This window comes from Sceloporus occidentalis, unplaced genomic scaffold (assembly GCF_023333645.1).
Source record: "Sceloporus occidentalis isolate IW3139 unplaced genomic scaffold, rSceOcc1.0.p SCAF_4, whole genome shotgun sequence".
Lineage (NCBI taxonomy): Eukaryota > Metazoa > Chordata > Lepidosauria > Squamata > Phrynosomatidae > Sceloporus > Sceloporus occidentalis.
The window spans coordinates 149,910,609-150,054,787 of record NW_028316984.1 but is presented as its reverse complement, the minus strand read 5'-3'; the positions used below and the strand labels follow the sequence as shown (position 1 = coordinate 150,054,787).

The 144,179-nt window shown below is 39.7% G+C and overlaps 1 protein-coding gene across 1 annotated transcript; it reads left to right on the top strand.

The window, feature by feature from the left end:
• Positions 1-24,216: 24,216 nt before the first annotated feature.
• On the top strand, positions 24,217-109,137 carry LOC149314856 (sprouty-related, EVH1 domain-containing protein 1-like). The gene is made up of 6 exons (XM_089522010.1): positions 24,217-24,941; positions 75,924-76,098; positions 85,582-85,750; positions 89,818-89,867; positions 101,795-101,953; positions 107,130-109,137. Exons 1-6 carry the CDS (start codon positions 24,910-24,912, stop codon positions 107,787-107,789), a joined length of 1,245 nt encoding a protein of 414 aa, XP_089378136.1. The 5' UTR covers positions 24,217-24,909; the 3' UTR covers positions 107,790-109,137.
• The last annotated feature ends 35,042 nt before the right edge of the window (positions 109,138-144,179 follow it).

Genomic DNA, 144,179 nt, shown 5'->3' with positions numbered 1-144,179 from the left:
GGTATGGTGATGAGCTATTCATATGATCTGATTATAAAAGGACTTCCTGGGCACCAGTTCACTTCATTCATCTGAAGTCTACAAAAGCTTATGTTACAACTCCTTTTGCTCAGTTGTTATTCTCAAAGCTTCAGCAAGATCCCTTTGCATACTGCTATTCCAAACACAACTGTGGGATTATACAGATGGGTGGCTGGATGCCGCCCCTGTTTCCCCAGGATCGTTGCCACAGCAGCTTCATGCAGTGGCACTGATCTGCTCCCTCTAGGGAGCAAAAAGAAGCTGCTCCAAGCAGGTTCTTGGAAGGGGCGTCATACGTGCCGTGGTTTGGCACCCAGGCGGCACAGTGAGGACTCATAGAGTGCAGGCACTCAGTGCTCACCATGCGTACAGGCCAGCACAAAGTGTCGGTCTGTACAGGCCCTATGTCTCTCAATTCTACCATCATGAATCAAAATGCTGATGTCTACACATTATCAAAAACTAGAAGACATCCTTTCTAATCATATCACCAGTGAGGTTATGAAGAATAAAATTCTAGAAGCCCATCTACATAATGTGGCTAATATTAATACCCTTACGTTTTTCTGCATTATATTTATTACTTCATGCTTTAGCACCCCCCCAAAAAACAAGATCAGAATTAATTTTATTTCATACAAAATGCTATCTGTTCACAAACTTCTGAGGAACAATAAGAAAATGTAGGAAAATTCTGTCTCTTTCAGAACTTACTTTGGAAGAAAGTTTAGGGTTAGTTAGTTTAGTTGTTGGATTGCAACTTGCAGTATTTTCAGCTAGGGCTGCTGGGCGCTGCAGTTTAACAACATCCAAAGGACTATATAGCCACCCCTCCTTTTTTGTGGGGATCCGTTCTGGACCCCCTAGTGAAAATGGAATTTTGCTTATATTCAAGCTCCATTGGCTTGAATATATGTGTGCTCCCATAGGAGCACACCTAGGGCACACACCCCATTGTGTCCCTCACACATAAGCAAGGGACACGAGAACAGAGGGACACTGTACTATGTTACGTCCTGGCCTGTGTGAGTCGAATGAATGCACTTGCATTTAGCTGTTTCAGCTAAAGTTCATGATGGAAATTGATCACCATTTACATACCACATAGTAGGCAACAACTGATGTGCAACAGATATGGAAAACATAATATTATGTAGTTGTTATAAAAGTAAGCTATTTCAAGCTTGTGTGAAGTTGCTTATTTAAAATTTTTCTCATAACTCACTTTTGCCCAATATTCTCATAACTCACTCACAAAAATATTTTCATAACTCATTTTTGCCCCAAAAATAAAGGTCTTGGTTTGTTCATGTATTCACTGGTGCTGATAGCAAATTGTCTGGCATACACAAAGCTACCATCTGCAAAACATTTATGTGAAGCAACTCACAGATTTTTTGTAACTTCCAGACTTTAGGCCATGAAACAGTCTTCTCTTGTGATTAAACATACTGACTGACTAAGAGGAGAAACTACCTTCAACTACTGAAACCTACTCCATGAACATTACATGACAATATTGCCAATGAATCACCACAATGTTTTCAAATGCACACTGTGAATAGATAGGGGAATGAGGAAAACACATCTATACAACAGTTTTGTATCTTGGTCCCCCAGCACTGAAGTCCATCTTGCAGCTCATCGGATGCTCATGCAGAGAGTAAAATGGTTCTGAAAGATGTTACTATCTAAACACATGTTTCCTATATAGTGAGATGCCAAAATATATACTGAATGCCAAAATGTGACAGAATGCACAAGATTTCAGACCTACTATGGCCTGATGAAGTCCGGTACTATTAATTCTTAGTAAGATGCATGCTGAAAAATTATATGTAGAATACAACATTGTGGTGTATTTAAAAAAGGGATGGGCAGCTTTTGGCCCTCCAGATGTTGCTGGACTGCAAATGGAAACAGCCCTAACAAGGATAACCATGATGAGAAAAAATGACCTGTGCAATCCAATAAGTTAGAGGGCCACATGTTGATCTTTGCTTAAACCATTATGTACTCTATGTAGAAAACTTACTCTTAATGATACTCCAAACTTAAATTGCTAATTTAAAATAAATTAAAATGAAGTCTTCAGATCAACTGTGAAGGCTCTCCTCAAGGTACCATCCACTCCTTGGCTGGCATCCTGTTACTCAGCCCCAACTATTCAATTATTGAATGGTGAATCATTCCATTGCTTCAGTGGGTCTACTTGAGTGAGGACTGACAACAGGAATTAGGCCTAAATGTGTTAACAAAGGAGAGAGACTTATTTGTTATGGCAACCTGTTTGCATAACACATTCCCTAGATAAGTGTGACTGGCCTGTCTGGATAAGTGGCATTGGCCCTGTTTACATGGGCCTTTTAGTACGTCCTAACGACGTACTAGGGTTGCCCGGGAGCATAGTTTTTAGATGCTCCCTAACCCTAGTACGTTGCCAGGAGATCAAAATGGCAGCACCCTGTCTACATGGGAGCCGCCATTTTGACGTGACGGACGGCTAGCGTCCGCACGTCCCGGCGTGCTTGTGACACTGCAAGTGCGCCATTGGCGCATTGCCACATCACAAGCGCACCGCATAAAGAACCTGTCTTTTAAGGGTTCTTTTTGCTCCGCGGGGAAGCCCCGCGGTCTGGAGACTGCAGCTTCCCCGCAGAGCAAACTAGGGCGGCAGGAGACCACCCGCTTTGGGCAGCCTGTATCCCGCCTTTGGTTACTAAAAAGGTATCAAGCTAGGTCTCATTTCACAAAGAATCCCAACACTTGGAAGCAGGCAAGGAGAAAGTCATCTGAAATCCCACCTTCCATGTTTCACCATGTTGGTGAAACAGAAGGAAAGCCCCCTCTTGAAAATATTAAAACCAAGACAGGTTCTTACTGGAGAATGCAGTGGTTCAGGTCTCATCCCACATTATTTAAGATTGGTAGTCATAAGCAGCTTTCAAAATTGTGCTGTTCCCTGGAAACAGACTTATAAACAATGAAGCTGTTTCAACAGAGGAGTTATTCTGAGCCACCTAAAACAATAATACACAGCCTAGTGTCCTCCAGATGTTTTGGACTACCATATCTTCAGGTCAATGGCCAGAAACAATGAAGATTATAGTCCAAATTATCTGAAAGGCACCAGGTTGATTATTCCTGACCAAAGGTTTCTTTAAAGTCATCTCCACATTGAAAGTATCACATTTGTCCAAACAATGTAACCAAGGCATGTGTTGCTAATGTAATAGTTAGAATCGACATCTCCAGGGATGGGCACCATTGGCGTAATAGCTTCAGTTGTACAAAAATACCACCCAAATCTGGGCACTGAGGATCAGGGCCGACTGAACTTGATGTACTCTCAAATTACAAGCCTAAAAAGCTTATCGCACACATTATTTTTCCCGTTATGGGCACTAGAAAGGGACGCTTGGGGCTGCGCACAACTGAGAAAAAACAGATTTTATCTCACAGCAAATCATCCTCAAAATGGCCCTGTTCCATTCCCTGGCACCAAGCCGCCCCTATTCAGTGCTGAGGAGCGTCATTTTTGGCCACAGGAAGACTTCCGACCAGAAAATTTGATGCGCCTCAACACTGAATAGGGACGGCTTGGCCCCGGGAGACAGAACGGGGCCATTTTGAGGATGATTTGCTGTGCAATAAAATCCTTTTTTATCAGTCACGTGCAGCCCTGAGCAGCCCCTTCCAGTACCCATAATTGGGGGGGGGGGGGGAATGTGTGCACTAAGCTTCTAAGTCTTCAACAATAGTGCAACACATCCAGTATAATTTTGTACCCTTGCTCTACAGTTGTACCAAGCAACAGCATTTCTGTCTTGTCCAGATTAAGCTTCAGTGTTTGTCCCTCATTCAAACAGAGTGAATTTTGTACACATGAGTATGTACACAGAGCCTTCTTTGGGTGCAAAATTATGGTAGGTTACACATCTGCCTGATCAGATCCTGGCATGAAGGATGGGTATACATCATAGGCTGTTATTGGTGCGTATGTCAAACTCGTTTCCAATTTATGGCAGCTCCAAGCTTCCTTAAGAAGCCAGATCTGGTTAGGGTAACATATGCCTTGATTACATCCTATATAAACTACTGTAACACTCTACATAGGGCTGCCTTTGGAAAATATTCAGAAACTTCAGTGAGTCCAAAATGCTCAACCCTGCTGTTGATTGGGTCTAGCTACAGGATTCATTTGAACCCTCTATTAAAACAGCTGCACTGGTTACTAGTCCATTTCTGAACACAATTCAAAATGCAGGTTTTGACCTTTAAAGCCCTAAACAAGTTGGGTCCAAGCTATCTGAAAAATTCTATCTCCTTCTATAAACCAGTGCAAGCCTTATTCTGCAACAGAGAGCTCTCTCTCAGGCCCAAAACAGACAGGCAAAATGAAGCCGCTCCTAGCCACTTTGAGGACATGGCATGCAGATGGCACACACACCCAACACAGCTGGAAACCACTCTGATGCTGCTGGCAAAATTAATGGCAACAATCCACTCCTTGCCATTAACCTATCTGGGACCATGGCAGTGGCCCACTTTCAGAGTGGGCCATTCAGTTGCCACAGTCCCCAGCCAATCGAGTGGCCAGAGATCGCTCCAAGCTGCACAACTGTTTCACCCACAGTTCCACCACCTTCATAGGTGCAACTGGTGAGGAATTGGGAGGCAGCTTGCTCCTATACTATGAAACTCCCTTCCACAGGAGTTCAGTTGCCCTCATCCCTGCTCTCTTTCCACCAGCAGATGAAGACATTTTTATAATAATAATTTAATTTGTTTTATTTATATACCGCTATTACAAAGATCATAGCGGTGAACAGCAAGTAAGCTAATTAGCAAGTAAGCTAATTTGCCCCCAACAGTCTGGGTACTCATTTTAGCGACTTCGGAAGGATGCAAGCCTGAGTCGAGCTTGGGCCCTTTTGCTGGTCTTGAACTCGCAACCTTGTGGTTTCGAGTGAATGGCTGCAGTACAGGCAGGCTTTTGAATTGTGAATTTTGTGGAATTGTAGCGTGTGTATTAATGATGTGCTATTTTCTAATTTATTTTCTTTTTATTTTTATTGAAACTATGTTTTAATTACGTTTAAGTATTTTAACTTTTTCCAGCATGTTTTTAATAATAGTAATATTTAATTCCTTTTTAACTTCTGCACATTAGTGTTTTAGCTGCTTTTTTATTTATTTATTGTAAATCACTTTGAATCCCATTTGGGGAAAAGGCAGGATATAAATTCAACAAATGAATAAATATTGTGAGAAATGATGGAAGTTTCAGTTCAGCTATGGAGTGCCACATGATTCCTAGCCCTGCTCTACTCAATGGTTCTCTTTCAGCACAGTTCTAGGCATGTCTGCTCAAAAGTAAGTCCCAGAGTTCATATGGGATTGCAGCCTTGGACTTCCTTATTCCTGCTGCTTCCACTGCTCCTCTCTTTCCTTCACCGCTGTCCCTCTCTCTTCATGACTTCCAGCAAAAGTGGCCACATTCAGAGTGACCAGGGATTGTATTTGAGATGCTACAGTAAAGTACAGTAGTTTCTAGGACACATTACAGTTTCCATAGTTTAAAAGCACTTAAAACCAGTAAGAGTGAAAGGTTCATATTGGCAAAACCTTTTAAGCTCCTTAGTAATGTAACTGTTCTAGTGTTAATGCCTCTCTATGGACTCTACTAGCTTGTAATTATAGTATTTCTACCTAGCTATGTAAATGTATACCTGCCCACTAAATTTAACAGCCAGATATAAGGCATAATTGCGTCTAGTGTATGAGGTTTCTAAATAGGCTTTTTGCAAGCATATAAGAGATGGACGACTGAGCAATGGAAGAATTCCACCAAAAACAGAGCACCTTTCCAACCACATGTTCTGTGTTATACTTGTCTAAATTTCCTATTTAAAGCAAATAACTGGAAACACTCTGTCAGTATCCCAAATCACAACAGCTGTAGTATGTTTTTTGACTGACCCACATTTTTGAAATAAGAATAGGCTGTTTGAATAAATCCCCATAGTGTTAAGTTAGGGCTTAACTGAAAAGAGGAATTCTCCAAGCTTACCAAAAAAAAAAAAAAAAAAAAAAAAAACTTACACCTAAACAGTGCTATTTTACCAGGCCAAAAAAAGGACATGTGAACATAACGATTCTATGTTTTTGAACCCAAGAAGTAGTAAATTCCATAAAATGAACCAAAGTAAAAATCTAGTGCACCCCAGAACTAATTATTATCAATCATGCTATATCAAACTCATGGGACTTTATTTCCCAAATAAGTGTTCATACAAGCATGAAGCCTTAGATACAATATGAACTTGAGAAACATTTGCTCTAGTTAACAGAACAGGAGAAATTCAAACTGAGCATCTGAGATTCAAATGTCTGTCTGGGAAGACTGCATGGCTTAATCAGTAGATTAAAGAGGGAAAGTTTCAAATGATTAAAGAGGTGGGGCTGATATTAAGGGCTGTTCAACAGTGGAACAAACTCCCTCAGAGTGTAGTGGAGTCTCCTTCCTTGGAGGTCTTTAAGCAAAGGCTGGATGGCCATCTGTTGGGGATGCTTTGACTGAGAGTTCCTGCATGGCAGGGGATTGGACTGGATGGCCCTTGCCGTCTCTTCCAACTCTATGATTCTATGGTATGTGTCTAGTATATTAGGCAATAGGGGATGAAAAAGAAAATGATCATGATCAGCCACCATCTTGAGGGGAGAGAGGCAGGCTAGCTCCAACTGCCTGCCTGAAGAAGTAAAGCCCTCCCTTCAGCCACCATCTTGAGGGGAGAGAGGCAGGCTAGCTCCAACTGCCTGCTTGAAAGAAGAAAAAGCCCTCCTTCCGACCACCATCTTGAGGGGGAGAGAGGCCTGGCCTGAAAGACTAAGAGCCCTCCTTCCGATCACCATCTTGAGGGGGAGAGAGGCCTGTTATGTTTTATTTTGATTTTGTATTGTACTTGCTGTTGTACACTGCTTTGATCTAATTTGGAAAAGCGGTATATAAATAAACATTATTATTATTATTATTATTATTATTATTATTATTATTGTTATGGTGATGGTGATGGTGATGGTGATGGTGATGATGGTAGACTTTATTTAGCCATCTTGGGCCCCATGTTGGGAGAAAGGTGGGATATCAGTTAAAGAAATCAATAAATAATGAACCAATTTTATCCTCCCCCCCCCCATCATGTAACTCGAGGTGGTTACTTTTACTTCTCTCTTTAATTGAACCTCCTCATTTATGAAATCATTATCTAATCCAAAACTTTGTAAAAAAATAATTAAAGAACCACAAGAAAGACGATAACTCATCAGTGCCATTTTGTAAACTCATATAGAAGCACAAACAGCCACAGCTGTTCAGAAAACATAAGGCATGTCATACTCATCTTGTAGCTACAGCACACCTTTCTGGTCCACAGTCTCACTATGACAAGATCAGAGTAACTTGGCACACATTTCCCATATGTGAACTCATGTCAGTGTAAGTAGATTAACACACTACCCTCTTATAGTGCTGCTATTCCACTTTTACTGCTCTGGCTGCCTCCTGTTGCATTCTGAGGTTTGTAGTTGAACAAGGCCTAAAAGCTCCCTGGCTGAAAATTCTGAATGCTCCTCCTTAAACTGCAAATCCCAGAATGCAACTGGAGACAGCCAGAGTAGTTAAAGTGGAATAGCAGCACTATAAGAATGTAGTGCTGTAATCTCCTAAAAGGGTGGCCCTGCAATGATCATGTACCCTGTACTTTGCAATATTGCCTCAGAATGTTTATATGGATATTCTAGGCAATGCAGGATATAAAGTAGTTCTTTTTTAAATCAGATTTTTGGTGAAAAGTCACACATTGGCGAAAAGTCACACGTCATGAATGCCATGTATTGTGGTCGCAGCCGCTACAACCTGAGTATTGGGGGGGGGGGGTGTTGGGCAGTGTAGACACACATTTATTCAAGAGTAGATGCGTTGGCCATGTAACAAAATACGACAAAATACAAAATCCACAAAAAAGTGATACTTCTACTGAGCCAGCTGAAAAACACAAAATACATCATACAAGCTTTTGAAGCTTTACAGGCTTTTTCATCAAGCAAAAATGCTAAAATCATAAAGGAGAAGAAAAGCAACAATGTTAGAGTTATAAGGCAACATTTTGTCTCAGATGTACCTTCTGTTGTCAGTTAGGATATCAATGCAGACAGAGTCCAATCCTCCTCTTGGCCATGCAGGGACCAGGAACAAACATTCAGTAAACAACTGACAATCAAAGTTCAAATCCATTAGTAGCAGCAGCAGTGGATGAAAATAGGTTTGTGACAAAGGACGGCACAGAGTGTTGAGCAGTAGCAGAAATCACGCCACTCTCCAGACATTTCAGACTTCAAGTCCAGCAGAGCTACCCAGCATGGTCACGAGGAATGGTTAGAGCTGCAGTACAACAACTTCTGGATGGTCACATGATTTCCACCCCTGCAGCGGAGCACAGGAACCAGCAGGCCATGTGAAGATCTTGAAAAAGACCCTTAACATTGCTTTTCTCTCACAGCATGTTCCTGTTAGGTGAGAATTCACCTTCCATGAGTTGTAGCATTTATCTCTAAGTGGGAAGATATATTTACAGGACCAGCCCAAGACACTGTACTGCCTGGGCCAGAGCCTCAACTGGTGCCCTTGCCCAAAAACTCATGTTACAAAGCACTGAAGGCCCACCAAATTATTTTGGTCCCTGAGATGGAAAATCCCATCAGTACTTTCTCTCTCAAGCAATAAAATGAATCAAGAATATGTTTTCTTTCCCTGATAGCCAAAATCTGTAGCCTGGAGTGGCTGGCTTACCTTGCCTAATGCTAGCACTGGTTCTGCATGTTTGTATCCACATCAGAATCAATTAATTGGTCAAAAGGCTGATATTTTATCTCAACTATCAACTCATCAGGTGGCCTGAAGCAACTGTTTTCTCTCAGTCCCAGTTTACTGAAAGACCAAAGTGGTTCCTAGCACAGCACTAAGGATGAATGACATAAGTTTCAAATCCCCCTACACTAAGGAGTCATAAGGAAATGATAAACAGTAATAATATAGCTACCACTGGGATTTGTTTCTGGCTTAGTACAAATGATGGCACAGAACTGCTTCTTCCCAAAAGCTGTTCAGAGGCCTTAGTGCAATACAAAAGGAGTGCTTTTCCACTGACCCAGAACACCTTATCCTATCTTCTATAGACATTTTCTCAGTAACAGATTAACTTTTTAAAAACAGGTTTGCCTTACAGCTGACATTCATTTTATTTAGAATAAACAAATTTGAAGATCCATTTTAAACAGTCAAGAATTTCTGCTGATAATGTTTGCTAAGAGGCTCATAGCTCAGAGTTTCTGTCACAGCTTCATCTGTGTGTGTGTGTGTGTGTGTGTACTATCAAGTCACCTGTCAACTTATGGGGACCCCATGAATTTCATAGGGTTTTCTTAGGCAAGGAATACACAAAAGATGGGTTGGCCAGTTCCTTCCTCTGAAGTATAGCTTAAAGCACCTGGCATTTGTTGGGGGTCTCTCATCCAAGTACCAACCATGGCTGACCCTGCTTAACTTCCCAAATTAGTCAGGATCTGGTGTCTTTAGGGTATTTAGGCCCAATCAACATGTATACTGCTATTATTTTCAGTTTACGCAAAAACTATTTCAGGAATCCATGCTCATGAAAAAGCTGTGATCAGCCAGTAGTTTCACGGGGTGTTTTTTTTTTTTGTTGTTATTTGCCATTGCTAACATTTGTTTAACATTATCAGCTTGGTGCATAGATCATGCCTCCAGTGGACTTAAAGACTACCTTCTTTTATTTTTATTTTTTTCTTCTTTTTTACAGTGGTTCAGAAGTTGTTGCTGTGATTACATTGGCCATTGGCCTAACGACAGCTGTGTGACTCAGTGACAGTTGCGAGCCACACACTAGAAAAGGACAAAGAACTGATACATTTGAAAAATACAGCTATGGATGAAACTGGTCATGAGATTTCCTTTTGTTATGAACACTGTTGTTAAATTATTATAAATTGATTGTTTGAACTATATTTTAAATTGAATTTTTCTTAAGGCCTCAGAGATAGTTGTTCTGCATCTACAGCTACCAATCTGTTATTTATTCATGCTGTCAAAATGAACTACAATATTTACCTCTTCTGGTATATCATGTCACTGCTCTTGATTATGTCTCCATTCAATCAAAAACCTTGATATTTAATGAGGTGAATTCACATGGCTTTAATATGGCAGTATGACATGATAACTGATAAGTTATTTGGAGAACTTATATAGTGTGCCCGCGTCATATGCGACCACACTATATGCGGCTTTCAGCTTATGCTGAAAGCCGCGCAACAGAAGAGACAATGGCACATGCACCATGGTGTGCCACATGCACAAACCCCATTGTTTTCAATGGGGCTCAAGCATACATGGTATTTGCCTTACAGGGGGGTGGGGTGTCCAGAATGGATCCCCCGCATAAGGAAAGGGTGCACTGTATATCAGTTTCCCCTTAAAAATAATGTTCAAGGTGACTAACAATAAAATACAGCTAAAACAACAGTTATGATTAAAACATTAAGGGTCGAAACAGATGGCCCTTAAGACACCCTCAGGGTGCCATCAGAATGCAGCGTTTATATGCCACAGACTCTGATAATGCCCTGAAACTGCCTGAAAGCCACTTCAAGACTTCAAGGCGGCTTCAAGACATTTCAGTGATATGGCTCTTCTAGAGCTCTTTTAGGATACAGCCTCATACTGAAAAACTCACAAAAAACTCAAAAGCTGTTATCAACAACAAATGAGAAAAACATGTGTGTTGGGTAAAATGAATGAATGCAGATATTAGGAAAAAATGAGTGCAAATGTAGAGAAATTTTAATGCAGGAAGAAAAAAATAAAGTCAGCCCAGTATGAGTCAAGAACAGGATGAAAATGCAAGTGAATTTCAGAGAAACACGACAAAACATAGACTGGGAGACTTTCAGATCACTAGATGACGAGACAAGGCTTTTTCAGTCCATTCATGCCTTTTAGATATATTGGCTGATGCAGTAAGAACTTTGTCTTGTGTTGTGTTCTTACAGGTTTAGTTTATATTGTATTGTGGATATTGTAATTCTTAAAATCAATGCAAACTCCCTGAAATCAATGGAAACAAAATATAGAAGTTTTTTGTTTTTACTAACCCATCCTTTGTTTTGTTCTTATTAACTCATACACCCTCCAACTCTTGTCAACATAGAAATAATATTTCAGAGTAACCTATGAAAAGGTTTTAAAGGCAGCTAGTAAGGAAATCCCTCTTTCTTACCTCATTGACACTATCAGAAATACTGCTTCTTATAACTTTTCTATGAAAAACACCTCAAATCCAGAATGTTCATGCAATTCCTAAATAGTCAACTCCATTGTCCTCCCACTTCACCACGTTTCCTTTTTTTAAAATGTATCTGTAAACATTTTGTTTTTCATTTCTAAAAAAAAGCCTACAACTCTTTTAATTATTCATTTTGATTCTATTGAGATTATAATTGATTCAGTCTATTTTGGGTTTTTGCTTTGGTTTGTTTTATGCTGCCTTGGAATAGTTTACTTTAAAAGCTGTATTATCTTTAAAATAAAGAAATGCCTAAAAATAATGCCAATTAACTTTTATGGTGTAAATATTACAAGCTAATGATGGAACCCTGAAAAACAGAATGACACAGTAAAAATCTATGTATATGTACAGAGAAGTAAGCCTCAATGAATTCAGTGTGCCTTCACTCACTGAAGCTGATGTTCCTTCTCTGGCCAATGAATGGACCCAAGTTGGCCTGATTTAAAAGGCATTATTTTCAGAAGAGAAAAACAAGCAAAGGTCCAGGAGGGCAGATTTTTCTTCTCCATCCTGCAACAGTCGTCCAGAGAGGCAGGGAGTATGAATGTGTGTGTGTGTGTGTATGAATGTGTCTGTGTATGTATCCTCAAGTAGGCCTGTTGACCTATGGCAACATCATGAATGTCATGAGTTTTCGTAGACAAGAAATACTCAGAGGTGATTTTGCCAGCTCCTTCCTCTAACCCCCAGCACCTGGAATTCATTGGTCGATGCCCATCCTAGTGCTAACCAAAGCTCAGCCTGCTTAGCAACCAAGATCAGACAGGATCTGGTGTCTTTAGGGTACAGCCTTATCATTGCTTTTCCTGTCTTGGTTGGTGGATGGGGCCAGAATTATGCTGCCTTTTAGTTTTCTAATTCAGGGAACAAGTAAGTGCAAAGCACATGCAGCTGCTACATCCAGGACCAAGTTGAGATGTCTCAAGTAGCAATACATAGCCAAACTCTTAGATGCTTCAGTGTTACAAATTAGGCTGCAAATGTTATAAAGTATTTAGAGTTTAACTGTCACATACAGTGAGCCCGCGCCATACGCGGGCTCCTTATAGGCGGCTTTCAGCATACGTTGAAGCCACGTGGGAAATAGGTGAGTGCCCCATGCAGAGAGCATGAGCCCCATTATATGCAATGGGGATCACGCATGGTGTGTGTGGCTGCAAGGCACGTGTGCAGCCACGCAGCAAGCATAAGCCCCGTTGAATATAATGGGGCTCAAGCTTATGCGGTTTTTTGCTTTATGCGGGAGTGTGTGTGTCTGGAACGGATCCCCCGAGTAAAACAAGGGCCCACTGTAAATATAAACTGACACCCAAAGGACCTTCCTTCCCAAATAAACAGCAGTTTGAAAGGGGGAAGGGGAATTTGGAGTGAAGAAGGAAAGAAGTAGGATTAAATCCCTCCCTCTTTCCCTTCCTAACTTCTCAGTCCTAATTATGCCCCTGGGCCTTCTAGGCCTGGTTGAAAAAACAATAATGGGGGATCATTATTACTGCCAGTAATAATGCCAGTAATAATCATGTTAAAGTTTCATCAGTGGACAGAGCTATTATTGGAAGTGGTTTTGTCTGGAATTTTTTTAAAAATATTTTTTTTAAAATGCAGTAGTCAATATATTTCTCTTTTAACATACTTTATGTTTCTATGCCAGTCATAAAGGGTTAATGGACCAATCAGCAGTGAGAATTGTTTTTGTCTTATCTCAGCTTTAATGTTTTATTGTATCATCATCATCATCATCATCATCATCATCATCATCTCATAAGCCCTTGAAAATATTGCTACTTCAAAAGCAGGGTGGAGTCTAAATTATTTCTCTAAACATAATTTTGTATGTATTTTATTTATTAGTGAAAAATAGTACATATAGCCAAAGCCAGTCTCTCCCTCCATGTAACATGACTGAAATTTGTCTTTGAGATGTATCTATTAAATAAAAAGTACACAGCTGTTTAATATAGAAAACATTTTCACTATCTGATGTTTGTACATGAAATCCTGTTTAAAAATTAGCAAGATCGGATATTATCGAATTACTCATATAAGCAGCTCAGTTCAAGCTAAACTGGTATTAGCAGAATCTGGGCAATGACCACTCTGTTTTTATCAGCCAAAGGATTTTGACTATAGAAAATGAGTAGTAGTACCAAGAATTCGCGTCTGCACAACTAGGCTGCTTAAATCTCATCAAGGTCACTTGGAGTTTAATTGCTTAACATGGACTACAGCCATCATTTGGCATAGTTTTCAGAACTGTATGCTGTCATACATGTATACTGTTCAAAACAGACTAACAGAAGATCACTACAGGAGCCCTGGTGGAGCAAATACCTGTACTGCAGCCACTCACTCACAAACCATAAGGTTGCGAGTTCAGTCTCAGCCAAGGGGGCTCAAGCTCGACTTTCTACCTGAAAATACAGTTAAATTACACAGTAATTTATATTCCTTTAAGTTTGAAACGACTTGAAGGCACAAGCACAGCAGCTTTCAGGTATATGTGAAATGTAGATATTCAGCTTCACTCCATTCACTTCATGTAGAACTGAAGAGGGAATTCACTAAAGGGAATTCGCTCAGGAAACATTGGGCCCGAACAGAAAGGCCAAAATAAAGTTGCTTCAGGTCACTTTGGAGGTATGCTGTTTAAATGACACAGTCATCTTAAGAGGCCAGAAGTTGTGTCAAAGCTGCACTCCAGTCCTTAAGACTGAAGTGTGGCTTTGGTGCGGCTTCCAGTCTCTTAGGACATATGCATCATTTAAACAGCATACCTCCAAAGTGACCCAAAGCAGCTTTATTTTGCCCTGTCTGTTTGGGCTCATTGATGCATTGAAGCATCTGCTTTGTTGTCAGTCTCCCATCAAGTACTAACCAGGGCTGACCCCACTTAGTTTCCAAGATCAGATGGGATTTGGTGCCTTTAGGGTATTTAGGTCTCCCAACAAAAGGCTGCTGTCCCACAGGCCAGTGGAAGAGGCAAGAGCTGAATGGATGACTGGCCTGGGAAACAGGTTTGAAAAATCCAGTTTGCAAAGGGCTTAGCCTGCTTCCCCTACCTTAAAATATATGCGCCTAGGGGTAGCCATGTTGGCTGTATAATAGCATCCAAAATCCACAAAACAGTGATGCCTTTATTGGGCCAACAAAAAGGCACAAAATAGATGATCAGTATGCAAAGGTATCTTGTAGCACCTTTGAGACTAACTGAAAGAAACTGGTAACTTGAGCTTTCCTAGACTTGAATCTATTTCCTCAGATGAATGGAGTGGATGGTCCAGGAACAAATCTATATAAGCAAACTGTTTGTGAGAATAGCAATAGAAATGCGAAACTTCTGGTTATGGAGATGAAGTGACACATTCAGTCTTAACTATCATCTTTGCGGGCAAGGCAGGAAGAAGGATGTTGCCTAAAGCCAAGGTAAGTTGATAAGCATAGGAATGGTGATGGGAGTATTGGAATATAGTGGAGGGTCCAGGCATAGACCTATATAAGATTAGGCGTGGGAAAGGCAATAGAATTGAATCAATTAGATTTAGAATTGCCATTCCCACACACAGCCTGGTTATGTAGGTCTATCCCAGGACCCTCCCCTACAGTCCTTGCATCTGAGGAAGTAAACTCAAGTTTAGGAAAGCTCATTCTACCAACTTTTCTCATTCAGTTTGTCTCAAAGATGCTACAAAACCCTTTTGTGTGCTGATTTTCCAGACTAAGTTAGGTAAAGGAATTATTTTTAAACACAGTAACATCCAAAATCCATGAAACAGCAATACCTTTAACAGCCAACCAAAATGCATGATGCAAGCTTCACCTGATGAAGAAGCCAGTGGAGCTTTGAAACCTTGCATCATGCATTTTGGTTAGCTGATAAAGGTATCACTGTTTTGTGGATATTGGATGTTATTGCATTGAAAAATAATTCCTTTACCTAAGATCAAATATAGATCTTCATTACTAAGCCAAAGAGCCAACTCTGGTGGTCATGTGGCCAGCATGACTGCCCAGGACTGCACAGCATGACTGCTGTTACCTTCCACCGAAGAGGTACCTATTTATCTACACTCATTCCTCCATATTTACGACTTTGATATTTGCGGATCTGATTGTTTCTGGATTTGATTAATCTGTTCTCTCTAGGAATCTCTAGGTCCTCCAGTGGAACTCTGTGGTCAATTTGAGCTAAATGTTGCACTGAAAGACCTAGAGATTCCTAGAGAGAATACTCTACTAGGCATTTGTAGTTCCTCCAGTGTAGTTCTATGGTTAGTGTCAATCAGACGTTGAACAGAGAGTTGCACTGGAGGACCTAGAGGTTCCTAGAGAGATGTCCTCTCAGGTAAAAACATGGTGTTTTTGTTATTTGCATTTTTCCATATTCACAGAGTCTTGTGCCCCTAACCCTAGCGAATATGTACTTGCATTTGCCTTCTTTTGAACTTTTAGGTTGGCAGAAGCTGGGACTAGAAGGGGGCTCACCCCATCATGTGGCACTTGGTCCTTGAACTGCCAACCTTCTGACCATCAGAGTTGATGTCTTTAACCACTAAGCCACTGCATCCTGCAGAAGGGAAATTGGCTCATTTGAGATGTGGTGCTGGAGAAGAGTCTTAGGATACCATGCACAGCCAAAAAGACAAACAGATAGGTCTTGGAACAGATCAAGCCAGAGATCTCCTTAGAAGCCAAGGCCTGAGACAGAGGGGCTGAAAGGGTCGTGGTGGCAGTGAGACTAGGGTTAGGGACTGCGCACCAACTGCATGGTCCCTAACCCTAGTACAGAGTGGCAGCGTACTAATGGCAGTGTCCTGTGTACACGGGCACCACCATTGTGACGTAAGCACCGCGCAGCATCCACACTGCGCCTCATGTCGCTTACATTGTGAGTGCACCAGTGGTGCACTCGCGACATCACTCCAGCACCTTAAAATGAACCCGGAAACACCAGTTTCTTTTTACTCCGGAGGGAAGCCATGTGGTTTGGCAGCTGAGGCTTCCCTCCGGAGGGAAATAGGCCGCCACCAGTCCAGACATTCCGAAAGGTATACACCAGGCTCAAGATAACTAAACTGAGGCTGATGTACTTTGGCCATATAATGAGAAAGCATTGATAAATAGAAGTCAATGGTGTTAGGAAAGCTAGAGGGGAGAAGGAGAGGAAGACCGCATGTCAGATGGATGGACTCAATCCGGGAGGACACAGGCATGGGCTTGCGGGAACTGAGCAGAGAAGTGGAGTACAGGGGTTCTTGGAGGTGTCTCATCTACAGGAGCCTTGGTGGCACAGTGATTAAATGCCAGTCCTGCAGCCACAACATTGTGAGTTCAATCCTAGAGGAGGGCTCCAAGATCCACTCAGCCTTCCATCCTTTCGTAAGTACCCAGCTTGTTGGGAGCAACTGGAGAGTGCTGAGCTCACTGATAAGCGGTACAGAAATGTACATGCTATTGCTATGACATCCTTTCAAATATTTAAACAGGACTATCACATAGTCTCTTAACCTTCTCTTCCCCAGGGTAAACAAACCCAGCTCTCTAAGACTCTCCTCATGGAACATGGTTTTCAGTCCCTTCACCATTTTGGTTGCCCTCCTCTGGACATGCTCCAGCTTGTCAACATCCTTTTTTAACTGCGGTGGCCAGAACTGGACACAGTATTTCAGGTGAGGCTTGACCAAAGCAGAATAGAGTGACACTATTACTTCTCTTGATCTAGACACTATACTTTTATTGATGCAGCCTAGACTCACATTGGCTTTTTAGCTGCCACATCACATCGCTGACTCATGTTCAGTCTGTGGTCCACTAAGACTCTAAATTTTCTTTTTAATGTATGGCCTTCAATAATAATAATAATAATAATAATAATAATAATAATAATAATAATAGGATTTATTTATATGCCGCCCAATCACTGGGAATGCGGGCGGCTTACAACAGAGGGGATAATAGACGGTTCCCTGCCCTCAGGATTACAATATAAAAGACACGACACAAAAGGAGAAGGGAATGGTGAGGGGCAGGCGATCAGGTGCAGCATTCTTCTCTCCCTCTGAGGCCTGGACCAAGGCAGATGGACTGGAGGGAGGGCTCTTTTTCTTAATTGAGGCCAGGCCCGATGGTGTTGGGCCTGTCCTTTCGCTCCCTCTAAGGCCAGAAGATGACAGTTGGAAGGAGGGAGGGGAGGGCTCTTCCTCTTCAGGCCCGATGGCATTGGGCCTGTCCTTTCACTCCCTCCCAGGCCAAGCCAGGTGTCCCCCATCCTATATCTGTGCATTCCATTTTTTCTGCCTAAGTGCAGTACCTTACATTTCTCCCTGTTGAAATATATTTTGTTAGCTTTGGCTCAGCTTTCTAATCCATTAAGGTCATTTTGAATTTTGATCCTGTCCTCTGGAGTATTAGCTACCCCTCCTAATTTGGTGCCGCCTGCAAATTTGATAAGCATGCCCGCTATTCCAGCACCCAAGTAAAATGAATACCCACCTTGTTGTAGGCAATTGGCTCAGACATCGTAAATCGTGCAGGGATAGCTGTGTTTAGGGTTGCCATAAGTGAGGACTTCCAAACCGGGACAAATGTAGGACAAATGTAGGGCAACATTTTCAAATGTAGGACACATTTTTATAAAAATGGAGGGCGCGCAAAAAATTGAGGTTTTTTTTTAAAAAATGTTAATATAAATGTATGTTTTTAGGCATGATCAAAATGGAGGACATTTTGACATTATTCTTAGACAGATGGCAGAAATGTATTTGCCCTTGGGTTCAACTGTACTTCTCAGAAGTGTGTACTTGGGCAAGGGACTGTGGTTTTTCTTCACTGCGCATGAGTTTGTAAAAATCACAGCAAGTTCCATTGGCTGTGCCTCAGAGGCTTGTTGATATCAATATCACCACCACCATCATCATCATCATCACCGCTATAATTGGCCAAGAAAGGCAGACTTGTTAGCATTCAAAGCGCCATAAATACACAGAAAATGCACTTGCATATATTTAATAATAAAAAATAATTTAAAAAAACAAGGCAGGGGTGTATATATTTAATAATAAAAATTAATGTAATAAAATAAAACAAGCAGTAATAAAAATTAATGAAATAAAACAAAAACAAGCAATAATAAAAATTAATGAAATAAAACAAAAACAAGCAATAATAAAAATTAAAAAATTAAATAAAATAAGTATTTTATATTTTTAAATATCATTTTAAACCCCCAAAAAACCAAGGCAGACCTAATGGCCACTGACTCAGCTCTCCTCCTCCTTCTCTGGCCCAATTCTGCCCTGGGCTTCAGGCGCCCTTCCTCCTCCTCCTCCTCCTCTCCCCCCTCCTCCTCCTTTTGATGGCTGGTGCGGGGGGGAGGAAAGTGAGGCAGGCGCGTGCGCGGGGGGGGAGGCAAGCAGGGCAGGTGCGCGCGCGCGCGCAGAGGAAACCAGGGCAGGCGCGCGGGGGGAGGAAAGTGAGGCAGGCGCGCGCGCGTGCGGAGAGAATGGGACAGGCGCACGCGCTGCCACTGGCCCCTGCTGAGGCCTGGGCGGCGCGCAAGCCCTCCCAGTGGGGGCGCGGTGGCGGCGGCGCTTCTGCCGCCCGCCGAGGAAGAGGAGGAAGGCGGAGCCGGAGGAGGAGGTGGGTTGGCGCCGCAGCAGCCGCATTAGCGGCAGCGGCAATGGCCGGAGCGGGCCCCCAAACCGGGAACAAGGCACGGGTGGGGGCCCAAACCGGACCGGGACCGGGAGGGGCCCCCCGAAACCGTGAATGGCACGGGGCCCGCCGGGTTATGGCAACCCTAGCTGTGTTGCCCATTTAAGAAATACAATGCATCCTTTTTTTACATGGGGGATCCGATGTTTTGGACCCTCCCGTGTAAAAACAAAACGCGTATGCTCGAGCCCCATTGAAAATAATGGGGCTCATGGTTGGCGTGGCGGCGCGCGCTTGCCATGGGCACACGCCCCATTAGTCTTAATGGGACGCGCCGCCCCTTGCGCCCCGCGCACTCCCTCGCTGATTTCAACATATATGCTGAAAGCTGCATATGGTGCATCTGTGTATGACACGGGAACACTGTACAAACAAAAATCCATCAGTGATACCTTTATTGGCCAACCAAAATGCACAATATACTTGTTGTAAGCTTTTGAAGTTCCATGTGCTTTTTCATCAAGCAAGATATTACAAACCAAACAGGAGGGGAAAAAACAATTGGAGATGTTAATAATTAATTAATAATTTGTTTTATTTATATACCGCTATTCCAAAATCATAGCGGTGAACAGCAAGTAAGCTAATTAGCAAGTAAGGTAATTTGCCCCCAACAGTCTGGGTACTCATTTTAGCGACCTCGGAAGGATGCAAGCCTGAGTCGAGCTTACCTGCATCTTGTTTCAGCTCTTAGTAAAGATGTTATGATGGGGAGGATGTGTTCTGCAGGTAGATTCCTCCTCCTCCTGACCATGTGGCTAGAGGGAGATTTTCAAAGTCCAGGAAATTTAAAGTCCATTTGCATCTCAACAGGGACCCCTCTTTTGCAGTCCAGTATGTCTCCATTCCAGTGAGGTCACAGGCCTCACTCTTTGCAGGCAGAGAACAACGGATCCCTCAAGAAGTCTCCATGTTTTTGCTTCAGAAACATTTTGGTGACATAGAGGTAAAACATGTAGATTCAGTCCAAATTTAAGAAGAAGAAAAATGTTTTACTGGAATGGAGGCATACTCGATTGCAAAAGAGGAGTCCCTGTTGAGATACTAGTGAACTTTAAATTTCCTGGACTTTGAAAATCTCTCTATTGCTTGCAACAAGTGTACTGTGCATTTTCGTTGGCCAGTAAAGGTATCACTGATACACTGTAAACCGCTAATGGATGCTAGTTCACTTATAAGCGGTACAGAAAGGGGTCATACTAAACCACAGGACAGTACTTGCCCATAGAGAAACCATATTTGCCCATAGAGAATCACTGGAGTCTACCTGCCCAAAGAGAATCATGGGGAATACTTGCCCATAAAGAATCAAGTAATCCCCATGTTTCCCTATTGGAAGGTATTCCCATTGTTTCCCTATGGGCTAGTAATCTCCATGTTTTCCTAAAAGGCAAGTAATCCCCAATGATTTTCTATGAACAACAAATAATCCCCAATGATTCTCCATGGACAAGTATTCCCCATGATTCTCTATGGACAAGTAATCCCCAATGATTCTCCATGGACAAGTATTCCCCGTGATTCTCTATGGACAAGTAATCCCCAATGATTCTCTATGGGCAAGTAATCCCCAATGATTCTCTATGGACAAGTATTCCCCATGATTCTCTATGGGCATGTAATCCCCAATGATTCTCCATGGACAAGTAATCCCCAATGATTCTCTATGGACAAGTAATCCCCAATGATTCTCCATGGACAAGTATTCCCCGTGATTCTCTATGGACAAGTATTCCCCATGATTCTCTATGGGCAAGTAATCCCCAATGATTCTCTATGGACAAGTATTCCCCATGATTCTCTATGGGCAAGTAATCCCCAGTGATTCTTTATGGACAAGTATTCCCCACGATTCTCTATGGGCAAGTAATCCCCAATGATTCTCTATGGACAAGTATTCCCCGTGATTCTCTATGGGCAAGTATTCCCCATGATTCTCTATGGGCAAGTAATCCCCAGTGATTCTTTATGGACAAGTATTCCCCACGATTCTCTATGGGCAAGTAATCCCCAATGATTCTCTATGGACAAGTATTCCCCATGATTCTCTATGGGCAAGTATTCCCCATGATTCTCTATGGGCAAGTAATCCCCAATGATTCTCTATGGACAAGTATTCCCCACGATTCTCTATGGGCAAGTAATCCCCAATGATTCTTTATGGACAAGTATTTCTCAATGATTCCTTATGGGCAAGTATGGTTTCTCTATAGGCAAGTATTCCTCAATGATTCTCTATGGGCAAGTAATCTCCATATTTTCCTAAAGGGCAATTATTCTCCCACGATTCTCTAAGGCAGCTATTCTTCAATGACTCTCTATGGGCAAGTACTGTCCTATGCTTTAGTACGTCCGCTTTCCGTACCGTTTATATAAGTGAACTGAACTAGCACCTCTCTTAGCACCCTCTAGCCTCACGCCACCAGCGGCGGAGGCACATTTCGAAAGGGAGCGAGTGAGTCGACAGCACGCGCGCTTAGAATCCCCGATACCCCTCCGCGCTGCACGGGGCGGGGGGAGAAGTGAGCGCGAGAACTACTTTCTGGAAAGTCGGCTCGCTTAAGAGCTGAAGGGGAGAAGGGAGAAAAAAGGCGGGACGAGAAAGAGAAGAGGGATAAATGCAGGGACTATTTGTCGTCCCCTCGCGCCTCTGGCTCTCGTCTCACTCTCCACAGCAATAATCCAGTTTTGAGACCACTTTAACTGCCCTGGCTCAATGCCAGGGATTTCTGGGAACTGTAGTTTTCTGAGGCATTGAGCCTTCTCTGTCAGAGAGAGCTCTGGTGCCACAATAAACTACAATTCCCAGGATTCCCTAGCACTGAGCCAGGGCAGTTAAAGCGGTCCCACAATTGGATTATTGCAGCAGTGTGTTTTGGACCGTAGATAAAATGCAGTTTAACCACCCACCTAGGGAACCCCTGGGATTTGTAGTTTTACAAAGTCTTGCACTGAGAGTGATGGCGGCGCCTCACAAAACTACAACTCCCAGGATTCTGTAGGATGGAGCCGTGGCAGTTAAAACAGCGTCAAACTGCATTATTTCTACAGTGTGGATGCTGTTGTTGCATGCCTTCAAGCCTTTTCCTACTTACAGCAACCCTCAGATGTATATAGATGGAAATCTTCTTGGTTGCTTGGCACTTGTTCCTTTTCCAAACAGACATTCAAAACGCCCTGGGGTGCTATATTATTTTTTAATGCATTTTAGACATTTTTATCCTCTTATTTTATTTTGTTCTAGTAGTTTAATATTTTCTTTTAATGTATTATTATTATTATTATTATTATTTGTATTCTATTGTAATTGCGTTTAATGTTGTAAGCCGCCCTGAGTCCCTGTCCTGGGAGAAGGGCGGGGTATAAATAAATATAATAAATAAATAAATATTGACACACTGCTGGCATTTGAAGTATGAAATGGACCCCTGTTGTTGTTGTTGTGTGCTTTCAACTAGTTTCTGACTTATGGCGACTCTAAGGTGAACCCTATCCTGGCATTTTAGATTGTAAGCCTGAGGAGAACAGAGAACCGTCTGAATATCTGGAAGCCACTCTGAGAGCCTTTAGGCCAGGGTATAACGCAGCCAGAGTAGGGTATAAATATAATATGTGTGTGTGTGTGTGTGTAGTGTGTATATATACACACACGTGTGTGTGTGTGTGTATTTATGACTGGAGGGCTTCTTCAGATTTGCCCCAACATCCCACATTACGGCACTAGGCTCTTATAGTGCTGCTATTCTACTTTTGCTGCTAGGTTGCATTCTGGGGTTTGTAGTTCAGCGAGGCCTAAGAGCTCTCTAGCTGAGAATTCCAAATGCCTCTCCTTAAACTCCAAATCCCAGAATGCAACAGGAGACAGCCAGAGCAGTCAAAGTGGAATAGCAGCACTATAAGAGCATAAGTGTGTGTCTCTCTTTCTCTGTTAGTTGTTCAATTGTGAAGCGAGTCTGGCCTCATAAAGAGAGGAAAGCCCTGGGTTCTTCATCTTGACTATAGTTGTGTTGTTATGACCAACCAGGGAGAATTCCTGAGATACATACATACATATATATATATATATTGAATAAAAAAATTACTCAATGTAATATTTGTAAATACATTTACAACGCTATAGGAATAAACTATAATAATAATAATAATATTTCCTCAGTGAACTTTTTGTGTTAATCCTGAATAAGAATAAGAAACGAACCGTTCCATCCGGGTCACTTTTTGTTGCTGTTGTTGGTGTCCCTCCAAGTCATTTTTGATTTATTTATTATGGGGACCCTCTTTCCAGGGTGACCAGATGTCCTCACCTCAAAGGAGGACAGGGCACCGCGAAATGTAAGACGTTGAAGAAAAAAGGGGCCAACTCAGAACAAAACAACTAAAACAACAACACTAGCATAAATGTAAATGCATGCTTCTTAGTCCTGCTCAAAATGGAGGGCATTTTGAAACTCCTCCAGGACAGAAGATTGAAATGTAGGATCTCATTGGAGAGGCGGGGTGTAAATATTATTATTATTATGTCCTGCAAAAGGAGAACTATAAAAAGCCTAGGGCAAGTCACACTCTCTCAGCCTCAGAGGAAGCAATGGCAGCCCCCCTTCTTCCCTGAAGAAATGTGCCAAGAAAACCCTCTGATTGGGTCCATATTCAGAGGGGGTTTGGGGGTTAAATTTCTTCAGGGGTGGGTTGGCCATTGCCTTCCTCTGAGGCTGAGAGAGTGTGACTTACCTATTTGAAATACCCTAATAGAATTGCCTAAGCACCCCACCCCAAACATGTGGGGTGTTGTTGTTTGTGTATCCTATGCCTTTGTTTGTTTGTTTTTTATAGTTGTTGTTCTTGGTTTGTTACGTTTAAATCAAATTGCGCTCTGTGTGTGTTTGTGAGGGGGAAACCCCCACAAAACCAGAGCAGAAACTCCAACCAACCCCTCCTTCCCTCTCAGCCCAGTTGGGAATGCTCTCCCTTCGCTTCCCTTCCCTTCCCTGCTGAGCCTTTCCCCTCCCGGCCTCCCTCCCTCCCTCCCTGCCTCCCCTGGCGGCTGCTTCTCCTCCGCCTTCCCTTTTTCGGATTTGTGGGGCGTTGTTGGTGTCTGGTGGAATTTAAGCCGCCGTCCTTTCCTTCCTGCCCCGGGGCTCAAGGAGAAGAAGAAGAAGAAGAAGAAGAAGAAGAAAGAGGAGGAGAGCCTTGCTGGGAGCAGGAAAAGAGCCTTACTTGGAGGAGGAGGAGGAAAGGAGCCTTACTTGGAGGAGAAGAAGGAGAAGGCGAGGAAGAGGAGGAGGAGGAGGAGGAGAGCCTTACTTGGAGGAGGAAAAGAGGAGGGAGTCTTGATCCGAACAGAAGGAGGAGGAGGAGAGGAAGAGGAGGAGAGCCTTGCTCTGAGGAGGAGGAGGAAAAGAGCCTTACTTGGAGGAGGAAGAGCAGAGCCTTGCTCGGGGGAGAGAGTGTGGGGCCGAGGAAGGCCAGGAGGCGCTGGGGGCTGCCTCGTTGCCCTCGAGTGCCGAGGAGGAGTTACTCCAACTCCGGTCGCCTTCCTTTCCCCGCCTGAGGAGCCAGTGAGGAGGAGGGCTGCTGCTCCTTACTATTGGGGGGTCGGGCCCCCAGCCCCTCGCCCAGCCATCCAGCGCAGGGCCTTGGCGTCGGGGCCCCAGGATGATGATGGTGGCGTTGGCGAGGCTCCCTTCTTGGCTGCGCCCCTTCTGCTGCGCCCCTTTGCTGCTCCATCCCGGCCTCGGAGCGCGGCGGTGAGGGAAAGATGAGCGAAGAGGCGGCGGATGGCAACCACGAGTAAGTTCGCCTTCTCCCCAGTCTCTGCCTCCTCCATTAGCCCACCGGGCTCTGTCCTGGCGGCGCTTGCTCCTTCGCCCGGCCTCGGCCTCGGCTGCTGGCCCCGGGGCTGGGCAGCTCTGCGCCGCAGGGGCAACACCTTCCTCTCTGCCCCTTGCCCCCCTCTCTCTCTCTCCCTTAGGAGAAACCCTTTCTTGCTGGCTGCCAGAAAAACAAGGTTGGGGCGAAGATTGCAGGTGTGTGTGTGTGTGTGTGTATGTATGTATGTATGTGTATATATATATATATATATATATATATGTAAATATACACACACACACACATATATAAGTATATATATGTGTGTGTGTGTGTATAGATTGTAAGCTTGAGGGCAGGGAAATGTCGAATTAACAAACTGTAGGCCCTCTGATAACCTTTTGACTGAAGAGCAGGGTATAAATTATTATTATTATTATTATTATTATTATTATATCCTTTTTAAAAAGTCACCCCAGAGGTGTGTTGTTCTTGTTGTTTTGCAATGGAAAGGCACCCCACCCTCTCCCTAGACTCCCAGGGGCCTTGGCTGCTTGTTGTTGTGGTTGTGGTGGTGGTGGTGGTGGTGGTGTTATGAGTGTGGTGTCCTTCAAGACTTATGGCCACCCTCTCATGGGTCTTTTTCCTCTTGGTTCAGAAGCAGGTTTGCCATGGCCTTGAGGCTGAGAGAGTGCGACTTGCTCAAGGTCGCCCAGTGAGTGGCTTTCCGTGGCCGGGGTTGTGAAAAGCCCATTATTCATTATTTATTTGTTTAATATATTGTATTATTCCCCCCTTCCCCCCTCTTTTGCATGTTTCAAATAGCCCCTAGTAGTGCCTAGTGTGTGTGGGAGCTTCATCCTGTAGGAAACTGCTCCTGAATTTTAATGGGGTGAGTCAGTCAGTGTAAATACAGTGTTAAACCTTCCTTCCCTCCTTCCCCCCCCAAAAAAAAACCTTAATGCTTTAATGACTTGGTAAGACTCCCCCCCCTTTTTTTTTTTTTAAGTGGAGGAGGGAATGAAGAGATGGTTTTAATATATTTAATGAGCTTCTCTTGGGTGAAATCCATACACGGACATAGGTTTGGTTTGGTGTCCTTTTTTTAACACTTATATGCCAAAATAGGCCTTTAAAAGGAGTCCCAAACCTTATAGAGACACATATCTAGTACTCCTGAAACCTGTCAATGGGGCTGAACTTTCCCATGTCTTGTGAAGAATAATAAACGCTGGCTGTGCCTTTGATCCTCACATCTTTGCTGCAGAAATAGTCATTTGTGGTTCTTTCTTTTTTTAAAGTCGCTTATTCATAGTACAAAAGTGGGACTGTTATTATTGTTAACATTTATTTATAGGATTTGCACTGCGCTGTACATAGTACAAGTCAATATGAAACAAGAATTAAAAAAGAAACCCTGCCAAACAGCATACAGTCTAAAACATCAACATTACAGAATTAACACATTTCCAAAATAATACATGGAGCACACAGTCAGAAAATAAAACATTGTGATTAGTTGTTGTTGTTGTTGTGACTGTAGTGGTGAGTGCAGTTTATGGCTTTGGGGTGGGGAATATGGGGCTCCTGTCACTTGCATGCCTCCAAATTAAAAAAACCCTTTAATTCCTTTCAGAGAGTTCAGTGAACAAACAAGCTTCTGGCTCAGGTTCTTGTCATTGTGGTGGCTTGCTGTTGCTTCCTTTTTTTAATGAATGGTTTCAGCTCCCAAACCAAGATGGGAAACGATATAAGTGGAGCAAACCCTGAATTGCAGGAGGCAGAGCGCAAAAACATTGCCACAGAGAGCTGGTGGCGGCTTAAAGATGAAGGAGTGCTGCTGCTGCTGCTGCTGCTGCAGTGAGAAGGAAGAGCAGCCGCCATGTTTGCTTTTTTTGTGAATCGCTCTCATTTGCATACCACAGCCTTCATTCATAAAAAATAAAAAATAAAAGTAATAATTAAACCTCAGGCCACCTCTGACATTCATCCGGACCCTGCCCTTGCAAGGAGTGGAAATTTTTACACAACCAGAGGGAGCGCCCAGAAGGCTCAAGCCTTAGGGGTTTGTGAAAGATTGCTTTCCCCCCTTCCTCCTCCTCCTCCTCCTCTTCTGCTTGTTGACACTGTTCTATGGGAAATATCAGCTCGGGGAAGTGCTGGGAGCACGTGATGCACTCCATTCATAAAATACCTGGCTGGCCATTCACATTGCAGCACACTGTGTCTTCATGGAGCAACTTTCACATTAGACATGGCTCTTTTAAGGAAGATTGCAGGGTTTTTGTGTGGGGTTTTGGGGGGGAGCGGAGGGGCAGGGTGTTTACAAAAACAGACACTCGCCTGGCCGCTTTTGAAAAATGGTAAACATTTAAAAGAAAAACCGAGAAGATATTTCGAGGCAGCAGCAGTGTCACCCAGGGATCTCTCTCTTTCTCTTTCTTTCTCTCTCTCTGTTTTTAGTGCAGAATTTTCCAGTAGGACATGGCACACCAGAGACTAGCAGTTAGTTATAAAACAGCAACTGAATTGGATCAAAGTGACACAGACACTGACTCCATTGAAAAAAGGAGCAAAACGCTGCTGCTTCTCGTTGTTGGCTTGTGCAGTTTTTTCAGCCTTTTTCTGGCAGTCTCGAACATAGAAACGTCTTAATACAGTGAATTAGATTTTAAAAGAAGAAGGAGAAGAAGCAAGAGGCCACTATTTAAACCAGCCTCCATTAAGCATCTTAAAAGTGGGTTGATGTGAAATTAATGAGATGCATTTTCCGATTAGTCACAAAAGCAGGCTGGATCTGGTCAAAGCCTTTGTTGGCGCAGGGTTGGTGTGCCCACCTGAACATAAATATTTAAGCAAAAAGCAATGGATGATGATGCTCTTTGGACCAGCTTGAATGCTATAAGAATTAGGAATTAAGGTTTTCTGCAGATGTCAAATATGGTGATGGGAAAATGTTGACAAAATAATTTGGGTATGATTTAAAACCTGTTCCAGGCAGTTAAGATTGTTTTATTCAGTTATTTTTTCATTCTTCCCATGTACATACAGCAGACAGAAAGATCGAAGCAGGAGAAAATGCCAGAATAATCTCATTCTTAGGGGTTTGTTTCCCCCTCGATGTATAATAAGGCGGTCCATAGACATATTATGAATTTCTTTTGATTTTGGAAGTTTTGCATGGAGTTTCTTAGATTTTTTTTAATGTTAGGGTTTTTTAAAACATCATATGGTAGAAAAAATACAACAGCCGGTGGTACTATTACTATTATTCACATTTAAGCAGCTTTTACTGAAACATTACAACCAATAATTTTAGTTGAGAATCGTTTGCACATATTTTGCAATGAAAACTCCTTGCATTCTAGTGAATGCTAAAGTATATTGTGCTTAATTTACACAGGTCATCATTCAAAAATGGATCTATCAGCAGTGAAATTACGGTAGATTCCAAACACAGAGTTAGATCTAAGTGCATTGTGTGCGTGTGTGTGTGTATATATATGTGTGTGTGTGTGTATGTGTATATGTATGTATATGTATACGAAAGGCAGTGTACAGAATTCAGCACTTATTTTTTGAAAAATTCAGCTTAGTGGTTATTTTTATTTGAAATCATACATTAGTTTGGATTTTTATATATATATAGTTTGTGCTTTTTCAGCCCACTTCTCAATTTGCAAACCTTTTCTCAGTTTTTAGTACATCGGAAAAATACAAAGTCATGTTAACCTTTCACAGTATTAGAAAAAAATAATATGGTTTCACAGTAGTATGCATTATGTGAACCTATGAATCATTAAGTACTTCAACTAATCTAGTTTGCCTAGCATGTTTTTATGTTTCAGTTTTTCAGGGTTTGCTTTTAAATATCCCAGGCCTTGGGCCAGTGTATTTTCATCAGTTGCTCAGGTGGGAGACTCAAACTGTTGTGATTTTTTAAAAATAAGGATGGAAACGAATCTAGTATTTTTCTTTACGATGTTGCACATCAGTTCTGGATGTATGTATATATACATTTGCTTTCAGAATTAAAGACCATATTTTCTCATGCTCTTTCATATTTTTCAATAAAGGTTTAGATAATTGGGAGACAATATTCAGACACCATTGAGCTCTGTTTTACAGAAAGCTACTGCATTTTGTGAAATTGCAGATCCAAGTGTGCCGTTTTGGGACTTAGGTTATTTGCCTTTTGTTCACAAGTCTGTGTCATGTACACAACAGTAAAACAGGAGGGGCTTCCTCAAGATAATTTATTTAAATGAGCAAAGAAAATGCACTCACATGTTCATCTACACTTAAAATAATTACTATATATACTTGACTATAAGTCAACCTCATGTATAAGTCAAGGGCAGGTTTTGGGGCCAGATTTATGGATTTGGATATGATAAGTGGATAAGTCGAGGGTAAAACTTAGGTGCATGGAACAAAGGATTTAAAGAACGAAGGGAAGAAAAACAATGCCAACGAAGTTACAAAATTCCAGCAGGCATAACTGTTTGTTCTTACACTAAAGGCCGGATGGATGAGGCAGCAAAGCAAGTGGTTGGGTTGGAGGGGTTAGTACTTTTAGGACAGATTATGCTTTTGCCTTTCACCAGAGTATGGTTCTCTTTTTATGAGTTAAAGTATAGTAGTTACATTGACCCGTGGATAAATCAACTCAGGTTTTTTGGGTCAATTTTTTGACTAAAATTTCTAGACTGATACATGAATATATACAGCAAGAGTTTTGATATTATACCTAAAAGATAGTTGCCAAAGCATTTGATTTTTCGACTAGTACTGGAGACAGGACTACTGTATCTATCTGTTGGGTTTCCCTCCTTCCTATCCTAATTCCATTCTTCCAGCAAGGAGATATACTTGATTCTTGTGGTTTTGCCCAGGATGAGCCTGCTTGCAGGCCCTGGCTGGAAAGAAACTACTGAACAAACAGGTCTGGTTTTCAGTTGAATGCAAGGTCTGGCTCCAGGTAAATGTGAAGTTGTTTTCTAGCCAGCAGAAGAAACCGGCTAGAAAGGTTGGTTCTGTTATGAATGGACCAGAGATTCTGTATTTGAATAATTGTGTGGAGAGGATGAGTAGACAGGAGGATGTAGGCAGGAGTTTGTGAGGGTAAATTGAGCAAATCAGTAGTTTAAACTTGGATTGGGATTAGTTCCACTTTGTAGGCTTCCTACTACTTCTTCTTAATTTTACATTCCAGGTATTTTAAAACAAATTAAAAAGCATTAAATGTGCATTTGAAAAGAAATTAGTTTTGTGAAATCACCGAAACCTCACTGACTGTGATCTTATGTTAGAACTGCATTATGTTTATCTGAAGCAGTAGCTTTGTATTCAACCCCCAAGTACTTAAAGATTCTGCTTGTTTCATGCCCAGCGAGCACTTTTCACCTGTGGCCTTTCCTCAGTGGCACAAGTAAATTTATATGATATGAATGGGATTAGACTAACCAGAGATAATTAAATCAAGGTCGAATTATTTGAAACTATCCAAAAAAGTATATAGGACATAGCTGCATGTATAAAGCCTATCATACTAAAACATTGGTTCTCATTCAGTATGTGATCCCTCCTTAATGTAGTAATACATAAATTGTGTGTGATATTTGTGCTTTAGTATGTGAAGTGTTTTTTCATTTGCGTCATAAGTAGAGATCATGTTTTATAAATGTGCAAACATAATACATTTAATAGGTAAAAGTGTTATAAAAATTACATTATTCATTTGAATTATTCAAATTATGTTAGCAATCTTTTTTCATTGCATGGATGGGGTGAACATCAAGAGATACTCAAATCTATGTTTGCTACTGTTTTTGTTTTGTTTTGTTTTTTGTTTAGTACAGCTAAAGCAGAATGACAAGCACAGTGGTTAGGCAAAAGAGCTTTATCCAGTGAATTGCAAATGCAAAATAGCAAAGAGAGATGATAAGAAGGGAAATGGTATCTGTAGTAAAAGAACATGAAAAACCGAGAATGGAAAAGACTAAAAAAAAAAAAGCATTGAGATGGCTGAAAAAGCCAAGGCAAATAAAATTGTCATAAAGGCTGGAACATTTATTAAATTGATACGATGGAATGCAGCGTATAAATTCGTGTATATAAAAGAGTACAAGTGCCATAAGTAACAGTGTTATGGACATTGAAATCTAATGTATTGCAGTCAATGACAATTTATAGAATTCTATTCTGGATTGTGCTCTTTGTAAATGGAAATGGCAGGGAGCTTGAAAACTTTTCAATTTCAAATCTGAAGTAAACTGAACTATTAAACAAAAATAAAGCTGTCATTCAGTATTTTGTGGGTGCATACACTGTGCAGAAATGAGCTGATGTCATTCTGTTTTCTGGTGGGAATTTCCAGGATTGGAATCGTTTTCAAAGATGTAGCCATGTTAGTCTCTTGCAGCATAAAAGGGAGGAAGGAGGGGAAGGAATGGAGCAGAACCTTTTTTTTATTTTAACATGAGCTTTTATGGATATAAACCTACTTCTTCAGGTGCGGTACAGAGTGGTATCCAGGCCTCAACATATATTTACACCGTTGTGGAAGTGGGCTGGAATGTAATATAATCCAGAAAGATGCAAATCAAAAGATGCCATTGCCTTACATTTTTATAGGGCTGGGCATGGTGATACATGTCTTTCAGATCTTTACAACCGTTACTTTGTGTCCATGTATGAAAGCAATAAATCTGTGTGCCAAAAGCCAGTGGCTCTGGATTCAAAACTCTCTCTGAGAAGATTCCTTTTGTTCTATCTGCAATAGTGAGGACTCTTATTGATAACTGTAGTGTGCAATGAAGGCATTATCTTTGTTCATACCATTGCCAGTGGACTGGAATTTGTAAATATAATTCAGTTCAGTTGTTTCTCTTTCTAGTTTTCCTTGGTAATTTCCTTGTTCAAGGACTGCAACTTTAAATTCTGTACTGTATGCCCAGTGAAGTTGAAATGTTCTGCAACTGATTTTTGGGTGTTGCCACTTCTAATGTCCAATTTGTGTTCATTTATCATCTTTCGTAGAGACTGTTCTATTTATCCAATGTAGACTGTAGGAGGACATTGTTAGCATAGGAAGGCATAGATCACATTGGAAGATGAACAAATGAATGTATTTCTGATGTTGTGAGTGATATTATTGGCCCCTGTAATATTGCTCCCAGGGTAGATGTAAAGACAAGAGTTGGCATCTGGGTTTGTGGCAGGGTTTTGTTCCTTTATTACCATCCATGTTATGCATCCTGATGTAAGTGAATAGTTGTTTAAGATTTGGAGGCCATCAGTAGTACAGTAAAGACCTGACTCTCAGAACTTGTGAGAAGTCTGTATTATTCTCCAGAATTGGTTTCAGTTGGTTGATGGTGCATCTGAATGGTCTCAGCTGAGGATTGTACAGTAGATGACTCCTTGGGTGTTCTGCCATTTTGTGTTGTTGGTCTGCCTTGTAGTAGATTGTTCCTGGGAACTGATCTTGCCTTGTCATATGGTACAATTGTGGGTAAAGACTGAAAGAATTTTGGAGACTCAACAGACTGGCATAAAGAGCCGGCCTTGGGGCAGTTCTGCACACTGGCCACCTGGATGCCCTCCCCTCCCACGCCTGACCAGTTGGCGGGTGGTGTCATGCTTACATGCTCTGCGCCGAAGAAGCGATGAAAAGCCACCACCATGACTAGGACACCTTTTCCATGGCGCAAAAAGGAGCTGCTTTTTTTATGCTGTGGAAATGCCAGATCGGGGCCACAGTGTGTAGTTGCAACAGCCTCGATCTGGTGATGAAAGAGGCGGCTGCAGGCCACCCCTTAGGGGTGGTCTGTTCAGCCCCTCAGTTGACAATGGCAGCAAATATTATACTGGTGCACATTATCTTGATTTAACAACAAATTAGCTGCATTATATAGGTAATGTGTAAAAGTTCACAATGTTTTCCTTCAGTCCTTCTGGTCCTTAAATATTGTGCTATGGTAATTATGAAGTCTTTGACTTTCTAGTACATCACAGATGTGGCTTAGTATATACATTTTTCATGCACACACAGTTTAAGATATATCTGTGAAATGTTCTAAGCATGAAGCTGGCATTTGAAGCAGCCATCAGGTATCCTTGAACTATGAAACCTTGAACTATGAAACCATGAAAATTGTACACACCCCTTTTTACATGACAGCCTGGCCTCTTGGCAGGTACAGTGTTGTTTCAGCATAGCTTGGGTTGCTTCTTTGGACCATTGCAAACCATTAAATCTTTTTGCAAAGTCAGTTGTATGGATTTTTGTCAGTTTCTTTCAAATAGCTTGATAGGGATACAGAATGAGATATACCAGTTAAACAATAATCTGTTTAAGGAAATGAGTGTTATGTGGATATATCGATGGATTTATATAGGAGTGATTAAACACCCAAAGGCAGTGACTGCCTTCAGTTAGAAGATTTGGAGAGTCATGAAAGGGCATCAAATTCATAGTTATTTACTTTAATATAGAATCATAGAGTTGGAAGAGACCACAAGGACCATCCAGTCCAACCCCTTGCCATGCAGGAAATCACAATCAAAGCATCCCCGACAGATGGCCATCCAGCCTCTGTTTGAAGACCTCTAAGGAAGGAGACTTCACTACACTTCGAAGGAGTTTGTTCCACTGTTGAACAGCCCTTACTGTCAGGAAGTTCATCTTTTCTGCTTTTTACTAAATAGGCTAGAGAGAAGTACATTGGATATTCTCTCTCAAATGACAAAATTATTTCACATGGGCATTGATAATATGCATCTTATGATGAGGGAGGGCCAGTGATATTTGCTTTTCTGCCTTAGTCAGCAAAATGTCTCAGGGCCTCCTTTCCATTAGAGGTAAAGTCCTAAATACTTCATACTGAGCAGTAAACACCACTGAACATAAAGGTAATAATTTCTCAGTAAATATATACAAATAAGGGTTAGGGACAAACTGATGCAGTGTTTTGAGCATTGGGCTATGACTCTGGAGACGAAGGTTCAAATCCTGCTCAGCTATGAAGACCCACTGGGTGACCATGGGCAAGTCACGCTTTCTCAGCCTCAGAGGAAGGCAAAGGCAGACCTCTTCTGAAAAAATCTTGCCAAGAAAACTCTGATAGATTATGAAGACACACAACAGGAAATATATAATTATTGGATGAACTGAGGCTGGGTCCAACCTACCTATGCAAAAATAGTTAGATTAAAATGGGCCTAGGAAATTCATATGTACTGCTCTGAGCTTCTTAGAACAATCACACCATATAAATATTAACAAAAATGCATTTTAAACATTTTCATCAAAAGAATTAACATTTCTCGGTGTTAGGGACTGGTTTGAATAATCCAGAGTCTTCAGAAAATTTTGTCCTGTTAAGAGGAATTAAAGAAGATTATTCTAGATTTTGGGGCAAACATTAATCAAATAGGACACTTATTAGTGGTGCAATTACCTGCATGCTTTTGGGCTCCCTGTTCATTGTTTATAGGAAAAAGAAGTTGTTTATAGGAAAGAAAAGAGGCACATTTAAGCAAGACATCACTTTCTGCTTTGGTTTAAATAGAACTTTGTGTATACTACAAACTCTGCTGGTGGCAATGTGCTGGTGAATAGAAGGACTTCATGTTCTTCGCCCCCGCCCCCCCCCCCCCTTTCCACAAGTATGATTATCTATAAATATGAGGACGCCTTTTTTGTGTTTCCTTAGGGTTGCCATAGTTTGAAACAACTAGAAGGCCCAGACAACAACTACAGAATGACATGTCCAACACCTTACTTATATTTATCCTATTGTTGTTTCAAAAGAAATGTCCTCTACAGTTCGATGTACTAGATATTGTAGCAGACGTGAAGTTCATTATGAATGATCTTGGTACCCTGTTGTGGATGTTTGTTGTTTTTGTTGAGTGTTCTAACAGTATGATTTGCAGAAATACAGTATTAGAATCTTAAAATATACAGTAGGCTAGGTAACATAAGCCTGCTGAGTCCCAATAATTTCCACAAGAAAGATTGAATCACATGCTCGATGCTTAAATTTCACCATTAAAATAAGCAAGATTCTTCTTAATTCTAAAGTGTGGGTAGGATTGTGCTGCTTATTGACAGGTTATGTTCTTGATATTCTCCAGTGGGGAGAGGTGGCTTGAGTGTTGGATCAGGATTTTGGAAGACCAGGGTTTGAATTGCCATTCAGCCACATTACACTATATCAGCTTAAAAGGGAAGGCACTAGGCAACCTCCTTTGAATAAATTTTGTTACAATCACCTCCCAAATCCCAGGATAGTGTTGCTATAAGTCAGAATCCACTTGATGGCACATAGCAATAACAATGATGGGGAGAGGGAGCAAAATACTGGAGTTAATTATATATTTTACAGTGTTTTGAGCTGCTGAACTTACATAGTTAGGTTGAACAGAAAATAATAAGACTTTGAAGTATTTAATATTTTGTTTTTTTAAAAAACCCTGCAATATAGGAAAGGGGCTAAATTAATAATTTTACTTCTATTTATCCTTCAACAGATTTTATTTGTACAGGAGAGAGTCAGGTTTCAAAACCAAATATAATAGGTATTAAGTTCTTTCCTTTATATCGCTTAATTTACTATCAACTAAAATATATCATAGTTTTTTGTGGGGTTTTTGGGCTATATGGCCATATTCTGTAAGAGGTTTCTTCCTGACGTTCCGCCAGCATCTGTAGCTGATATCTTAAGATGCCAGCCACAGATGCTGGCGAAACATCAGGAAGAAAACTCTTCTAGAACATGGCCACATAGCCCAAAACCCCCACAAAAAACTATGGATGCCAGCCATGAAAGCCTTCGACTCCACATTAAAATATATCACTTCTTAATTTACTGGTAGAAGCTTTACCATCCTTTTAAAAGTCTGCATACATACCTTTTAAGTGCTCAAGCAATGTTGCTATGGTAATGGAAAAAATTCTGCATAGTTAACAAGCCAATGTCAGGTAATGGAGGCTATGCGAAAAGAAGTTCTGTTAAGCATTTGCCTAGGACACTGAAAAACAAGTTGCCCATAAAAGCTATTCTCCAACTCCATCCCCTCCAAAAATCTGTTTTAGATGGCATAATATTTATATAATTTGTGAATCTACAGATCTACTAATTGGTATTGCAAGAGTGGGATTTTTCAGTTCTCTGCTGAGGTAGAGAATGAGGATTGGTGGGGGGGGGGGGGGTTGGCTTTACTTGAAAGAAATATTGTACAACATATAACATGCTTTGTGACATGCTAGCAGCGAAAAATATTAAATATGAGGGGAAACTCAGTAGTCACAATTATGTTGCACTTACACCAGTTCTCAAAAGCACAATATATATGTGAATAGAACTGGTTTTTGTATGTGTTTTAAGCAAAGTATTCTTGTTGCATCTAGAACGTCTGTCATTCACAAAATTCTTAGAACAGGATCCAACACTAGTGGAAGTGGGAACAGGGTAGTCTCTTCCCATTGCAGTCTACCACGCACCCTGAAAACCTCTTCAGTGAAGCTGCAAAATTGTCTGGAGCTCGTTTTTCTCATGGTCATAGGGCTACTGCGAAGGGAGCAAGGGGTGGAGGTTCTGGCACTGCTATTGAATGTTAGCCTTAATGCCCTAAATAATGCAATGCTATCTTTCTTTTAAAATTGGTGTCAAGGATGCTATGGTTAACAAGAGTAACCGTGGTTAAAAGCAGCCATAGTTTATGCTTAGTGAAATTTAACATGGTGCCTATTCGCTCTGGAGACCAGACTGGAGAATTCGTTCTGGATAAACTGACATGTGAGATTGGAGGAGAGTCTGTAACAGAGGAACCACCAGTTCCTAAACCCTACTGGGTTTGTATTGACTGAGGGAATTTTCCTCCCCATTTTTCTTGTCTTTTTGCCCCACCAATGGATGTTGTTTTTTTTAAAAAAGTCCTCCCCAGATTATATTTCTTTATAGTATTTATAAACCAGTTGATATGATAAAATCTCTAAGTGGTTTACACTGAAATACATATCTAAATACTGTACAGTAAAAACAATGTTGTTGTTGTTGTTGGCCTTCAAGTCATTTTCAGCTTATGGAAATCCTAAAGTGAAATCCTAAAGTGAAACCCTATTATAGAGTTATCTTGGCAAGGTTTATTTGGAGAGGTTTTGCCTGTGCCTTCCTCTGAGTCACCTATGGGATTTGAACCCTGGTCTTCAGCATCATAACCCAACATCCAAACCACTACACCATACTGGCTCTTTGAAAAACAGTTTTTAAAACATCATAAATTAGAACATTAACAGTAACCCAGAAAAAAGCAGTTATCAGCTGTGGGAAAGCTTGCATGAATATAGTGTCTAAGAATACAATGTTTCCCTCTCATCCTGTGGAGGAAGTTTTTACTGGGAAAGGATATTTCAGAGGCTGCATGAGACCACTGGGATGCCCCAGCATTGCAATGTTATGCTGTGGCATTGGCTGTAGAACAGCCATTATGGCTTCTGTTGCAGTTGACTGGGTGAAAGATGTTCTGCCATGTATCCTGGACTCAAAAGTGTCTAGGACCTAGGTCTTTATATGTCAACAAATCAACTTTGATCATAACTTGATAGTTTTGAGGCAGACAGTATAATAGTTCAGTATAAGATGAAATAAATAAATATCATAGCCTCAGAGCTGGCATACATTTCCACTTTTTCTAGATGAGAAATTTTTCAAGGGAATGAAGGGCTTTACATCCCGCTGATCTTTGCTTCTGCTGCCGGTGGAAGAGAACATGGTTGGAACTTGCTACTGCAGAAGTGAAGAAGTCTCTAGCCGTGAACTTCCTCCGTTTGATGAGAGGAAGGCCATCATCTAATAATTTTATGAACCTAGGAAGCTGTGCTGGACCATTTATCCTTCTAGCCCAGTTTGTAAGTTCCAAGGTTTCAAACGGGATTTCCAACAAGGAACCTGGTATTTCCTGGTGCCTTCCATCAAGTACTAGCCAAGACAAAGCCTGGATAGTTTTTAAAATCTGACAACATTGCAAGAGTTCAGGTTGGTCAAGTTCCTCAACCATTTTTGCCACTAGTGTAGGATTGCTCCCTAACAGGGGAGAACAGGTATGGTTGAAAGATCCAGATGTTAGCTATGCACTGACTTGTTAATTGTTGTGGAGAGGGAGAGAGACTGGGTATTTGAGGATTCATTAATACTATACTTTTTTGTATAAACTGTCTTAGCTTTTTCACTAAATAATGTGTGGAATTTGGGAATTGGTTTCAGATTCCTATTTTGCCAAAAACACACACATTTTGTTGCTTTAAGCGAATTGCTACTATTCTAGCCAAATAGACTAATTCTCCTCCATTCCCACCATGAAAGGGGGTCAACTCAAGAGTTGATAGGTGGAATGCAGCAGAAAATCTCTGAGTAAGCACTCAAACACTGAAATTGTAAAAAAAAAAAAAATGCTAGTAGTGAAAAAAACACTTTTATATAGTTGCCTTACTGTGAGACCTTAGTAGACCGAAATCTATTTAAAAAAGAAACAGAGACCTGGAAAACAGTTATTGTAAAAACTTTACTATTCCCTATTATTCATTGGGTTTGGTTTATTCAGAGTTTTGCCAGCCAGACATTAATGAGCACCATGAGTTATGCTTAATCTGAATGCTGGAAAAACACATTTTGCATGGAATTTTATTTTGATTGTGTTCTGTGGCTGCTGTCCATGCAGAAAAGCTGTCAGAGTTTTGGGAATGAAAATGTCTATCTGTGCATAATCTGATTTTCATCCGCTCTTGTATATATCAGTCATTGTGGGGATGTTAGGTCAACTTCCTCTTCTCCTCCACATCCCAGCATTCCTTACACATTTTGTGTGAGGGCAGTTCTTCTTGAATATTGCCTGTACTTTGGCAGTCAGTTCTTGGCTTTCATTATACAGACTGCTATTCTAGTTATACTGGATTGGAGTTGTCAGAATTATATTATTTTGCCATTATCATAGAATCATAGAGTTGGAAGAGACCACAAGGATTACTTTCAATGCTTCTTAAAGCCACATTTATTTTATGATCTGTAATATATGGTAGTACTGTGTAGTTGCTTTGTTGATTATTTTCAATATAATTTCATTAAATTGCTTCCTAGTATTAATCAATGTTATGGTTATTTTCTGTTAACATTACATCATGGTTTGAGGTCCAGATCCTGATTGCACTGTTTCAGTGAAAATTAATAATGAAATTAAACAAAAAAAAAATGCTAATAATACCACCATGCAATCAGGAAAAAAAGCAAAGTTCTTGTTTCAGACACAAGCATTAAGAGGTTAAAATGATTTAAATTTAATCAACAATATTAATAATAGAAATTTAGAATTATAATTAATAATGTCATTGTATCGCACACATTAGTTATAAAAGATTATGTGACATAAAATGTGTTGTAGTATTACACAATTCTCTAATATATTTTGATATTTATTTTTTGCTACTTATCTGAAGTGCATCAGCATGATAAAATATTCTCAAGCTATGTAGAGTGGCTCTTAAGGTTTGTTTTTTTTAAAATCCAGTTCTTATTTCAGAAAAAGTTAATTGAACCAAAAATACATGCAAACTGTTTCAGAAAGCCAATTTTGTATGTGTCATTTCAAAGCAGTTTTAACACACAAAGAAAGAAGTAGTGTGTTTTAAAAGGCACATTGTATCTTCCTTTATTTTTCAAATACCAATTGTGAAGTTGTAACTTCTAGATACATGTGTGACAGTGTAAACCTCTTGTCTACAAGGCAGTATCACAAGGATGATAGCATACACTGACAATAACTTGCAGTTGGAGGCAGAGTTTGATGATACTTTTTTTGGATTATACTTCCTACATGGAACCATTCCATGTTCTCTTTTCTTATGATGAGATTCCAGCATGGAGGTCGGAAGAAATTTAGGAACCATTCTCCTGAGACCATAACCCTAACCAAGGTGAACATTTAGACTAGCCTGGGCTCTGGATTTAAAACTGACCTTTAAAGGGAAAAGTGGGAGAAAGTGTGGCAAATTCTTTTCCTTCTGCATTGCCAAGAGTCCAAAATACTGAGCACTTGGAGTTTGGAACAAGGGACTGTAGAGTTAGGATTGGTCTATTAGTAACTTTTCATTCCATAAGAGGAATCCCTGTGCAGGTGCAAACCCATTTGAGTGAATCACAGGTGACCACTCAAAGTAGGTAAGCAGCCTCTTCTTCCATATGATGAGCCACTGTCATTGCAGTAATTCCAAGTGATTGTTGCACAGTTTGCAATACTAAAAGTTCGGAATAAATGGTAATTTTATTGATCAGGGTACAACATTAGTGAACTCACATTGGGCCCTCAGAATAATAGCTATTGATGATGACTCTCGCTTTGCTATTCAACAGTAAGTGACAGGGGCTATAAAATATTTAATTTTAACATTCAAGCAGACCAGAGTTTACACAGATCTTGTTTTTGTTATTTAGTCAGCTCTGGTATATTTGTTTTTGTTTTCAGGGAATGATTGTACATGCAGTGTTGTGTATTTCTGTTTAATGCAGCCAAATTTATTTCATTTGGTTAACCAGTGCTTCAGCAGTACTTGTTAAGTCAGGTGTGGAAAAGACTGAAGCAGGCACAGCAGTGTGATCACTGCAAGGATAAATCCAAGCTTCTCCACACATGTATTTGTCATTTGTGTTAGCCATTCTGTTTATAAAAAGAAACTGAGTAATCAGAGTGACCAGAAGTACAGTCTGATGCATTATCTTCTTTTTTTTGAATTAGAGACAACAATCCTCAATCTTTTTTCCCCTCTGAGGTCTTTCAAAAAACTGCAGTAAGAAGCTGATGATTTCAACCAAAGCAAAGAAGTGCTTACATTATAACTGTATTTGTTTGGGCTGGAATTTTGCTGCTACGAGTGTTGTGTGCTATTCTTCAGAATACATACAGGATTATAATCTTGAAAATACAAGTCATACAAGTCAGCAATCCAGGATTCAAGGGCGGGTTATACACCGCCATTAAAGTACGTGCGGAGCGCGTACTAGGGTGAGGGAGGTGCGGTGCTTCCACACCTCCCTAACCCTAATACGCGCTCTGCGTGTAAAAAATGACGGCGGCCGTTCCAGATGGCCGCCGCCATGAGGACGTCACAGCCACACTGCTTCTATACGGGGCGGCGCGGACGTGACGTCCTCGCTCCGCACCAGGGCGCCTAGTGCGCCCTTTGCACGGACCAGGAAGGAGCTCCGTTTTGGAGCTCCTTCCTGGTTTGCGGCGCCGCTTTGCGTCGCTGGGCGCAGCCTTCAGACGGCTGCGCCCAGCGAAGCAAGGGAGAAAGGGGCCAAGCGGCCCCTTTCTCCTCCTCCCTGCCGCCACAGGGTGTCCTTGGGGCTTGAAGCCCCAAGGACACCCCTTTTCAGGCTACGGGAAAGTGGCGTTTTGCTGCTTCCCCGCAGCCTGAAAAGCGGCGGATCAGGGCCTCAGCGGCTGCCGTTCTAACAGCTGAGGCCCTGATACACCGGGGAAAGGGGCGGGTACAGACAGCCCCAAATCGGCGGTCTGTAACCCGCCATTGTGTTGCATCACCTGTAAGTAATTTAAACAGACTATCACACAGTGACTAGCAGCACAACTATATTAAACAGCATATCATCCGTTGTTCCTGCAATTTTACTTATGCAATGTAACGCAGACATACAGAATGTCATATGCAGTACATGGGGAGAACAACCTCAGATCTCTGTACATGCTTCAGGAACCACATGTCTGCAATTCTGCCTAGGAAACTAGACCAGTCAGTGGCCAGGCATGTGAATTGAGCATCATGGCCTTTCTCATTTGTCCTTGTTTGCTACTGAGATTTGGTTTTCAGGCATTTGTGAAGAAAAGAGAAAATTTCTGGGTCCATAGACTTAAAACCATAATACTGTATTGTTTCAACCCTACAGGATAATACCATCTTCCCCTGAAGAATGTTGAAAATAGAGCATTCTAAATTGCAACTTTGCTTGCAACTCACTTTCATGTTTATCAGTGGAAGAAGACAAAAACAAAAATGTTTTAAATATTTTATCATTTTTAGTTCTATGTGTTAATCACTTCAATAAGCACACATTCTGCAAGCACACAGGACTGCATGGATGACAAATGTTATCTGAATATTTTCTTTCAGGATGCTTATTTTGGGCAGGCCTTTACATTATGTTGTCAGAGCATTAAGGTGTGTGTGTGTGTGTGGTATGTGTGTGTGTATGGTTGTGAAAGCTGGACTCATGAAGAAGGCTTGCAGGAAGAGAACCCACTCAATATAAATGTGTTGTTGAAGGAGAGTTCTACAGATACCATAGACGGCTAAAATTGCCATCAAATGTACCTTATGTGAAGTCGAAGGCTTTCATGGCTGCCATCCATAGTTTTTTGCAGGTTTTTCGGGCTGTGTGGCCAAGTTCTAGAAGAGTTTCTTCCTGACGTTTCGCCAGCATCTGTGGCTGGTGAAACGTCAGGAAGAAACTCTTCTAGAACATGTCTGCACAGCCCGAAAAACCTATTAAAAAACTATAAATGTATCTTTGGCCCAGTACAGACTATGGAAAAGGGGCAGTCTGCAGCTGCCCCTTTTTGAAGAGGATTGGGGCCAGGGCAGCCATACCGGCAGCCCAGAAGCCCCAATCCATCACTTTTCCAGGCCATGGAGAAGTGGCAAAATGCTGCTTCCCCTTGGCCTGGAAAAGGGGTGTCCTTGGGGCTTCATGCCCCTGGATACCCCGTGAGCCAGAACCATGGGAGAAAGCTCATGCGCGCTCCCTAACCCTAATACCGGTGCTTATACGCCGCTTGTTGGCGGTCTGTAGCACACTTTTGTTCAAATCAAGTCTGAACTCTTTCTAATAATAATAATAAATTTTATTTGTATTTCCCGCCTCTCTCTGCGGATCGAGCAAAGAATAGCAAAGAATAAAAATCGCAATACATTACAAAGTACAATATTATCTAAAAATACAGTCAGTAAAACAACAGCAATATTACTACCAATCACTAAAAAGGCCAATTCGTCGTCAATTTTCCGTGCTATCAAGTCAGTGGGAATGTTCCATAAAATCAGCTATAAAAGGTCAGGTGGATAGGCCCGCCGGAAGAGATCCGTCTTAAATGCCTTTTTAAAGGCTTCTAAGGTGGTAATGAGACGGATCTCTTCTGGTAAGTTGTTCCATAATTTAGAGGCCATGGCTGTAAACGCTTTATGGGAAGTTGTGGTTAGTCTAGTTTTCATATGTTCCAATAGTTTCTTCCCTGATGTTCTGAGAGTGTGGGGCAGATTATGTAAGGAGAGGCATTCCCTTAAGTAACTCAGGTCCAAGCCATGTAGGGCTTTAAAGGTAATAACTAACACTTTGTATTGCGCCCGGAAGCTGATCGGCAGCCAATGAAGAGATCTCAATATTGGAGTAATATGGTCAAATCTTGATGTTCCTGTGACCAATCTGGCTGCAGCGTTTTGGATCAATTGAAGCTTCCGAATTTGGTACAAAGGTAGCCCCATGTAGAGCGCGTTACAGAAATCAAGACGAGAGATTACTAGTGCGTGTTTTACTACTTCGAGGTGCCTCTGGGCCAGGTAGGGGCGCAGTTCGCCTGTCAACCGAAGTTGGTACCAAGCACTCCTGGCCATTGCCTTCACCTGAGATGGCAGCTGTAGAAACGAATCCAGGAGTACTCCTAAATTGTGAACTTCGTCCTTTATGGGAAGTGTGATCCCGTCCAGGGCTGGTTGGTAAATCACCCTCCCTGGACCAGGAGTACCTATTGTGAGCACCTCCATTTTCTCTGGATTCAACATGAGTTTGTTTTCCCTCATCCAGTCCATTACCAACTAGAAATCAATGTGACCAAATTGAGGCTATCAGGCCATATCATGTCATATCATATCATTAGAAGAGATGACGATGCTAGTTAAAGCGGGAGGCAATAGGAAAAGAGGAAGGCTACATTACAAGTGATAGACTTAGTCAAGGAAGTCATAGCTCTACCTGAGCAAGACTTTTGATGATAGGATATTTGGGAGGTCTCTCTTTTATAGGGTCACCACAAGTCAAAGCCAACCTGATGGCACTGAACAAGAAGACATTTCACAGCAATGTGATAAGAAATAGATATTTTGCTTTACTGAGCAAAGTTAAGATCTACATTCATGATATTGGTGGATAAAGAATACTCTTGCAAGAGAACTTAACTAATGGAAGAATGATAATAATAATATACCATAGCTTCTTTTGTACACTGTGAAACTACAGTGGACCCTTGTTATACGCTGGGATTTGATTCCAAGAACCCCCGTGGATAACAAAATCCATGGATGCTGAAGTCCCATTAAATATAATGACATAGTAAAATGGTGTCTCTTATAAAAAATGGAAAATCAAGGTTTGATATTTGAAATTTATAATTTTTTTGAACATTTTCAAACTGTGGATGCTTGAATCTGTGTATAAGAAATCCATGTATAAGAAGGGCCAACTGTATTTCTAAGCTCTTGGCTTTTAGATGGTCTTCAGAATTAGGGAACCTTTGGGCTGGAGTTGTTGGACTTCATTCTCATCACCCTTGACCATTTGTAGTGTTGGCTATAGCTAATTAGAATTAAGCCACAGTTAAAAATTGTTAGTGCTATTAATGTAAATGTTTACTGCTAAACAAAAACAGTGTATTGTCCCAAAATCCCATTAATTGATCTATTAAACTGATCTTTGGCATGTACAGATTGGGAGTCATTGGTTAGTTTTCAATGTTTTTCATTGTAAACCTGTAAATTGTGTTCAGATCATTGCCAAAAAATGAAAAAATGCATGTTTTTCAAATGTAAGCTTTCCTGAAATAACAAAATGGCTTTCATTTTGTTCATACAATCTGAATATTTCTTTAGTAAAAGAAATAGCAAGTTATGTATCGTAATTACTAACCAAGATATTAGTGCAAACATTTTGAAAACAGTCAATATATTAATTATATAATATTGTATTGGACAGTGAAATATGAATTAAGATTATAACTTTGTTTGAAAGAGAGGAAAATAAAATAACAGAACTCTGTAAATCACTGTAGTAATGGCTGGAATCTATTTGGGCAGTTATTAATGTGTAACCTAAAGTTACAGATTCATGACTGTTTCATTTCCATGATTTCTACATATATATATATTCCCTACTTTAGGGGATACAGAGGGACCATGGCTGTCCCCCAGCCTCCACTAATCAGGCAGCACCTGCTGTAATTGATGGGGATATGTTCCTCTGTTGATTAGAAAGCAGCCAACTGATGTTTCTGCATCCCCTCTTGAGACTGTCACAAGGATGGAGACATATTGGACTGCAAGGGAAGAGTCTTCATGGAGATCCAAATGGATGTTAAATTTCATGGACTTTAAAAATCTCTGAGGCGGGTTACATACGGGCAGGGGAAGACGTCTTGAAGATGTCTTCCCCTGAATACGGAGCCTCCAGACAGACTGCCCCGAGGGCGTGGCTAAGGTGGATGGGGCTTCCACACTGGGGGCAGTGAAGATGCCTCACCTGGGGCCGTTTCTTACCCACAGCTTCCATACCGCCGCCTCGCAGGACACTGCAAAGAGAGAGGCAGCTTCCTCACGGGCGGCCAAAAATGCGGCTTTTTTTTTTCTTTTGCCGGCTGGCGGATGCGCAGCTGCGCAGCTGCGGCAGTCAGCACCGGCGGCAGAAAGCGTATGTGCACATTTAAAGCGCCCAGGCCCCTTTAAACTTTTTCCCCCGCCCTACCCAAGAACAAAGGTGGCCTCCTGCCAGCTGGTGATCAGCTGGTGTTGGCATCCTTGTCCGCTTGTGCGTTGCCAGTGTCACCAGCATCATGGATGCCTCCTCTCCTTTGGTCCCCGCGCTCTTGCTGAATCTGCAATGCACAGCCACAGCTGTCACCGCTGCCACCGCTGTCCCCCTGCCATCCCCCATCACCTCCCTTGTACATATGTAAATATTTAAAGTTTTAGCGTTTTTTTATTGTTAGGTGAAAATGGCGCAGGAATGTGTATAGGGGTTCACTTTAAATTCCAAACTTTCCCTTATCACTTTCTACAACCAAAACATCCGCCGGCAAAACTTACAACTTCCCGCGATTCTAGCAGCGCATACGCACATGCAGCTCTAGGGTTAGGGTTACGAGCATTAAAATAGACTGCAGCTGTGCCGCAGCTTCCACAGCTGCATGGCATCTGACACTGCAATTAAAGCCTGACTGCAAACCACGCATGTCCCGGGACCCCGACTCATTATGCGACGCAGCAGACAGAGCTTTTAAATGGGCAACTTAAATTAGCGGCATGGCAGTTGTGGCGTATTGGTGCAGCAGCTTACATACGGAGATGCGCACGTACGCCGCTTATCAAAAAGAAGCGGAAAAAAGCGGCACCTTTTTAATGCCGCTTCTTCCTGCTTGGAGCATGCAGGCGGCGCGTTCATGACGGCATTCAGGTAAGGGCCGTCTAAAGGCTACATCTTCATGACGTCATGAGCACACCCCTTTTTGCCCGTCTGTAACCCACCTGAGTTGCTACACGGCCAGGAGGAGGAGGGGCCAGTCTGGAAGAGATGCATCCTCCATACCATCTGAACTAAGAACAGAAATGGCAGAATGCAAGCCTATGACTAACATCTTCAATTTTTTTCTCTCCTGTTTGGTTTGTAACACCTTGCCTGATGAAGAAACCAGCAAAGCTTCGGCAGCTTGCAACATACATATTGTGCATTTTGGTTGGCCAATAAAGGTATCACTGTTTGGTGGATTTTTGTTTGAGTTTGCTAAATGGCCAACACAGCTCCCCTGGATGCAATTGAGCACCAATGTGAGAAGGGATTGCAAAAGGGACTCTGCTTCTGATGGTTGCACTGGAGGTTAACTCACAGAAGGAATGGGAATGTCACTCAGCTACTTCCCAGTCAGCAGGAGAACAAACTATGTTGATCACAGCAGCTACTGCCTCATAAGAGGGGATGCGGGGTGTTTGACCAGAAGACATAGTTCAGTCACAAAACTACAGTGGCTACACATTCATAATTGTCCAGATGGATTCCAGCCTATGACTTTAATAGACACACACACACAAACACACATATATATTGTATATATGTATGCAGATTATATTCAAAACATTTTTAGAATGCCTTTTTGACTTAAGTCCTCAGGCGAGAAAACAGAAGGGGGAAAGTACAGCAAATGTAAATTCGAATAAGCAAACATTTATTAAACAGACATTTCACCAAAGAAGTCCCATAAACCTTCAAGAGGCAACATGAAACACCATGGAAAATAAAAGGGTATTTAGACTTCACAAAGTGCTTGTAACAATGCAGTTTGATAGGCTTGAATTAGTAATATATTCCAGAGACATGAGACCACAGTAGAAAATCCTCTCTCGCATATATCCACAAAAAGACTGCTCCATAAGTTTGTAAATACATTGAGGGCACGATCCTATCAAAGTGCAGAACTTTTAAGATGACAGAAAGACTCACATCAAGTATATACTTCAATCTTACTAGCTGAAGCCATACTCCATTTTGGATCTTTCTTTCTTTAAAAGTTTTAATTATTAATAGCATTACTTTGCCAAGTATCAGTCATTATTGTTAACAGCCATCAAGTTGACTTCAGCATGGTGTCCCTATGAATGAGAGACATTCCGGTCACCCTGTTATCAACACCCCTGCTCAGGTCTTGCAAACTCACGGCTGCTGCTTCTTTCATTGAGTTTATCCCCCTGTAGTGTGATCTTCCTCTTTTCCTGCTGCCTTCAACTTTGTTCAGCATTATTGTCTTTTCTAGTGAGCCATATCTTCTTGTGATATATATATGTCCAGAGTATGACCGTCTATTCTTAGTCATCTTGTCTTCTATAGAGAGTTGTGCTAGGATCCATTTGTCTTTTCAGCAGTCCACAGTATCCGTAGAACTCTCCTCAGGCACCACATTTCAAATGAAATGATTCTCTTCTTTTTTCTTCTTTTTTAACTGACCAGGTTTCATAATCATACATTAAAATTGGAAATACAGTAGCATAGACAATCATAGCTTCAGTATTCATTTGTATTATCCAATTTACTCTTGAGGATTTTGCCTAGTGCCTTCATAGCTTCCCATCCTTGTCTTCTGATTTCTTGTTTGCAGTCTCCATTTTGATTGACAGCTGAGCAATAGTATAAGAAATCTTTTACTGTCTTACTATCTTCATTGCCTGCTTTAATGTTGTGTAACTGATTTGTGGTGTGGTCATTATTATTGTTTTCTTAACTTTCAACTGTAATCTGCCTTTATGCTGTCTTCCTTGACTTTCTTCAGATTTCAGTAGTTACCTGTAATTTCCTCCTCAGATGAGGTTTGGTTATAGGCTGGCAAACATCTCCCTACCCCTGTGGGATGGATAGGAATTGGGGATATGGTTAAATTTTCATTGGGTAAATCTGTTTAACACTCATATATTACATTGGAATAAAATATCTAATTAAAAAGAACCCACAAATAAAAGAAGAGAGTAAATTCAGCAGACAAAAATGAAGCCATAACAGAAAAATGACTTCTGTCTGTGAGACCCAGCATACAAGCAGTATATGGTTGAACAGATAGTAAATTGCCATGAAGTTATTCATATAGTTATAATGCTAATTTCATAAAGTGATTTCATAACAGTGTTGCGATTCCTGTGTGTGTTTGTTATTAAAATCCACTGATAAATAGATTTGTGTGAATTAGTAGGAGAAACTGTTAAGAGGTGTGACTATCAAAGTTCAGAAGATATGTTATAAGCATGCAATCTCAGAATACAGTGGACCCTTTTATATGGTGGGGTTTGGTTCCAAGATTCCCCCTGGATAACAAAATCCGTGGCTGCTCAAGTCCCATTAAATATAATGACATAGCAAAATGGTGTCCCTTATTAAAAAAAAGATGGAAAATCAAGGTTTGATACTTGAAATTTTTACTTTTTTTGAACATTTTCAAACTGTGGACGCTTGAATCCGTGTATAAGAAATCCGTATATAAGAAGGGCTGTCTGTATATGTTAATTCCTATACATGTTTAGAAAGCACATTCACATCCTTCCCTCTCTTCCTGTGCTAGTCCTTTGTTTAGGACTGCAGCTCCTTGCAGCTGTTTTTGGTTCTGATAATTAAAGTGAAAACATATGCAACTGTGTTTCCTGAGTAAACTGCAGTCTTGTTATTAATTAACATAGGTTTTCCAGAGCAGAAGAGGAAGATATTGTAGAGATTAAGTATTTGGACCCTCCTCTGTGACCTACCAGTGAGGGCAGTATAGTGTGGGAGGACATAGAAGAAGGAAGTTTCTCTCAGTTGTTGAGCCCATGTGGAATGCCCTCCCCTTGGAAGTCTGATTAGCCAAATGAAGACATGGCTTTTAGAGATTTTTTATGGTTTAATGTACTTTATATGCACATAGAGATTATTTTAATTGTAATAGCCTTTTAAGATGTATTAGCTTGTCATGTATATTTTTCTCTTGTTTAAGCTCTTTCTTTTTAAGTTCTTTATTGTTTTAATCTGGAATTCTTTAAATTGTATATTGCTTTATTTGTACGTTTTTCAGAATTCTGACAATAGAGGGCAGGATATAAATATTTTGATTATATATAATTAAATAAATTAAGTGCATTATGATCCCACTGAGAAGGCTGAATAGGAGAAAAGTTTGGTTTCCACCTCATGACTGCTGTAGAACTGGTTATATAACACTGAAGATACTGAATTGGGGAAAGGATGTGTGTGGGACTATGGGAAAGAGACCTGGTTCTATGCATGCATTTGTTAAAACAATAAAGTTTAAAGAAACTAAGCAGTAATTTAAAATATTCGAAGGCCTATAATGTGGTTCACTGTCAATGTAATTAAATGCAAAAATAAACCAACCTTGAAACAGCATAATGAACTAAAACCGCAATAGCATTTTAAAGACAAAGTTAGAGAATTATATTCCTCATGAACATCTCAAAAATCCTGATGAAAACCAAACTTCTCATCAATTGAAATAAATTAGACATTTTCAGCAGATGATGTTTGTAGCCAATGTTTTATGTTTTCTTGACAATTTTAACTCTCAGACTTCTGGTAGCTTTTTTCCTGCCTTAACAGTTTAATTGAAGAAATGCCTTCTCTTTGCCCGGCCATTTTGTTCAGTTTGTTTACATGTACATAGATTTCCTTTATATCTACCATCTGTTTCACATAGGAGATTGTCTCACCCCCCACTTCAAATCCAATTTAAAGAAAAAATACACTTTAACTCCTATATTCATTTAATCCTGCTAATCAATTGCTTTATGAAAATATCATTTGTCTAATATCAAATCTTGCCTGCAAATAACAAAAATGAAACAAAGTGGAGACTGTTAACTGGCAAGATGATCTTGGACTTGGGCAAAGAGAGAGTACATTGTGTCTTTGCATTACTGGGGGAGGTGCAAACATGTAAATCTGGCTGAATTTGTGGGAACTTTTGCCAGGAAGCATAGTCTATGGTTTATGTTACTGGTAGGGGAGGGAGAATTCATTTTTAAGGTTGCAGTTATATGTTTTCCAGGTCTTAAAAAAACATATTCATGTGGATAGAGAAGCAGTTTTTCCTCTATGTTAAAACTGAAGTTTGTTTTTGGAAATGAACATTGCTCCTTCTACTACCTATTAATTTCCAACATACATGTAATGCCAATAGATGTTTGTCTTGCAAGGAGGCAATGGGGGATAGTAGCTGCAGAGACTGGGGGCATTTATATTTTCATGTCCCAAGAAGGCAATAAGGGTGGGCAACTGCAGTCAGCCTGAGGGCCACTGGAACCATCTGGTTCTCAAAATTTGATATTTGTGATGTGAAACATACAGAGAGGCCTTGCAATCTATTTAAAAGTAAAGTGTTGCACAAGGAGCTTCCCAGGAGCAGCAGTTCACCCCCTCTTTTGACAACAAGAGGGTAGATCTGGGGATTCTAGAGGTGTTGAGGGCTACAACAACATCCTTGTGGTGTGGGGGGCATGTATGCAGCCCCAGGATTGCACTTTACCCAATCTTGCCTTATAGAATGTTGGGAGTAAATCTTTCACTAATTATCTTACTTCACACTCTTTTTGTAATATGCAATATTGCAGGACAGATGCATAACGTATTTGGAGCCTACCTTTCTAAAGACTGCAATAAATTTTTAAATTAGCTTCTCCAAAACATTTTTTTAAATAAAATAAGTTATGCTACTTGCTTGTGTGTTTGAAGTATTTTGGTGCTTTGACGTTCCATGCTGTTTACCAGATAGAAACACTGCATCAGGTGTGATTGCCATATGATTATTACTGAAGTTTTGGCTAAGTGCATTCTTCCTTGACCTTAGAAGTAACATGATGAAAGTAACACCATTACCATTTTTTTAAAATAATAAAGGTTTAACATAATTGCTTTTAACAACTTTATTAACTGATACATTAGCATTAAAATTCCTTTCATATCTGGTAAATTCATAAATATTACTAGGGACATTTTGTCCATTTTTAGTTTGTTTTTTTAAAAAAATAATTCTAAGTATTGTGTCAATAATGCACTTTGTTATTTCATATTCCTGAATAATGTGTTACTCTAGAAAAATTACAGTAAGTAATATGTACCTTTTTTCCAGTAACAGTTTGTCTTCAGACATGATACACCCAAGAAACGGATCACAAGACAATGTTGTTGGTTTTTGAAAAATGGATTTCAGACTTGCACTGAGGATAGTTTAAGAATCCCTGCCCCTTATAATTACAAGTATTTGGGGTCAAAGACAATATTATACAAGAGCCAGCATGGTGCAGTATTTTAAATGTTGGAACTAGTGATGGTGAACCTTTTAGAGGCCGAGTGCCCAAACTGTAACCCAAAATCCACTTATTTATTTATTGACTGTACCTGTAAACCGCTTTGATCTTGCTGGAAAAGCGGTATATAAATGAAGTTTTATTATTATTATTATTATTATTATTTATTGCAAAGTGCCGTGTCCCTCTGGCTTTCTAGTAACAAACTCTGGCAAACTTTGTGCTGGGGTTATGGCACATGTGCCCACAGAGAGGGCTCTGAGTGCCACCACTGGCATGCATGCCATAGGTTCGCCATCACTAGGACCAGGGTTGAAATCACAGCTCAGCCATGGAAATCCACTGAGTGACCTTGGGTAAGTCATACTCTCATCATCAGGAAGACAACTGCAATCCCCCTCTAAACGAATTCTGGCAAGAAAACTCCATGATCGGGTCATCTTAAGGTCACCAGAAATGATTTGAATGCATACAACTAAAATATGCCTACATACAAACTCCAATTAAAATGTATTGAAATTTTTCTGTGAAATTCATTTTCCTTTAGACAATAGTACAAAACAAAAGCTTTTATTGTAAAAATAAATTCTGATGGATTGGTGCACTCATATTATTAGACTGTTTTTTCCACATGATTCCTAAGTTAAGGCAGAAATGTTGCCTCTGTATTCAAAACTGTAATGTGTAGTGAATTCATCTCAAAAGAGGAGGCTGGGTTTGGTATTCTGCTTCTTTCTTTTGACAGCATTTGGATGACAAATAGTAAGAGTTTTTAAACTTTTTAAGATTAGTCAAACTGTATTAAACAACCTATTTAGAGCAGCATAAACTACAGAAATTTTACTAATTTTCTTGTGTGTTGTCAGAAGGGCAAGTTGAATAATGAAACCAAACCTCCCTGGATTTTTCCTTTTATAGGGCAGCAGATGACAAGGTCAGTTTCACTTTCCTATTTTTTAAAAACTACAGTGGTCCCTTCCCTTACGCGGGGGATCCATTCCAGACACCCACCCACCCACGTAAGGGAAATTTCGCATACTCTCAAGCCCCATTATAGCCAATGGGGCTCGTGCTCATGGCGGCGTGGCCATTACTCTTTCTGCTGTGCGGCACCACTTCTTCTGGCGTGGCTTCCAGCATATGCTGGAAGTCATGTAAAGCGCGCTCGCATATGACGTGGGCTCACTGTATGTTCATTTTCTGGTAGTGAAAAATAATGTGCAAAAATGCATATTGAAAGGATATAACTTTTTCCTATCACTCAGCATCAGTATGTCAAACTAAGCATCTTGATTGGAAACAATTTACATGAATGTTGTTGGGATTAACTTTAGATTTAAAAGCTTATAATTAATGTAACAGAACTAAAATGTTTGTTTTGATCCCATTAGACAACTCACAATATTTAATAATTCTGTGATCAAATATGTAGGTTTGTATGCCACAATAGATAGACAGGCGGACAGATAGACACTTTAAATTATAGTATAGATTGCAAAAGTCTCAGGCCACATAGTGATGTCAGTCCTGCCTTAGATGGGACAATATTATTACCTCTGTACCATGATTATGAAATGAAAGCTGAGAGAAAGTGAGTTGCCAAAGGCCACCCAGTGAGTGTATGACCAAGAAGGCATCAAAACTGGGGCACGTAAATTCACAACTCAGTCTCATAACTATTCTGCTACATTTTCAGTAGAGATCTACTGGGGCTAGCGGTTAGCCAAAGAAACTGTTCTACAAATATTTTCCAGAGCAGCATTTATGGAGCAAGGTGCCAAATGTGTAAGGCAGCTGCTCCTCTTTCAGAAAGAAGCTCCATTACATTTGCAAGCCAAAGAAATATAGTCCCGAAATTATTTTTTGTTTCTTGAATGCTTACACATGGTCCCCGTGGGCCTAATTGTATGAAGCAAAGTTTCTGTATACACGTATACCCTTTTGTATATACTTGTACATGTTGACCTATCCACTGACTTGCCGGCCTGCCTGTCTGTCTATATGAGAGAGCTCAGTGGTAGAACACATGCAGAGAGTCCCAGGTTCTCTTCTTGGCATCTCCATGGGAAGGAGCCTTGTCTATCAAAACTTGGATAGATTTTGCCCAGTCATTGTAGACCATACTGAGTTAGATGAGACTGATCTGTCTCAGTATAAGACAACTTTCTATTATTTGTTTGTGCCACATAACAGATTCCCCCTTTACTACGTTCTGTGTCCAAGAAATTTTCGCCATTTATTATAGAAAATGAATTGGGCCTATAATTTGAGGAAATATTATCCAGGATACAGTGGAGCATGGAATTTACTTTAGCAGTGAAAGATTGATCTCTAATCACTACTGTCATACAAGAGCTTTGCTCATTTCTTCAGGATGCTTGGCTGAGGCCACTAGGAACAGGACTTTTGATGTGAGTTTTGACTCAGGGCACTGTACTAGCTCAAACTAGCCATGAGAAGTAGCAAAAGATTCTGTGTTGGAAAGATGCATTTATGGTGGAGGCTTCAGCAGTGAAGGTTTTCTTAGGAAGCCTTTGATGTGGCGTTAACTGGAGACTTACAGTCTACTGTCCTCCCAAGCTTGGACACTGTCTAAAGCTGTCTGTTGTCTTCCCAGAAGTATTGGAACTCCTTCCCTGATCTAGACCAAAATCCTAGAGCTTCAGCTGGGGGTGCTGATTTTACCAGAAATCCTTGACTTTGTACTACCACCTGGCATTACTGTGTGCTGCACCTGAGCAAGACACATGCCATAGCCAAGTATGTAGTGGTAAGGCTGAAAGTTGAAGGTTGAAAGTGCAGGGTACAATTTCAAATTATGACTACTCATTTATGAAGTATTTATGATGCTGGAAGAAAGAGAGGATTCAATTGAAAGGTGTGCATATAAATGCTCCCAAAGGTTGAGGCTGTGTTTTTCATGAATGTGCTAATTGTTGACAACAGAACTGGATAGATGGTAAAACAAATCAAGTGCCGTCAAAATCTGAGAGCAGGGCCCCACTGAAAAGAAATGCTAGAGTGCACTTCATGTCATTTCCAGAAAATGGTGGAGTAAGTCCGTTTAAAATATTCATTTTTGCTTTATACCTGTGTAATGATATATTTGCAGTTATTAATACATAATACATAATTTGATATATGAAATATTAATATTACCATACACACCCGTGTTGGTATTTCTGTTGTGTTGGTTTGCATGTTACTAAATTTATCATAGAATAAGTTCAGGATTTTGTGCAAGAACTACTGAAATAAACTTAACAGAACAGTTGGTGCCTCCAGGCATCTTGTGTTGATGAGTACGGTGTGTTATTTACAAAATTTAAGGCAATAGGTGTAACAAAGTAACTTTAAATCTGTATGTAAACATGGATAAATAGAAAGCCAGTGCATGAAGATTCTTACATTTATTTATTTATTTATTTATTTATTTATTTAAATGGCTTTATTTTTTGACATGGATAGTTTTTATAGTTGTTGCTGTTGTTATAGACTAAATCTCATTCTTTTCCATGCCGGTTTATTCAGATTTTACATTACAAGTTTCTTAGAGTTGCTTTAGACTTGCAATAGCTTCAGATCACAGTAATGACAGATGGAAAAAAAATTCACCCCCTGGGTGGAAAAAAAGAGCCCTGTAAGTATGAACTATGTTGTTTCTCAATAGAACATCTTTTCTGTTCATCCTCACAGTTGCTGCTATTCATTCTTTGTTTTTCAGCCATTAGATAGCATGGGCAAGTATCATATGAGACAAATATAACTCCATTAGTCAGCTTGCGTGGGTTGCTGATACAGAATGCAGTCAGTAATTTCTCCTGGGGGAGGTTTTTTTAAAATCTATTGCATCCTGTTAAAGTTGCTGTTAGCAGAAAGTGTGAAAGTGTACGTATCCAGAATTTGACCATCATGTTTCCTAAATCAGATAGCTTCTTGATTATTGAAACGTCTAATCAAATTGCAGTAATATATTGAGATTTAAGTGTGTTTGACATTTAATACATTTGGAAGTGGGGATAAATCAACTATAGAGATGGGAGTGGTAGCAGTAAGAAGCTGAAATGTCATCCATACAAGCATTATAAAGTTTGGTGTTTGCTGATTGTTGTGCCCAAAATACAAGGTATAAATGTTTTTATAAGTTTACATTATTAGACATATTGTATCAAGCAGCTGTCCAAGACATTTTAATACATCACTGCATAATTTTACCGTGACATATGCAGAGTTGTTGTAAATGTAGTTGTGATAAAAATGTCGACCTAGCAAGTTCAATTGCAAAACTGCATTTTAAATGTAGATGACCCATTTGCTTAACCCTACAACACTGACTTACATAGATTCCGTGTGCCTTTTAAAATGTATATATATTGATGGGAATCAGAGTTCTTGTGCAAGTTAATGAGGCTCACACAAAAACTTCCAAGCAGACTGTGCCTTTTGCATGCTGAAATACCTGTGCAGAATAGTTTGAAATCTTATCTGCTTCCATTGATACCCTGTCATTACATGGGAAAGACAATGAATTAGCCAAAGTTTAAAATTAACACCTCTGAAATCTTGACACTTAGGGAGGTCTTTCATCTTGTCAGATTTTCCGACAGGTTGAAATTCTTGGGACCAGAAGTGTTTTGGATTTCAGATTTTTTTGGATTTGTGGAATATATTTGCATATTTACATTGTATTTGCATATAGGTACATAATAAGGTATCTTGGAGATATCAGATATAGTGTGCTGAAAGCTGCGCGCAGGATGCAAGGGGCAGCATGCAAGGGGAAGCATGACCCATTCAGATGAATGGGGTGTGCACACGTGGCGTGCGCGTGCCGTCGCACCGTCACATGTATGAGCCCCATTCACTGGAATGGGGCTTGAGCATGCACGGTATTTGGCTTACGTGGGGGGGGGGGGTCTGGAACAGATCCTTGCATAAGCCAAGGGCGGACTGTACACCTTATTATACACATAGCCTGGAGGCAGTTTCATAAAATATATTTAATTCTGTGAATGTAACAAAGTTTGTGTACATTAGGAAGCAAAGGTGTCACTATCTCAGCCACCCATGGGTTTTGGAGTATTTTGTAATTCTGGGTAAGGGAGACTCCACCTGTATAACCGATTGTACTTGTTTTTTGTAAACATGTGAATACTGTTTTACATCTCAGTCCCTATATGTGTATCTCTCTGTGTGTGCATAATTTAAAATGAGAAGGCAAACGAAACAGATGCATTTTGACCTGTGTCTAATATAAGTGGAATGGCAAAAACTAAACTAACTCTTTGTATTAGCATTGTACTGCAATGTTTCAGTAATGGCGAACAGCTCAAAAAATGTTATGCAACAATATGATGCAGCTTGTTAACTGTTAGAAAGCTGGGTTTCCCTCTTAGTTGTTAAGCAAACAGAATTATGACTATTAAGATAATGAGTCTCCAGTGATGTAAAATGTGTAGAAATTTTTGGAGAAAGTGAAATCCTTTAGCAACATACAATGCTTCGTTAACAACTCAGCATATTAAATTGTACTGTTTGGCATTTTTATGAAATTTTAAATTATAAAAAAAACTTAGGTTTGTACAAGCAAAACTGAATTTGGCATATGCAGCACACTGCTACTCTTTATGTACTGAAGCACATATATCTTAACTTTTGCAGAATGAAAAGTAAGAGAAAACAGAATAATCCACATTTTGTGGGAAAAACCAGACAGCCTGCTTCCTGCATTTTTCTGCTTGCCTAACTTTCCACTTCTCTGTGAGAGCCTAGTAAATAGTTACTGTTTTCTGTCTACTACTATCATTCTATAAAGGACCTTGCAATTGTAGTTAGCATTTACTGGACTAAAGATATGGAAAGGACTACAGTGTACTAGCCAGGAAGTAGCCCAATAATTTGGCTTGAGCAGTCATTTCTGGGGAGACAGGTGCCAGAATAAGGCACTAGTTTACCTGTTAGTGCTGAGTTTGGTTTGGCTGTACTCATCCTCAGCGAAGGAATGTCAAAGAAAGGTCTTTACCCTTTCTTGATACCAGTGAATAGATAATTAAGTAGTTTTCTTTGAAGGATTGCTTTCTACAGCCTAATTGCCCCCCTTTTTCACAGGTGGGTGTTGCTTTTTGTTTTCATATCTGTTAACCCTGATGGTGCAGTGGTTAAATGCCAGTACTGCAGCTACAAGGTTGTGAGTTTGATCCCAGCCAGGGACTCCAAGGTCCACTCAGCCTTCCATTCTTTCGTAGGTCGGTAAATGAGTACCTAGCTTACAGGGGGCAATTAGCTTACAGATTGTAAACCACTTAGACAGTGCTGAGTGCGCTGATAAGTGGTATAGAAATGTACATGCTATTGCTATTGCTATAATCTTCAAAATCATTCCAGAAGCATTGGAGTGGCTGAGGTCTAGTACTCATGGAACTACTGTATGTTTCTTTGTCTAGTACAGCAGAATGAAGTGACAAGTCCAGATCACATGCAAGGAACTCTTCCTCACACGAACTCTGCTCTCAGCTTATGAAGGATCCTCAGCTTGTCCCTTTTCACATTATCCAATTACAGCCCAGTGACAGTAACATCCTGTGGATTCCTGGGGTTTGTAGTTTAGGGAGAGGCATTTAGAATTCTCAGCCAGAGAGCTTTTATGTGCAAACTCCATGATTCTATATTTCGGGCAGTAAATATGTCAAACTTTTCTTAAGCATCTGATTCATCATTTTAAAGTAAAATATTCCACAATCATTTTTTTTCTAAATACTCTCCCCCCCCCCCCCCCCGGCCGCCACCTTTTAAAAAAACATCTGGAAAATAGAGGAAACTCCCTATTTCTTCCCCCTAATTTTTCTGGGTTTTTCTTCATGTCTATATATAGGCTCCTGTGTTGAGATAACTACTAGGAGATAGTTACTGCCAATAGTGTTGTGGTATATTAAAACCAATTTCTATATATACCAAAAAGAAGAAGGCTGTATCACATGGCTGTAATATAATATAACTGCAAAATTCCAAAACAGTAAGTAAAATTTGTGTAGTTGTTCTCCTGCTGTTGTAGTTTGTGTAATTGGTCCTTCTTGCCCACTCTCTCCCCCACATTCACTGTTATGTACATAATGTAATAGAAATGTGAGCCCTGGCATCTCCTCCCATTCAAACTGTGCTGGTAGGGGAGCTTTCCTTTCCTCTCTTGGAATGAAGGAGCACACCAGATGGACCATTGAAGTTTTGATACACTACTGTGAAGCACTGGAATGAAGGCAAGCTCCCAGCCCCCTACTGTAGCTTTAAGAAAGGATCAGACAGGAAAAGAGGTGTGTGTGTGTATAAAATCCTTGATAGTCTTGTAGTTTTTTAAATTTAAATTTATCCAAAAGAACTTACCCTTTGTGACAAAGGTATTTATTTTGTTTCGTATTTTGCACATACACGATTATCATTGTAGATTATTCTAGATTGTTACAGACTGTCAGTAATAAGCAGGTTTATTTCTTAGCTGAAAGTGGGTTTTGATTTTGTAAACTAGAGTTTGAGGATACCTGGTGAAAGTGCTGATTGAGCAGTATAGTCAGCAAAAGCCAACTGTTTTATTCATTTAGGGTAGAAGAGTGTATGTGTCTATCTCTGTTTATTTTTAAAGTTTTTGAAATGTATGTGTCTACTGTAAATATTGCTTGTTGCTCACTGGATTTGGAAAATACAGTTCAAAAAGCAAAACAAGACTCTTGTCTAGTTATTAAAAGTTATAGTGGACATAGTATAAGAATCTACCTGTCTAGCCTAGTATTGTCAATTCTCACTGACATGAGTCCAGACAGGATTTTTTCCTAGCCTTACCTGGGAGTACATGATACATCCTAGTAATCTCCTGTTCAAATACTCTAGTAACCAGGTCTAACTCTGTTTAGTTTCCAAATATTTTTATTATTCCATTTTTAGTTTCCAAATATTAAGAGATATCTATGTGTTCAAGGTGACGTGGTGGCAGAAATAAAATAGATGCCTTTGTTTATTGAATAAAGGGCCAAAACAGACTGCAGAAATAATCCATTTTAACTGCCCTGGCTCAGTGCTAGGGAATATTGGGAACTGTAGTTTGTTGTGGCACCAGAGCTCTCTAACAGAGAAGGCTCAATGCCTCACAAAACTATAGTTCCCAGAATTCCTTGGCATTAAGCCAGGGCAGTTAAAATTATTTCTGCAGTCTGTTATAGCCCTAAGATATTTGTATCCTGACTTTTCAGTTGAAAATAATGACAAGGGTGCACATTTTGAATTCAAGTACAATTTAAGACAACAACCAACACAAAAGAAAACATGGCAGCAAGTATCAGAAGAAAGACAATGTTAGTAATTAATTGATTAGCATTTATAAAGCAAGTAGAAATTGCTTCATAGCTTCAAAATCTATCCTTCAAGGAGAGGAACCACCAAAAACCAGACACACACATCCAGAAATGTATCTTGGAAAGATACAATAGTTGTTGGTATTGAAAACTACCAAGAATTCCAGAATCAAATTAATGCATCCCACTACCTAGTCTTCTCCTGGAGAAGACTATCACCTAGGCAACTAAAGCAGTCTCTGTCCCCAAAGCTAGGACATGTGTTTCATTAAGGCATTGCATACCTTGCTTTGGAGAAAGAAAAATGAAATTCTAAAAGATCTTCACAAGTATATATAAGAGTAGTTTTATTCATATATAAAAATACATGTTTCTGAGTGTGTATACTAGAGACTCAGTACTAATTTTAGTTTCCTCCTTGCTCCTGTATTACACGTAGACATAGATGATTACACAGTCCCAACTGAAATACTAGATACACTGTAGAGCAAGGGGTTCAGCATATCTTGTGGTGGTCTATATATTTATTTATACACGAGAACATATATTTCTGTTTTAAGGAAGAAAACTAAAAGCAGTTAAATCGAGTATATGGTAGAGACAAGTTGTATTGAATAATACAACTTTATATATTCTGAAATACATTACATTGAATGAATTATCCAGGCCTAGTTTAAGTTTGTGTGCCCTCTGCATAAAGTGTGACTGCACCTTCATTGTAGAAGGGACAGCTATTGTTTTAATTGATTGCCTATTTCAGATACTTTTCTTAGTTGATAATTACAAGTACACTTTTTGTGGGGTGCTATATAAGGTGGGTGACATTGGATAAAATATATAGCTGTGCTTCAGATGTGTACTCTGATTTCTTTTGATGTCTCCAGTGAAAAAAATGCTTCGGCATACACCAGCCACTGGATAAGAATGGGGGGAGGGGGGTGCCCGTGGTATAGTTGCCTGGATGGAGTAGCTGGTTAAAACTGTAGCTGTAACACAAATAGTGTTAGTACATTGTAGGAGACACTGGCCCTTCAGCTAACAGAATAAAATATCCAAAGCTTCTATGACTTCACACAGTTTTGTAGTTTGGCTGTTCTAGTACATTGGAGAGATTCCCACCTAAGTTTACTGGTCTTAAAAAAATCATGTCAGTATTCATAGATATATGCAATGTATTTTACACTATCACTCGCATCTTTTTTCGCCTTGTAGGTTCCTTTCTTTAGGAGTGAAGAAGTCTGAAGCAGCTGTCCTGTTACCTATGTAATACTGACTTTAGTACTGACTTTATTTCCATATGCAACAATAATGCTCTAGCAGTAGTTTAGTGGTAGATTTTGAGCTACAGGAGCTCATCTTTATGGTGTGTGCATGCATACCCACACACAAAAAGCAGCAATGCAAGATAACATGCTGTTTTTCTTAGAATCAGCATAACTATATAGGTACCCAAGAGTAAGCTCCATGAGCTCTTTGGTACTTATTCTAACTGCATGGGCTCACATGTAAACTGTACTATGAGGTAATGAAAGATTCTACAACAAGTAAACAACAACATTTAGCTTTTAATTAGAAAAAGGAAGCCTAAATATCCTCCAGGCACCAAATCTTGTTTGATCTTGGAAGCTAAGCAGGGTGATCCCTGGTTAATACTTGGATAGGAGACCACCAATGAATAATAGGTGCTGTAGGCTATATTTCAGAGGAAGGAACTAGAAAAATCACCTCGGTTTATTCCCTTTCTACATATAACTATTTGCACTGAGCTGTTTGGTATGATCCGTATTTCCTGGTGTGTGGGAAGCTCACACAAAGTGGCTAGAACTCTGTAAACAGACACAAAGATAGAAAGGTACATTTAATCTGGGTACCATTCAAATATTATATTTTTTTAATATCTACATATAAAATGCACTTTCATTTATCTAAATTGCTTAGGGAAATCACTTTCAATACTGTATTTGTATACGTAGGCGTGCTGCTTTTCTAATGTTGGACAAATCAACATTTCTCAAGTCACTCATCTCCCCCATTCTGAATGTTTACTTCCTCTCCCTGAACAAACCAGTGTCAATAAACAGCCAAGAAAGTGCAGTGATTCCCACTTCTGTACACCGACCAAAGAAATATTAGATAAAGTTTTCCTCACTTCACATCTGCATGCTCCCTCCCTTTGCCCAATTTGTCTTACACAACGTTGTGCGTGGTTATGGAGGGATAAAAGAAAGCAAGTCTTGCTGGATCAGGCAAGAGCACTATCCGCAGAACTCACTTTTGATCATCTGTAAGTGGGTAGGAGGATATTATCTCTAGGCAGGTAGGTGGATTTTGCCAGACCTGGAGACAAAAGAAAGGAAAAATAAACTTTTAAAGTTAAGTGTTTTGAGATATTTATTTATTTTATATCTTGCCTTTCTTCCAGCATAGGAGGCAACTATACACTTATTCACACAATTCCTACACATTTATATTATCTTCACATTGCAGAATTGCCTAGCATCTCAAGCTATTGACTCAATGCAGTTAGAGACTTTAGAAGGGTTATAGCACTTCTCCCCACCCCTTTTCCTAGTGATCAAACACAGACAGAGATCTTTTTGTACAGATAGTAGAATCATCAGCAAGTAACAGGGACAGAGTACCAGAACAAAATGTTTCACAATGCATGACTGTTAAATGCAGAGGAAACTGCCTGGTATTGGGGTGGTGCATATTATCTTACTGCCCTCTTTATTCATAGACTTCCTCTTTAGAAATGATGCATGAATCAAAGCAGTGATGGGGTGAGTACAGCCCATGGGGCACATGTAGCCCCCATAGCTATTTTAATAGCGCTCACATGGTCCTCCATTTTCCTTTGGGCAGGAGGGGATGTTTTTCAAAAAAATATTTGCTCTAATATGCTCCAAACATATCTTAGTGCAGAAATAGGCAAAGTGCATGTGCCCTTGCCCCCAAAGAGGATCTCATATTTCCCCCAAAAAATTTTTAAAATTGCCCCAAGTGCTCTTTGGGTTGCATGGGGTATTTTTGCACCAATTTAGAAGCCCCTGGTCAATTTTAAGTGTAGGTCTAGGCCTTTAAAAAACAGGAAGCAATCATGAAGTGATTTCAGGTCATTTCCCAGTTAAAAACAGGGAGAGAATTCTTCCTGTTGTTAATAATTGGGAGCAAACTTTGGCACATGGGGACAGCCATTTCCCAGTTCTTTTCTGGCTGCAAACATTATGAAAATGCCCCCAGGATTGTTGGAAGCAGAAATAAATCAATTTTTCAGTGGATTGGACAAGGGTATGTCCCACTAAGGTCTCAGTACTTGGGTTTAAAAATTGTTTCTTCCTTAAATATCCATACGTACTACAGTTCCAGTCTGCATCTCATACCTGTTGAGAATATTTTTAAAAAATTAAAGATGAGATTTCAAAGAGATTGTAAATGTTGCAGATAGTTTTGACCCTTATCTTTCCAACTTGGTGTAATACAGTATTAAAGAAAATAAGTCTTTCTCACATAATTAAGGAAAGAGAATAGCATGAAACAGTGTCTCAGTCACACTATACAATTATAGCCTGGTATTCCCTTTTAACTGTCATGGCAACATCCTGGGGATCTGTAGTTTAGAGAGGTTTAGAATTCTCAGACAGCAAGCTCTAGTGTTTCACCAAACTACTAGTTCCAGGATTCCTTAGCATGTTGCTGTGGCAGTTTAAAGTGAAATACAGTGCTATATTTGTGACGTTGAATGGTTTGATGGTTTGAAATGTTTAATTTGGAAAATAAAGAGATTGGGGTCCACATACTGGGGGGGGGGGGGGTTCCGTTATTATAACATCAGATAGCAAGGTCAGGCTGTGTGATGAAAATGAGATGAAGAAAATTTTTATTTTTTGCTTTTTTGATTGATCCAATAAAGATACTGTTTTGTGAAATTTAGATTTTTAAAATGCTTTAGACTAATAATTTTCATTGCATGTGTAAAACTCTTTACACTCTGTCATCAGGGAGAAGTTGACTTGATCAGAAGAAAGCCTTTGCAGTCCCTACAATGCCAAATTTGTATTGAGAGGATAAATTAATGTGAATGAGCAAAACTTACCTTTCCTACATGAATGCTAATTAAAAACATACTTTCTGTTAAGCTAGCATTCTTTAAGCCAACGTGAGACCTGTTTCAAAGAGAATAGAAACTCAGTAGAAATAATAGCATTAATTTGTATTTTTAGAAAATGTGTGTTTTCTTACAAGCTAAATATAGTTTGATTGCATGGGGAAGGGGGCAGTTTTCTTTTGTTTTAGTCAAGTATGTCTACAGTGACATTCCTTCAGGTACAAAGCTTGCTATCTTGCAGTTCTTCTGAGTGTGAGGATTTTGCTGGCTTGGAATTTAAAAAATTAAAAAACATCCTGTGCTATTTTATTGTGTTGTGAATGAAGGAGTTTTCATTCATTGTGTTTGTCCTGTTATGATACCACCTGGTTCTAGGCATTTCAGATTGGGGGCGTGGCAACCTCACACCGCAGCCCCAATCTGGCCTTCCAAAGGCATAAAAAGAAGCTTCTTTTTGTGGCTCCTTTTTGTGCTCTCGAAAGGGCTCCATTGCTGTGGTGGTGTGGCTATATGATGCTCCTTTGGTGCTACATCATCTGGGCGCAGCGCCAGAGGCATGCCATGATGCTTCACGCCATCTATTCGCTTCCAGGCCGAATACAAGGTGTTGGTTATTACCTATAAAGCCCTAAATGGCTTGGGCCCAGGGTACTTGGAGGACCGCCTCTCCCCATACAGTCCACCCCGCACTCTCAGGTCGGGTGGGAAACATCTTTTGAGAGTTCCAGATGCTCAATTTAGTTCATCTCAGAGGGCATTTTCAGTTTCGGCCCCTCAGCTCTGGAACACTCTCCCCCATGAGCTCCGTACAGTCACCACCCTTGATGGTTGTAAGAAGAACCTGAAGACCTTTTTATTTCGCCAGGCTTTTCCCCCATGAGCCTGTTGTCATCTTTTCTCCCCTGGCAATGTAATTGGCAGATTCCATCTATCCAGCCATTTATATGGGGTTGTTTTGTAGGGTTTTAATTGTTTTTAATTGTTAATTGTTGTATTTTTATGATATGATGTATGTTTTACTTGCTGTTGTACACCACTGTGATCCCTGGAATAGCGGTATAGAAATAAATTAAATTATTATTATTATTATTATTATCTGGAGTGGCATGCAATGTCAGGGTACCCAGGGGGCGGAGTTGGACATGCAGCATCAGGACGCAATGCCCCGACTCTGTCCCCAGGCTGCCCTTTCAGGACAGTCTCCAAAGGCCCTAAGTAACAGAAAAGGTGTAGCTTGACCTTTCATGGGTGATCTACTCTAACATGCCATACTCTACTTGGTTTATCATGACTGCTAGTATTGCCAGTGGTGACTACCTTAAAAAGATTCTAGCCTTTAAGATGGACTAAAAGAATATCCTCAGTCTCATCATCATCACTACTACCATATTTAAACATCACCATCATATTGGAAAGGAGATATCTGCCCTTTCAGATATGAAAGGTTACTAAAGCACATATACCAGTGATGGCGAAACCTAGAGATCGATTGCCCAAACTCAGCAGCATTCCCGAACCAGGTGTCACCAGGTGCTGGGGCAGGACTTCCAGGGATGGGATCTCTGGGGAAAAACATGCAAGGAAAAAATGGAGGACTTGACCAAATAAAAATTCAAAAAAAGAAATAAAACATAAAAAACCCTCTCACATAAATATTAAATCCATGCTTCTCAGCCCTGCTCAAAAAGGAGGATGTTTTGGACAGAGTCCTGGACTGGAGAATAAAAGGGAGGAGAGTAAAAGAGTTAACAAGACTACCATCACCATGGCTGAAGTCAGAGGTCCAAAACACCCTGCAGAAATAATCCAGTCTGAGCTCTCTGGCTAAATATCTCACCAACCTACAAATCCCAGGATTCCATAGCATTCAGTCCTGGCAGTTAAAGCGGCACCAAACAATTATTTCTGCAGTGAGGCTATAGCACCAACACCAGTGGTTGAATTATTTCTTCAGTGAGGATATAGCCCCAACACCAGTGGTTGAATATCACTGTTTTGTGGATTTTGTATGTTACTGTACTTTGCTATATGGCCGACAAGAGCCAGCATGGTGTAGTGGTTTGAAACAGAAGCCTACTGGGTAACCTTGGGCAAATCACATTCTGTCAACCTCAGAAGGCAATGGCAAACCCCTCTGAGCAAATCTTGCTAAGAAAATTCTGTAACAGGTTTGTTGTGACCAGTCCTCTGGGAGAACAGGGTTCAATTCACCATGAAGCCACAGAAGCCCACCAGGTAACCTTGGGTAAATCACAGTCTTTCAGCCTCAGAGGATGGCTCTGAGAAATGACTTGAAGGCACACAACATACACAGAGACCCAAGTCACACTCTCTCAGCCTCAGAGGATGACAGTGGCAAACCCCCTCTGATGAAACTTGCCAACAAAATCCCATGACAGGGTCGCCTTAGTCTCACAAGAAACGACTTGAAGGCACACAACACACACACACCATGTCAGGGAGGAGGAGGAGGTGCCTTGGGGGGAGGCGGGACTTCTGGTCGAAAGGGGCTGGACTTACACCCAGAAGGGCCATGCACCACCCGTCCTTGTCACAGCTCGGCTTTCCTTGCTGTAGCTGCTGCATGCCCTTTGACATGGTTTCACGTGCCAGAGAGGGCACACATGCCACAGGTTCGCCAAAATGGACCTATACTACTGCTTAGAAGGAGTTTTGATTGATCAATCTATTATTTTTATGTCACACTTAAGGGCTGAGGTTCATGCATGTAGAAGTCTCCCATCCTGATAACTGCAAAGAATCGGAGCCCTGCATTAGTTGAACAGTAGGGGCTTTTTATATCCTACAGTTATCTTTGTGATTAGGCATGACATTATACAAGATCTCTTTATTTTAACAACTTAAATGTCCATGAGCCCTTCAGTCTCCAGTTGTTACTTCACAACCTTCCTTTTATTTTCCTTCTAGCCTTCCAACCAAACTATCAACAGCTCCTCTCTCTTTGGGCTCGCTTTCTCCAATCGCTCCCAGTCTGCTTTCTCCCAAGCTCCAGCATGTCTGCCTAAGGGCCAGCACCTTCCTCTAATGTCCCACTATAAACTCGTCCCCTTCACCATGTGATCATCAGGGCCCTGCCCAGCCTCACAGGGTTCCAAAGAGGCTGCTCAAACTCACTCCCCAATAAACCCTTCTATCTTCAGGTCTTTAAGAACGTCAGGTCCCTAGCTCCCACTCCCACTTCTACCTCTCACTCCTTGTTTGGATAAGGCCACAGTCCAGCCTTCTCTCCTTCAGTGTTTTTCTTCCTCCTCTCTCCTTCTTCCAGTCACCTCACGCACCACCTCTTCTTCACTCCTCCCTCCTTCAACTGCCTTTCCCTGTTCTTTTAAGCCCTGCCGCCTTAACTCCTCCTTTACTATCCGTTTCCCAGCTGTTCCGTGTTGCAGACCCCCTTCCCTGTCCCTTGCGGTGTCCTCTGGATCCTGATGTCCTCTGTCTTCCATCTCTAGGGGACACCCGACCCTGCACCACCCTCCAACCTCTCATATATGTGAAAATCTGTGCCTGACAATACAGATCCCTTAAGTATAAATTAATTCTTTGCTACAAGGTCTGATATTTATTTTTTGGGGGGAGGGGGCTACAGGATATACTAAATGAACAGTTCCAACAGTTTTACTATTCACATCTACATCATATTACTTCCCCAAACCATCCCATCCACCACTACCATAACTAATTCCATGATGGTGTTGGATATTCCACCAGTGTTAATATGTAAGCTGCTTCACTTGTTTTCTAACAGAGAAGTGGGATATAAAGTTGTTGTTGTTTTTGTTGTTGGACAGATTTTGCACGTACCACAATACAGTTTGTATTTTCCCTATAGGGATGAATAGAAGTCCCTTGCTAATAGAAAATGGATTCAGAGACTGAACTCCAATCCTAATTCTAACTAGAAAAGACCCATTGAATCAATTAAATTTAGATAAATATTGACTCAAGTTCCCATTTGTATACCCTCAATTATATTTAGCCGATAGGTAGGAATTTGTAGCCATTGAGTGAGGGCTGGAACTTCCTTGATGATCCCAGATTATTTCGGAGGGTCTCAAATTGCAGCAATTTTACTTTGTGCTTTAATAGAATTCAGTAGAGGGTATAGAGACCCAAGCCTGACATTGCTTCATAGCTCAGACCATAATTCTCTTGGTCACCCCACAATGGAATGTTAAGGAACTTTTAAAAGAATGATCATTATAAAGTATGTAATCTTGAACTAGAAGGGGTGTGTGTGTGTGTGAGTGTGTGTGTGTGTGTGTGTGTGTGTGTGTGTGTGTGTGTGTGTGTGTTAAAAGAGCTCCTTTCTCAACAGTTTGCAATCATACAAACACAAGGATTTTCTTTCCCAAGGTATGGTCTTCTAAGTGATCTTTTACCCCTCGGTGCAAACAGGCTACAGATGCATCCTTCCTCCCTCTTCCTTAAATAAAAGTTCCTGTTTCTCTGGATAAAAGTAAGCTTGTTTATATGTTTTCTCTTAGGGGATTGTCCTGTGCTGGACAGAAGTTAGAATTCCCCTTTGGCAAGTACATTTGGATTGCAACTAGTAGAACATCTTGTACTTGACCCATTTCTTTGATGTCACTTCTAAGTATTCTGCCCAGGAGGGACAGGAAATATATCATGTCCTACATATAAAACAGTTGTTCATAGACAGCATGGACTAGATTCATAGCCTTACTGGGATAAAAGCATCTATTGTGTCTTGGATTGGGGAAGAGCCGGTGATCCATGGTATTTTTTGGATTGGTACTGGACCCTGAAATTGGAACACGTTCCCTCCTAATCTTGGAGGGAAATTGTGAAAATTATGAGGAGAACAGGTTATAGTTTAAAAGGGCTACACATGCCAGCCATGGATTATTTATTTATTTGTTATAATATTTACACCCCACTCTTCAGCAAAAAGGCTATCAGAGCGGCTTACATTTTTTTAAATTAGACATTTCCCTGCCTCTAGGCTTACAATCTAAAGAAAAGACACAAAAGGAAATGGGAATGGCAGTGGAGAAGGGGGAAAGTCTCTGTATGACAGTTGCTACCATAGAATAATCTGTATGCATAAAATGATTGAATAAGAATATGTTTTTATAGTGGAAATATTAACATAATGGAATATTAAAGTTTTAAAATAAAACATTTTAGCTTCTACTTTCGTTAGCTACAGTGCCATCAGTCAATGAGTGCTGTAGCCAAGGTGGAATTTGAAAAGAGATTGTTTAATGAAACCGAGAGGGCTTTTTCACTGATCCTGGAGCCCCCCTCGTGTGGAAGGTTCCTTCAAAGTAACTGTTGTTTTAGTATTACTCAAGCAGGCCTTTTGCAATGGACATTACTTGGACTTATATATGAGTATATACTGTACATACTGAATATGATGTCTTGAGTATTTGCATTCACTTACATAAACTTACATTGCATGGCTTGCAGATGAAATATTTCCAGTCAGGCTGTTCTTGCAGGTAACTTATCTTGCTGAAATAAACACAGATGATGCAGTGCTTGAATTCATAAGGATATGTTGCAGGGTTGCTGACTGGTGATACAAAAATGGCTCTCATTAGTAATTTGCATATATTTCAAGGCTCATGGAAGGCTATAACAAGAGGCTTGCTGATTGCTTTAGGAAAATGTTGAGAGCTGGCTAACAATGGGTAGTTTTCCGTGATTGACTGCTGATACAAAATGCTGGAAAACTTGTTTGACATTTGAAAAATTCACGTTTCTCTTTCTCTGTATGTGCTCACATGTATGTGTGTGCAAGAAGCTAAGAGTACTCTTAAGAATGATGTGAAGCTATTTTGGTGTGGACAGCTAATCTGAGTCTTTTCGTATGTGATTAATGTTTCAAGACTAGAGGTATGTTTTTGTGGGGGTTTGAAAGAAAATAATGTTTAACTTTATAATCAAAATGTTGATTTATTATGATGTTCGTTGTCTGATGTTTATTTGTGTTTTATTATGTTTTATTTGATGTTTGATCGGTTGATCGTAAGAAATTCATATATATATAATCAAAATGAAAGTTTTATCTAACTGGTTTGAAAAACATTAGAACGAGAGACCATGAACAAGTTGAAAGTTGTTCTCTATAACCATACTTAATATTCTTTATCTATTTTCACTTCACACAATCTGGGAAGTTAAGTAATTATTGTGTTCATTTTACAGATGAAGAATTAAGGTTTAGCAAGTGGTATAACCAAGAGCCAGAGTGGTATAGTGGTTTGAGTGTTGGGCTGTGATGATATAGACCAGGTTTCAAATCCCAGTTCAGCCCTGGAAAACCACTGGATAAACCTCTCTCAGCAAAGCCAAACTTCCTCTGAACAAAGCTCGTAAAGAAAACCCAGTGATAGGTTTATCTTGGGTTACCAAAAATTAGAAATGAATTGAAAGTACACAACAACAACAACAACAACAACAACAACAACGTGGTAGGCCCAAAAATACATATAGTTTGGTGACTTGAACACCTCTGAGTACCAACCTCCGTTCTCTATCCATTGAATCAAACCTGGCTTCCATATTAACATTTCACAGTTTTCATGGCAGTGGCACTGGATGGGAATAAGTGCAAAATTAATCCATTGCAAACATCATTGTTACAAAATAGACGCAATAACAGAAAGAGATGGAAGGAAAATGCTAAAAGTTCAAACTGGTATTAATTATTTTTCCATCATAGTTTTATCTGTTAATCTGGCAAAGTGGGGCAGGGGGAGGGGCAGAGGAGGTATTTATTATGGTTTGGATTCAAAATTCCTTTTCTATGCATGTAGATGAAGGGTGATTTCTGTCGATTTCCCTATCCAGCTGCAGCCCCTACTGCCATAAACCACTCCATTTCTAGGAGCTCTCCCAAAACCAGATTTTCAGGGTGCTGGAGAGGAAAGTGGGAGGCAAAAAATCCTTGTTACATGTGATCTTTTCTGTCCACAGAAGGAGAGTTAAGCTCCAAGTCTGTCCACATCATCTGTACAAACCTATTCTTGTTTTAAGACCATCTTCGGAGTATCTGCTTGCTAGCTTGCCACTGAGATCAGAAACGCTGGCAACCACTAAAGAGAAGGTTTTCTTAATGGTAGCTGTAGTACGTGAAAGCCTATCCCAAGAGATCTGTGGTCTGCTTCTCTCCCTGGCTGCCCCTAAAAGGGCTTTTGAAACATACCTGTTTTCTTTGGCTTTTAATTGAAAATATGTTACTGTATTTACTGCTGCTGTATCTTTGAACTTTATTGTATTTCATTCTGCGTTACCAGAAAAAGGGCTTCCTCCAAGGAAACATTGTAAAACCAATTATAGAAATAGGAAGAGAACTATCTGATCTGGGGCATAAAGGGAGAGACAATAAAGTGGGAGAGACTAAGCAACTCTTGAAGCCGGAGAACAATCAAGAAAGATGATAAACTTGAGAAACTGAGATCATTAGTGTTTTGGGGGATTTTTTCAGTGGAGTGAATGCAGCACCTCTCAGAAGACTGGAGGGGAGTCAAAAGTGTTGGAGTAGAGCAAAGTGAGACAATGGGAATAAGCAACATGTTTTGAAGGTAAAGAATATTGGGTGATAACTAGAGAGACAAGATGGAGGGAAGAATGCTTTTCTGAGGATATAAGAGAATGTAGCATATTTGACCATTCAGAAGGAAACACAAGGTAGAAGAAAAGAGAGAGAAGGGCCAGAGGGATAACAATCAACAGTTGAAGGATATAGAGGACATATGCAGGCAGAGAGAGACAGGAACAGGATAGCGAGATAGAAGGGAAAGGAGGAAATGTGGGAGATTAGCCTATATGGTTTCAACACTCTAAAGGGAAAAATGAACAGATGAGGGAGAAGTAGTCACATTTAACAGGCAATCAAGTCAGAGAAATGGTATTAATGATTCCTAGTGTATGTGAATCAGAGAGCTGTTACTAGTGTTTAGACAGGTAGATGGCAGTCAGGAAGAACAGGAGGATGGATAAATAGCCACTTTGGGTCCTGCTTAAAAGACAGGATATAAATGAAAAAAATAATAATAATGGGGTGAAGTCAGCCAGTTTTTTTGCTTTCAGAGGCATTCAACACCATAAACTGGAGCATGTCATAGATTAATCAAAGGTAGAAACAACAAAGTCAGAAACAACATTGGGGAAACTTATTAATGGCATGGCACCTTTCCAGCACTTCTACCAAATTGAAATAGTCCTTATTTCAGAGGAGTTGAACTTGCATTTAATTAAATGTGGCATCTAGGCCTGTATATTACAGAATTTTTTTATGTTTAATGTTTGGGGAGATCTGTTTTGAAATAAATGAAAAATCTAGCAGATGTTCATGAGTTTGGGTAAGAGAGAGAAGACCTGCTCTCAGACGTTCCTAAAGGATTAATGAAATATTGTCCTAGCAAGCTCCTATTCTCATTTTTAAATTCAGCATTCGTACTTGGTAGGTTTAAAAAAAGTGAAAAGGGAGGGTAGCTGTGTGAAAATGTAGCTGAAAGTGCTTGATTATAATGACAGTCTCAGTAAGAGTCATTATACAGAAGAGGATTCCATACCTCAGAATCTCACATGGTATAGCATTTCTGTCTGTTTCACAGTTTTGAATGGCTAATACAGTAGCAAATCTCAATGAAGAGAAAATGTTTTCTTCATTGACAAAGTAAGGCAGGAGGAAACTTGCCAAGACTACATTGCATTCAAAGTCTCTTGGTACAAATTTGAATTTTCTTTAGAGCTCAACCAAGCAGTTGAATTGGTTTGTTGCTCCTTTTGTCGTCTTCTTCACACTCTTGCCAACCACAGATATTTTAAAGTACTGACTACATTTAATTTGTTGTTTGTTTGATTGATTGAATAACTGATTGTTTTGCTTTATAGATGGATAGATATGAAATAATGGCAATGCCTCCTTGAAGTCAGCTATTCTACATAATGAAGAATCTAATTAGTAGGATTTAAATAGTGAGAGAGCCTTTAATGTTTAGCTTGTCCAGTGGTCTCTCTTTCTCTCTTCTGGATTTCTCTCGTGACAGAAGCATGTACAGTATTTTGTTAGATAACATTGCTCTGTATAGCTATGTTTTGTGTGTGAGAAAGAAAATAGAATTCTAACTTAGAATTTAACCAAACTGTCTTAAGTTGAGATGGTGTTGTATTTATTCCCCTAAGGAACAGTATTGTATTGTATTTGCCTTCGCAAGGCTATTCTGTGAGTGCTGAATAAACATGAATATCACAGACCTTAACTTCTCGGATCCAAGAATCTGACAGATTGTAGCAGATACAGAATCTGCAAGCTATGGGTCACATTTAGCCTGCACAGCCTTTTCTTCAACTCTTGTGGTATCTCTCGATAACACAGTGCCACGGCTCGTACCTTTCCATGCTGTAACCAGCAAAGGTAGATTGCTTTGGCACTGTCCCACCTCTCTGCTTCTCTTCTCAAGGATAGGGGAAACTTCTCCAGTGCTTGGTCTTCTATAAAAGTACTAAGGCATTTCTAGCTGTGCCCATCCATTGCTGGTACCAGTCGCATTACTTCCAAACCTGTTTTGAAGTTGTTTTAATGTTAAAAAGAGGCAAAATTATGTTACAAATTACAAATGCAAGGACCATACAGTTTAGTTTGGGTAGTATGGAGCACAACTGAGGTAGGATGGAAAGAGTGTGCTAGTGTTGCTCTAACTGTTTTGTTTTGTTTTAATTTGGGTTGGATTTGTGAGAAATGAGTTGGTTTTGTTCTGTTTGGGTGGAGACTTCTAGAAAGAAGTGAGGTGGGTTTGCTGAACTTGTTTAAATGTGATCGGTGACAGTTTCAGGTAGTCTTATGTATGTGCTTGCTACCACTGTTGAAGTCCCATACAATCACTCTTTTTAAATATCATTTTACCACTTTGAGTTCCAATAGCTAGTCAAAAGTGTATTAAAAGAGAGAAATGTTAAAGGGATGTTGGCTGCATATACAGTACAGAAATAATCCAGTTTGACACCACTTTAACTGCCATGACTTGGTGCTATGGAATCCTGGGAATTCCATTGTTGTGGCACCAGAGCACTCTGACAGGGAAGGCTAAATGTCTCACAAAACTACAGTTCCCAGAAATCCATAGCATTGAGCCCTGACAGTTAAAGTGATGTCAAACTGGATTATTTCTATAGTGCGGACAGCCCCTTTGAGGTTATATTTTTCTGTATCTGTCTCATTTTTGTCAGTTACTGTACAGTACAGTGGGCCCTTGGTATCCACTGGGGTTTGGTTCTAGGACCCCCGTAGATAACAAAATCTGTGGATTCTCAAGTCCCATTAAATACAGTGGCATAGCAAAATGGTATCCCTTATATAAAATGGCAAAATCAAGGTTTACTGTTAGGAATTTATATATTTTAAAAATATTTTAAAGCTGTGGATGCTTGAATCCGTGGATAAAAAAACCCATGGATACAGAAGGCTGACAGTATAGGGCAGAAGAGTTTTAAAATACAGACCATGTGGCTCTAAAGCAGCCTTTCAGTAAAAGTAATTCTCCCAGTGATTAAATCCTCCCCCATATGCCATTAACTTAAATGTAATATTGAAGGGAAAGAAGGTGAATAAAAAGGTGTTTTTTATACTCTTGTTTTATTTTTACTGGACATGGACCTTCCAACTTTTCTCAGGAACATAGGAGTGGTAGGAGTAAGCATGCATTGACTGGGCAATTAAGTGGCTCTTCTCAGGAAGCAAACAAGCAGACATTATTACAGAGCTTTTCTATGGTGGGATGTTGTGATGCAATCTGTGCCCATTCCTTTTTCACCACATTGAGAGAGTGTACAGTGAAATGCAAGGAGAACTCTTTCAGCCAATAACTGTTGCCATGGTTACCAGAACTGAGCAATGCTGTCTTGCCACACATTTTGATGCAAGATGGTTGCAGCCAACTTGGAATATTGAATTTGGGAAGGGAACATTTGTCATAGCATTCAACTTTTCTTTCAGCCAGTGTACTTTATGATTTTTTCTTAAATTACCTTGGCATCCATTGTAAAGTAAAGACCATCAAGAATTTCTGCCAGTAGACCTAAGCCCTGAGCATCCACTCTCTTCTTGAGGGCCTGGCCACTACCTTTAGGCAGAATAATGCTCCAGAACTTTCCTAAATGTTCTTGGACAAGCTAGGAACAGCTTATAGTCTGTTCAATTGAAAGTACCAGATTAACTTTTAACTGCAATTACAGGAAGAATTGCAGAATGCAAATGAAATATTGTTGACAACTGTGAACTAACTACAGTCATCCCTCTGTATCCACAGATTCTGCATTCATGAATTCAACCATCCAAGGCTTGAAAATATTCAAAAACAAACTTCCATAAAGCAAACCTTGATTTTTGCTGCTTTATATAAGGGATGCCTTTTTCTATGCCATTGTATATAATTGGATTTGAGCATCCATGGATTTTGGTATCTACAGAGTATCCTGGAACCAAATCCCAGCAGATATCAAGGGCCCACTGTAGGTTTGTTGGACAAATGAATGTTTTGAATAATGGTTATGACTGCACTATAGCTTGAATTAGCTTGTTTTCACTATTTAAATTGAGAAAATAACCATTTCTTTCTCCTTATTTATTTCAGTAATAGTTATGCCCGTGTGCGAGCTGTGGTGATGACCCGTGATGACTCAAGTGGTGGATGGTTACCACTTGGAGGGGGCGGAATAAGCTGTGTCACTGTTTTCAAAGTCATTCACCAGGAGGAAAATGGCTGTGCTGATTTTCTTGTACATGGGGAGCGTCTCAGGGATAAAACGGTAAAAGCAGTTATATCTATCTTCTTGTAACATTGATAATAATCCAGACTACTATTCTTCTGGTAACCAAATCAAGAGGCAATCATCTCTGCTAGCGATGGAAGTCAGATGTTGGATTGAAACTCCCAGCAAAGCTAGTCAGCTTAGCCAATGGTGAGGAGTGCTGGAAATTATAGGCCAACAGTATTTGGAGGGTCATGTTTCTTACCTCTTTTCTATGCAATAGTTTATGATAATTCCATATCTTCTATAGATGTATTTAGCCTGAAGTAAAGATGTTATGTTAATTTCATTTGATTTTGAAAATGCATATATTTTTCTTTATTGTCTGGACATCTAAGAGAGAAATGAAGATCGCCTTTTTAAAAAATTTCACTTTTCTTAATTGGTAAACTACTCAAAGCAATCAGATCTTCCTTTGGAGCAGAACAGAATAGTTGTTCTAATTTATATAAACATTTTCCTATTACTTCATAGCACCATGAATGTTTCAGAGTGGCTTACAGAAGCCATCATTATAAATTAATGATACAGATAGTAAGAATACTAATACTATATAGCTGTTAAAGTAGAATAATGTCACACTAAGTTGGATGTTTAAGGATAGGCCACTTCAAACTGAGGTTTGATTTACTTGAAATACTTACCGTACAATAATCTCTGTGTTTAAGTATAATGACAGGTGGGGAAAATATGTAGGTATGACATGCTTTTTCTGTGGAAACAGTCTGCAGGATAGCATGAAAGATGAAATGGGTTTATTTTCAAGAATTCACTGAAGCAGTAGTTTATTGGTTGTTAGTTGCTACTTCAGCATGTAATTGTTCATCAGTACAGTGGGACCTTCCATTATGTGGGGGATCCGTTTTGGATCCCTCAGCATAAGGGGAAATTCTGCATATACTTGTATCCTATTGCAAACAGTGGGGTGCTGCATGCAGTGCGCATGCCATTTCTTTCATTGTCATGCGGCTTCAGCATAACCTCAGAGCTGTATATAATGCACCCACCTATGGCGCAGGCATACTGTATAACTTCTATAATCCTTTCTTGGGCATTTTGTTAATTTTGCTAGTTGTATACAGCTCTGCATAGAATTTCTGGAATACAAAAAGTCATTTAAACATAGCCTTAGTCTGACAGCAAAACCATGTTTCTGTGAGAGGATCATATAAAGTTGGGATTACATTTATACAGCTCTGATGTATGGGCAAGGCCAGTCAGATAAATCCAAGATTAGAATCATCATCCCCACTTTCAATACCCATCTGTGCAATGATGGGTCGGTCCATTATTGTTTACTCCAACTGTACAGGAGAAATGCACCTCCCATACAACTTTGAGGCTACCACTCCAATATATAATAACCCAAATTGTTCCCATATACAGTCAGACCTTCATATCTGTGGGGGATCTGTTCCGGACCCTCTCCCCCATGGATATAAAAAAAAATCCAGGACCTCAAGTCCTGTTGCCCCCAATGGCGGTGCAGTGTCCATGCAGCTGCTAGCATAGCCACGTTCATGCGCCGCTATTAGAAACATTGGGGCTTGCCATCCACGGATGATCAAATCTGTGGATGACAAGCCCACAGATGGCATGGTCCCACTGTACCTTAGGTATTATTTTCTTGTGTATTAAATGTCTATATGTGTAGGTGGCTTCAAGTCACCTGTCCATATATGGCAGCACCATGAATTCTGTAGAGTTTACTTGGTCAAAGAATACTCAGATATGCTTTTGCCTACTTCGAAACACTGCCAGCAACCCTTGGAATTTGTTGGTGGTCTCCTACCCAAGTATTAACCAAGCCTGACCCTCCTTAGTTTCTAAAATCAGACAGGACCTGGTGCCTTCAAGCTAGTTAGGTCTCTATTAAATTTCAGCTCTGTTTCCCCCCCCCCCAAAAAAAAACATTGTGTCTTATAAATAGAACTATAAGATGTTACTTTTACATGGAGACTATCCTGTGAGACCTCTTATGTTCGTTCTCTCAGTTGAGCAGCTGCTTAGTGATAAAATCATGACATAGATGTGGTTCTGGTTATATATATATATATATATATATATTAACTAGAACTTAAAATTAGTCTGAAATACTTGAATGAATATCTTAATAAGCCTTGTCCTATGACATGAAGTAACATAACAGATAGATAAAGATACAGGTTTCTTTTGTGGCAAACTTTACCGTGGGAACAGTGAAATAACTGGTTAGAACAAGATGAGCATTAACTAGAATATGGTCAGATGCTGTAGGGTAATAGTTAAGGAGATAGCATCCTCTGAAGACAAATTTCTTGCTTTTTCTTTGCCGTGAAACCTAATTGGCTTGTTTACATATTATCCTCTTATGAGTAAACAGAGGAACTCAGCTACTTCTCCACCTTCCAACCAATTTTTGTCACCCTTTAAAAATTGCCATCAAGTTGGGAATGTCTTAGTGTTCACTTACTTCCCTGTACATATCAGTCTTGATCTGGTTGTGATTTCCTGAACTTATGCTAGCAGCAGCATAGAGCTTTCTGCCTTCTTTCTCTTTTAACGCATATCTTTGTCCCAGTTATTGTCTTTCCCTCCTTGTCTTGGGAAGGAATATTTCAAACCTGAACTGTTGAATTGTAAGAAGAGTAAGGAAAAGAGCAGAGGTTTCTGTCAAAGAAAAGAGAAAGAAGGAAGGAGATGGGGCAATGATTTGATTGTTCACCCTGCTAATTTTGTTTGCTGTTGTCACTCTTGGAGTGAAGTGGAGGCAGTGACCCTTGCCTTATTGAAGGTGTGCAGGCTGGGCAAGTAGTGTGCACGACCTTCAGATGACAGCTTCTGCTAACTGCAATGGAGATGTAAAAGAGAGGGCAAAAAAGCTTGAGAACCTGAATTTCATCTAAGAGGGTAGCATTTGAACCCATCCTAGTTACTCAACACAGACAACACTGATGATGCCAATGATTAGAACAACCAAATCTCTCCATGCAGACGGATATGTTCTGGGTAGTTAATTTACATATATTTATTATTTCTCATTTCTTTTGACAATGTGTCACGTGTTTTTGAACTCTGATATTCAAACCTAGCAAATGTTACTGCCATTGCCATTGGAATAGCCTATTAAACTGCCATGAGCAAAAAACTCCTAGATATGCTAACTGTCTTCAGTGCTGTTCCCATGTCAGTACAGTCGGCCCTTCTTATACATGGATTTTTTATACATGGATTCAAGCATCCACGGTTTGAAAATGTTCAAAAAAAAGTTTAAATTTCAAATATCAAACCTTGATTTTCCATTTTTTATAAGGGACGCCATTTTGCTATGTCATTATATTTAATGGGACTTGAGCATCCACGAATTTTGTTATACACGGGGGATCCTGGAACCAAACCCCAGCGTATAACAAGGGTCCACTGTATATTACTTCTCCTAATTTTTATTGCTGTTCCATGAGTTGTTTTCTTGTAAGACCTAACTACACAGATGGAGAGTCTCCTCTCAGGAAAAGGTGGTTAAAATATCTGATTGGCTGGCCATGCTTTCTAGAGCTGTGAGCAGGAGTAACCACTTCCATTCCACTGCTGAAGAAGGAACTTTACAATTAAATCCAGTTATCTGTTTTCTTGAGAACCATATGAATTTGCTCAAGTTATACTTTTTATCACCTTTGCATGTTTAGGCAAGGCATAATGTAGTTTGTGGAATATGGCTTATTGTGTTACACAGTCTCAGCCATGGCTTCCTAATCAGCTCCAAACTATAGTGTAGACGCATGGGATACACATTGTGGCTTGTTAAACCATGGTTTGGCATAACATCCAGAATTGTAACTGTAACTGGGTCGATTCCCAGGAGTTTAGCATGATATGCTAACATAGCCCAGTTTCTAGGGCCTTTGTCATTATCCCTTTGTCAACAGAAGTCTAGCTAGCAGTCTTTTTCAGATGTAGCTATGAAACTATGGAATAGCCTCCAATATTTGCCCAGTTTTATGTAGGCTCGCGAGACTTTTTTTTTTTTCTGGTGACCTTTTTTTTAGGCTTTTATGTTTTAATGTGCTTTTACTGATATTTCTTCTTATTATTATCATTATTATTACTATTATTATTTATTTATTTCATTTATATGCCATCTTTCTCCCAAAAAGAGATCCAAGGCAGCTCATGGATAAAATCATTTTTAAAAAGTCACAATAAAAATACAAAAACAATTAAAATTATTTTGCCAAAGCAGCATAAAATTGCATGAAACATGTAAAAATTTAAAAACATAACTAAAATACACACCCCATATAAAAACCTCCCTAACACCATTATATATTAAAAACCTGATAAAGTTTTTTCTTGCTATTTATTTTTGTTTTCATTGTGATCTTTATTATTTGAAGTGTTGTCTTGGATTTGGTTTTTATTGCAGAATGTTGAGATGTAAAATATAAATAAATTAAAACAGAACCAGTTTTTAAAAAAACCAGTATGAAGTCAGGATATAGTACCTGTGGCAATTTCCAGAAATGGGAATTTTAGCCAAGCTTAGTTACAAGTGAATCACAGGTAACATTTCAACCAGGATGGTCTCTCTTGAAACTCCTCAAGTTTGATATGATATGAGGAGAAAGAGTGAGTGGATAACAAGATTGAAAAGTCTGAGAGAGCCTTGCCATCTTGAGGGACATGTCAAGTATTTGAACGTGTTCCTTGTAGAATGGAGAAATTTTTAAATAACCTCTGACCAGTTTAGTTTCCTGTTGGAAAGTGAACCAGATGCCTCAGATTCAAAACCTATTAGGTTTACTTAAGGCACAAAGCATGTATTAGCTATTATCATTCCAATATTTCTTACAATCAACTTCAAGAATGACAATACATTGCAGCTTTATCTTTGAAACTCTCCCTAGGCTCTGAACTTTGCTTTAAAAATTTTAAATTTTAAGAAAGAGCCCTCTCTATATTTTTATCCACAGTACTAATTCTTCCTTCCTTCTTCATTTTATTTTATTTTCCTCCATGCATGTGTTATCTTTTGTCCGTTTTTAAATATTTTAAATGAGAGCTTTGTCCTAATATTGCACATTCTAAAATGTTGCTTTGTTGGTACTTTCCTAGGGTACTTCTCTGTCATACCAAAAATGAACTCACCATTGCACAAATATTTAAAAATAATCATTAGATTTTTAAGTGTCATTTTTTATTATTGCCAGGCTTCTATTTCTAGACATATGTTTTGTGCAATGTCACAACCTGTAGCGCTTTATTTTCAGAAAGTATTGAAATTACTCAGTCCTTGCAGAATAACCTAAAATTTTCAAAATCCTAAACTGGTTCCTTATGAAAAAAAAAATGAGTGGTTTTACTTCTCTTGCTTCTTTATGCCTTTCAAACTTTTTAGGATTACATGGCCAAACATTTCTTTGTCAACATGATAGCTCAAACTATTTTTTTATAACAGAAAAGCTAAACATGAAATTTTCAGCAGTCTAGTTGAAGCCTTGTAGACCTCTCTCTACAAAGTAAGCATTTGGAGTAGACGGGAAGGAAACAAACTGACATTCAGGCAAAAGGTTAGCTGACCCTGCCTGAAAGATATGTCATCTTATGATATACAGTAAAATCTTTTAATCACTTCATTTTAGTTGGAAATACTACTAGTAAAAGAAGTAGGTGCAGGTTCATGAATGGGAATTCTTGTTTGACGTGTTATTGACAAAGAGCCTGTCAGATAACTTGAAAAGTGATAGCACCCAGGATATGGATTTCACTTTGGAATGACTGAGACTATTTCTGGACTTGTTTACCCAGTTTGTTTAGATCTCTGTTGGAATCTAAAGAGTTCTTTCTTTCTTTCTTTCTTTCTTTCTTTCTTTCTTTCTTTTCACAAAGCACCCTTGACATAATTGCACACTTCCTCCTTTATTATACTTCCCTTCCGAGATCTGGCTCCAGCCAGTCTAGTTGGAACAATTACCTTCTACTCTAACCTGGACAGGTCTGCTGCCGTTTTAAGCTGTGTAAACATAGATGGAGAGTTCCTTTTATGTACACGATTACGCATACATGCAAAGCTCAGTATTTTAGCCTTTCAAATGCCACAGACTTAGAGATACTTATTTTGCTTTCTAGTTTAATAGTACAACACTTATTCTATTGAAAATTGTACATCTAATTGTCTAGTGTGCTTTCTTAACTAGCAGGGAAAATTAAGTTGCACAGAACTCATACAAAAACCTGCACTACTTGGGGCTTTTAAAACAAAACCACTTATAGAAATTGTATACATCACATTTTTGCATTTCTTTTCCTTGACATCACCCCTTACAATGTGCAGTTTTTCAAGGAATTTGGAATATTGGCACAATTGGGTTTGGTTAAAAAGAAGAGAAGGGTATAGAAGGGGAGTCATTATGGTGCAGTAGTTAAGCATATGAGTTTAGGACTAGGGAGTTGCACATTCAAAACATCACTCTGCTATAAAGTTTACTGGGTTACCTTGGGCCATTCTTTTTATTTATGAGGTTCTTGCGATGAGAAAGGGGAAGAGAATTGCCTATAAAGCCTTGAACTCCTTTGATGGAAAAAAAGAAAATATGAATGAATGACAGCTAAGGATGATTGGGACATCATTCATTCCATTTCTTCTTTGGTTGCTGATCCAGGGTACAGTGAAACAGGCATGATTCTCCATGCCATCTCTTTAGAGTGAAAGATTAAGAGTTCTTTGCCATTTATCAACTAACACGTATCTGTTTAATTTATCCATCTAGTTTGTCCAAACACAAAACAGAGATAGGTGGGTATATACCCAGCAGAAGTAAAAAATAAAATAAAATTTAAATCTATGATTACTTAAAAATGTTCATGTCCATGCAATCCAGCCTAGATTAAATGATACCTAGATCAGGCAAAAACTATATTTCTTCAAGTAATTAACATATTAATAGTGATTTTTATTAATCTATTTTGTGGAGGAGGAGCACTAAGAACAAAAGAGCTAGAGCAGAATAAAGTCTAATCTTTAAGACGGGCAAGTTCATTGGGTTCACTTTTAGTGTTGGTGTTGGTCACAACCTTTAAAGCCCTATATGGCTCGGGCCCGAGTTACTTGAGGGAACGCCTCTCCCTACACAATCCGCCCCGCACTCTCAGAACAACTGGGAAGAATTTATTAGAACATACTAAGACCAGGTTAATAACAACTTCCCACAGAGCGTACACAGCCATAGCCCCTAAATTATGGAACAACTTGCCAGAAGCGATCCATTTCATCACCACCTTAGATGTCTTTAAGAAGATCTCTTCCGGCGGGCCTACCCACCCGATCTTTTTTAAAGAACAAATAAAAGCTCCCACTTCTGGTTGCATCTGTGTATTTTAGACGATGATTTTATTGCCTGAATTGTATTTTTAAATGAGGTTATTGTTTTATTGTAAACTACACAGAGATACAGTGACTCATCACAGATTGCATCTCTTTTTTTTTTCAAAAAAAAATTTCCCATTCTGGAGAAAATGGTTTTGAGCAGAAAATCCCAAAAGTTTTCATATACTGTGCTAAAGAAAAGCCATATGCAAGGACATCATTGAGGGGTGTGTGGAGCACAGGAGGTGACAGAGGAGCAACACTTCTGCTCCCCAAACATTTGCCTTTGGTTAGAAATGGGCTGTGGCATTCCCCTGTCCTTTTAAATACTGAAGAGATGATGTGAGTGGGGTGAAGCTCAGTGGGGAGAGAAAAGAGAGGCTCCAGTTTTTTAATAAAATAAAATGGAATTTCAAAAATAATTAAAATTTGAAAACATTTTTTAAATTATTGTTCTTAAAATTTTATTTAAAAATATAAAATCTTACCAAATTTTCACTTTAGCCACATGAAACTGTACATATGTAAATAAATTTATGCTATGCATATTATATTGTAATTTAAAGCTATAATTTTAATTTTGCTAGTTGTTTCATGCCACAATTATGTCCATTGCATTCAGTGATATATAGGAATTAGGTTTTATGAGTAATATTAGTACACAAACATTGCTAAGGATTCTATATTTTGTGCTGTGGAATAGGCCAATAGCGGGGTGACACCATGAATTATTGAATGAGGTGATGCCAACCCTAGTGATGCCACTGGCCATGTATGTTACTCTAGAGAAGAATTGCTGTTCCAACCAAATGTCTGTGGGAATCCCAAACATGAACACACATGAAATACATAGCACAGCTAATCATGGATATTCTTTAGTGTTGTCTGGTAGATTGCATTTGGGAGGAAAATTGCAAGGATTATTCCAATCTTGTCTGGCAGATGAACTCAATAGCTGTCTAAGAGACATCTCATTTGTGCCTTGCTGTTATTAACTTCCTTTTTCCTTTTGAAGACAGGGTTGTATTTGGCTCAGTGGAGGCCTGCTGTGGCCCATGGTATTGCTACTGACTCTCCCAAGTACCAAAATCCCTCATAAAAAAATTAAAAATGGGCCAAAAACAAAAATATTCAAAAAGCATTGGGCCACATAAATATTCTGTTCTGAGCAGGTCCTGAAACAGTAAGAACATACCTTCCCAATGACCCTCAGAAGGCCCCAAAAGCGATGGGAGTGATGTGCCCTCAATTCTGGTGACCCCAAATTGTGGTGCAATGGCACAGCTGCAGAGCTCCAGAGGAATTAAAAATCAGCTGATGTGCTGATTAGGTTCACACAAGGTTCCATCTCACCCCCATGTGCTTTTTAGCATCTTCATGATGCCACTTGCATTGTCATCTGTATGCAAATAGCATGCAGCTTTACCTCTTGAATCCTCCTGATCTTCTCCTTGCAGAACCACCAGTAAATACATACAATCAGGACAGCAGAGACACAAGATGAAGTCCTTCTTATTAATATCTCCTCTTTTTTAGCTCTCCCTCCTTAAAGATATAGAGTTGAGCCCTTCATTTATGATCCTAAAAACATTTCTTTCATTCTGTTTTTGGTCTGAGTGTTCTTGTATGCTTTTGGAAAATCTTTGACTAGTTATTGAGCAGATGTTGTGGTGCATTTTATGCTGCTTTTTAACCTTTTAGTTGCCTTTATGAATAATCTTAAATAACTTTTTATTTTTAATTTAATGCCTTATTCTGTCATTTGTTTTATGTATGTATATAATGCATGCTAGTAAATTGCTTTATGAGAATGTTTGTTCTGAAAAAAATGATTTAAAAAAACTCTGAAATAAAATAAATAAATTGGGTGAGAGTAGGGTTTTTTAAAAAAATCTAGTTGTATATATAGATGTCTTTTATATTAATCTTTCCTCTTAATTCGGCTTTATTCTGTTGTTTTATTGATTTGGTATTTTGCGGGAATTGATGTTTTATATGGTCTTAGATGTTGATATTGATGTTTCTATCGTTATTCTTCTTGTTTTAATGTTGTTTTTAACTGTACACCGCTATGATCTTGTATAAGGAATAGCGGTATATAAGAATAAACTATTATTATTATTATTATTATTATTCAGGTGGTTTTGGAGTGTACGTTAAAGAAAGACCTTATTTACAATAAAGTTACACCAACTTTCCACCACTGGAAGATTGATGACAAAAAATTTGGCCTCACATTTCAAAGTCCTGCTGATGCAAGAGCATTTGACAGAGGCATTCGTAGGGCAGTAGAAGATATCTCTCAAGGTATGGATCTCAATTGCTTAGCTTGCTTATTTTTTAATAAAGTAAAAATATTACACATTGGCTGCCAATATAACCAATGCGGGTAACTTTACCTATTTACGTAAGTCTCTGGTCATTTCCTCCCCCCTCCCCCCCACAATCTACCTACAATCAGTAGAAAGAAGCAGAAAACATACCTGCTGTGCACATATGTTTTCTCTGCCTCTGAAAGGCAAAGGGCATAACTCTTTAAGTTATGAGTAAAAGATAAGACCAACAAGTAATGCTTGATAAAAGACCTAGTGAGCACTAGTTATACCAAAGGCATAGCTACTAAAGAGCATTCAGTCAATGCTTTTAAAAGGACAAAGTTCTTCTTTGCTAGAAGAACTTTGTCCTTTTAAAAACATTGACCATTTTTTCTGTTTTCTTGTATAATTTCTTTACAGTATATTAGTTTCTATACATGTTTTCCTATAAACTATAAGGTTGAATATTAAAGGTACCAGATCCTGTTTAAGCATGTTAGCTAAGCAGCTAGTTCTGGTTAGCACTTGGATGGGAGATCACCAATGAAAACCAGATGCTATAGGCTATATATCAGATGAAAGAACTGGCAAAATGGCCGCTGAGCATTTCCTGCCTAAGAAAAATCTGTTGACCAAGTGACTTGAAGGCATATCTACCTGCTTTAGCTTATAATGAACAAAGTATAGAAAAGGCTTTGGTTTAGCAAACCAATCTGTCTCCCATCCCAAACACTCCGGATAGCCTTGGCAGCAGCCCACACACACACACACGATTGAAAATGCTGCTGCAGTTGGTGAATGATAAAATAGGTGCCATTCAGGACTTGATCCTGGAGGAACACACTGACATAGCATGTATTACAGAGATCTGGTTGGATGAGGCTGGAAGGTATTAATCTCTCTCAGTTTTGCCACCTGGATTTTCTGTGCAGCAGCAGGCAAGACCTGGGGGTGGGGGGGGGTGGATTTGTAGTGATCTATCAGGATAATGTCTTCCTCATTAGGTCCCCTTTCTGCAGGGTCTGAGCGTGTTTATATAAAGGTGTGTAACTGGGACAGACTGGGGATTCTGTTGGTGTACCATCCACTTCACTGCTTGACAGCTTCCCTTCCTGAGCTAGCCATGTAGTCTCCACGGCTTGTGATGCCTGGGGCTTAAACATCCCTGCTGAGGCTGCACTGTCAGGACTGACTTAGGACTTCATGTCTGCCATGACAACCATGGGTCTGTTCCAAGTGGTATCTTGCCTGATTCAAGCTGCTAGGCACACTCTAGACCCATGATAGCAAACCTATAGCACACAACGCCCTTTCACCCAGCACAGGTCAGGGAGGAGAAGGAACAGCGCGTATGTGCCCGTTGTTCCTCCTCCTCCCCCTGCCATTTCCCAGCCTTCAGCTGTCTCTCAAGGACAGCTGGAAGCCAGAAAATGGTGCTAGGGAGAAGGAGCCACAGGTACCTCTGGTTTCTCCTCCCTATCTTCTCCAGGCTTCCAGCTGCCTCTCTGAAACAGCTAGAAGCTGGGAAAAGGGCTATCGGGAGGAGGAATCACAGGCATGTGCCTGTAGCTCCTCCTCCTGGATGGCTTCCAGCTGCCTCCAGAGGGACAGATGGGAGTCGAAAAAGCTCAAGGAGGAGAAGGAACAGGTGTGTGCCTATTTCCCCCCCCCCCCCCCAGACCTTTCCTGGTTTCCAGCTGTCTCTGAACAAAAAGGACCTTTAAGCAGTGGTACATTCACTGGTAATCTCCCGATTAGATTTCTGTAATGCGCTCTACATGGGGCTACCCTTGTACCAAGTTCGAAAGCTTCAATTGGTCCAAAATGAAGCAACCAGATTGGTCACCAGTACATCTAGGTTTGACCATTTAACACCTATATTAAAATCTCTTCATTGGCTGCTGATTACCTTCTGGGCGCAATACAGTGGAGCCTCCGCATACGCTGCCTTTTTATAGGCGGCTTTGAGCATAGGTGCTCAAAGCCGCCGGCGCGCGCGGGGCGGAAGGGGCGGCGCGTCCCATTCAATTGAATGGGCACACACACACGTTGCGCCTCACGCGCCGCCGCGCACGAGCCCCATTGGAAACAATGGGGCTCGAGCATAGGCGGATTTTTTTATACACGGAGGGATCCGGAACGGATCCCTCGCATATAATAAGGTTCCACTGTACAAGGTTTTGGTTATTACCTTTAAAGCCCTACATGGCCCAGGCCCGAGTTATCTGTGAGAAGGCCTCTCTCTACATAATCTCAGAATATCAGGAAACAATGTACTAGAATACTACAGGACTAGACTAAACAAATTCCCAAAGAGCGTACACTGCTGCGGCTCCCCAGTTATGGAACAGCTTACTGGAAGAGATCTGTCTTATCACCACTCTAGATGCCTTTAAGAAGACACTTAAGATGGATCTCTTTCGGCGAGCCTACCCAACCGATCCTACATTGGGTCTGCCAGACTGAAAAATCAGTGTCTCCACTTCTGGTTATGATTGTCGGATTATTGAAGGTTTAGAACTGAATGGCCAGAGGAGAAAATAGTTTTTATTGAATTAATAGTAATTTTATTGTAAAGTCGAAGGCTTTCATGGCCGGCATCCATAGTTTTTTGTGGGTTTTTCGGGCTAAGTGGCCATGTTCTAGCAGAGTTTCTTTCTGACGTTTCATCAGCATTTGTGGCTGGCATCTTCAGAGAATGCTTTGCCTGGAAAAATTTTTCCAGGCAAAGCATTCTCTGAAGATGCCAGCTACAGATGCTGGCGAAACATCAGAAAGAAACTCTGCTAAAACATGGCCACATAGCCCGAAAAACCCACAAAAAACGATAGTAATTTTATTATTCTATTGACTGTAGTTATGTATTATAGCAGTATTTTATTGATCTATTTGTATGTCTATGCAGTTTTATTGATGTAATCCCGCCTCAATCCATGGGAGAGATGGGAAATATAAATAAAAATTATTATTATTATTATTATTATTATTATTATCATTATTATTATCATTATCATTATCATTATTATCATCATCATCATCTATATAAAACCACTGGGAAAGGTTGTCCAAAGTTTGGGGGTCAGGTGTCACCAGTGTGATGATTATACCCAGCTTTCTTACCCCTTTCCACCTAATTGCAAGGAAGCTGTTCCTGTGCTAAATAGGTATCTGGCAGCTGTTATGGACCATAATGGTCCAAGTGATCTGAAGGACCATATCTCTCTTTATGAACCCATTGGAGCATTAAGATTTCTGGAGGTCCTTTTCTCTGTCCTGCCACCATCGAGGACCTTCTTGGTGAGTGTTCCCAGACTTTGGAACGTCCTCCCTAGAGAGGCCAAGATGACCTTGTCGTTGTTGGCTTTCTGTTGTCAGGTCAGAATATTTTTGTGCCATCAGGCTTTTACCAGCTAACTAAAGTTGGGTTGTAATGCTGTGTGATTCTATTTTAACTCCATGAAGTGTTTAATTGCTTTTAAAAACATATATTCATTCTTTTAATGCTTTTTTGTTGATAATTTGAATTGTTTCAAATATGTTGGCTGCTGTTTTGAGTCCCATTATCAGGAGAAGGGTGAGATACAAATAAATAAATAAATAAATAATAAGAAGTAATAGCAGTAGCAAGCTTGTGTTTGCTGCTTTCTTACATAATGAGTCTTTTGAGCATTGAGGTATCAGAGTGGGGGAAAGTACCATAGTTCAACAGTAAAGCACATGATTTATATATATATGAAAGGCCTCAGCCTGTCACCCATCAGAATCAGTAAAATGGGGAATCAAATAATTTGACCTAATATAACGCATTTTCCTCTGCACTCTTTGTACACAACTCTTATATTTGTTTTAATATAGGGGAAGTGCTATGCAAGATGTAGCATGTATGTGAACACTGAAGTGGTGCCTTCTATTACTTTTAATTGCTTACAACACAATGCTTGAAATAAGCCTTGCGAAAATCAAGATGGCATAGTTAGTGAGAGTCCTGATGCATGACTTTAGCCAGACTTTAGCCAAAATAAGAGAAATTTGAAGTTTTGTGTTTCTCTTGTCCTACAGGTTGTCCACCATCACATGATGAAACTGAAGTGCCTGCAGAAGGCTTTCCAGTAAGTGATTTAGACTTCTATCATACTAATTACTTTGGAGGAAATGACAGGTACTCAAAATGTTTAAGAAGTTTTTGGTTGCATTCATTATAACTTTTTGAGGGAGGCTAATGTTGTGTGTGGTTCATCTCATCTCGGGACATAAATTTGGTATGGATATGTTCTAGGAGTGTGGGGGAGGTGTACAGAGTCTCTGTATTAGATTCATATGTCTGTAAAGCACTTTTTGTCTTGAGGAAATACCTAATTGTCCTTGTGTTAGTGAATCTGAGCATGTGGCATAAAATCTTAATTTCTGAGCTTTAAAAGTTATTTTTGGACTCCCAGCCAGGCTTTAAACCTGCACTTCTCTGAGCTCTGTTTAATTTGAATCAGGGCTGAGACCTGAAAAGAAACTGCTCATTGTCATTCATTTTTGTCCCTGAAACTTGTGCAGAAGAAGAAGAAAAGATGATTGCCTCTGAGTATGTGCTTAGCATAGGGCAAATCTTAAACCTGGAACCTGTTATCAGTATGTGGCCTCAGGCCCAAAACATGTGAAGTAACAGCAACAGCATCACACCTTTCTCTGTGTGTGTTAAGCGCCCTTTCCTCATGGCTTGCTGCTGTGTACTAGTAATACCCAAGAAGTACAAAAACTAGGGATTGTCCTCAGTATAAGCTCAGAAATAAATGTTCACGGAACTTCTGTTACACACTTGTTTCTGGCTAAACCAGTTTGGATTGTAAGTGGGGAATTTCATGGCTGGATTCCACCCTGTAAGATAGGAAGAAGTTGTTGTTTATATTTATTCATATTCTGCCTTTTCCCCAGTTCAAGACTGAACATGTCTTACAATACAGTAAAAAGACATAGTTAAAAATTCACAAAATAGAAAAGTATAAAGTGATTAAACTATCAAAAATTTAAAACCAGTTATAAACAAACATTTCTTTTTTATAAAAAAAACAACAACTATGCAACAAAAATTACAAATCAAAAATCCAGCCCCATTGTTTAGGTGGGCCAGGTCTTGTACAAACAGTTCTCAAAGACATGTCAAAACATAAATGTCTTCACCTGTCTGCAAGAAAAGAGAGTAAGGAGTGTGCCAATCTAACCTCTCTGAAATGGGAGTTCTAGGGCCTTTGCAGGTGGTGGGACAGAGAGAAGGGCCTCCCCAGAAGATGTCAAAACACCACAATGTAACAGTTCATAAGGCAGAATGCGACTTTCAGATAACCTAGACCTCAAACTTAAGTTCCCACCATACTTACTATAACAGGGGAAAGTTACTTTAATCTAGCCTTCCTTTAGTCTTATGTTCTAGAGTATTTTTTATAGACAGATAGATAGACAGATATAGCACTGAAATAGGTTTTCTCCACCTGCAAATTTATCTGGCTCTCTGTGTTTAAGCTACTGGGAGATTGCCCAGCTTCCTTGCTTGTTGAGATTGCAGTTTTAGATACTGTATAGTTGTTGGTTTGGGACAGGAATTAAGCTTTCAGTTTCATCAATGATCCCTATTCTATCCTGATAAGGTGTGCAGTACTGCCTAGCAAAAGCTCCTTCATGGAGTCCAAGGAGTCCAAATAGACCACAAGTTGAACATGAGTCAACAGTGCGATGTGGCAGCTAAAAAGGCCAATGCAATTTTAGGTTGCATCAATAAAAGTATAGTGTCTAGATCAAGGAAAGTAATAGTGCCACTCTATTCTGCTTTGGTCAGGCCCCACCTGAAATACTCTGTCCAGTTCTGGGCACCACAATTCAAAAAGCACATTGAGAAACTGGAGCGTGTCCAAAGGAGGGCAACATTAGGAGGAACTTCCTGACAGTAAGGGCTGTTCGACAGTGGAACACACTCCCTCGAAGTGTAGTGGAGTCTCTTTCCCTGGAGGTCTTTAAACAGAGGCTTGATGGCCTTCTGTCGGGAATGCTTTGATTGAGATTTCCTGCATGGTAGGGGGTTGGACTGGATGGCCCTTGTGGTCTCTTCCAACTCTACAATTGTATGATTCTATGTAATTGTATAACTTGTTTCTGCTCTTATTTTCTGAGCATAAAAGTACACTGATGTGTGGTAGATGACTACTACAAAAAGCCTAAAATCCATCCTTTCTCAGATAATATAAATGCATCAAAATTAATTTTAAAAATTAATACATGCCTCAAGGCTGCTGTTTCTGAATTCTTTTTCTGGGTGTTCATGAATCTATCGGGAGTAGAATAGGTGAACTAGACTGGGCCAAAAGGCTCTTTCACAGTGATTGTTCTGGATCCCTGGGCATTGAAGAGTTAGAGGGGCTTCAAGCACACCCTGCTCATTAAACACATGTCAGTCACAGTTGTAACAAAGGTCCTTAGTTTGTGCCCTTGTTTTTGCATAATATTATGGAATTGTTCATCAGATGCTAATCAGAATCTTCTCTGGCAGCTAACCACATTCTGAGTCCTCATAGTTTCTAGGCTACATCTGAATTTTCCAAGAGTTTCTTGCACTTCCTTTCAAGCACGTCATATGAGTCATAAATAGTGTCATTAGGTCTACATCCATTTCCATTAAGACAGGTGTACTAGAAACCATGCAAGCTATCCAATTCCCAAACAGAGACCCATAATTAAAAAAAAAATAGCTTGTTTCAGGAACCATTCTGATTGCCAAGTATTAAAAAGCTTTCATTTATACAATATGTAGGAATTTGATTACTAACAAAGTGCCATTGTTATTGATCCCATCAGGACAAACACTGTACAAAAATTCATCCAGTTGCCAGGAAATGTCCTTATTAAGGAAAATAGTGTTCAGCCTTTGAGATTTTATAAAAATTGCAATAAGAAGCATATGCGCAAAAGGTTCAGTTCCGTCTATGTGATGATGGTATTTGCATGAGTGGAAGTTACTGAAATAATATTATGCATGTATATTAAATATTATGCATGTATATTACATATTTCATATTTTATAATGATACTTTGCATAAGTTACTATGCTAGGAAAAACCCCAAAGAAATGGTATTTGATAGAAACAGAAAAAAGTAAACAAATCTAAGACAAACATATAAATTGTCTGAATGATTTAAAACAAGACGAAGATAATAACTCAGAGTAACATGAGAGGCTCATTTCATAACTGATGAGACAGCGGATTTATTTCCAAATTTCTGTTATCTGAAAAGAAAACAGAATATTCTAGGTTTTAATTTCCCCAGTGGCACACTTTGGAGAGCCTAAAATTCGATTAAGAAAAATTACTTGTAATCTTCTTATGGAAGGATACTAACCAGTAATCCATTAATTTGTCCTTCTTAAACACAGGTCCAAATTTACTACCCATAGAAAAGAAAAGGCAAATAATAAGTTTATGCACAATTGTTGTCTTTGGCATAGCTATTTTGTTGAATTATGAGAATGATTGCCCAGATATTCATTTTAAAAGTTGATGTTTTCAAAGACATGGGCATTTAATTGCTACTTTTCTTCATCTTAATATCATGAAAATGCTAGAAACTTAGACAACCATAATTTAAAATTTACAATAATTTGCAAAATCAGCCAGCAGTCTTCTCAGCCTCGTCCTGATTCAAGAAAATAGTACAATATTATCTTCATAAAGAAGCCCAGAGATTGTTTTACAATCCAGATTCTAAGAGTGAGAGTTAATTGTATTAAAAACCTGAGGTATATCAGCCAGAAAGAGATTAAGTAGTATTGGAGCAAGAATATGTCCTTATCTTACTCCAGTAACAGAATGGATAGTTTTTGAAAGATGACCTTCAGAATAAAGAATACATGGGCAATACTATTATGATAGAAAACTCTCTTCAAAAATAATAAGCAGTTCCTCAGTCTACAGACAGAAAGACTTTGTGCCTTTTCTTCTAAAGCAGTTTCTCACAAATCAAACACTGATAGAGAATTTTAAACATTAGAATGAAGAGGAACAGCTAGTGAAATTATTCTTCTGATTTTCAGTTGGTGCTTTCTTCACATACAGCCATTCTATCTTTGTTAACACTGGGCTGGAGCAGACGGAACAGACGGGAAGCTCTGGCCGCAAGAGGGCTGGGACCGTAGTGACCACATGGCCCACTCCCCAAGTGGGGCACCACCACAGGACCCAAGCTGCGCTGCCTGGAACCAGATTATCCTGCTTATTTTTTGCTCTGGTCCAAAGGACCGGAGCACAGCATCAGGGCAGCTTGGGGCTGCTTTGGGGGCATGTGTCATGAAACCGCCCAAAGAGGCCAGAAGCCACTTCATTTGGTCCATCTGTTCCAGGCCATAGATACAAGTTTGTTTTGATTTTGGAATAAATGCTGAGAGATTGCATATGAACTCTCAGATGAGTCTGATTATTCCTGCTAATATTGAACCAACGAATGTTTTCAGATTAATATCAGACTCCTTAAAACAAGATAAATTGCCCAGAATTGTCTATTCCAGTTCAAAACAATAGTTAGTAAAATATTCACCATTTGTATTGGAAAAAAAATTCAATATGGAGAAGACTATGGCCCTATACAGACAGGCCAAAATAAAGCTGCTTCAAGTCACCTTGGAGGTATGGTGTTTCAATGATGCATGCATCCTAAGAGTCTGGAAGCTGCACCAAAGCTGCACTCCAGTCCTTAGGACTGGAGCATGGCTTTGGTGCGGCTTCTGGACTCTTGGGATGCATGTAGCATTTAAACAGCATACCTGCCAAGTGACTCAAAGCAGCATTATTTTGGCCTGTCTGTATCAGGCCTATATTGTCTCAAAAAGTAATGCTCCTATTTGTATCACACATATATTGTCACCTGAGTTTTTAACTACTCTTCTAAACTGATCATAAAGGCAATAAATCTGAAAATTCTTCAGCCATGGGTTGTATGTTGAGAGACATCACATTACTTCTAAAACTGATGTTATCTAAATATAGATACTCTTTTCTAAATATAGTACTCCTTTCACTTCAGTTTTTCTGTTTGGTAAAATCTAGTAGTTTATATCTGTGTAAATCTATTCAGTGCATACAAGCATATTCCTTAGTTGTGTGACTTAATTGCCTTAAATATTAAGTTACAAACTTGAAGACAGTCTACTATTGTCCATCCTTGCTTTAAAAGAATATTATTAATTCCATATGATGTCACATTGCATTTCTGCTATTCTTACAAGGGGGCAGTCTGGAACACTCAAATGATCATGTATTTTGCTACCCTTTTTCTGAAAATGAGCTATCACCTTGCACTGTTTTTCAAATCAAATATATCATATGTTTATCAAAATATACATATATAAAGAGAAGGAATACATGAAATATAGAAGAAAATAACTAAGTAATAAATAATAATATAATTCCTTTTTTAAAAGAACAAATTGTTGATCAAATAAGTCTGTGTTTTCATAAAAGAATTGGTACAGATCCAAAACAAAATAATTAAGGTGAAAAAATTTGTACAAGTACAGATACTTTATAAAATTAATTACAATTATATTGATAATAATTTGAATCAAAAAGAAATATTAAGTTGGAAAGAAGTTCAGTGTTAAGGACTGGTTTTATTTTAATAATTTTCACGATGGATGTTTTTTTCCTGGAAAGGAAATAAGCATCTTGACATAAACAGACAACGCTAATTTGGGAGACATTATTAACACAGAAGAAGGATCAGGAAGTTACACAGTAAGAGCTAGAGTAAAAGAAATTTAATGAAAAAAAGTCTGCCAAGTAGAAGACTATGAACTTGGATTGATAAGAGGCATTTTGTTTTTGGCTGGGGACTTAGCTGGAAGCAACAGAAAACAGACTTGAGGAATCTTGGGTGGTCATAAAATGACTGAGCTATTAATGCAGTATTATTCAGTATTGCAGTATCACTGCTAAAATGGCAAAAGCATTTTTGGACTGATTAAGAAAGATTTTGAAATGAAGGATTAATACCAGTGCCCTGCAAGAGCCAGTTTAAAATGCAAATATGTGTGTCAGAAAATTTAAATGGAGCCAGTGGATCAAAAAAGCAACTAGTAGAATTTCAGGAAATGAAAAACTCTTGGAAGAAGGTATTAAGAAATTATTCTGTATAATTTTTAAAAGGAGAGCTCATATTATGCTGTATTAGAGTAACACTGTACAGTGGGTAGAATAAAAACCAGTGGCTACAAGTCTGGCTTTTAATTTTATTCTAAATCTTTATGATGAATTAGGAATTGTTTCTGGTACACAGCTGAGAAATCATCTCCCTGGAAAGCAGATAATGGGCAAAATCTAATGGCCCACTTCCATCAGTGGAAAAGGGGGTGATTTCCTGTTCCCCCATGCAGCCTTCCCTCCATAATTCTGCATAATTCTGTGATTTGGGCCCCTGTAAAGCAGATAGAGATGAAAGACGGCTGCAAGGGTACAGTAGTAGAAATTGTGTTATGCAGAAGTCTATTCACACAACCTTGGAGGGAACCAAGTGCTTTTTCAGCAATAAAATGGGTCCTTTCTATCCACTGGGGTTTGGTTCCAGGACCACCATTGATATCAAAATCAGTGGATATTCAATTCCCATTAAATACAGTGGCATAGTAAAATTGTGCCTCTTATATAAAATGGCAAAATCAAGGTTTGTTTTGGAGATAGATAGATAGATAGATAGATAGATAGATAGATAGACAGACAGATTGTATATATTCATATTGTGGATGGTTGAATGGTTGAATAAAAAGTCTCTGGTTATGGAGGGCCAACTGTATTAGGATTAACATCTGCAGAATAGTCTATGAATTGTTATGGCTCCTGTTCTGATGTCCCTGGGATCAGGAAGAGTTCTGTCGACACAAAACAGCAGCCAAAATATATTTACACTATTAAAAACCCAAACATCTAATTAAACACCAGTACTCCTCAGGAAATAAATGTTTTCACTGTGTCTGGCAAGGGAGGATAGACTTTTCCCATGAAACAGTATCCCTTTAAGGAAGACAGTAGTGAACATGAGTTTAGTGGGAACCTTGTTTTCCTGGCTTGGAACCCAAGCACTACTGCTTTCTGAAAACCCTGCAGATATTCACTTAACACCCAAAGCTACTAGGGTCCCATGCCACTGAGAATTAAACATGGCCAGACCTGGCTGGTGGTATCTCCCATCAAAACCACAAGAAACTGATTTGTTAAATTTCTATGTCAGTACACTGGGCAAAGAAAATCCTATCCCTGGGAATTTACACAAGTACTTTAAAATATTTAACTGAACTGATTTAAGAGTTTTCAAAAAGAAATAGAGAGATTAATTGTGAGCTTTTAATCTCTTTATCCGATAATCAAGTCAAGGCAATTTGGCAATTTTTCATAACACTATTTACAAACTATGTTCTGTCATTAAGCATTTAAATGTCTGATGGTTTCTGTTCCCTGGGCCTGTTTGGGTATTTTACTCCTATCAGCAGTCAAAATATATTTACATTTATTATGGAGCAGGGCTATGATTGCTGATCCCACTGCTGATACTGCACCTTTGACCACACTGTTCATATCCAAGGGTTGTATCTGTACCAAGCAGCCTGTTTTACATGTGTAGTTCACCTTTCCATACTATGTGAGACCTTGCAAACCCTATTTAGAAGTTCTGGAGGACATCTACATGTGTAGGATGGTTTTTGCACAACGAACATGCTCTCCAATGCCAGGGCAGGACCAGCAGGTATGGGCCTGTGCTTCTCTCACCCCCATCCCTGACTCCATTTAATTATTTATGGCATTATTGAATGCCCAATTAGGAGAAATTAATATCATAATACCTGTTGGAATATGTGCATCACCTCTAGTGCAGGGATTGGTCATTGTACTTCCTTGTTACAGAGTGGGCTTGACACTTAAATACTGGTTGTTATGTACCTTCAGATCATTTCCTATTTATAGTGATCCTCTCAGGGTTTTCTTGGGCTACAAATATGTGACTCATTTGAGGTCACCCAGTGAGTTTTCATGGCTGAGCAGGAAATCAAATCCTAATTTCCAGAGTCGTAGTTTTTAAAACAGAGTTTTTAGAAAGCAGTTGTTCTTGCACCCCAGGTGTGGAAATCAAGGTCCCATTTGTCCAGATACTTCAGTTGCAGGAAAGACTGCTTTAAATTCTTTCCTACTGAGGTCATGTTGACCACTAGAAGAATTGTCTTCCATGAGGTGTACCTGCTCATGGGGGACATCTGTCCTCCCTCACCAGTCACAGTCTAGGAGGCTGAACAGACAGCCTGTTTGAGCCCACTTGGGGCTAGCTTGGAGGCATGCCGTTTAGATGCATCATGCCCCCAAGCGGGATAGAAGCTGGTCCGGCAATTACACACCAGCTGACTTCTCTCCCACTTGGGGGTGTGGTGCTTAGGCGCCACTTTCCTCAGAGCCAGCTTTCGCAGAGGAAAAGCTGGCTCTATAGAGGAAGAGGCAGCTTTTTTGCCCCCAAAAGGAGCCGATCTTATCCACTCCTTTTTGGGGCGGAATCTAGCTGGATTGGGGCCAGGCATCTGTTTGCCCTGGCCCCAATCCAGCCTAAAAGGGGTGGCTCTAAGCCGCCCTTTTTGGGTTGTTTGTATCCTCCCTAGGTGACCTTGGGCAAATTAGATTCTCTGCGCCTCAGAAAAAGCAAATCCCCTTGGAACTAATTTTGCCAAAAAAAAACACAAAACCCAACAACCATATGATAGGTTCACCTTAGGGTTGCTGTAATTCAGAAGCTACTTGAAAGCACATAACGAAAACAACATGAGGATTACAATTTATATTCTTTCCTCACCCCCATTTCTTTTGCTTTATTTATTATAAATATTTGCATTCATTTGGGATCCTAAAAGAAGGGATGTTTTTTGTTGTAATTGAGTTGTGGTTTTAGAATGTGCATCATATGGGAAAAGTTCTGTCTTAAATGGCCAGAAAATTCTAGACCACCTCTGAAAATCTTCAGGATGTAGGGCAGAAAGTATGCAACTAATTGTAGGGGAAGAGCTACTAGGATTGAAAGTAATTTCTCTCAACTGCAAAATCACTAAAACTGAAATTATTTTGAATTTGAAGTCTGTATTCATAATTTAAATAGGAAGCCAGGGCAGCTTTTAAAAATATAATCTAAGGAAAAAGGAGAGAAAATAGGCAGTCCTGTAAGAGGGTGGTAACTGTAGTGTCATTACCCCTTCTATTCAATCATTTGCTCATGATGCCTGCAAAAGAGTAGTGCAACATACTCTTCCCCAAGCTTTACCCTGGGAAAAGTGAGAAGAGGAGCTTTGAAGAAGAGCGAATTTCAGTCTGGTTTTCATTTTCTCTACAGCTGTCATCTCTCTTTGAGTTCTGCTGGGCTGCTACAGCTGGAGTCATTTTATTGCTTTTACCCAGCATCCTTGTGCTTGTGCACACAGAAATGTCTTGGAAAAAAGTCAGAGTATCTCTTAGCAACCATAGGACAGTAATTATTATACCAGCAGCTGGGAGTGAACCAGATTTCCGCTGTGCATTAAAAACTGGCGTAGGTTAGTTTACAGATGATATTGGCTAGCCTATGCCAGTACTGTGGTTGAAGGATATTGAATGTGGGCGGTGCATAATTGCTTTGGCAGCAGAAGAGAAGTGGGGATTTGTGCATCTATGTGTGTGTTTTATGTGAGATGTAGATCATATATGACATAAATGTAGCAAGTTCTTCTGTTATAAAAAAAATACTTTGAATGCTTAATTTCCAATAAATGATAGCTTGTCTTGCTCTCTTCAAAGTGCTTTCTGATTTTGGGCTCCCTATTTTGTTTCAATTTTGTTTATTTTAGTGTCAAAATCCACCCTGTGAAGGTTCAAACTAGACTAAAACATGGTATAGATCCACAGAACCAGCCTGAAACATTTGCATGAATTGGTTTAATTCTGAATGGAAAATGTTTTTTGTTAGTGAGGTAATTAAGGCCAAAAGGGAAAATTCGATACCCCCAGAGAACACATTTGAGGCTATGATCTGTAAAGGTTCCCCCCTGTACTGGCATAGCGCTTCTCATCCCCTTTTTCAGTAAATGAAACCAAAGCCTGGCAAACAGCAGGAGTTTCTGGGGTTCAGAGATAGTATAATCTGGGACTGTATAACAGTTCTGGAGCTTGTCACAGCAGCTACTGACTAGCTACAAAGAATTAGTGGTGGATGTGGATGATAACTAAATAGTGCCTTCTTTTGATTGAAGAATTTTATTGATTTTCATTTTTAAAACAAACAAACAAAAGTGAAAATCAATAAAATTCTTCAGTCAAAAATAATGCCTTCTTTTGACCCAAAGAGTATTTTATTTTGTCCAGGGATTTGAGGTAAGCATCTCAGAATAGCTCCCCACGGCATTATATTTATTGGGAAGGTGTTTTGTGGGGAACTGGTATACATTTCAGAGGAAGACAAAATGACATAGTCTCATGTAGACTGATTAAATGTCAAATCTATCTGATTATTGTATAAAGTTTATTTATACGCCACCTTTCTCCCAAGCCAGGCCCAGAGGTGGCTCCCATAATACATTAAAATCATTTACAAAAAGTTCAAGACGAATTTAAAAACTCCACACTGTCTAGCCTCCCACAGAAGGGAGTTCCAGAGAGTGGGAGCATCCCCCAAGAAAACACTTTCACCAGACAAGCCTGTGATGGTGGCAGGACAGTAATAAAGCTGATTACCTTAAAACTCTGATAGGTCCATATGGTAAAATGTGGCCTTTCAAATAGTTTGAACCTAAGCCATGTAGGGCTTTGATGGAAATAATGTAGCTGTGTGCTAAGAAATAAACTCCCAAATAGGTCATTATTCTCTTCATTAGCCACATGGCATTTTACTACATTGCTTTAAATTAATTAAAAGGGGGTTAAATTTTGACCCAGTTATTATAAACTTTTTAGTCTATACAGTGCCTGTGACAAAAGAACAAAAACCTTAAAGACTGTATTCTGGACAGACTTTCTCATTATAGAAGTCATGCATACAATAGATAGCCAAGCTCTGTGCTGTTAACCATATAGATGCTACTGGAGAAAAGCTTTGATAGTGATGCACAAGAAACTTGTATGTGGACTGTCAGTACTCTGGCTAAAGTACATGCATCTTATCAGGAAATGCAAATTGCTCCTTCAGCACTGCACCAAAAGCAAGGAAACCGGATATTGCTGACAGTATCTGCAGGTTCCATCAGACTAGGGCAATTGTGTTTTGTTCATTGTCAAGCAGCTGAAAGATAGCAGCTCTGTTTTAGTGCCTTATCATTGCTTGGAAAAAGGATGCAACACAGTCCATAACATAATAGTGTTTTTTCATGTATAAACAATCAAGTGGGAAATAGCATTTGAGCATTTGGAGTCTGTATGGTCCTATGTCCATACTATGCAGTCAAGCAAATTGTAAAACTGGATGACTGTTGTTTTTCCTTCAGCTACTTGTAGCCTAGGTATTACAAGTCTTATTGTCAGACCAATTTGTAATCACTAAAATATGTGAATACAATCTTATATATCGTTGAAGTTTGTTACATACAGTTGGTCCTTCTTATACACTGATTTTTTATACACGGATTTAAGCATACATGGTTTGAAAATGTTCCAAAAAAGTATAAATTTACCTTGATTTTCCATTTTTTATAAGGGACACCATTTTGCTATTTCATTATATGTAACGGGACTTGAGCATACACGGATTTTGTTATACACGGGAGATCTTGGAACCAAACCCCAGCGTATAGCAAGGGTCCACTGTATTATTCTGTTGTGCTTTATTATAGAATTTCTGTGAAATAGTATACGCATTATTCTGAGTCACCTACCTTAAACATTTATTAATGCTGAGTACCTGTATCCTATCAACTGATCAAAGTTCAAACAGAATTCCTGTGGATTAAAATTTTATGGGGGGAAATCCCCAAGCAAAACAAAAAGAAATAAAGAATAATAATCTATTACTTTTGCAGGCAATTCCAGAAAATGCATCAAGTTTGTTAATGAAAGATCACCTCTTCCAACCTGAACCTATAGTGAGTAGTGATCCTTACAAAAGCTTAAGTATAAGGCCATCGACCTTTGAAGATTTGAATTCAAGAAGATCGTACTTCCACAGCCAGTCCAACCAGGTAATATATTTTCAGCTAGAAAAAAATTGTATATTAAGTTCTCCTGATTAATAAATCTTCCTTAAAGCTGCTACTAGAAATTTGGCTGATTACTTCAGTGTCCCTGTTCAGACGTAAAGGAATATCATGATGTTCTGCTATGTATGTGAACCAAGACAAGTCTCAAGCTAACATCCTCCCCATTTTGGCACACCAGTGGAAGGCATCAGAGAAAGCACATTTTTCCTATTTGAAACAAATCATAATTTACTGACTCTAACTGTCATAGATAGCTGTAGCTTGTTTAAAAGCAGAGGTAGATACTGTTGATCTCTGTTTCTCAGCAGGACTGGAAGTTTGTTTGCTTAGACAAGAGCCATGGCACCACACTTCATGTTAAGTGAGTTAATACGTGAAACTCCAATTACTTCCCTACTTCACCTCTGTCTCTTTGCCTCTCCACTACACTATCTCCATGTTCTTCCTTCCTCTTCATAGGCCTTTCTCCTCAGAAATACACATCTGTCATTGGGTCTTGTGTGAATTTTTATTTAGATCTTCTCACTGAAAGGTGCTTTCACAAATTGCTACCACCTTCTTTTTCAATATCATTTGTCACATGAAGGTATAGCCATAATAAGCTTCTCCTGTCCTCTTTCCTGGGCTTCCCAGTCACAAATCCCCCCCCCCCCCGCCTTCAATACAATCTCACTCTTACCACCTTTAACCCAGTACCTCTCTTGTTCTCATCCTGTCTTGTTTCCGTTCCAGACACTTTTTCTTTCCCAGCTAAGAAATCCTCATTTCACAAAAGTCATGCTCAGTTTTTTTTTAACTGAAGCAGGTGGAATCTTTGCAAAGATTGCAGCTGTTTACCTGACAGCTAGAACAAACTTCCTAGCAATTTTCAGTTTAAAATTCATTTTTATAAATAAAGATATTTATGATGCTTCAGCCAGTCAATTCACCAGATGCACTTACATAACATGTAGTGAGAAAACTCATAACCTCGACAGGAGAGGTGGATAATCTTATACTCTTTTCAAGCAGGTATAATCTGAATATGTTCTAACAGCACTCTTGGAAACTTGCTAGGAGTGTTAAAGGCACACTTTCAGGAACACCTTAGAACTGTGGCACAAAAGCACTGTTAGACTTCAGAAGAAACAATGTGCATCTTACATGGCTTGGGTTTGAATAGCCTGCTTTGGGTTTTGCATAGTCTGCTTTGGTAAGCATGCACCTTCTACTACTTTTTGAAATTGATACTAGCCACATGATGGCATGGGCTGCTATTAATTTCTTTTTGATACACTAGCGGTATACAACATGTGGCCCTACATATGTTTTTGGATTTCAGCTCCCATAATCCTTCTCCATTAGTTGTGTTGGCCAGGCTGACCGTCAAATATTTGGGGACCTCAAGGTCCCATTCCTGACCCACACCAGTACATACCTATGTAGGGTAAATACCCTATGTAAAGTAGCCCTTGCCTGACTTAGACTGATCTCATCCTTTGCCATCATTCCTCTTTCCACATTGCAGAATTCCAAATGACACTTGCATTTCAGAATATGTTAGAGATGATTAGATTTGTTTTACCCTATTTTTAATGGAGAGTGGTCTTCTCCTTAGATTTAAAACATTTCCCTATTCAGCTTGTTCTACTTGCGTAGACAGTTTTAATTATTGGCAAGGAGGGCAATTACATTTTTTGAGCCAACTAAGTCATCTTGAATCTCAAATATTCCAGCAGAAGTTTGCTCTGCTCTATAATGGAGTGTCTTGTTTTTGCCCTTGGCAGAGATGGGAAAGGATTGTTTGTTTTTTAATCTTTGCTCATAAACTAAAACGTTATAGCAAACTTATTTTCATTAATAGTGAAAGATGGTTCTGTCATCACGAGCCAATCCTTTAGAAAGCTGTGGAGAAGTTATTTCTGTCTCGGTTTTGTGGATTTCCATTGGGTGCCAGCAAGTGAACAACTTCTTTCGTCCTGGCTGAAAGTTCCCACCACAAGTGTTAATGTATTTATTAAGCAAGTACTTCAGTAATCGAGGACTTCTCTTTCAAAAATTATTTAGAAATATTCTAGGCCTGAATTGCAAAGGGTGGTGGTGGTATTTCTGCATCTGTAAGATAACGTATTTACTCTGTAACTTCACAGAAATGTCATGCTCACAAAGACTGTTACAGGCTAAGATACTTGGAAGGATTTTAGGAACAGTAATTGATGAGTCTCAGCCACAGAAAGATTTCAGAAGGCCAACCTTGGGATGGGGAGAATACAGATTCTCCTGGGGAAGGCCACTCTCAAACAAGGGCTAAATCTTTTTTCTAGTCCTTACTAGAACAAGTCCATTAAAAATCAAGGAAAATTACATACAGTACGTGTTGACTTATCAAGTTACGGTTCATTCAGTGACTCTGATTAGGATAAACAATAGGATTCAGCACAATGTGTTACCTCTAGTGCTTTCACAGTTGGGCCAGATGCTGGTCTTAGATTCAGAATGATACATATGGGAGTAGTGAGTACTTCAAAAATTCTACCATTGAAGGTTTCTTCTGAGATCAGTCTTTCCCACTACTACTAATAGTTAATCCTCAGCCAGCACTGTGTAGTGGTTTGAGTGTTGAACCAGGGTTTGAACCTCTACCCAACAATGGAGATCCACTGAGTGACCTTGGGCAAGTCACATTTTCTCAGCCTCATGGAGGATAGTGACAGACTTCCTCTGAACAAATCTTGCCAACAAAACCCCATGATAGATTTGCCTTAAGGTTGTTATAAGTTGGAAATGACTTGAAGGCACACAACATGCACACATGTATAGTGAAGAAACAGCACTTGCAGCAATGGCCAATGTCTGTGTTTAACTCCTTAGGACTAAAATGGTTGTGCATTTAGGATTATAAAAGTAGTGTATGAACTTTCAATTGAGCCAGGAAACAAGTAGTCAGTAGTATAGTATAGCTGGTTCTTTTGAGCCATAACAAAATTTTGAACTTACAGAATCATAGAATTGTAGAGTTGGAAAAGTCCACAAGGGCCATCCAGTCCAAACTCTGCCATGCAGGAACTCTCAATCAAAGCATCCCCAAAAGATGGCCATCCAGCCTCTGTTTAAAGATCTCCAAGGAAGGAAACGGTACCACACTCTGAGGGAGTATGTTCCAGTGCTGAACAGCCCTTACTGTCAGGACGTTCCTCCTAATGTTTAGGTGGAATCTCTTTTTCTGTAGCTTGCATCCATTGTTCCAGGTCCTGTTTTCCACCTGAGGACCTTGGACCTTATTACTCTATTGAAATTTTGGGATTTGCTGTCGGATCAACATGGCTATTCCTGCGTTTTTATGGTGTAAAGTTGGGGTAGTATGATCAGAATGCCTGGTACTTTGCATACATTGAATTTCATCAGTTGAAGCTTTTGAATTTTGTTTCAGAACAGTTTTATGTATCAGCCTGGGTGTAGCCCTAGTGTACATTTCATTAAGACAATACTGAACATCTTCAAATAAGGCTGTAATCATGGCCCTGCCAAAACATACAAACCTGTTAAAAATCTACAAAATACAAAATTTAAAAAAAATCAGAAAAATTTAAAACCAGGTTAAAACATATATAAACACACACACACCAACAGAGCAATTCGTTTTTTTTTTTTAATAAGCCAGGAAGGAGAAGAATGTAGAACACCAGTGGTGGCCCTCATGTCTCCAAGAATCCTATCCACATTGGCATGTTACCTAAATAGCAGGGGGCCACAAGGGGGGCATCCACAAACTGAACTCAGTGGGGAAATTAATGTACAGTAGCTGAATAAGAAACAGCGAGAGGGTTTTGGTAACATAAAGCCAGAATCCTAAGCCTTTGTATTCTGAAAAATTCCAGAATACTAAATACAACTCACTTTTATTATTTGAACAACAAGAGTGATGTCAACATTCACACAAAGCACTTACACACGGACACACACACATGAACTAAAGTATATAAAAAGATGGTAGTAGATAGCAAGTTAAAGGATTGCAATAGGCAGTGCTTACCAATCTCGAAGCCAGGCTCCAACCTGGTGAATGAATACAGAGTGGATTGGACTCCGATCACTACCTGGGACTGAGTTTGGCTAGCAGTCTAAGAAGTTTCAGCTAGAGTCTCACAGTATGTCTACTTGACTCCAGCTGACACAGAAATAGGAATGCCCAATCAGGGGTATTTATGGGCCAAACCTGACAAGCCAGTTTGGGATTCCAGGAATCCCAAAAGCAATGGGTTTCCACCTGGTTGATGCTTTTAACTTCAGAGTTAAATGAATGTTTTTGATTGATGGCAATGACATTGATTTAATCAAACAAGAATAAGATTAGGACAACCTCGGGGTGTTTGGGATAGGATCAGGTGTGGGGAAAATACAGTGAGGGCTAGCAGAAAGATTGGTTTAATGCTTTAGGCTGACAAACCTTTATCCAGTGACATTCAAGGCCAAATGCACATGGCAAGGAGTGGAGAAATAGCAATATTCACAGCCATAAAGTTACAGGGGTCCTTTCCACATGCCCTCAGGTCAGAAATTCACTTAAAGGTCATCTGACCTTTCCGAATTCATGCTTTTGGCCTCTCTATAGCTGCTATTATAATAGAACAAAATATTTAAACCCCAAAATAATGTATGTTGGTAACAGTTAGGCTATTCACCAGCACTTGCATCTTGTCTAAACGAAGTTTCATCTCGTTCACCCTCACCCACCCTTCTATTCCCCCCAAATCTGTAAAGTGATAGAAGTAACATCCAAATTTCATTGGGCTGTCTCATAGCTTGCTGTTACAGAACATACTCCTTTATTATGGATTTATTCTTAGCTGCCACTTCTTCTTATTTGGACTTAGCTATTAATTGACCTCCTTGTTTCCTCTTTACATGGCCTAGAATGTGAACTTAAGGCATTAAACAGTCCACATTGTGTGCAGTGTTTAAACAATGATAACTATTGAATACGAATATATTTTTAAGCATGCTACAGACTCTGCAATTTAACTTTTAAAAAAAACTGAAGGTGCAGCCTCCACAGTAAAGAGGTATCATTTGGTAGTTCATTTGCTCTCAGTTACTGAGTCATTTACACTTGTGTTGATAACTCTCTCACATTTATGTAACACAAAATGACTCTGTCTTTTCCTCCTTCCCTTTCCAGATACCCTCGAAACCAATCAGAAATGTCAGTTTTCAGGATGAAGAAGAAATTGTTCGAATAAATCCTCGCGATATCTTAATACGCCGCTATGCAGACTATAGGCACCCGGACATGTGGAAAAATGACTTGGATAGGGATGAAGCAGATTCCTCTTTGCAGTGTCCTAAAACAGACCATAAAAAATCAGACTATCTCTACCCCTCTGGGGATGGAACTAAGTTGAATTCATTGAAAGATTCAAAGAGTTCTGTGGTACTTAAAACACAACCTTCCTCTTTCAAACTGAAAAAATCGAAGAGAAGGAAAGAGGATGGTGAGCGGTCTCGCTGTGTCTACTGCCAGGAAAGGTTTAATCATGAAGAGAACAGCCGGGGCAAATGCCAGGATGCTCCAGACCCAATTAAGAGATGCATATACCAAGTTAGCTGCATGCTTTGTGCTGAGAGCATGCTCTATCACTGCATGTCAGACTCTGAGGGGGATTTCTCTGACCCCTGTTCCTGCGACACTACCGATGACAAGTTCTGCTTACGATGGCTGGCTCTTGTTACTTTGTCCTTCATTGCACCATGTATGTGCTGCTACCTGCCCTTGAGAGCATGCCACCACTGTGGTGAGGTCTGTGGATGTTGTGGAGGAAAACATAAAGCTGCAGGATGAATCCAATCTGATGCCAAATTGGGGCTGATAAGTCTTTTCAGGGAGAATATCTAACCTGCGGAAGTGTTTGGCAAGCAGAAGGGAAGCCTATCATGTACGAAAGGCCAATTGTGGAAGAAGCATTAGAACTTGTTGCATTTTATGAATGCTCACCATGCGTGATGATCTGCTTTAAGTCCATAGTGTAAGTTGTGGATAAGTTCCAGCGAAAGAAAAGTCTTTACTTATGATTGGCAGTTGAAATACCGTATAAACAGCAGTCCATATTATAAGGGATCAACTTCAGCAATTTGTACATTTGGTGGTTTAGGTGATGGGAGCTCTTTGAAATAATCTATTTGACAGAAAATGGAACTAAACCTGCACTAGCGAGAGCTGATTGAAACTAAGAAAAGTTAATAAATTGGCAACTCTTCAGAAATTATATTGATTTTAAGTGCAACTAAACTGCTTATAAATAGTTTTTGGAAGCAACTTTATGTACAAATAACAAAGATTTATATTTAACTAAATATATGGTACGAATTATTAAATCTTCCTTCCCCTTTCCAATTGCAAAGCAGTTATGGACCATATTTGCAGTCACATTCCATAATAGTATTTCTCAATATTTAACTAGTTAACTTAGTAGCATTTCTATTAAAGATGGAGAAATCAGTATTTTCAATCTTGTTTCACTTCAATTAAATTTTTATATTGCATTCCCTCTGTACATTCTTGTAATCTAAACACCCTTAAAATATTAATTATTGTAGCCTTGAATGACCAATGTTTTGTTAAGCACAGGTATAATTGTCGAATGCTCTTACAAAAATATCTCTCTCTCTCTCTCTCTCTCTCACACACACACACACACACACACACACACACACACACACATATGAGAGACTCTGGTTTCAGTGTAATGGCAAGGGTTGTTTATTTCCCTCTCTCTCAACCAGCAGTTTTTCTTCTCAAGTTTCCTTCAAATGTTGTTGTCAAATGTTTGGGAAAGGAAAATTACCAGATGGTAATTGTCATAAGATACATATTTATCCTTCTGTTCAGCTTGATATCAGGTGTTCTTAATTGAGGGAACAAAAAATGTTTCATTATTTTATTTGGCTTAGCAAAAATTAAAAACATTCTGTATGACAAACTGTAGCCCAATTACAGGGAGAAAAATAGGCAGAATTCTTGTGAATGAAAGTGAGTTTTGTTGTATATTAATGATGAATGTTTAACTTAACATTTGGCTGTGTGTTCTAAATATGAAGTACAACTTTTGAGGAATTCCTATGTGTCATACATCACATGGTATAACAACATAACTGAACATACAGGTTTATTAATAAAATTATCTAAAGCAGTGGAGAAGTCATTTATTCAAGAAGGTTAATGGGTGGAGGCTGAGAGATTAAAATGTCTTTACTATGTATTTTCCATTAACATAATCTCACACTTTTCTTTTTAATTTCTACACATTTTTCTCAGCAAACTATGTGCATTAGTTTATTTTCTCCTAAACATCATATTCAGTCACAGGAATCCCTCACCACCACCCTTTTCCAGAACCCAGGTATCAAACTGAAAAACTGTATATAACACTATCTGTAAAATACTTTTATAAAGAAAGCATTTATATTTATATGACAGCTTGAACTGACAACCTTGTGTACATAGATCATCTTGAAGTATTATTTCACATTGAAAAGAAGACAAATATATTGATAACTATAGAAGTTAAGAGCTTCTTTCTAGTTTTGTACTTAAAAAACTCAAATGGATAAACTAAGTCAGCAAACAGAACACTGTAGCAGCAGTCTTTAAGTCCTTTTTATTCTTCATATATTTGAAGGCTGCTACTTGATATGGCTTTCATGCTTCACATATTCAGCTAAACTTGGTTGCTTAGAAAGACTGTTAACATTTACCCCAAAAAGCAAAGAGGGAGAAGTAACGTGTATTTCATTGGTGACCTGAGGATTGCATCTTGTAAATAGCGTTTAAAAAAAATATTCTACTTTTCATTTTAAAAAAAGGAGCATGATATCAACAACCCAAGAAAAGAACTTGCTGGCTTTGGATATATGTGTGTATGTGTGTTGTATGTACACACATATATATGTGCACATTGGGAAGAGGCAAGCCTAACCAATTCTTATGAGCATTAGTCAGTGTGGTGCAACTCCTGGTATCTGTAATGTATTTCATATGAAGTAATACATGCTTTAATATTTTTCCTCAATATGTACATTGCTATTTTCAGTGTATTTAACCACTTTGCTGCTAAAGTTTTACTGTCCTTAGCCATGAATAAATATTATTCTTATTTCATTTTATTTTAAATACAGATTAATAAGGATATTAGGATATAATTGGGCAAGATTTCCACTGAACTAATTTGAAATAATCTAACTGGTTCAATAACTTAATTGTGTATATTGTGTGATGTCGGCCATATATCTGCATGTATGTGCTAGTTTTGACTTTTTGCTTTATATGGGGAAATTCTTAACTAATGGTGGCCAACTCACAAATCTGATGAACATACCAAATTGCCTTGTTATAGGGTAACACCAGTCGTCCTTCCACATTAGTACTTTCTGTGCAAGACAAGCAATGGTATCCTGAGATTCCAGGCTTGCTACCAGAGCTTTTATGGTATAGGTTGAGTCTCCCTTATCCAAAATGCTTGGGACCATAGGTGTTTTGTTTTCATTTTGGTTTTTTTATATTGGAATACCTTTATTTGCATATACTTACATAATGAGAAATCTTGGAACTGGGACCCAACTCTAAACAAGAAATTCCTTTATGTTTCATTTACACCTCACACACATAGCCTGTAGCAGGGACAGAGCCAGGATTTTGGGAAGGGGGCAGCACACACCATTCATTGTATCTAACGGAAGGGGGGTCCAGACCCCCCCCCCGCCTTGGCTACATCCCTGCCTGGAGGTAATTTTATACAATATTTTTATTAATTTTATGCTTGAAATAAAGTTTGTGTACACTGAACCATCAGAAAGCAAGGGTGTCACTATCTCAGTCACCCATGAAAAAAAGTTTGGGGTTTTGGAAAAAGAGTGGGATACAAATAAACAACATCATCATCATCATCATCATCATTATTATTATTGAATATTTTGGAATTCTGAATAAGAGAGTCTCAACTTCTAGTTGTATTTACTGGGGATGACAGGGATGGGAAGGGATATGAAATTTGGAACAGATTCCTGGAAACATAATTGGGTCTTCACTTTTCAGCCCACTACTTCTTAATCATGGGCACAGTCCACCATGGGGTTTTTTAATCTCACAAATGATCCCTCGGTGTGTTGAAATGTGTTTTTTTCTCAATTGGTGAATGGCTTCTTTCTGCATATTTCATACTATTGTCTTCAAAGACAAAAGCAGACCAGGAGTGACCATAAAATATATAAATTCAAGATGTCTTTTAGTAATATGGTACTTTACAAGGATTTATATAGGCTTGGAGAAATTGCCACTTGATACTTTGTTTCTAGACTAGTGAAAGCTGCTCTCTAGGAGACTGATGCTTTGGGTTTAAATGAAATCAAGTAGCTGTAACACTTGAGCACCACCTGCCGGGTGAACGTGATTTAGGTTTGTATTGTCAAAAACAGATGGACAGAAGGCAGATCAAGATTAATTGCTGGGATCTGAGTGATTTGTAGTAGGTCTGCAAGGGTTTCTAACTCCCAATTGTTTTCATAATAGTAAGAACAAAACATCTTTTCCCACTTCTGCTCTAAATCTTATATTGTCTTAAAGCTTATCCAGTATCAGTTTAAGCTGCTTTCTGGTTGAAAATTAACTTCAAAATTGACGGTGATCCCCTTTCTGATTAATATTTTCAAATGCTTCATACACTTTTCTTACCAATGCAATTAAAGCAAATGTGTTGTGTTGAAATTCCAATATTAAATGAACCATTCTTATGGGAAATGTTCAAATACAAATGAAAATCAGTATGCAAATCTTGTAGTACCTTTGAGACTAACTGAAAGAAAGAAGTTGGTAGCATGAACTTTCCTAGACTTAAGCCTACTTTCTCAAATAGTCTCAAATAATTTCACATCGTTTCTCTCGGTCTCAAAGGTGCTACATTTTGCATACCAATTTTCCAGACTAACATGGCTATACAGTGCGCCCGCGCCATGCGCGGACGCATTTTACACGGCTTCCAGGTTACCTGGAAGCCACATGGGGAGAAAAACAATGGTGCACCGCTCCGCCACATTCACATGCCCCATTATTTCCTATAGGGCTTGAGCATAGGCTGATGTTCCTTTACATGGGGGGATCCAGAATGGATCCCCAGCGTAAGGAGAGGGCCCACTGTACCTTTGAATTCTAGCACAAATGAAAATGTTACTTTTTAAAAAATATCATTCAGATATTCTTGAAAAAGCTATGACTTGAAAGTACTGAAGAATATTCCACAGTAAAATGGGCTGCTTAAGACTGCTATATTCTTTCACTGACATGCATGCAAAATCAATACAAGTGCCATTCCATCTCATAGGCCTTGAACTGGAGTGATTTTCAAATCTAGGTCTTTGATGGGAGAAGGTGACATTCATTTGGAAGCAGGGTTTTCCTTTCTCCATTACCAAACATCTGGGAAGACTGCCCCCTGAGAGACAATCCCTGAGTGATGCATACTAGAGTTTCAGAGGAAGGACTACACCCTCATTGCCTTGTTTAGTTTGGTAATAAGGGAGCCAAGAAAGAAGTCTTGCTTTGTTTTAAAGGTATTTTCCTCTGCATGTCTTTGGAGGGGCTCAGAGAAATCATATTCTGTCACTCCTTTAAAGCCAGTGTTGAGAATTCTACCCCATTCTAGATCCTTGCACACAACATCTTGCTTGTGAAAAAGATCTTCCTTGTTGGGCTGGACAGCTTCAGAACACAGTGTAAATTTTAGAAATGGAGCCCAAGTACAAGAAGTTTGAAAAACCCTGATAAACCAGAGAATGGGGTGGTTTCTGCTGGCTTTACTCCTGAATCATCAGCCAAATGCAGTTGTTTGGGAGCACACATGCTTGGCTTCACATGCTGTGATGTTGCTTTTCTATGGCATTCCCATATTTTCTTCCTAGTAATTTTTCAGTGCATAATCTTATTCCTGTGTACCGAGGGGAAAATCATAAAATTCATATGCAAATAATGCACAGTGTTTGTGATAATCTTTTATTCTTTAGGGACTATAAAGATACTGTATATAAATTGGTACAGGGTGGCTTATGCTCTTGTGGGAGAAGAATAAAGGAGGTGGTTTAGAGTCCAGTTAGTACTATTAAGATGGGCAGCCTGGTGGTTAAAACATCCATATGCTTTTTGGCACACTGATTAAGTAGCATTTAAATAGCATTAAAGGACATTTTCCCCCATGAAAGCTTCTTGATTGCAATAGTTGCAGTTAGGCCTGAGAGTTCAAAAATGTCTAGTGGGAAAAGCTTGTATTGGGAGCTACAGTATAATCTGTACATAGGGTGTTTTTCTTTCCTCTTTTGTTTGTGGCAATTGCCTCTTACTTTGCTTAGTGCCATTTGCTCTTCACCCTATTGACCTCAAAAAGTGCCTCATTTGTATATTATTTCCATTAAAATCTTAATTTCTGAATCTTTCTATTAAATGACGTAAGTTTTAGTTTTAATTCCATGCCGTAAATGTATTTCTTTTTATGTATAAGACTATAGCTGGTTACCTTGAGTACATAATGTAAATATGCATATGAGTTCAACTGTTTTGTTATCATACCCTTTGTACATTGACATACTGGATAATATCATAAAACAGTTCTAAGATTCAATGTTTTCCTGCAATTACCTGATTAAAACTATCATAAAATTAAAGGGAGAGATGTTGTTGTTGTTATTATTATTATTATTATTATTATCCATTTCATTTTTCAGACGACTCAGCCTATGTAAGGATTATTTTTTTTCCAGGGAAAGGTACATTTCAGAATTGTTAGTTCAGGTAGATAAGTCCCCTGTCCCTCTATAAAACAAGAAGATGTTGACCCCTTACAATGTTAAAGTTACTCCCCACCTCCCTACAAAATCCTGTGTTGGTTTTCGGAAAGGACTTGATTTTTATTTTCATGCAGAAATCTTCTGAAAAAAATTAGAAGGAATCAACCATATATTAGTGATTCTACTTATGTATTTATATCCCAAGGTAGTAGAAATATTAGGGGAACAGGGATCACTAAAATATATATCAAGAAAATATAAACTATGTTATGTGTAAGCCTCTGAAACCAACTATTGTGAGTAATTCACACCACAAAAACCAGGCTTCGGTATGTTTACAGTCCTAACAAGTCCCCTTGCCATCCAGTTCAGAGGATACATTGCTCTATTATTATTTTATTATTTATTTATTTACATCCCACCTTGCTCTATTATTATTTTATTATTATTTTATTTACTTATATTCCACCTTTCTCCCAATATAGGGACTCAAGGCGACAAACAGCAAATTTAAAACAATATTAAAAAAAATACAAAACCATTAAGATGTATGAATAGATTCTACTGAGTCATGTTGTCTCATGATATGGCCAGAGAATGATTGTTGTTGCATTGTGCCTTTAAGTCATTGCTGACTTACAGTGACTCCACGGCGAACCTATCACATGATGCTTTGGTTTCAAATCTACAGTCATTGATTTCTCTCCCTTCCCCATCAGATTTGGCAACCTTTTCCACGGCAGTTCAAAACTTGAAAACTTATAATTGTTGAGCCACCTTAGATTAAGCCTATTAAACCACTTTAGCCTTCTCTTAGGTAGTGTGAGAAATACAGTATGAGGAAAGAAACTGTTGCACTGTAAGAGATCACAGGGTTTCTTGGTTAAAATGCAAGCAAATATTAATACAAATATGCCCTTGGGTAGCATAACCATATTGGACAAATGCCAATATTAATGTATATGTGGCAGGAGCAGAATTTACTAGAACGAACTTCCCCTACATAACTGCAGTAACAGCATGAATTGCATGTATGTTTTGTTTAAAGATAATTTTATGTGGTGTACAAAAACCTGATAAGCTAATATGTAGGACGGTATTTTTTAGTAGGTCAGATAACTGGTTCATCTGAGAGTTCACCATTCTGGTTTGGTTTGGGGGGAAATAGTTGCAATCCAAAAAGGTAACTTCTCTGAGTTCTGGTTCATTTAATAGAATATTGTCTACACAACAGTGGCTTTCTAGGAATTTAAGACAAGAAATTTCCCCAGCCATATCTGAATAAGCCATGGACTAAATGTGAAATCACTTACATGCAGAACATGTGCTCTGCTACTAAACTGCATTGCTTAAATTTGGCAAATCCCTAGCTCAGACCTTGACTTCCTCACAAAATCACAAGAAAAGCCACATTCTCCCTCTCACCCTACACATACATCTAGCAGTCTGAGTAATACCAACCTAACCATCTACAGTACCACCAGAGTGTATATTTCTGAAATTCTGGGTGCCAGTCCATGCATCTGATGAAATGAGTTTTAGTTCACAAAACTTCATGCCATCACAAATGCGTTAGTCTTCAAGGTGCCACAGGATTCTTAAACATTATAATCAGGTATCACCAGTTCTAAAGGTTCCCATCAGTAAGTCCTGGTTCAGCATATAATTCACACAGTCCCACGCTGGCTGTTCTGATATAGGCCATTATGTCTAGAGAACCAAAAGATCCCATCCCTGTGCTGCATTTTAGGTTTGGAGAAGAGGGCTTATGTAAAACTTTTCCAAAGTTACAGGATATATTTTATTCTTTAATATTTTATTGGCAGAGCAGCCATTACCACTGGCTGTTTTAACATTTCCCTGAAAGTCTCAGGTTTTTCATTTTAACTCTCAGGAATGAGTGACTATGATGGCTTTTTCCAGACTTCTTGCACCAGTTTTCCTGTGTCTAAACCCTGGACATCTTTTGGAAATGGATACAGCAAGGATTATAAATATATAATTATATTATAAATATTATAAACTGCTAATAGTAATGGAATTAATGGCATGTACTTCTATGCTGACAATTATTATTATTATATTTATTTCTATCCCCGCTTTTTCCCAGATTGAGACTCAAAGTGGCTTACAGCCATTTTTGTAAAAGTTTAAAATCATTAAAATATAAAAGTTGAAACACAAACATTTTTTTCAAAAAATTAAAATCAGGTTAAAACATGTATCATTAAAAAAGACAGCAGTTAGCAATATCCAGTGCATTGTGTGAGATTAGCCTTATATAATCACTCATCAAATGCCTGTTAGAATATAAAAGCCTTTGCTTGTCTGCAAAAAAAAAAGTAGGGAGAGTGCCAGTCTAACCTTCCAGAGCCTGGTGGAGTCACTGAAAAGGACCTCTTTTGTGTTCCCATCGGGTGTACCTGTGAGAGAAAAGGATCTCCCCATCAAATCTCAGAGCATTGGCTGGTTCACCCTGAAACAGACTGGCTGCCAATGGAGCTATTGCAACAACAGAGTTGTGTGCTTCTTGCATCCAGCACCCATTAGTAATCTGGCTGCAGCTCTTTGGACCAGCTGACGTTTCTGAACACTTTTCAAAGGTAACCCTACAAAGAGCGCATTACAGTTATCCAACCAGGATGTAACTAAGGCGTTTGTCTCTGTGGCTAGATTTGACGTCTCAGTGAATGGTCACAGACTTTAACTATGCAAATGCATTCTTAGCTACTGTTGAAACCTGGGCTTCCAGGCTCAGTTCTGAAAGCAGGAGCACACCCAAGTTGCAAACTTATGTCTTCAGTGGGAGTGTAACTCCATCCAGCACAAGCTGAATCCCTATCCCCTGATCTGCCTTTTGACTGACAATAAAATAGACATTCCTCCTCGCATTTATGCTTGAGAACATTTTTAAAGCGTTGATCTGCTGAGCTCTGAAAACATAGTCACCCTTCTCTCTCCCTCCCACTCCCTCTGTTTCTTTTTAAAGAAAAAGTATTGATCTCTCCTCTTTTGTGCACTTTTGAGATCAATTAACTGCATTAGCAATAGGTTTTACCCTGAGGATACTTGGGGAAAATATGAGAGTGAAAGATGTGATCGTCTGGTTCCTAGGCTCTCAGCACCAGTGGCCTGCCTAAAGCTGTGTGGTGGAATCATGCTCCTGGATGAGTCATGAGCTGTGCTGGGTCCAGCCTTCTCTCTTTCCATAATGAGCCCAGCCATGTGTTGTCAATTACTCTTTGTACTTCAACCAGGAGATTTCTTTTGCTTCTTCCTCACTCCCACGGCACTGGCGCTTTCGTTTTATTTTCTTTGCAAAAATTTAGTCCTAGAAATGGAATATACCTACTGTTGACTTGGACAATCTGTGGCTTCCACTATTCTAGAGATCAAATAAAAAGACTTCCAGAATTTGAACAGGGTTCAGGCCACTTAAAAGACCCTCACTGTTCTATGTGAACAGAGCCCATGACATTGGGGTTGCCAGAAGGTTTCTCTGAGTGGGTTGAGGAATATCTTTTTTAAAAAGTCACTGTAGGGTTGCCAATTTAGGATTGTCCCAGGGTCTGAGGTTTATGGGCCAAATGCTGAGACCTAAGGATGCCACCTGGTGACTGCATTAAGCATTAAGTGCCAACATTTCCTCACAGTTTGCCATTCAAACACAACCTACATATATACACACAGCTATTGTAAACCAGGGGTCACGAGTTTATTATACTGATGTTACATCCGGCTAGCTTGGAATTGTTATTGTTATAGTCATTTTTATACTGTGTATTTGTGATTTTGTGATTAATGTTTTTATTGTAATTGTGTGTTGTTGGATTGTAAAATTCACCACTGTAACCCGCCTTGATCTCTGGAAAGGCGGGCTAGAAATAAAGCTTTTTTTATTATTATATTATTACAGAGGCTGCATCTACACTGCAGAAATAATGCAGTTTGACAAAACTTTAACTGCCATAGCTCAGGTACTATGAAATCCTGAGATTTGTAGTTTTTGTGGCACCAGAGCTATCTGACAGAAAACTACAAATCTCACAAAACTACAGATGTGAGAATTCCATAGCACTGAGCCATGGCAGTTAAAGTGGTGTCAAACTGCACTGTTTTTGCAGTGTAGATGTAGCCAGGAAATGTATTTGCCAGTCTGGAATTAATGCAGAAGTCTTAATTTAAGAGACTGTTTCAAGATTAGGGTTAAATGAAGGGGATTTTCCTTCTCGCTATTTAGAGACAAGGAATATTTAATCTAGCCTACTTTCTTCTAGTTAGAAGGTGGAGACAGCAGAGCAGAGTGTGATCTCTAACACCACAATGACTAAGGGGTCATTCCCACTGGCATATAACGCGGGTCAGGATGCGAATCATGGGTGCATCATTTCCATTTGAGCGCGCATTCAACCCGCATTGCTCCAATATCGTTCCCATTGAATTCTGAATCTGAATCGATTTATCTAGGAAACCCAAATTATAGGTTCATAAATCGGTTTTAAAAAACAGTGGTTTTAAAGTGAGTTTTCTTTTGCCTCCGGAGTCTGAATCGCGGCATCCGAATGGGAATGACAAGGGTGTCTGATTCGGGAACCTGGAGATGAGAGGAGCAGCGCTCAAGGGGCTGGCCTGGGGGTGTCACCCTCTTTGTTCTCTTTCTGCATCACTGGCGCCATTTTCTTCTGTTCGCATAGCCATAGGGTAAGGCGATCACGCTAGATTGAGCTCCAAACACAGTAAACACATTACTCCCCCTGCAACCTCCCCTCTGCTCCACATTCATAGACCGATGTGTGAGGAGAGCCATTTTTCATTATTATTATTATTATTATTATTATTATTATTATTTTCTTTTTTTGCCTCTGTCTGAGCGCCCGAGCAGCAGATGGGCTTTGCAATACATGCCTGCTTGATCGCCCCCCAGACAGTCCAGGGAGCAATGGGGGAGGCAAAGGGATTTGGGGTGATTAGAGGCTCCTTCTCTCTTTCCCAGAGGAACTATGGGAAGACACAGAAGAGCCTGAACGCCAAGGGATTTGAGGGGAATAGAGGCTCCTCTTTTCCCTTTTTCCAGAGGGGAAAAGCGCCTCAGCGACTGATTGGCTGTGACATCAAGCGTTTAAGTGCTTGATTGACAGCTAATTTTTTAAAAAAGAGGTTCCGGAAGGGCAATGGGAACGGGGAGCAAAATAACCCGCTTCGATTTACCACAGGGAAAATACCAATGGGAACGAAAACAGGGGTAAAAAACCTGGGTCTGTTTGCACCCTTTTTTAATGGGAACGATGTGCCAAATTCAAGTCAGAATCCAAGCCAGCGAAATAAGCCGCTTTTTTTGCCCCGTGGAAATGGGGCCTAGGACATAAGGAGGTAGCTAACCAAGGATATTATCACACACAGCCTTTAAACTGCAATTATCAATGCCTTTAGCAATGCCTATCACATGATGTCATGCTGACCCAAAGCTGTCATTGCCAGCTCCAGTGGATATGAAGAGCCCACTGGACAACAAGATATTAGAAGACCAGCTAATTCTGCCTTTACATCATGTTGTGAACTGTTTTTTGAAGGAGAACTTACCAGAATCAAGGCATAATGCTAATATAACTTTTATCTTGAAAGAATGTCAAGACTTGAAAGACCCTAAGAATTATAGGCTAACTTATTAAACAGTGGCTATAAAATTTTCTCTTCTATTTTGACAAAGAGATTGAAAAAAAGTTTTTACTAGATATAATTAATGAAACCAACAGTTTTTGTTTTTGTTTTTGGGGTTGTTTTGCTGAGAGGATATTTAAGAAACAATATTAGAAATGTTTTAGGCTATGATTTTTCTTGATGCGCAGAAGGGTTTCACAATGTGCATTGATTGGCCTTTTATGTTTGCAGTTCTGGGAAAAATTAATTTGGAAGAAATTTTATAAAATAAATAAAACTAATTTATAACATGCAGCAAGTTCAGATTTTAATAAATTGTGATTTGACTAAACCCTGCATGGTTCAAAGAGGAATCAGACAGGATTTTCCTGTCACCTTTCCTTTTTCTGCTATTGTTGAAAAAAAGTACAGAGGTTAAAAATCAAGACTATAAGTTAAAGGCTTTTGCTGATGATTTTGTGTTTTCTCTAGAAAATCCATTACAGAGTATTGAAATGTTAAATTTAACTTTGAAGGTGAAGTGACTGGATTTAAAATGAACAGTTTATGCCTTTTTCTCTCAAAATGGCATTGCATAGCCCAACACATGATTCAGTTTAGGTTATAACTTTGCCAAATCAAACTATTTCAAACATTCAAAAAGACAGACGTATTAGTTGGAAAATCAGGACGCAAAGGGATCTTGCAGCACCTTTGAGACTAACTGAAAGAGAGAAATTGATAACATGAGCTTTCGTATTGAGTATACTTCTTCAGGTGCATTTTTTAAATATATGAATGCATTAATATTTCAAGTTCTAACATTTAACATTTTCAGATTAATGTTCAGCATAATATTTCAGGCTCTGGTTTGGGTTTAACAACAAACAAAAATTCAACATAGTTCAAGCATTTCACGTTTTTTCCCTGGCTACAAACACATCTGTCTTTACATTCTTTCCCAACACATGTTTGATTACCTGCCAGAAAGGTGACTTGCTGTTGAATAGTGCAGGCAGGCAAAATTGCTGCATCAGACATTAGGCATGTCTGGGAAGCCATCTCCCTACTTCCAAATGCTGTCTTGTCTTACTCAGTGTGAATATTCTGCATATTTTCAGAGGCATTGCTCTATTTATGTAACTAAAATTACTTGTCTCCCTCCCACCTTGGTGTCATTATGAATGCTCAAATCTGTCAGGTTTTTTGCCATTCAACACAGACCAACACAGAGATTAACATGTAAATCACTTCCTTCCAGTCAAAGTTCACAATATGTATATATACCCCACTCACTTCCATGCCAGCATTCTCTGAAGATGCCAGCCAGCCACAGATGCTGGCAAAACATCAGAAAAAAATTCTTATAGAACATGGCCACATAGCCCCCCCCCCCCCAAAAAAAAAAAAAACCCACCAAAAAACATGTCAGTTTTGGTTCATACAATTTTCAGACTTTAAAAAAAAAAAAGCAAAGATTTGTTCTGTCCTATTTTGCTTTTTAGTAAAAGACTTTCCACCCAAAAAAAAAAAAAAACTATATAGTTTAAACTACAAACTTTGGAAAAGTGAAAAAAATCTTGAGCCAGGTGAGATACTGAGGTTGGTATAGATGGAATTGAATCTTTAGATATCATAACATCAAGCCACTTGTCAGGAGGTAGAACTCTGTGGTAACATTCAGAATGGCTACTATGCCTCAAGCATGGTGGTACCTGGCTCAGTTCTCTGCTCAGAATTCCTGCTGCAGAAATGCTCCTGAAATATGCTAAAGACAAGATGGCCAAGGATCTGCTCCACTGTATGTTCTCTTATAAAATGGTCGTAAGGTACAACCAACATTTTCCCCATGTTGATTATATGGAATCATCTCAATATGACTGAAAACTGCCTTGGGTCCCTTTCTGGAAGAAAAGTGGCATATAAATTAAATAACTATAACCCCCATTTTACTGTAGCCTTTGCTGAGACAGACTGGATACCCACAAAATACATTTTCACTTTGCAAAAGTGTGGCTGAAATAGCCTATTTCCAGATGTGAAAGGTTGGCCTTTTCTTGGAATGTGCCCATAGGCATCTATGAATGGGCAATATCATGGGTGAGCTTGTAGGTGGTTATAAGCAACTTTTTGTAGAGCGCCAGTAAAATGTGTGTAGTATTTATACGACATGTAGGTTGGTGTGTAATTTAAGGACTTGTGTGGGCAGAAGCCTTGGTTGATGCATATGTACCTAGTTCCTGTTGAAAATAGTTTCCATTTAATTATCCACTCACATAACAACCTCTTGAAAACAGCCATAATGCTAAAATAAACAAACAACAGTAATGCTTACTGTGATAACACATCTCCTCAGGTAGTTTGGTACTCCTTTTTATTCCCTTTTATTCATTGCTCATTCATGATTATGGGGTCCCAGTCTTTGGTTCATTACATCATTTCATTTTTTAACTTTTTTGCTGCTCTTTTCATTTTGCACTGTCTGTATTCCAGCTTGGGTCCTGTATCCTTCATGAGGCATGCTTGTATCTTTCTGCTACTCTCTAGAAACCGAGGGGTTTATAGCACAAGGCAAATGGAACGGTACAAAAAGGGCCGGGAAGGGAACCGAACGAGTGAGGGAAGCATTTTATCGCACACAGGAACGCCGCTGCCACCACCGCTGCCACCGCTGGAAGTCCTCATTCCGTTCCGTTCTGTTCCCCATCTGTCCCAGAGAAGGAGATGTTCAGTTCTCAAAAATCTCCTCCTCTGGGACAGATGGGGAACGGAACGGAACGGAATGGGGACTTCCAGTGGTGGTGGCATTCCTGTGTGTGGAAAAATGAGACAATATTAAGGAAGGCAAAGGGCTGGAGAAAATAGTCAAACTGACATAGAGGGAACAAGACAAACAGTGCAAGGACCCAAAAGTGGGAGGCAAAAAAACTTGCAAAGGCAGCAAGTCAAGGGGACACATGGTCTTCAATGTCTCTACACTAATGCACAGAACTCCTAGTACAACAAAGCAAATATGATATAATATGCATCACTGAAACTTGGTGGGATGAGTCTCATGATTAGAATATTGAAACAGAGGGGTATAACCTTTTTAAGAGAAATAGGAAAGGAGAAGGAATAGCACTATATGTCAGGGACATTTACACCAGTGAAGAGATCCAGGACATCAGTACTGGAAGCCAGGTGGAGAGCATCTGAATAAAAATTAAAGGGGAGGGAAACAACAACGATGTTACGGTGGGAGTCTACTACAGACCCCCAAGTCAGATGGAGGAATTGGATGATGCCTTTTTAGAACAGATGACTACAAACTCAGAAAGGAGAGATGTAGTAGTGATGGGTGACTTCAACTATCCTGATATTTGCTGGAATTCAAACTCAGCCAAATCCTCAAGGTCTAGCAAATTCCTCACTTGCCTCGAAGACAGTTTCATGGTCCAAAAGGTGGAAGAGGCAACAAGGGCGTCAGCTATTTTAGATCTGATCCTAACCAACAAGGATGACTTGGTTAATGGGGTGCAAGTAGTGGGATCCTTAGGTGGAAGTGACCATATTCTCCTGGAGTTTGTTAAACAGTGGAAAGGAGAAGCCAGGCATAGTCAAACACACATTCTAGACTTTAGGAGAGCGGATTTCAGTAAACTTAGAGAAGTATTGAGGGTGATCCCGTGGTCAGAAATACTAAAAGATAAGGGAATTCAGGACGGATGGAACTTTCTCAAAAGGGAGATACTGAAGGCACAATTTCAAACAGTTTCAGTGAGGAAGAAAAATGGGAGATGTCTCAAGAAAGAAATAGCAGACATGTGTAGGGGTAAAGTCAGAAAAGCTAAAGAGCAGAATGAACTCAGGCTTGCTAGAGAGGTTAAAAACAATAAAAAGAGCTTGTTTGGATATTTCCACAGCAAAAGGAAGAAGAAGGAAATAGTAGGGCCACTAGGTGGAGAAGATGGCAAAATGCTAACAGGAGACAGAGAAAAGGCAGAATTACTCAACACCTTCTTTGCCTCAGTCTTCTCAGAAAAGGAAAAGGGTGCTCAACCTGAGGATAATGGAGCAGAGGACAGATTAGGGGAATTTCAGTACAGAATAAGTAAAGAGATAGTACAGGAATATCTTGTGAATCTAAATGAATTTAAGTCTCCAGGGCAAAGGGAAGGATGGCAGGATTTAGGAGGACTGCAGAAGAAAACGCGAGGGACCACCAATGGCAGAAACAACCCCAGTCACACTATTGAAGGGACATGAGATAAGGAAAGATCCCAAACCAGAATCTATCCCATTTCCTTTTACTAATGTGATTGTGGTGAGAACAAGGCTTATATGATAATCTCCCAAGTCTATGAAAGTTTATGTCAAGTCTTTTGCTCAGTTAGTTTCAAAGGTGCTGCAAGAGTCCTTTACATACTGAATAAAATATGTCATAGAACGCCTATTAGTAAAGTATTGTTATGTACAGCAGAGACATTGTTTTCATTTATGATGTGAGGTGCCTTAGGTTCTATACAGAGGAATGCCCAGAATGCAAAATAAAGAAAACCTGAGCTAAATCTAAAATTTATTTATAAATAAATAAATATGCCAAACTGCATTTCAGCCATATTGCACTGAATAAAGACATGGAAGCCTTGACAAACAGCAGTTCCCACGGATAATGGTATGGAAAACATTCTGTTGGAAACACTTTGGAATAGTGCCTAATATAGGTCAAGGGAACAGTGCACTCTTTCAGCAAGTCACCCATTACTCTTGCTAGAAGATAAATTGAAGGAAAAGGAAAAGGAAAGAAACAGGGGCATGGAAGGGAAGAACAGGAAGTGAGCTAGATGGAGCAAAAGCTGGGGGACAACAGATGACTGGAAAGAAAACACGTGGAATGGTCCAAATCATCTCAAGATTTCAGACACCACATGGGGAGAGAGATCCTTTAATGAAAATTTTGTAGAAAAAGAATCGGAAAGAGCAAATCTGCTCTGAATCAAGGTTCCTGTCTCTTGACTGTAATGCGTGGGTGTTCTATCCAGAGGAAAAGAAACTATCACAGTCCTTTATTTTAAGTTGCAGGAAACTGTAAAGGTCACAAGGAAATCCTGATGAGTATTCCTTGCTAAATAAAAAAGCAACTTGATTCATCCCATTGAGAATTTATTTTAGCACATGGTGCATCATCTTAATCCAGTGGAATTTAGCTCATTCTTAATGTTCTAAAAGGAAATGTCAGCTTAAAAAAAGATTTCCACATCCAACAAGAATCCAGCTCGTGAGTCCCATTTAGTTTGGCACAGAGGAAAATTCTCAAATTGCACAATATTGCCGGTCTTCTAACTTGCTTGCTTCTGATTTTGCAGGCTGCTTGGCCTGCAAACATAAATGTGCAAAGACATTCCTTGGTTTTTTTTTTTTTGGAGAGCATTGTTTTGCTTAGTCATTTTAATAACAGCTAACGAAGACAACATTCCTAACACATTTTACATACATTGGAAAGGTTAGAGTTCCTAGTCAGAGGAAATGATCAGACCCTTAATGATTCATTAAACTAAAACTGCCGTTAAAATATTTTTTTTGGAATGCTTTAGGCCCCATTCCCACTGGGCAAAAAAAGCGGCTTATTTCGCTGCGACTCTGACTCGGATTCTGACTCGGATTCTGACTCGAATCTGACCCATCGTTCCCATTAAAACTGGGTGCAAACAGACCCTGGTTTTTTTACCCCTGTTTTCATTCCCATTGGTATTTTCCCTGTGGTAATTTGAAGCAGGCTATTTTGCTACTTGTTCCCATTGCCATTCTGGAACCTCTTTTTTTTTAAAGCAGCTGTCAATCAAGCGCTTAAGCACTTGATGTCACAGCCAATTAACTGCTTAGGCGCTTTTCCCCTCCAGGAAAGGGAAAAGGGAGCCTCTATTTGCCCCAAATCCCTTTGGGTCCCAGCCTCTTCTGTGTCTTCCCATAGTTCCTCTGGGAAAGAGAGAAGAGGAGCCTCTCTTTGCCCCCAATCCCTTGGCGTCCAGCCTCTTCTGTGAGGTTTATTGCACTTGGCCCTAAAACAGGCCCAGTGCGTTCTAAATGTGGATGCGCATGGGCGCATGGGACAGGATGGGGCCAAGAACCCCATTTTATTGCACACTGGCACGTCGCCTTTGCCGCCAGGCATTCCAGTTGCATCCCCATTCCATTCCAGAGAACCCCTACAGTACTCAGAAATGGCGCCCTCTAGAACGGAACGGGGACGCAACTGGAATTAACTGCGATAAAATGGGGTTCTTGGCCCCATCCCGTTCCGTGAGCACCTGTGCGTGTGCACGTTTAGAACGCACTGGGCCCATTTTAGGGCCAGTGCGATAAACCTCTCTCTCCCCAGACTCCCTCTTGGAAAGAGAGAAGGAGCCTCTATTCGTCCTAAACCCCTTGCATCCAAGGCTCTTCTGTGTCTCCCCAGACTCCCTCTAGGAAAGAGAGAAGGAGCCTCTATTCGTCCTAAACCCCTTGCATCCAAGGCTCTTCTGTGTCTCCCCAGACTCCCTCTAGGAAAGAGAGAAGAGGAGCCTCTATTCCCCTCAAATCCCTTGGCGTCCAGGCTCTTCTGTATCTTCCCATAGTTCCTCTGGGAAAGAGAGAAGGAGCCTCTAATCACCCCAAATCCCTTTGCCTCCCCCATTGATCCCTGGGCTGTCTGGGGGGGCGATCATGCAGGCATGTACTGCAAAGCCCATCTGCTGCTCGGGCGCTCAGGCAGAGGCAAAAAAAAAGAAAAAATAATAATAATAGTTAAAAATGGTGTTCAATGGCTCTCCTCACACATCGGTCTATGAATGTGGAGCAGAGGGGAGGTTGCAGGAGGAGTAATGTGTTTACTGCATTTGGAGCTCAATCTAGTGTGATCGCCTTACCCTATGGCTATGCAAACGGAAGAAAATGGTGCCAGTGATGCAGAAAGAGAACAAAGAGGGTGACACCCCCAGGCCAGCCCCTTGAGCGCTGCTCCTCCCATCTCCAGGTTCCCGAATCAGACACCCTTGTCATTCCCATTCGTATGCCCCGAATCAGACTCAGGAGGCACAGGAAAACTTGCTGAAAAGCCGCTGTTTTTTAAAACCGGTTTATCGACCTATAATCGACCTATAATTCGGGTTTTTCAGGATAATTTGATTCAGATTTGAATTCCAATGGGAACGATATTGGAGCAAGGCGGGTTGAATGCACGCTCAAATGGAAATGATGCATGATTCGCGTCCTGATCTGCGTTATAGGCCAGTGGGAATGGGACCTAAGTAAGAAAGTTCTCACCACACCATTGTTTTTTTCTTGTCAAATAAGGATGATGCTCACTTGCTGAGGTGGAATAGGAGAGAATTAAGATACTGGTAGAGATATATTTACCAAGAGAATTGACATCCTGCACCAAGCTTACTGTGTGTGTGTGTAAACACAAACATGGTTGTATTGTATAAAGTAGAGGTAGGGAATGTGATTTCCCCAGACAATTTGGACTTCCATCTTCCCTTCCTTTTTTTGTACTAGTTAAGCATGATGGCATTTGCAGTTCAACAACATCTGAAGGGCCACACTTTCCTTATATAAGAATAGTCCAGTTGAGAATGATTTCTCATCCCACAACCCATATCAGTGGCAAGGAATCCTGTAATATACAATTATTCTCCTATCGATATATTTTTGTTGTTGTGTGCCTTCAAGTTGTTCATCACAAGGCACAACTTGAGGGCGATCCCGTGGTCAGAAATACTAAAAGAGAAGGGAGTTCAGGACAGATGGGAGTTTCTCAAAAGGGAGATACTGAAGTCACAATTTCAAACAGTTCCAGTGAGAAAGAAAAATGGGAGGTGTCTCAAGAAACAAGGATGGATGACTAAGGAACTTTCAACTGAGCTAAGTTTTTAAACGGAACATGTATAAGAAATGGGAAAAGGGGGAAATCACCAAAGATTCTAGAGCAGATCATTAAACAGAGAGTTTGTGAACATCTAGAAGGCAATGCCATAATCACAAAAAGTCAACATGGGTTTCAGAGAAACAAATCATGCCAGACAAATCTTATCTCATTCTTTGATAAAGTTACCAGCTTGGTTGATAAAGGGAATGCTGTGGGTATAGTATATCTTGATTTCAGTAAGGCCTTTGACAAGGTTTCCCATGACATTCTTGCAAACAAGCTTGTAGAATGTGGCCTAGACAAGGTAACTGTTACATGGATTTGTAACTGGTTGACCGGCCGAACCCAAAGGGTGCTCAACAATGGCACCTTTTCATCCTGGAGAGAAGTGACCAGTGGGGTCCCACAGGGCTCTGTCCTGGGGCCAGTGTTATTCAACATCTTTATCAGTGACCTGGATGACAGAATTGGGAGCATACTTATCAAATTTGAAGATGACACCAAATTAGGAGGAATAGCTAATACTCCAGAGGACAGGATCAAAATTCAAAATGACCTGAATAGACTAGAAAGCTGGGCCAAAGCTAACAAAATGAAATTCAACAGAGAACTGTAAGGTACTGCACTTAGGGAAGAAAAATAAAATGCACAGATATAGGATGGGGGACACCTGGCTGAATGAAACTACATGTGAAAGGGATCTAGGAGTCCAAGTGGACCACAAGTTGAACATGAGTGAACAGTGCGATGCGGCAGCTAAAAAGGCCAATGCAATTTTAGGCTGCATCAATAAAAGTATAGTGTCTAGATCAAGAGAAGTAATAGTGCCACTGTATTCTGCTTTGGTCAGGCCCCACCTGGAATATTGTGTACACTTCTGGGCACCACAATTCAAAAAGGACATTGAGAAACTGGAGCGTGTCCAAAGGAGGGCGACTAAAATGGTGAAAGGTCTGGAAACCTTGCCCTATGAGGAACGACTCAGGGAGCTGGGGTTGTTTAGCCTGGAGAAGAGAAGGTTAAGAGGTGATATGATAGCCCTGTTTAAATATTTGAAAGGATGTCATATTGAGGAGGGAGCAAGCTTGTTTTCTGCTGCTCCAGAGAAAAGGACCCGGAACAATGGATGCAAGCTACAGGAAAAGAGATTCTACCTCAACATAAGGAAGAACTTCCTGACAGTAAGGGCTGTTCAACAGTGGAACACACTCCCTCGGAGTGTAGTGGAGTCTCCCTTCCTTGGAGGTCTTTAAGCAGAGGTTAGATGGCTATCTGTCAGGGATGCTTTGATTTGGATTTCCTGCATGGCGGGGTTGGACTGGATGGCCCTTGTGGTCTCTTCCAACTCTATGATTCTATTCTATTCTATTCTATTCTATTCTATTCTGTGATCATTTATGGCAACTTTAAGGCAAATCTATCATGGGATTTTCTGGGGCAGAGAGTGTGTGATTCACCCAAGACAACCCAGTGGATTTCCATAGCCAAGCAGGGGAATCAAATCTCAAACTATCAGCCAGAGATAAGCTTAGAAATCACTTTTTGAAATCCATGCATGTGATTTTAATGATCCGTGTAAGTTATATTTCTTTTTTTTAAAAAAACAATTTATGTGAGTTAATAGGTTAAATAGAGTTAACAGTGAGATATTTTACAAGTATTTTGATATGATATATGTATATAAAAGTTATATTGTAAATTATTAATTGTCTCTTGAAATGTTTTTGTAATTTATGTATTATCCCCTTCTCCTATCTATTATCAGCCCCTTAATAAGGTTAAGTATTACTAGGCTGAAACATATTAGGCTAATTGGAAGAATAAAATTGTCCTTTTAAATACCCTGAGACTTTGGAGATTATTGCACACAGCTTATCCCGTCTTTTCCCTGATGGGATACATGCACATTTAACTGTCAATGATGGATCTTGCTGCATTCTCCCGTAGCCGGGCGTATGCAGCCCATATGCAACCCAGGTTTATCCCGCAGCTTTTCAAGGATGGGAAAATCCTGTCCTTAAAAAGCCATAGGACAAGCATGGGTTACATATGGGTTGCATACACCTGGCTATGGGACAATGTGATAAGATCCATCATTGACAGTTAAACACACATGTATCCTGTCAGGAAAAAGACAGGATAGGTCGTGTGCAATAATCTGTTTCTTCTCTACATCCTAGATTACTGTACTGCAAATATGGAAAGTGTGTAGACATTAAGTTCTGGCAGAACTGCAACTCCCAGCATTCTTCATCACTGGCTAAGCTTGCTAAGAATATTGACTGATGGGAGCTGCAGTTCAGTAATATCTGGAGTGCCACACAGCCTCAGCAATAACGGGTGATGACCTCTAGCCCAAAGACCAACTGTCAGCCAGAGTAGACAAGGAGTGGCAACAATAACAAGGAGTCTGACCTGGCATAATAAAGTTTTGCACGTTTCTGCAAAAAATATTTGGAATATCTGCTTAATACAAAATGCACCAGTGAGGTTATTCACAGGCTCCCACTACATTGAACATATTACACTGGCATGTCTTTATTAAGAAATGTACATGTTACTCTAGTGATAAACAAAGCCATAGAATAAAATTGAAAACAATAAAATACTATTTCAATCAAGTCTAAAATCCAGCAAAGCAATAAAAACAGCAGTTAAAGCAGCAGCCACAATAATGTTCACTGATCTGTCAAACACTTGGCAGCCTTCCCCTAGTCAGAATATAAGAAGAACAATGCTCATTTAGACCGACACCTATCTAATCCAGCATTTTGGCTAACCAGGTGGCTCAAGGAGAAGGCCACAAGCAGGACATAAATACAATATCATGCTCCCTTTTGCCAATACCATTCCCTTGGAACTGAGAACCATATTCCTATGAGGTAACATACAGCCATTATAACTTATAGCCATTGACTGACTCACCCTTTATAAATTCATGTAAGCCCAATTTAAAACTATCCAAGTTAATGTCCGTCAGCACATCCTGCTATCTCTCCAAAATTTCACTGATGAAAACTGGGAGCAACAGAAGAACATGATCCAAACAGTACGACCGGGCAACAAAAGGGCAAACATTATTAATGAGGAAGAACACACAAAACTACTGTTTTAAGCAGAAGAACGATGTAAATTATGTATTGAGTTAAAGCTTGAAAAAGGTGGGGAGCAAAATCAATAAATATAACACAGTTTGTGTGCCCATAGAATGATTAACAATAAATATATTATTATACCATATAGTGAGTCCTTGGTATCTGCTGGGGTTTGGCTCCAGGACCCCCATGGATAACAAAATCCATGGATATTTTATATATACATGTTTGAATATTTTCAAGCTATGGATGATTGAATCCATGAATAAAGCATCTATGGATACAGAAGGCCAACTGTATATTATTATAATGTCAAAATGTCCTTATCAGACCTTCTTAAAATTACAGGTTTTTCTTCTATTCTCTGTATTCAGATTCACTCTGTGTTCATATCCACTCTTTTTGTCCAAAGCACATTATACATCAGAGCAAATCCCACCTTCCCCAAAACATAACATGTACGTGGTCATCTTGATCCGATCATAACTTCTCAGCCTAACTTACATCAAGGGGGTAGAATTCAGAGATATAGCTGTGTTAGTCTGGAATATCAGTATGCAAAAGGATCTTGTAGCCAGTTTGAGACTAAGGAGTTTGTCGCATGCACAAATAAGCCAGTTTACTTCTTTCAGCTTCAAATCAGGAGCCAGGATGCCCCTGGATGTTATCAGACCTAAATCACCACCAATCCAGCTGCAGTGCCACCACCAGGCTGCATTCTGGGTTGAAGCCTTGCTCAGCCGGCTATTTTTGGAAGTCAGAAACTTCCACTAAACTCATTGGGATTTCTGAGTAGTGTATGATTGCAATGAGTATAATTGCAATGTTAATGTAAAGTGAACATTGTTTTGCAAAGGGGGAAAGCCTTCCCTGGAATAAGTAGACAAAGGGATCGCTCCCAATTTTCAAACCTCTACAAGTTAGAGTGTCTTTTCTATGGCCCTGGCACACACTGAAGATTAGTACATCAAAAGGAATGGGATTTAAAAAAAGAAAACCAGGAAAACCAGTTCAAAGACAAAAAAACAAAACTGAAGAGAGGAAGGGAAAAATTGGATCAGAAATGTTCTTCAGCAATATAGGTCCTATTTTAGAAAAAAAAATAAAGGTGGCAGGGGGAATGTGTGTTTCTTGACTCTGGAGACCAGGGTCCAAATCCTCAGCCATGGAAACCCACTGGATGACCTTGGGCAAGTCACACTCTCTCAGCCTCAGAGGAAGGCAAAGCCCCCCCCCCCCCAATAAATCTTGCCAAGAAAACCCCACAATAGGTTCACTTTAAAAGTAAAGGTATTCCCCATTGAGAAGGTTGTCAAGTCGTGTCCGACCATAGAGGGTGGTGCTCACCTCTGTTACTAAGCATTAATGCCTGGAAAGCTGGAGGGAAGTAGAAAGAGACAGACCACTTGCCAGGTGAATAGACTCAATCAGGTAAGTCATGGGCTTGGAGATGTGTCACCCATGGGGTTGCCATGAGTTGGGGCTGACTCGAAGGCAGTTGACAACAACAAATTCTCAAGCCATTTAGGACTCTAATGGTAAACACCAGCACTTGGAATTGTGATTGGAAATGAACTGGTAGCAACCATGACATCGGGATGACATGATAGCCATGTTTAAACATTTGAAGAGATGTCATATTGAGGATAAGGCAAGCTTATCATCTGCTGCTTCAGAGACTAGGACATGGAGCAATGGCTTCCAGCAACAGGAAAAGGGATTTTACCGAAACAGCAGGAAGAACTTCCTGATTGTTAGACAGTGGAATATGCTGCTTCAGAGTGTGGTGGAATCTCCTTGTCTGGAGGTTGGAGACTAATGGCCATCTCTCAGGAGTGCTTTAATTGTGTATTCTTGCATGGCAGGGGATTGGACTGGATGGCCCTTCTAGACTCTTCCAAATCTATGATTCTATGATTCTGCAATTCTATGATCCCTACAACTGGTTCTATTTTGCAGTTGTAATCTGCATTACCTGAAATTTACAAAGGTAGCCTCATCTTTAACACACTTTGAGAATGCAATTTTAAGACTGCAAGAGTATATATCATCATGGCAAGGGAATCTCTGACAAGAATAAGTTACAATGTACTAACTTTGATATTCCAATAATGCTAGCTCTATCAGCATTGCCATCTTTTTTTATAGGAAAGCATGGGCCACATTCCAACCACAATAAAAATGACTCCCCTGTGCACGTGTGCATGCACACACACACACACACGACAGATAGATGGATGTATGCATATTTTGTAAAGGGACTGAAACAATTTTATTTATTTATTTGTTTATTTATTTCAAGGATGTATACCCCACCTTTCTCCCACAATGGGATTTAAGGCGGGTGACAATAATTCAAAAAGACAGAATAATTTTAAAAAGGCACAAGTTAAAACATTAATCACAAAAAATTAAAAATGATTAAACATTTTTAATATTAAAACATAAGTTAAAACACATTGCTAAAACCAGTAAAAACTGTAAAAAGCATTTACAGCACACAGCACAAGTAAAATTCAAAGGTTACATCTCATAATCCAGAACTGCTGTTCTTCTGACCTCTGTGTAATCAGTTTTGAGTAAATGGATTAGAGCTCATAGTACATGGATTCATGACAAATATATTCAGTAGTTGGGACATTTAATAATAATAATAATAGGATTTATTTTCTCAGAATAGCGTGTTGTTTTTTAAAAAGAGGAACAATCAAGAATGTAAAAAGATGCTCAAACCTCTTCCTTGTTTCATGTGTTAAAAAAATTATCTAGTCAGATCTTGAATGAGGTGAATGTAGCAATTGACAAGAGTACTTAAAATGGATTGTTGGTTATTCATTTTCTTTGGTTTTCTTTACCTTCTGTGGCAGCAGTGAGGCTAGTTCTGCATAGACCCATGCATAGGATTGCACTGTTAGCAACTAGAGTTGCCTCTACCTTTCTTTTAAAAAAGATGTTCCACAACAAATCCGCCAGGCGATCAGAGGACTAGGCTCTACCTTTCCTTCTTATACTCAGTCTTTCATCTCTTTTGCTTAGAATGTGGCACATCTATATGTTTTTCTGAAAGGGGGAAAGAAGTTGGGGGGATGTGTTAGTTGCTATTTATGAACCTCAAGTTGCTAGGTGATGCCATGTGATTTCATTGTCTAAGGAGCCACCCACATTTTAGCCTCAACAACTGAAAGAGAACATAGGGATGGAGAAATAACAGTATTTTTTTTTTCTTTTACTTGTGGGATAGGGTGGTAGGTGAGGGAACTGACAAGCTATATATGATTTTTAAAAATAGCCCGCACCATTTTGCCTTTCTGCATAGTTCTTCCCTCTATCTAGCAGCCTGTGCCATGGATGGGTGACTAGCTTATTGAAGAAGTAACATCAATGAATCATGCAGCAGAAAGAGCCTTAAAATTAAGTCCTCTTCCACACACCCACACCTCATGATGTATATGTGAGTCACACCTCTATTATGTATATGTGAGTTTGTGTATGATGTATGTGCGGCTGTGTGAGTGCTGCTGAATAACAGATTTAAAAAACCTGGAGTTAAGAAATATGCTGCTTGCCCAGCACAGATCCTAGATGGGCCATTTTCCTAGATTTGTGAAATCCTGATATAAGCATACTTCTGTTAATAAAGACTTTGCCAAAGAGCTTCTTTTTATAAAGACTTCTTATGGCTCCAGGTGCCCCTTTTCCTTCTTTTCCTCTGTCTTTCTGAACACTCTTTCAAAAAGTATTGGCATTGGGAGGGTGGTAAAGAAGGGATGTGAGGCTTAGTGGTTAAGACACCAATTCTGATTATCATAAGATCAGAAGATTTGCTGTTCAAGGCCCAAGTGCCAGATGATAGGATGAGCTCCTGTCACTAGTCCCAGCTTCTGCCAACCTAGCAGTTCAAATGCATGCAAATGCAAGTAAATAAATAGGTACCACTTTAGTGAGAAGGTAACAGCATTCGGTTCAGTCATTCTGTCCACATGACCACCAGGGTAATCTTTGGACAATGCTGGCTCTTCAGCTTAGTAACAGAGATGAGCACCACCTCCTACAGTTGATTACATTCATGTCAAGAGAAAACCTTTACCTTTAGCGTTACCTTCAAAGAAGGGCTGGAGAAGCACAGGTGTTTGCTGTTGGGTAGTAGCAGCATATTTACAGTAAACAAAGCCATAATGTTTGAGCTGGGAAAGAATGGAGTTCTCCTTTAGCCAGCCCTACTATTCCTGTGTGCCTGCCTACAGCAGTCAAGGTAAACAGCATGTGCCGCTGCAATCTCTTACTGAGCATGCATGAACAAGTCAAGAGAGAATAGGGAAACAAGCCTCTCTCACCAGTTCCTCCAGCATGTTAAAGAATCATAGATCTGTAGGTTTTGCCACCAAAATGGAAACCATAAGTGGAGGCTGGTGAAAGAAAAAAGTTCCCTGGATACATTTTGAAAGAAGCTTTCAAGTGGTTTATAGAAAGTTTAAAATATTTTCTTTATATATGCAAGGCTTACCTGAACTTGTTGTTTTTACTATTTTTACTATTATTATCCTGGCTTTTTCCCAACCTATGACTTAAGGTGCCTTACAAAAGTTAAAACAGTGACAAACTGGTGGCTTGTTTTGCATTCAGTTGGGCTTCAGATGATTCACTTCTGACTGAGGAATCCAGGGGTAGGGAGATGTTTGTTAGGGAATTGGATTGGATTGACCCTGGAGGGTATATGGCCTTTCCGACCAAGCCAGTAGGCCAGATTGAGTGACAGAGGTAAAATTTCACCTGAGATTAGGTCTAAAGTTCCCATCCCTTGAAATAATGAAACTGTATTTAAATACTAAGAAATTTGTGATTTGTGTTATAAAGTGGAACCAGATGGTCCCAAATGCTGTAAAATAAGTGAAGGGCAGATTTAGTTCATTTTGCTCAAAACACTATACTCCACACCTTCGCTCATGAGGCATTTTCTTCATCCCTTTCCCCTCCAGATTCTAGCATGGTTGGAGAACAAACATAGCCTTGATAGCCCTTGGTGGGCAATGCATACCCTCCAACATTTGACAAATGAAAACTGTGGAACACATCTGAGTGAAGTCATGATAGCAAAGGTGACACATCTTTTTTTGGTTTGACTGTAGTCATTGGTAACACCAGTTGGAACCCCACTGGAACTCTCTTTCACTATGCTGCAGGGTTTGAAATTATTAGTAATGTTATTTCATTCGCATCAATATGGAATTGCTAGGAGAGATCATCTTGAGCAATCTCCTGACCAATTGGGTCAGATGTCATTATTGTACAGATGGTGCCCAGCTCTCTTTTCCAGGAATAGCCAGCTCAATTCTGAATCAGTGTCTGTCTGGAGAGCAGTGTAAAAGGGATAAGATTAAACTGACAGAAGCTGAGTCAGAACACAACGGACATAATGCATAGGAAATTTCAGATTTGTGAAGACTAGAGATACATTGAAGGTGTGGTGTCCTCCTGCGGGGTTTTTGGGGTGGAAAGACAGTAATAACTTAAATGCATTCATGCATGAATGCATGCATATGAGGTATACATACCGATATTGGAATCTCATTTTGCTCCTAGATGAGAAAGTAACAGTGATGGCCAGTGATGTCTTAATCAGTGCTACCTGTTGCTCAGGCTTTGTTCCATTTTAGGAAAGCTTGAGATGTGTTCCTGTGATTTAAAACTGTAAGATTTAGTACTGCAATGAACTTTACATGAGGCTGCCCTAAATGGTTATGTGGAGCTGCCTGTGGTGCAGAATGGATCTCTCCCCAATTGAGACAGTGATGACAGGTAAATTCAGCTAATGCAGTACAGACTGTCTCTTCGTTTCTACAACACATTACTGCTTAGATAGATAGATAGATAGATAGATAGATAGATAGATAGATAGATAGCATTTTTACTCCATCCTTCATCCAAAAAGACTTCCACCAAAGGGGCTTACAAATAATTAATTTGACAGTTCCCTGCCCTCAGTTTTACAATCTAAAAAGACCGGACACAAAAGGAAAGGGGATAACAGTGGAGGATTGTCCAGGAAAAATGGCTGCTCTTCTCTCCCTCAGAGGCCACAGTAGTGGCAATTAGAATGAAAGGAGGGCCTACCACCAGCCACTGGGTCAAAGCCTTTCAAAGCCTAGGAGTATCATACCTCAAAGAGGGGCTCTCCCAATATCAGTCCTCAAGCAGTCTGCATTCTGCTAGGGGGAATCACTCCAAGTCTCAGCTCCATGAACATTAGAATCAGCATTAGCTACTTCAAGAGCAGGACCTTTTTTGCAGCAGCTCCAAGGAAGAATGAACTTTCTGTGCACACTCTTCTCTCCTTGTCTTCTGGAAGATGTGCAACATCCATTTATTCTGGAAGAAATTTAATAGTTTCATCTGGAATATTTCTACACTGCCAGGCTTCATTTTCTTCACTATTTGCTTTATTACTTTAGGCTTCTCTTAATAAGGGGTTTTGGGTTTTTTTGGCAGTGGTGAGATTCACTTTGTTAACTTCCAACATTTGAACCAATATTCTCAGAACCATGATAAGTAAGTTATCTCTCTGAAGTTGTAGTATTTTTGCTTTGCTGCAGTATTCTTGCATTCCTTCATTCTCAGAAGGATGAAACAATAAAGATTGTATACAAATTACAAAAGAGATTCCACCTTAACATTAGGAAGAACTTACTGACAATAAGGGCTGTTCAACAGTGGAACACACTCCCTTAGAGTGTGGTGGAGTCTCTCTCCTTGGAAGTCTTTAAACAGAGGCTGGATGGCCATCTGTCAGGTATGCTTTGATTGAGAGTTCCTGCATGGCAGAGGGTTGGACTGAATGGCCTTTGTGCTCTCGTCCAATATATGATTCTATGATCTGCTAGGATTGTTAGATTCATAGAAATTTTGGAGTAGTCACCAAGTAGAGTCTCTCTTTTCCATGTGGTTCTTGTATCTTTGCTCAGACCAGAGAAAGTCCTAGTATTTCTAAAAGAATTAAGTACCACAGTCTCTCCAGATGTTGATGCCCTTAGCTCTACTAATGAAAGGGTAAGTTTTGATGTGGATAATTCCTCTTTCACCAGGTGAACCATTCACAGCTAAGCACACATAAACACTACCTCTGTAGAGAAATTTCAGATTTCTTCTTTCTAACTCTTTCAGTCTTTCTATGACTCCTCAGACTGGGGACTCAGCATGATCAGAACAAGAGAATTTCTGAATGTATAGACTGAGATTATATATATCATGCAGGCAAAGTGGAAATGTGTGCCATCATGCTTTTGCTGGGCTTCCAATTATGCCAGCTATGCACTATCAGTTTGACAGCACCAAGGTGCAGCCTTGTGGTTGGTGGGGACATCAGTCTCCCCAGGCCATCCAGCTACAGTTCTGCAACCAAAGAAAAGGAATAGCTGTGCCCTCCCAGACACCCAGGATACTTTTTCCAGGCTGCAAAACTGCAAATGATACAGATCATGCAGATGATGGGCCCTCATTGCTTATGGAATCATTGAACAAGGGGGTACTGAATACCACTTTCCCTAGTGATCACAAAATGACATATGCTGCATTATGCCAACGTATGCCACCAACAAGATTCCAAAGCCATTGCAGTCCTTCCTATGTAACAGAAATTTCAGGAAACTTAAATTTCTAGGATTGGCAGAGCAATAGGATTGGCAAGAGGACCTAGTAACTGAAAATCCATAAGTTTATTTCCAATTGTCGACAAAGGAAAACAATGAACTCAGTGGAATTCAAGTTCCAAAAGCTGAGACCCCGAACAAGACAAAATGGCTCTTTTTATATTATTCAAGACAAAGAAGCTTCTTCAATACACCTGATTGGCTAATTACAATTTAAACATACAGAATTCTTACAATCAGAACAGAAATACATGCATACATTAAAACTGCATCATCACTCCTTACCCCCTCCTGTAGGAATTCAGTGGCTTTCCTCCTAACCTTGCTTCTGAATGTCCTTATCTCAGTAGTTTATGTTACGTCTTTTTACTGGTGCCAGCTTCCATCCAGGTCAAGATGCACTCATTATTCCTTTGCTCTAGTTTTTCTAAACTCCAAGCCTTTATTTCAAAAACCATCTCTCTGGCTGACAAAGGTGACTCCATCTTTCTATAGCTTTTTTATTTCAACAAGGAATATTTCCACCACACCTATTCCCTACAAATAAGGGAAAATATAGGCCAGGCCTTGGGCTGGCCCATATTATTTCCATTCCAGTATGGAAATGAAAAATCAAACAATTTTTAAAGATGAATTGATATTGAATGCCTCTCCTTTTTCCTATTAGCAGGAGACTGAGGGGCCATTCACACTACCTTTTAAACTGGTTTTGAAATCGATTCTTCCACATGAAGTTCATATTGGGCCCGATTCTTTCACAATCCATGTCGAGGCTTGCACAAGGAAATGCCCCTTACCGCGGGTTATCAGGAATCGGGCTAAAATCCGTCTTTTCTGAAAAGACTTGGTTTCCGCGAAATATGAACTTGCCCTCGATCATGATCAGGGCAAATTCAGGGAGGGATTAAGGTCAGAGGGTGGGCAAAGGTCAGAGCATTCCTTCCCCTCATCCGAGGGGAGGGGGAGGAGGAAAGAGCTGAAGGAAAAAGGGGGATCTGGAGGCAAAGGGTGACAAGAGGCAAAAAGGGGTGACTGACGGGGTCAATTCAGGGCAGGTCAGGGTGCTACAGCAAGGGAAGCCTCTGCTATCCGGCAGAGACCTTTTTCCTTAGGATTTTATATTTTTTTAAATTATTTTTGGCTGTCTATGCACATATTCTTTCCTTTGGAATGACTGCAGCAATGCGAATGAATGTTACAATTCGAATGTAATGTTGCAACTTGGCAAATTGATACAGCTTTTGCTACTGTCTCTAAGGAATTCAGGGGTAGCCTATTTTTTCCTTTGGAATGACTGCTGCAATGCTAATGAATGTTACAATTCGAATGTAATGCTTCTCTTTCCAATTAGGCAAATTGGCAAATTGATACAGCTTTTGCTACTGTCTCTTAGGAATTCAGGGGTAGCCTAGGGAAAGCCAAAAAAAAAATGCATCCTTTTCTGGCATTCCAAGGTGAAGAATTAATGTTGTTGTTGTTGTTGTTGTTGTTGTTGTTACCTGTGTATGAGGCATTATGGGGTGCCAAGGGAGTGGGATACAGCCTACAGAGATGGCACTAGCTTTCATTTTTGGGTTGAAAATGGGGCCAAGGGCAGATCATAACCTACAACACTGACCCAAATGCCCACAACACACACACACACACACCCCAGAGGTTTTTAAATTTGACAAGTGCCTGGTCCTTTAAAAAAAAGGAGGGGCGGAAAGCACACTTCTGATGCCCCTATCAGTGCTGGAAACGTCACCTATGACCATCGCGGAACTAACTTTGATTGACAGCCAGGCACCTTCACCTTAAACCCAAATTCTCCAAGAGGGCATTCGTGTTAAAATGCCCCTGATTGGTAGTCAGCACTTGCTTCCGGAGAGATTCGGGAGGGAGCCCCCTGAATTTGACCAGTTCGTTCCAGAGCAATGCCACCAGTGTGAATGAGGCCTGACAGGGCTTAGAAAATACCAGAATGCTCCTGGCCACTTGTCTTAGACCATTCTCAGCTTGAAAGTTATTGGAGACCAGATTATCCTCTACAAACCAACTACCATCTTCCATGGAGGACAGTTATCTCTTCTGTTGCTCTCCTGTTCTTTCTGTGAAGACAAAAATCAGTCTTGATTATTTAGGCCAATAATATGTTTTACCTCACCTCAAGCTTCTCTAAAACATGTGTGTTGCTCATATGTACAAATGGAACATTCTTTTGGAGAAACTATGAAATTATCTCATGTCACACTGGTTCTATGGCTAGTTCATAACCCTCAGTAGAGTATTCTCTTCTTCCACAAAGGTAGCTGGTATAATTTATCAAAATGAACTTGCTATTATTCTTTGTGATTCTTTCTGTGCCTCTGCAATATCATTGCTAAATATAGAAGTTTTGCCAAGATTGCAAACTTCACATCTAACAATGTGGGATGCCCTTATGACAAGCCGTAACACTACCAGGGGACTGAGGTTCTCTTGACATCTCTGGTTTTGCTAAACCTGTTCTTCTCTACTACTCCTGCCAAAGCAGTTCTGGAGCAGACACCACCTCCTCTGCAATCCCTGTTCTCTCTGCTTGTGACATGCTATGATCTAGATGTGGCTGCATTGGTATTAGATGTGCTTATCCTTAAGGAACATAAACATATCAAGTTTGGCCACAAATATGAGAGCAAATACTCTCTGAAACAATTTCAAATTGTGGCTTGGGAAGTTCTTGTTGGCAATTTATAAAACAGCAAGTCTAATTATCCCAAGCCAACTTGCTGGCATAACAGATGGAAATATTTTTTTAAAAAATTATTCCGATATGCTGTGAACATGCTTTGCAGTAAATTATGAAGCCTCCCGTATGAGTCAAGCTCCACTAGAAAGGATGTCTCATCTACATTGTATTACTGCATTGCTGTCAAGACACAAGTGTTTTCCTGGCAAAAGAACCTTCAGTTTGTATTACTGGTTAAACTTCCTGCCATTACAACTTCCCTTTGGAAAGTACAACACCCAGAATCCCACAGACAACATAATCATGCCCATGCTGTCTGAGGGATTCTTGAAGTCGTACTTCATGTAGCATAGTGGTTTGAGTGTTGGATTGTGACTGACGACCAGAGTTCGAACTCCTGTTGAGCCATAAAACCCACAGCGTGGTCCTGGGCAAGTCACACTCTCTCAGCCTCAGAGGATGGCAATGGCAAACCCACTCTGAAAAAATTTGCCACGAAAACCCTGTAATGGGGTTGCCATAAGTCGGAAATGACTTGGAGGCACACAACTACAACAACAAACTTCCCAGCCCTGTGTCCCAGCCCTGCTTTAGGAAGACATTTCCACATCTATTTGTCTTTTAAGAAGCCCCTGCACAGTTGTCATAGAATATAGTGTATTGCAAAGGATTGGGGGGAGGGGGGGCAGAGGCTCCTTGCCCCAACTCTTCACATTTTATTGACTCTTCTAACAACAGATATTAGCCAGCAAGCCATTCTGCTTGCAGATTGCTTTACAATTAGCTGACAGAAGAATATTTCTGTTGAGAGAAGGATTTCTGCCAGTGGAAGAGGCTTGTACCCCTATAGCGGGCAAATTTTTGAGTAAGGCTTGCCCTGTAGGTTTTTTAGGTTCAGCATTTCACTACGTGAACTGACAATTTGCCCTTGAACACATCTAACACTCCTTTCAGGCTGGGTTTTATAGAGGAACATTATTTAGCATGGGAAACTCTTTGTATATTCAGTGAAACAAGATGCGATGCAACAAGTACGATAATGGCTAGAGATCCTAGTGGAGGGCTCAGAATTGTCCTGTTGTTGAATGGCAAGGCCTTCAGGGTGTCCATTTACTTAATGATGCATTGTCTGCTGGGAATCCCCCTCACCCTGACTGTTTTTCATTTGCATTTTCTGGGTCCTGATTTTGGTGTTTTTCAGGACTGGTAGCCAAACTTTGTTTACATTAAGAGGGTTTTTTTTTTTTTGGGGGGGGGGTGATTCCATGACGCTGAGGAAGCTTGCCAGGTGTTCATGCACACACACTTCCCCAACGATCCAGGGACGACTGACAGACGGTAAGCCCTAGTGTGATAATCTTCAATGTGGTCTGAAAAAAGAAAAGGATCTAGAAACCTTTCATTCTGTTCCACATACTTCTGAACTATTATTTGGCTTGTACTCAAAAGGGATAAGAAGGATGTGGTGGTTTAATGATTAAGACGCCAATTCTGATGATCAGAAGATCAGAAAGTTGGCAGTTTGAGGCCCGGGTGCCGCATGATGGGGTGAACTCCTATCACTAGTCCCAGCTTCTGCCAACCTAGCAGTTCGAAAGCATGCAAATGTAAGTAGATAAATAGGTACCACTTCTCAGTGGGAAGGTAACAACATTCAGTGGAGTCATGCTGGCCACATGAGCACCAGAGCATTCCTCAGACAACGCTGGCTCTTTGGCTTAGAAACAGATATGAGCACTGTCCCCTACAGTCAGTTATGACTAGACATTCATGTCAAGAGACTACCTTTACCTTTACCTTTACTCAAAAGGGAGTCTTCTCAGTGGCTAGTCTGAAGATATACAGCTCCTTGCCAAGAAAAGTCTGTCTAGCCCCATCCTTAATGGCCTTATCCCAGCAAGCAAACACAATTTATTTTGGTTTACACAGAGTTTTCATTTCTAGAGTTGGCTATTGTGGCCAATCATATAGTACACTTTTGTTCAATAGACTTTTGTTGTTGTTCTTATTTTGTATTTCATTTCATTTTGTGTTGTTATTTGTATTTTATTGTTAGTCACCTTGAGCACTGTTTGACGGAAGGCCAGGATACAGTTTTAACAAATTATTGAACAAACCTTTGGCAGTTTTAAGGATATTTTAATACTATTATTGATATTTTCACTGACAAATCTCAGATAGGTTTCCAAAAACTTGGATGGATCATAAATGGACCATAAATTTCATGCATCATAAATTATGAAGATGTATGAAACACAGGAATGACCTCAACAAACCAATGTCTTTAGACAAGACCTGTAGGTGGTGATGCATGCTCATAGGTTCTGATGCCAGCTCTCCAGGATGGCAAGCAATGTAATCCCCATTACAACAGATCCGCTGGCTGCCGGTCTGTCTCTGAGCACAATTCGATGTGCTGATGATGACCCATGTGGATTGGGTTATCATTAGCACAGGTTATCAGATGGATTCATATGGATCATTATCTCCCCCATGAGCCTGGCTAAACCCTGAAATTCTCAAAAGAAGCTATTCTGTCAGTCCCACAAATAGGCACTATCCCGGTAGGGTAGTGAGACAGGGCCTTCTTGATGTTCACCTCTAGGCTCTGGAACTTCCTTCCCAAGAAGGCCAGAATGACTGCCTCTTTGCTGTTTTTCCATCTCCAAACAAAGTCTTCCTTATTTTTTAGAACTGTAGGTTTTTAAAGAAAGTTATTTAGAGAGTGCATTTTAGGGGGTGCTATTTTCATAGAATCATAGAGTTGGAAGAGACCGCAAGGGCCATCCAGTCCAACTCCCTGCCATGCAGGAAATCTAAATCAAAGCATCCCCAACAGATGGCCATTTTGTTTTTATTGGACTATTTTTAACTGTTTTCATATGTTTTAAATTCCAGTTTAATTCTATTTTAATTTGCAGGAAAAGGTAGGTTATAAATAAAGAGGAGGACGAATAGGAGAAAGAAGAGGTAACCAAAAAGTCCGAACATACCAGTCTCATGAGCTCTGGCTTCACTGGTCATCCACCATTTAAAATCTCCTATGCTGCCCCAGACTGAGTGATGCTACACTGCAGCACGGCATGCCCTTAAAAGAAAGGATAACTGACTCCTGCCAACTGTACATTTCAAGGCTGCTGCTTTGCTGTCTGTCTCCTGAAATTTAAAAGTGAAGAGGACAAACAGACTTTGTTCATGTAAGCAGATGTCTTAGGACTTTTATCGACTGTGCCTTTTAAACTGCCATAAAAATCGGATGATGCGCCTTTCACAATACAGTTGGCCCTCCTCATCCACGGATTTTTTTATCCATGGATTGAAAATATTCCAAAACTATATAAATTCCAAAGAGGAAACCTTGATTTTGCCATTTTATATAAGAGACACCATTGTACTATGCCATTGTATTTAATGGGACATGAGCATC

What these genes read in the sequence shown, in the direction of transcription:
- LOC149314856 (XM_089522010.1), top strand. Translation starts at nt 24,910, where the DNA reads ATGAGCGAAGAGGCGGCGGATGGCAACCACGA. An exon ending in AGCGTCTCAGGGATAAAACG is followed by an intron (nt 76,099 to 85,581) that starts GTAAAAGCAGTT and finishes ATTATTATTCAG; the next exon opens with GTGGTTTTGGAGTGTACGTT. An exon ending in TCCACAGCCAGTCCAACCAG is followed by an intron (nt 101,954 to 107,129) that starts GTAATATATTTT and finishes TTCCCTTTCCAG; the next exon opens with ATACCCTCGAAACCAATCAG.